This window comes from Mauremys reevesii, linkage group 15, assembly GCF_016161935.1.
Source record: "Mauremys reevesii isolate NIE-2019 linkage group 15, ASM1616193v1, whole genome shotgun sequence".
NCBI classification, from domain to species: Eukaryota; Metazoa; Chordata; order Testudines; family Geoemydidae; genus Mauremys; species Mauremys reevesii.
Window position 1 is genome coordinate 13,282,643 of NC_052637.1, and position 112,830 is coordinate 13,395,472.

General features: G+C 46.2%; 3 protein-coding genes and 1 pseudogene across 3 annotated transcripts; all 4 read right to left on the reverse strand.

Annotated features, from left to right (window-relative positions):
• Window positions 1-6,687: 6,687 nt before the first annotated feature.
• LOC120383084 (olfactory receptor 6F1-like) lies at window positions 6,688-9,972 on the reverse strand. The gene is made up of 2 exons (XM_039500716.1): window positions 9,773-9,972; window positions 6,688-7,696 (listed from the first exon to the last, which is right to left on the reverse strand). Exon 2 carries the CDS (start codon window positions 7,666-7,668, stop codon window positions 6,688-6,690), a length of 981 nt encoding a protein of 326 aa, XP_039356650.1. The 5' UTR covers window positions 7,669-7,696; window positions 9,773-9,972.
• A 15,048-nt stretch (window positions 9,973-25,020) lies between these two features.
• LOC120384036 lies at window positions 25,021-37,355 on the reverse strand (annotated as a pseudogene).
• A 10,876-nt stretch (window positions 37,356-48,231) lies between these two features.
• LOC120384064 (olfactory receptor 2AP1-like) lies at window positions 48,232-52,980 on the reverse strand. The gene is made up of 2 exons (XM_039502407.1): window positions 52,774-52,980; window positions 48,232-49,272 (listed from the first exon to the last, which is right to left on the reverse strand). The coding sequence occupies exon 2, from the start codon at window positions 49,242-49,244 to the stop codon at window positions 48,267-48,269; it is 978 nt and encodes a 325-aa protein (XP_039358341.1). The 5' UTR covers window positions 49,245-49,272; window positions 52,774-52,980; the 3' UTR covers window positions 48,232-48,266.
• A 5,737-nt stretch (window positions 52,981-58,717) lies between these two features.
• Window positions 58,718-63,284, reverse strand: LOC120383085 (olfactory receptor 6N1-like). Its single transcript, XM_039500717.1, has 2 exons — window positions 62,360-63,284; window positions 58,718-58,743 (listed from the first exon to the last, which is right to left on the reverse strand). The coding sequence occupies exons 1-2, from the start codon at window positions 63,282-63,284 to the stop codon at window positions 58,718-58,720; spliced, it is 951 nt and encodes a 316-aa protein (XP_039356651.1).
• Window positions 63,285-112,830: the final 49,546 nt, after the last annotated feature.

The following is a 112,830-nucleotide window of genomic DNA, read 5'->3' on the forward strand; positions in this document are numbered from 1 at the left end:
CACCAATGTTGAATAGAGGAGAATGATCATGTCCCTCGATCTGCTGGCAATGCCCCTACTTATATAGCCCAAAATGCTGTTAGCCTTCTTGACAAAGGCCAGAGGAGGAGTGTTAGTGACTGTGCGGACTTCTGGGAAGTGCATGGTGTGGGAGGGGATGCTGGGATGCTCTGGAACCACTCCTTCAAAGCCAGTCAGGCCTCTGGGAGCCTCCTCTCTGAGCAGACTGTCTCCAGGGCAAGAAGCTTACACCTTCCTGGGTCTGACCTCAGAGCATTCAGCATGCACTTCCACACCATGCACTTTCCGCAGTGAGTCCGCCCAGGCGGGTCCTGGGGCAGCCAGAGGTCCCTGCACCCCAACTCCGCAGTCAGATGTGACTCTCAGCCAGACTGTAAAACAGAAGGTTTTTAGATGACGGAACACAGTTTAAACAGAGCTTGTTGGTACAGAAAACAGAACCCCTCTGTCAGATCCATCTTGCGGGTGGGAGCCCAGAACCAAGTTCTGAGTCTCTCCCCATTTCCCCAGCCAGCTCCAAACTGACACTCCCTCCTCTGGCCTCTGTGTCTCTTCTGGACAAGGAGGCCACCTGATCTCTTTGTCCCCAACACCTTCAGTTGGCATCTTGCAGGGGAAACTGAGGCACCCACACAGTATTCAGAGAAAATATTAAGAACATTCCCACTTCATCACAACAGGTGCAACAAAATATAATACTGAATATTGAAGTAGGCAAGTGCTGCTTCTGACTTTCCACTTTTAATTGACCCTTGTAATCTTGTGGCGCTGACACGTTGTAGCTTCATTTTATATCGGCTTACAGGGCGGGAGTGGGGGGGCACCACCATTTTGGGCCCCACCAAAAATTATACAAACCTGCCGCCTATGACTGGGCGTATAGCTGATGGAATGTTTGGATAATGCACAGTCCACTTTTTCTTCTTTGACACACCTTTCCCAACTGGAGGCACCATGCAGAAGTAACAATTGCTGGTATGATCTGTTGGCTCTCTCCAAATCATTGGCACTGCAAAAGGCATAGATTTCCTTTTCCTGTTCAATCACTGGCGAAGATTTGTTGCACAAGTGTTGCAGCATATGTGTGGGGCCCACCTCTTGTCCTGATCTCCAATTTTGCAGCCAAAATAAAGGTGATAGGCTTTCTTAACCATAGTGGTTATACTGCGCTTTTGTGATGCAAAAGTCACTTCACCACAAACATAGCAGAAGTTATCTGCACTGTTCACACAAGTACGAGGCATCTCTGCTCACTTTGGCTAAACAGAAATGTGTCCCTTTGCAAAATCAAACACTGACAAATAAGAGAGCACAACACTGTATGATTTCTAGAGCTGATATAGGGCAATTTGTTCAGCAGAGTGATGTAAGCGTCATTATGATTGCATCATCCATGACTTCTAGGAATAACATGATGCAATTCATATCATGCATGACACAGTACCAGCTTCAGATTGCATCATTCATTGTTTTGCCTAAAAAGGAAGTACTGTCCAAACCCAGTCATAGATTTATTCATAGATCCAGTCAAAGATGTATTTTAGTTATTTCTGGTTTAAATTGAGATCCCTTCCCTTTATAACTCACTTATCCTCCGATATTCCCAAGTCAAGGGTCATATATACTGACCCAATAGCATATCTTGAAAACTAGAGCCAATCAACAATTTTAAGCATCATTTTCGTTCTCAGTGACCCAGAATTAGTAAAGTTTGACAACATTTATTTCAGAAGTATTTTGGCTGTAGAGCAGTGATTTGTGGCCACACTAACCCTAATCCGATATGGTAATACTGATTTTAGCGCTACTCCTCTCATTGGGGAGGAGTACAGAAACCAATTTAAAGAGCCCTTTATATCGATATAAAGGGCCTCATAGTGTGGACGGGTGCGGCGTTAAATCGGTTTAACGCTCCTAAAATCGGTTTAAACGTGTAGTGTAGACCAGGCCTAAGGCCTGGTCTACACTACGCATTTAAACCGAATTTAGGAGTGTTAAACCGATTTAACCCTGCACACGTCCACACAACAAAGCCCTTTATATCGATATAAAGGGCTCTTTAAATCAATTTCTGTACTCTTCCCTGACGAGGAGAGTAGCGCTCAAATCGGTATTGCCATGTCGGATTAGGGTTAGTGTGGCTGCAAATCGATGGTATTGGTCTCCAGGAGCTATCCCACAGTGCACCATTTTGACCGCTCTGGACAGCAATCTGGAGTCGGATGCATTGGCCAGGTAGAGAGGAAAAGCCCCGCGAACTTTTGAATTTCATTTCCTGTTCGCCCAGCGTGGAGAGATCATCAGCACAGGTGACCATGCAGAGTTCATCAGGTAACAATGCAGTCTCCTGAGAATCGAAAAAGAGCTCCAGCATGGACTGCATGGGAGGTACTGGATCTGATCGCTGTATGGGGAGAGGATTCTGTGCTAACAGAACTCCATTCGAAAAGACGAAATGAAAAAAACATTTGAAAAAATTTCCAAGGCCATGATGCAAAGAGGCCACACCAGGGACTCAGTACAGTGCCGTGTGAAAGTTAAGGAGCTCAGACAAGCCTACCAGAAAACCAAGGAAGCAAACGGAAAGTCCGGGGCAGGGCCGAAAACATGCTGCTTCTATGCTGAGCTGCATGCAATTCTAGGGGGGTTTGCCACCATTACCCCACCCCTGTCCGTGGATTCCAAGGTGGGGGTGGTAATCACAGCCATGGCTGAGGATTCTGCGGATGGGGAAGATGAGGAGGAGGAAGAGGAGGACGAGCTTGTAGAGAGCACACAGCACTCCGTTCTCCCCAACAGCCGGGAGCTTTTTCTCACCCTGATGGAATTACCCTCCCAGCCCTCCCAAGCAACTATCCCAGACAATGAAGCCATGGAAGGGACCTCTGGTGAGTTTACCTTGTAAATATAAGACATGGTTTAAAAGCAAGCGTTTTTTAATGATTAATTTGCCCTAAGGACTTGGAATACATTCGCGGCCAGTACAGTTACTGGAAAAGTCTGTTAACATGTCTGGGGACGGAGCGGAAATCCTCCAGGGACATCTCCATGAAGCTCTCCTGGAGGTACTCCAAAAGCCTTTGCAGAAGGTTTCTGGGCAGTGCTGCTTTATTCCATCCTCCATGGTAGGACACTTGACCACACCATGCATGTAACATGTAATCTGCTATCATTGCATGACAAAGCCTAGCTGCGTATGGTCCCGGTGATTGCTGGCATTCAAGCAACATCCGTTCTTTATCTTGCTGTGTTATCCTCAGGAGAGTGATATCGTTCAGGGTAACCTGGTTGAAATTCAGGAATTTAAGTAAGGGGACAGAGATGGCCATTTCTACTGGGCTGTTTGCCTGTGGCTTAAAAGAAATCCTTCCATGCAGGTAGCCAAGCGGGGGGAAGGAGGGGGCAATTGGCGCTGAGCTTTTCCGCTTTTGGCTAGCAGGGATCTTTCCTGCTACCAGCCACACAGTTGTGGGGGGTGGGGAAGGGGGGCATTTAGCATTGATCTTCCATGATACCAGCCACGGAGTGATTTCTGCAGCTGCACATTAACAGGAAAGAAGCAGCACTCAATGGGCTTTGCTTGCTATTTGGGAAAGGAGGGCGCTGGATAGATGAAGGCTGCAGAAGAACGGCAGCAGGATCACAGAGTGCCGCTGCAGCCCCTGTATAACCACCGTTCCCCCTCACCATGTTCCTTAGCCTCCTCACCCGCCAGACGAGTAAGAACTCGTGGGGGTAGGCTCCGTGCGCCCGCCCACTCCACCCCAGTGGACAGCCCAAGGAAAAGGCTCTCATTATTATGAAATTTTTTTAGTGGCCTTTTCTTTCCCTACTGTCCTCCTCCCAAACCCCACCCGGGCTACCTTGTCAGTTCTCTCCCTCTTTTTATAATTAAGTAATAAAGAATACATGATTTTTAAATGAGAGTGACTTTATTTCCTTAGAAAGCAAGCTGTGAGTGAATCAAGGGGGGGGGGCGGTTCATCAAGGAGAAACAAACACAACAGTCACACTGTACCCTGGCCCATGATGAAACTGGTTTTCAAAGCTTCTCTGATGTGCACCGCTTCCTGGTGTGCTCTTCTAATCGCCCTGGTGTCTGGCTTTGCATAATCAACGGCCAGATGATTTGCCTCAGCCTCCCACCCTGCCATAAAGGTCTCCCCCTTACTCTCACAGAGACTGTGGAGCACACAGCAAGCAGCAATAACAAAGGGGACATTGGTTTGGCTCAGGTCTGAGTGAGTCAGTAATGTGCGCCAGCACACCTTTAAATGGCCAAATGCACATTCTACCACCATTCTGCACTTGCTCAGCCTGTAGTTGAACTGCTCCTGACTACTGTCCAGGCTGCCTGTGTACGGTTTCATGAACCATGGCATCAAGGGATATGCTGGGTCCCCCAGGATAACGACAGGCATTTCGACATCCCCAACTGTTATTTTCTGGTCTGGGAATTAATTCCCTTGCTGCAGCCGTTTGAACAGAGTAGTGTTCCTGAAGATGCGAGCGTCATGAACCCTTCCCGGCCAACCCACGTGGATGTTGGTGAAACTTCCCTTGTGATCCACCAGTGCTTGCGGCACCATGGAAAAGTACCCCTTGTACTTTGTAGTGGGTGCCCTGGTGCTCCGGTGCCAAGATTGGGATATGGGTTCCATCTATCGCCCCACCACAGTTAGGGAATCCCTTTGCAGCAAAGCCATCCACTATGACCTGCACATGTCCAAGAGTCACAACCTTTCATAGCAGCAGCTTAATGATTGCTTTGGCTACTTGCATCACAGCGGCCCCCACAGTAGATTTGCCCACTCCAAATTGATTCCAGACTGACTGGTAGCTGTCTGGCGTTGCAAACTTCCAGAGGGCTATCGCCACTTGCTTCTCAACTGTGAGGGCTGCTCTCATCTTGGTATTCTGACGTTTCAGGGCAGAGGAAAGCAAGTCACAAAGTTCCATGAAAGTGCCCTTATGCATGCGAAAGTTTCTCAGCCACTGGGAATCGTACCACCACTGCAACACTATGCGGTCCCACCAGTCTGTGCTTGTTTCCCGGGCCCAAAATCGGTGTTCAATGGCTAGAACCTGCCCCATTACCAGCATGATCTCCAAAGCACAGGGGCCCACGGTTTGAGAGAATTCTGTGTCCATGTCCTCATTCCTCTCGTCGCCATGCTGCCATAGCCACCTCCTCCTCGCCTGGTTTTGCAGGTCCTGGTTCAGCATTGACTGCACAAGAATGCGTGAGGTGTTTACAATGTCCATGATTGCTGTCTTGAGCTGAGCAGGCTCCATGCTTGTCATGCTATGGGGTCTGCACAGTTCACCCAGGGAAAAGCGCAAAACGGTTGTCTGCTTCTTGCATGGAGGGAGGGTGAGGCTGTACCCAGAACCACCCGCAACAATGTTTTTGCCCCATCAGGCACTGGGATCTCAACCCAGAATTCCAATGGGCAGGGGAGAGTTCGGGAACTATTGCATAGCTACCCACAGTTCAACGTTCCGGAAATTGACACTAGCCTCGGTACATGGATGCACACCGCCGAATTAATGTGCTTAGTGTGGCCGCGTGCACTCGACTTAAACTCGACTCGTTTAAAAAACGGTTTCTGTAAAATCGGAGTAATCCCATAGTGTAGACATACCCTAAGGTTCCACAAGTACTCCTGTTCTTTTTATGGAATTTAAGAGTCCAACTCCAATTTCAAAGTGATTTGGTGCCTAACTCCATTAGGTCCCTTAGAAAATCCTTTCCTTTGTGTTGGAACCCTACCATCATCACCGTTGCCCAGGTCCCCTACATCTGGCCAAGCCCTGACGTGCTCCCAGTGACTGAGCCAGCACTGCCGTGTTAGGCACCACAGGAGTTCTGCCCGTTGGTAAGTGGTAGCTTTGCAAGGCATTGAGAACTAGCCCTCTCGGGACATGTGCTTGTTGCAGTGAGTTGCAGTGAATTTTGTAACAGGTCCCCTCCCTTTGAACTTCTCTGTGCAGTTGGTGGAAGAAGAGCAGCTGGTGCCCTGAAGGGCTGCAGGCAGAGTCTCTAATCAGTGACAATTTGACAGACTCAACTGCACAATTGGTCTCAGTTCTATGTGTGCCCTGGAAAGCCCCTTGGTCTGGACAATGTCAGGGACCTGGCATGTGCATCTACTTCTCTGTGGCCGCCCAACCTCCTGCCTCTAAGGGCCCAGTGAGCCTGGAGCAGTTGTTTTGCCAGAGCTGGTCACAGATAAGAGCTATAACGTTGTTCCTAGTGAAGTGTCCAGAGGTCATTGCGGGGTCCTGGTTGTTTGTGTCCGGCCTGTGTGAGTGCAGTGAAGGTGGTTGGTTTGCAGAGGGCTATGCAGGCAATAAGCACAATTTCAGGGTGGCAGATATCCCAGGCTTACATCCCCACATATGCTACACAAGGAGTTACTATTTTCATTGTCCAAACATTAACTTAGATCAAAAATGGCTTTTTTATGATTAAAATTTTGTCTCCACTCTGCCTACTGCCCAGTTAAAAACCATAACCATGATGGAAACCTGGTTATGGCCATCAACCACCTTGGTCCTTCTACTGAGATGGACAACACCGAGTGCTGAGATTTTCAAAAGGAGTTTTCAACTTAATTTTAATGGGGGCTGATTGCTGAAATCACCCAGGTAGCTTTGAAAACCTCAAGTTACATTATTATGTAGGTGTACATGCACGTTGTTGTGAAAGCCACATTTACGGACTGCTTTGCACAAGGCTTCCTTGACCTCTCTGTTTCTCAGGCTGTAGATAAGGGGGTTTATCAGGGGAGTCAGGACTGTGTGGCAAAGAGATAGCACTTTCTTCAGGTCTTTCAGTGTATCACATTTTGGCAGCAGATACACAATCATTATGGATCCATAGAAAATTGTCACCACAATCAGGTGAGAGGAGCAGGTGGAAAAGGCCTTTTGTCTCCCACTGGTGGAAGGGATTCTCAGGATGGTGGAGATGATGCATATGTAGGATGTCAGGGTTAGTAGGAATGGAGGCAAGGTGAATACACAGGCTATTATGAAATCCACCAATATGACCTGGTGGGTGTCACTGCAGGAGAGTTCCATCAGTGGGATGGGATCACAATAGAAATGGTCAATTTCATTTGGGCCACAGAATATTAACTCCGATAGGAATAAGACAAAGATGGTAATAGCCAAAAAACCATTTAACCATGACCCAGCAGCCAACTGGAGACAAAACCTACTATTCATAAGAGTTGAATAGTGCAGGGGTTTACATATCGCTAAATACCGATCATAAGACATCGCTGCTAGGAGATAGCATTCTGTACATCCCAGAGAACCACAGAAATACAGTTGTGTGAAGCAGCCACTGACTGAATTGATTTTGTCCCCAGTCAGGAGACTGGCCAGCAACCTGGGCAGGATGGTTGAGGTGTAGCAGGTCTCCAAGCAGGACAAGTTGCCCAGGAAGAAGTACATGGGGGTGTGAAGGTGCTGGTCAGTCACAACGAGCACTACGATGAGGGTGTTCCCAGCCACAGTTGCCATGTAGATCACTTGGAACAACAGGAAGAGAAGAATTTGCAGGTCAGGGAGATCCCCGAATCCCAGAAGGATGAATTCTGTGATGGCCGTTTGGTTTCCCCAGTCTCTGTCTGCCATAGTTTGAGTCCAGGAACAATAAAACACCCTGTGCAATTGAATTGAAAGAACATAGAGTTAAAAGTTAATCAAATCTCATTAATTAATTCCATAAATATTCAGAAACTCAATCCCTCTCCTGGTTACGGGATGAAATTTTAAAACTAAATGTAGATTTCAGAGAAAAGTGCCAGGAGTCTCAGTCTGAGAACAGAACACTGCTCTGATAGGGAAGAGGGGGTGTATGGGGATACCAATGATTACTATAACAGCCCGGTTCTCTGGTAGTCAAGTACTGATAGAGAAACGATCTTATCTGCCATATGATATCCCATCTGGTGACATACCAGAGCGTAACACTGATGCTTAAATGCTGTATTTCACTTCTGACAATGCTCAGAATCATGCCATGTCTTACGAGTCAAAATCAATAAATACATCAACTGAAATCTTGGACTGAGATTTCCAATGTGGTCTAGTGTTTGTAGGCACTGATCTGTTAGAATTAATGGAAATAAATAATAGAATATCAGGGTTTGAAGGGACCTCAGGAAGTCATCTGGTCCAACCGCCTGCTCAAAACAGAACCAATCCCCAACTTTTTTTTTTGTCCCAGAACCTGAAAGAGCCTACTCAAGGATTGAGTTCATAATATTGGGCTCAGCAGGCCAATGGTCAGACCACTGAGCTATCCCTCCCCCTATATTTAACAATATATCCTGGTATATTCAGCCTTTCAGTACGTGTAGAAAAGGAACAATTTTCACCCCTTCATAAGAGATCAGTTTGTTATAATTTATGAAGTGAGAAAAATTTTTCTCCTTACCTCTGAGGATAGGACAAGAAGCAATTTCAGCAATGGCGGTTTAGGTTCGACATCAGGAAAAACTTCCTAACAGTCAGAGTGGTTAAGCACTGGAATAAATTGCCAAGGGAGGTTGTGGAATCTCCATCGCTGGAAATTTTTAAGAGCAGATGGGATAAACATCTCTCAGGGATTGTCTAGATTAGTGGTTCTTAAACTTTACTGCAGCCTGCACCCTGTGATTCTCAAAATATATTCTCGCACCCCTTATCAAAAATCGCTGAAGTAGGTCAGTTCTTTAAAAGTAGATGTATCATAACTATAGAATGAAAGAGAATGATATATTTATTTTAATTTTGCAGTAAAATTAAGAATAAATGTAAAATTACATGTTTTTTAAGTTTACAAGCTCAGTGACTCTTCTGCTGTTGCTTATGTTCAATGATGTGTGAGAAACAAGGAACTATTTTTGAAATAGCCACACACATCATCACTTGCATTTAGGCGGTTTCTGGCCTTTGTTTTGATGTGTAAGAGTGATGAAAGTCGCAAATGGCACAAGGATCTCCAGCGTTGTCTTCGCCACTTGTGGAAACAGTGCTAGTTGAGCACACAAGAAATACTCAAGCTTCATTGTCTCAATAATTTTACTACAATTAGCTTAAAAACTTGAAAATATTTTTTGTTTGTATATTACAGTAATCGTTAATAAATGTATAATGCTTATAAATAAATGGCTTGATGAAACAAAGTAGTTGTACTTACCTGCCTGTGCTTAATTTGTGTTTTCGATGATTTACCTTCTAAAAAAATCTGGCATCCCCAGAAAGGGCATCTAACAACCCCAGGGTGCGTGCACCCAGGTTAAGAACCACTGGTCTAGATAATACTTAGTCCTGCCTTCAGAGTAGGGGACTCGATTAGATGACCTCTCGAGGTCCCTTCCAATTCTCTGATTCTATGATTGGGGCTCACACTAAGCCGGATCCTCAGCCGGTGTAAATCAAGGTAGCTTCATTTCTGTCAGTCGAGCAGATCCTCAACTGAGGACCTGTCACAAGACATGGATCTCAAGCTCCATATCTGTGAAATGGTGCTATGAACGCTGACTGTTACTGTGGTGGGAAGGAGAGGCTAAAACTGTTAATATTCACCTGAAGAAGAGCTCTGTGTAGCTCAAAAGCATCTCTCGTTCACCACCAAAAGTTGGTTCAATAAAGATATTATCTCACCCACCTTGTCCCTCTAATATTCACAAATCAAAGTCATGCCCCTGTTTAGAAGGTGGTATAGAAATACAGTCAGGAAGACGGTGCTCACCTGTAACTACAAGACAACCCAAACTTGAAGTGATGAGCTCTTGTTTCTCAGGGTTCAGCGGCAAGGACTCAGGATTCTCAGCTCAGGTTCTTGACGCTCCTCTTTCTGCAGAACCTGGGAGAAGGTAGAATGGGGAACTTCTGTTTTCCCTGCCCCTTACTCCAAGAACAAGGGGAACTTACAACAGAATTAAAAGGTGGGTGTAGTGTGCCGGCTGCCCCATTCCTGCCCTGAAGGGGTTAAAAGCAGTCCTGGAGAGGGCTGCACCTGGGTAAAAGGGATGAAGAACAGCTGGGGAAGCTGAGTGAGTAGCTGATCACAGCTGTGGCCAGCTCAATCAGGGCCCAGCTGGCCCTTATAAGAGGGCTGTGGCCAGAAGCAAAACACCCACTCTCTCTAGCTTCTTGAGCTGAGAAGGGCACCTGTGGTGGAGCAGTGCTGAGGAAGGGCAGAGGGAGCTGGGGAACTCCAGCCAGGTAAAACCCCAGGCTTGCTAAAAGGGCCAAATAGGTACCAGGGCTGCAGCGAGGCAGCCCAGAGATAGGCAAAGGCAGCAGGTCCTAACCCCCTGTTTGATGATGAGTGGCTTACAGACTGCAGTCTGCCCCAGGGAGTGGGGGCTACACAATGACTGGCCACTGAGGCAAGGTGGGGATAGAGGGTGGGGGTTCCCTTGGGAGGGGAGACCCAGAGTGTGGGGGCACTGCCAGGTGGCAGCACCCCCAGATAAAGGGGCATTGTGGTCCAAGAGGAACACGGGGGACTAGCAGCAGGCGAGACACCAGTCTGCACAGGGCACTCTGGGCTGGAAGAGCTAATTCCCGAGACAACCAGCAGGAGGTGCTGTGCCAGTGGGTCATTGCCCCCCTGCCCCAAGTGGGCAACTTAAAATCTATAAAGTGAAATACTTGTTCACCCCAATTGTAATTAAACTGTGGAACTCACAGGGATGCTGGCAGATCAAGTGTTATCTCATGCCAAGGTCCACGCTTTTTCAACAGGACACTAACAGATACAAAGGTGGAATCAGTCTGGCTCACTTGTGGGTTAATATTAATAAAATGGGAACTAGAATTATAAAAAAGGTTTAATGTTTGGACTCTGTTGAATGCTTGTCAGTTGCTGCCTGCATTAATCTCCCCTGTAATGTCTGTTCCATATTGTAATTTAATATTTGAGCGGTTGTAGTGAGCGTCTGTTAGTACGAATCACCACACAGGAGAGGGACGTTAATGCGTGTGAAGAGTTGCTCTTCCACAGACATGAAGCCTCTCCTGAAAAAGGAAACCCATCAGTACCAGTTAGGGTGACCAGATAGCAAGTGTGAAAAATCAGGACAGGAGATGGGAGTGCGGGGGGTTAATAGACACCTATATAATACAAAGTCCTAAATATCGGGACTGTCCCTATAAAATTGGGACATCTGGTCATCCTAATACCAGTTGGGCAATGTAGGAAGATTACAGTTGGAATATCCACCCAACTGGATTGAGAAACAATCAACAAAAGGACTAGAGACTTATTGTTCTGCTCTCCTCCCTATGAAGATGAGTCATGCAAGTGGATTGAGTTTGCAGCTCAGAGCAGATGGCAGGAGGTGGGGGGGGAACCCAAACAAAAGGAACTAGGGATCTCTACGCTGATTGGACACTTGGGGCAGGGTGTTTCTAGACTTTAGTAAGATATCCCCAGCTGCTTAGCCTGGGTTAGTCCTATAGGTCAAATACAGCTTGCTGCTGAGAGAAGCCGGTATTACCTTTTGAAACCTGAGACTGTGCCTCATTCATGGGTCTGCTTGCTTGCTTTAACCTTGTAAATAACTCTCATTTCCTTTTCCTATTTAATAAATCTTCCTATAAAGTAGTTCACTATAGGATTGGATCTAAGTGTCCTCTTTGGTGTGAGACCTGAAGTGCAATTGACCTGGGGGAAGTCAGGAGTAACCTGAATATTGCTGTGATCCTTGGCATAAGGGGTCGTGTACAACAGATACGCTCACCTGGGTGGTAGCACAGAGCGGCGCAGCCAAGGGGAATTTCTGAGGGGACTCTGTCAAGGCTGTTAAAGTGCCTGAGGAGTTTGCACTCGCTGCAGTTGGTTGGTGAAATCGAAGTTTAGACCTGACAACCAATGAGGGGTTCGTGCCCTGGTTTGTAACTGTCTGCCCTGAGTTTGGCACTCACACTCTTGCATCCCCATTGGGAGCATCACACTCACTTCCACAGGAAGTCATTGATATGAAGGACTTAACTAGATTCCAGAAAAGACTGGTTGTTCCTGATAGACATATAAATATCGAGAGTTATCATAATAATGGCAACAATAGAGATTGGTTTAATCCCCAAACCATGAGGTTTAATAACCATTCCAAAACTGACTATTATAGACCAACACGACACATGTGAGGGGAGATTATCCCAGAACTGCTATTGTAGTGTTCTTACATTTGCCTCTGAAACATCTAGCACTGCCTGCTCTCGGAGAGTGCTACAGGCCAGGATGGCCCTTGGGTCTGATCTAATCTGGCAATTCCTATATTACTACATTCTCCTAAAGTGATACAGAGAAACCCCAAATTCCAGTTAGTTCAATAATCTGCTCTTTTGATATTTCAGCCTCTGACAGTCTGTTCCCTGAAAAAGTTGACGTGGCGCAGATTACTTCATAACACTTTTTGGTGAAAATCGATACAAATAAATCATTTGAGATAAGTGGATAAGGAAAAGTTATTTACTTATTCACATAATACAAGAACTAGGGGTCACCAAATGAAATTAATAGGCAGCAGGTTTAAAACAAAGAAAAGGAAGTTCTTCTTCACGCAGCGCACAGTCAACTTGTGGAACTCCTTACCTGAGGAGGTTGTGAAGGCTAGGACTATAACAATGTTTAAAAGGGGACTGGATAAATTCATGGTGGCTAAGTCCATAAATGGCTATTAGCCAGGATGGGTAAGAATGGTGTCCCTAGCCTCTGTTCGTCAGAGGATGGAGATGGATGGCAGGAGAGAGATCATTTGATCATTGCCTGTTAGGTTCACTCCCTCAGGGCACCTGGCATTGGCCACTGTCGGTAGACAGATACTGGGCTAGATGGACCTTTGGTCTGACCCGCACGGCCTTTCTTATTTTCTTATGTTCTTATGAGAGGAGGTTGTCAAACTGTCTATAGGATTGCAACATTAATTCTAATAGGAGATTAGGACACCCAATTCCTAGGTGGCTTCAAAATCTCAACCATAGCACCTAAGCGATGTCTATATCTTGTTTATTCCCTGGGTTCAGCTGACTCATGGATTCTCTTGCAACCTGCCTGACTCAGATACAGTGAAACAGTTTGTTATTTACTTTTAACTAAAACCATCTATTTTTCAAATTCCCTCTCAGCCTCCTAATTTCGTTCTTACACTTTACCCACTTCACAACCCATTTTAATGTTCCTTTTATCAGCTTCACTTAGTTTTGATTTTCATTATTCTATTCCAGGCTTCACCCTAGTTATCCTGAGCCAGATCCTTAGCTGAGGACCTTTCACAAGGCATATATCTCAATTCCGCTATTGTTAAATGGTGCCATTAACACTAACTGGCACTGCTGTGGCAACTTGTCTCTCTCTCCAGCCAAAGTTGGTACAGTAAAAGATATCACCCCACCCACCTTGTCTCTCTAATATCCTGGGACCAACACGGTTACAACAACACTGCTAACAATATTCACAAAGCACATTCATGCCCCTGTTTGGAAGGTAGTGTTAGTAACACAATCAGGAAGAGGGTGCTCACCTGTAACCACAGGACAGCTCAAGTCTTCAGTGATGACCTCTTATTTCTGAGGGGATTGGTGGCCCTGAATCAGTTTCTTCCACTCAGGTACTTGGGTTTCATCATTCACTAGAAACTGGATCTGCTCTGCAAAGACACCTGCATTAACCTGAATGGACGAACAGCTGCTGCGATCTGTCTTAGAACATTGATGAACTGCACCAGTTCTACCAGTAGCTGATCTACCTCTGGAAAATGGGCTTTCCTTTTGATTTAATAAGTGTAAATACTCTCACATATTTGTATTCTTTCTTTATGCTTTTCAATATGGTCCCACTTCAACCTTTCTCCCACTTGGTTCATTTTGTGCCTCCAAAGCTTTGTAGCTAACAATACCCACTGTGACTTGCAATTATACAACTCCCATTGTACATCATTTTTTGTGTAATGATCCTTTGAAGAAAATATTTTAGATCATGGTGTAGACGTGTGGACTGACGCCTGCGGCGCCTCCTGCAGGTCTCTCAGGGAATTGTAAAAGCAGCAAAGAATCCTGTGGCACCTTATAGACTAAGGCCTGGTCTACACTAAGGGGGGGCGTCGAACTAAGGTACGCGACTTCAGCTACGCGAATAGCGTAGCTGAAGTCGAACTACCTTAGTTCGGGCTACCCACCCGTCCAGACGCCGCGGGATCGAAGTCCGCGTCTCCAAGGTCGACTTCGCCACCGCCATTTGCGGTGGTGGAGTTCCGGAGTTGACCGGAGCGCGTAGGGAGTTCGAACTATCGCGTCTTGATTAGACGCGATAGTTCGAACTCCGAGAAGTCGAACTCTCCGCGTCGACCCGCGTGGTAAGTATAGACCTACCCTAACAGACGTTTTAGAGCATGAGCTTTCGTGGGTGAATACCCACTTCGTCGGATGCAAGTAGTGGAAATTTACAGGGGCAGGTATATATATGCAAGCAAGAAGCAAGCTAGAGATAACAAGGTTAGTTCAATCAGGGAGGATGAGGCCCTGTTCTAGCAGTCGAGGTGTGAAAACCAAGAGAGGAGAAACTGGTTTTGTAATTGGCAAGCCATTCACAGTCTTTGTTTAATCCTGAGCTGATGGTGTCAAATTTGCAGATGAACTGAAGCTCAGCATTTTCTCTCTGAAGTCTGGTCCTGGAGTTTTTTTGCTGCAGGATGGCCACCTTAAGATCTGCTATTGTGTGGCCAGGGAGGTTGAAGTGTTCTCCTACAGGTTTTTGTATATTGACATTCCTAATATCTGATTTGTATCCATTTATCCTTTTCCGTAGAGACTGTCCAGTTTGGCCGATGTACATAGCAGAGGGGCGTTGCTGGCATATGATGGCATATGCCAGACTGTGAATGGCTTGCCAACTACAAAACCAGTTTCTCCTCCCTTGGTTTTCACACCTCAACTGCTAGAACAGGGCCTCATCCTCCCTGATTGAACTAACCTCGTTATCTCTAGATTGCTTCTTGCTTGCATATATATACCTGCCCCTGGAAATTTCCACTACTTGCATCCGACGAAGTGGGTATTCACCCATAAAAGCTCATGCTCTAAAACGTCTGTTAGTCTATAAGGTGCCACAGGATTCTTTGCTGCTTTTACAGATCCAGACTAACACGGCTACCCCTCTGATACTCTCAGGGAATTAGCTCTTTTACCAGCCAGGAGTGCCCTCTGCAGGCCAGTGATCCACCTGTACTCTGACCCCCGTGTCCTTCCCCAGGGGAACCCCCAACCCACTATCCCCACCTCACCTCAGTATCAGGCCCCAGCTGCAGCCACTTCCCCCAATCAGCCAGTGTTTTACCTTGCCCAGCCCCAGCCCTCTGCAGGGCTTTTCCAACCCCTTCCAGGATAGAGCGGGTGGTCACCCCGCTACACATGGACAAACACCAGCTTACATTTTTGGGAGATGCCTGTCCAATGTGATGGCCACTTATAACGTACTTGCACTGCCTCTTTATTAGTAGTCAAGAGATGCTGCCATCTAATGGACATTTTTTAAAGTAGCTGCCTATATCTCATGCCTACAACATGCTGCCACCTAGTGGCCATTTTGCAGTATAACTTTCCCATTATTGTATTGCCTACTGAAATCTTGGTCACTGGTCAGTATTTCTGACACCCCCCCCCCATCTCCTCTACTCTGCTGCTTTCGAGCGTCGATTTCCCAGAATGGCAGCCTGTTGCTCTCCTTTCCTCTATGGATTCTTCTTGCTATAGCTTGACTCTTATGGCACCTGGTGCCATTCTTGACTCTCATGGCACCTGGTAGCCGTTATTTAGTATAACTAACAGCCCATAACTCACTCCATAACATCTGCTACTAGCCACAGCTCATTACGCAGCACAGAGGTCCTCTTCTCTTCAGTGCTCTCTGCTCAACACTTATACACCATTATACAACTTCACCGCACTTTCCACTTCCCTCTGTTGGTCATTTGGCAACATAATGTCTCCTCTCTTGCTTCCACTTTGACTGGTGTCCATGGGTCAGTGTTGTCTGTTTAAGTGGAAGGACGAGGGACGGAAGTGGCTATAACCATGGTCACATCATGGAGTTTTTAACTGGGTATCAGGCGGAGTGGAGACAAAATTTTAACCAGATTTTTTATATCCATAAAAAAACCTCCTGATGACTGTTTGACAGACCTGACCCTAGGAGCAGCCTCAGTTACCCTGGCATAACCCCAAGCTGGGTCAAAAGAACAGCTGTTCTCGGTCAGATCAATGATCCATCTAGCCCAGTATCCTGTCTTCCAACAGTGGCCAGTGCCATTGGCAAGGGACACTATCCCTGCCCATCCTGCCTAATACCCATTGATGGACCTATCCTCCATTAACCTATCCTTGGGTCTGGGCAGTCCCTGTGCCCCTGGCTTGTGAGTCTACCTCTATGTTTGCCCAACCTCCCCACCTCCAAGGGCCCAGTGACCCTGGAGCTATTGCTTTGCTGGAGCTGGTCACAGCCACGTGTAGCCAAGATAAGAGCTATGAAGCTGTTCCTGGTGACGTGTCCTGGGCTCACTGCTGGGCCTAGCGGATTGCATCCAGCCTGTGTGAGTGCAATGGAGGTGGTTGGTTTGTGTAGGCGAGAGAGCATGCTTTGGGCACTGGGCCTGGTGTAGGACCTGAGGCCTAAACCATAGTCAGCAAAGTCCAGCCACGCTGTGAACCTAAGTGAGGCCATGTATTACAGCAGATACTTACAAGTTCACTGTCCAATATGTGACGTTTGCAAAGGTTTTACTAGGGTTGCTAACACACAGGAACTCCTAAGAAGCAACAGACACTGGGCATGTGTGTGAACACACTCCAGGAGATTAGTATGATTAGTCAGAACATAGTGTTAAAGATCATTAGTATGGTATGAAAAGTATAGGTGGTTGGAATACAGCCCCTCAAAGGACGCAGCATTTTGCTTTTACTGCCGTTTCTTCTCCTCTAATGATGCAGCAAACAAAGGTCACATTGATCCAGCATTTATTGATAAAGGGTTCAGAAACTGGCATAGGGCTAACGAATGTTTTCAAAACCACCAACTGTCAAAATCTCATGTGTTGAGCGGTTCTTCATGGTCAAGTTTTAATGAAGGGAAACCTATTGGTGTTTTGTTGGTTGAGGGCAAGCAGGCTAATCTGTCTAAACAAGAAAAAGAACGGTGCCAGAACCGAAGTGTAATGGAGCGACTGATTGACATTGTTCTGTGTTTGGCGAAAGGTGGGAGACCATTCAGGGGTCACAATGAAAAAGCTGAGAGTTTTGAGAAAGGTTTATTTCTAAATCTTGTCAATATGCTCCAAAAATAGGATCCTGTAATGTCAAGGCATGTGCAACAATCTCCTCAAAATGCTACCTATCTGAGTAATTGCATCCAAAATGATTTAATTGTGGCCTTGCACAAGGGTGTGCAAAAAAAGATTGTGTCTTCACTAAATGGAAAAATGGTCTCAATAATTGCCGACAACACTACTGGTTGTGGACACCATAAACAGATGTCCATTGTGATGCGATATTTTGACAATGAAAAATATAGTCCAGTTGAACATTTTGTGTCTGTTCAGAGACTATTAACAGTTGATGCTCAGTCTATTTTTGAGTTAAATGATGTCCTTGGCATTCTTAAAATTGACTGGTCATCAGTGATGTCTGTCTGTTTTGATGGCGCGTCTACTATGTCTGGATGTACTGTGGGAGTTCAAATGAAATGTAAAGAAAGAAACAGTGAAATACTCTATGTACACTGCTATGTGCATTGTTTGAACCTCATCCTAGTAGGTGCATGCACTTCAAGTAAACAAAACAGAACTGTCTTTGATTTCCTGGTGTTATTCAGACTCTTTATGCCTTCATGGAGCGGAGTCCTGTGCAACATGCAGTAATGGAGAAGATTTCACAAGAAGTAGGATCCCAGTTGAAGACTTTGAAGTCACTGTCAAACACACACAAAAAATAGCGGCCCGACTGCCGAAGGGAAAAAAAAAAGGCAGCTGCAGGGAGCGTGTGGAGGAGGTCAAGGCAGCTTGCAGGGGTGAAGGGTGGCACTGCAGCCCGCTCACAACTGGGAGAGAGGGGCTCCCCCCTCCAGCCTTGGGGTGGTTCTCCCAGGTGGGCAGGCGGAGCCCCCGGGGGCTGCAGGAGGTGCTGGCTCAGCCGCTCCTTTAAAGGCGGCTTGGCCGGGCCAGGCTCAGAGAGGCGCAGGAGGCAGAGGCCAGTGCAGGCAGCGGGGAGTGGCACGTCCCAGGGATCCCGGCGGCACACTGAGCGGCGGGGATCACTAGTTCCTGGCCCCCAGGCTGGGGTACATGCCCTGGCTGTCCTGGGACTGGTGGAGCACGGGGAGCCGGCCAGGGGCTCCGGAGCTGCGGACCTGGCTGCCAAAGGGAAAAAAAATAAAGAACCACAGCAGGGCAGCCGGAATGTGCTGCCCCAAGATTGGCCGGAATGCTGCCCCTTACAATGTGCCGCCCCAGGCACGTGCTTTCTCGTCTGGTGTCTGGAGCCTGCCCTGCTCATGATTTTGTACATTGAACAAGAATTGGCTTTGTCAGTTAATTACAATGATATGATTGAGGAATTTAAGTCCATAATGCCTGGTGAGCAACGTCTCATTCTCTAGGACAGGAAAATGAAGAAACCTTAATCTGTTTTGATCAATTTGGTTTAGCTCATTATCTGGTTAAAATCATGAAAATTGACTGTATCTTTGTATACACCTGGTTATCACTACAGCAAAAATTTGGTATTTTGTGTCTCATTTTTTTTAAGTTTGTATTTTTTAAGTGAAGGTTTGTTGTTAATTTTTAAAAAAAATAAGTTTAGTTAAGCTTTAATTTCTTTAGGTTTTTTTTGAGGAATAAAAATAATGTCCTTTATGATTGAATATTCAATAAATATTCGCCTTTAAAAAAAAATTCCCTGGCTGCACACCCTAATGAAATGTGCTGCACATGTCTATAGTCAGGAGGCTATACAAATTGAGAGAGAGAGAAAGATGTCACCACTCTCTGAAGCTTGAATCTCAGGGTTCCCAGGTGGTGTTGGTCGTGGGGGGTCTGGAGTGCTGGAGACAGGTAGAGAGACCACAGCACAATCAGTCAGAATCAATGAAACTGATGCAGAGTTTAGATCCAGGCATCAGAACATTTACTTGGGTGGTGGTAAGGGGGTTTTGTAGGGAAATAACAATGAACACTAGATTTGTTTATGGGTAAACCGATGATTCAAGGGACTATAACAAAGTTGTTTGGTCCAGGCTACACAATAAGAACTGATCATTCCTGTCTATGGGCGGTGTTCCTTCACGGGAGATCCTAATGCAATTAGGTCGTTTCAATATTTTGGATATCAATAGAGGATTTATTACTAGAATTGGTCTGATAATTTCTGAGCTGGGTGTGTGCAGGCATGGGTTAATTTCCGTCTGGAGCAGAGATTTCCCATCATGCAATGCTTCCCTGCTTTCCCGATCGCAGAGTTCAGTGTGGTTCTTGCCTCGGAATCTCTGTTCTCCATTCTGTATGCTAATGGAGATGCCTCCCTTTCCCATCTTTGAAGCAAATGAGGCTGGGGAGTTTCCTTAATCATATCACCCTTGTCTGGAGGGGCTTAGATGTGTCTCCCACTGCCTTTTCATTGCTTTTTGTAAGTCTTCTGATCAGTTTTGGTTCAAGCAGAGGCTGGGGAAGGAGGACTTCCCGAGTCAGACTGCAGAGCTCCTTGACACGGTGGGATGAGGGCATGGGGCAGAGTGGAAGGGGAGACATGCCAGACATGGGTGGAGGGAGACACTGGACCTCCAATCCCCCTACAGTAGTGGTGGTGGTGGGGGCAGAGCCAGCTCAACAGCTGCACAATACCTCCACATTGTCACAATATTTATAGTAAAAGTCAGGGACAGGTCACGGGCTTCCATGAATTTTTCTTTTTTGCTTGTGACCTGTCCCTAACTTTTACTATAAATACCTGTGACAAAATTAATGATCTGGATAATGGGAGTGATTTCACCCTCAGCAAGTTTGCAGATGACTCTAAGCTAGGAGGAGAGGTAGATACGCTGGAGGGTAGGGCTAGGGTCCAGAGTGACCAAGACAAATTAGACGATTGGGCCAAAAGAAATCTGATGAGGTCCAACAAGGACAAGTGCAAAGTCCTGCACTTAGGATGAAAGGATCCCATGCACCGCTACAGGCTGGGGACCAACTGGTTAAGTGGCAGTTCTGCAGAAAAGGACCTGGGGATTACGGTGGACGAGAAGCTGGATATGAGTCAGCAGTGTGCCCTTGTTGCCAAGAAGACTGATGGCATATTGGGCTGCATTAGTAGGAGCATAGCCAGCAGATCGAGGAAAGTGATTATTCCTCTATTTAGCACTGGTGAGGCCACATCTGGAGTATTACATCCAGTTTTGGGCCCCTCACTACGGAAAGGATGTGAACGAATTGGAGATAGTTAGTTCAGAAGAGGGCAATGAAAATAATTAGGGTGCAGGGGAACATGACCTCTGAGGAGAGGCTTCGGGAAGTGGGCTTATTTAGTCTGCAGAAGAGAAGAGTGAGGTGGGATTTGATAGCAGCCTTGAACTACCTGAAGGGGGGTTCCAAAGAGAATGGAGCTTGGCTGTTCTCAGTGGTGGCAGATGACAGAACACGGAGCAGTGGTTGGATATTAGGAAACACTATTTCACGAGGACGGTGGTGAAGCACTGGAATGGGTTACCTAGAATGGTGGTGGAATCTCCACCCTTAGAGGTTTTTAAGGCCCGGCTTGACAAAGCCCTGGCTGGGATGATTAAGTTGGTGTTGGTCCTGCTTTGAGCAGGGGTTGGACTAGATGACCTCCTGTTGTCTCTTCTAACATGGGGTGTGCAGGTGCTGGTCAGCCACAACAAGCACCACGATGAGAGAGTTCCCAGTCACGGTTGCCATGTAGATCACTTGGAAAATGAAGAAGAGAAGAATTTGCAGATCAGGGAGATCCCCAAATCCCAGAATGATGAATTCTGTGATGGCCGTTTCATTTCCCCAGTCTCTGTCTGCCATGGTTTGAGTCCAGGAACAATAACACACGCTGTGCAATTGAATTGGAAGAACATAGAGTTAAAAGTTAGTCAAGTTTCATTAATTAATTCCATAACTATTTGGAAACTCTCCTTCCTGTCCTGATTACAGGCTGTAATTTTAAACCTAGTTTAAATTTAAATTTAAATTTAAAACCTTGAGTTCAGAGCAAAGTGCCAGAAGTCTCAGTTTGAGAACAGAACATTTGTATCCATGTAGACCAGCCTCTGCAATGATCAGAGCAATCACTACTGGAACAGCCCATACAGTAGCCGAGTACTGATATAACGGTTAAGACTATTTCTTTATCCACCATTTTATGCCTTTATTGATATCGTAGAGCTTAACAATGATGCTTAAATGCTGTATTTCATTTTTGGCAATGACCAGAATCACGCCATGTCTTAGGAGTCAAAATCAAACAACTAAAATCTTGGACTGAGTTTTTTCAATGCGGTCTAGAGATCTTAGGCACTGACCTTCTGTTAGATTTATTTCCATTAAATCGAACAATGTATACTAGTATATGCAGCATTTCAATGCCCTGTAGGAAAAAGAACAATTTTTGCCCCCCTCACAAGAGATCAGTTCATGACATAAATTAGGAAGTGGAGTAAATTCTCCCTTAGTTCCTGCGGTGGTGATGGTGACGTGGTGAGGGACTGGCAGCGTCTTCTCTGTTTCCTGACATTGACTATGTAGCAGTAATAAAATACATTGCTTTGGAAGGTGGGTCTTAGGAAGGAGCAGAACCAGCCCAATGTGCAACCCTAACTGGGGAGTGACCATCCTCACTCCATAATAATTGTGGGATGATAATACAGGAACAAGAAAGGCGTTGGGGCAGAGGAGGGAAAGGGGGAAATTTTCCCTGAATTCGAAGTCTAGAAACAATCTGGCATGTGTGATCTGGGGTAATAAGACTCTATCACCACTCACCCCCCCATTGGGGCACACATGAGCCAGGTCCTCTGCTGGTGTAAATCAAGGCAGCTCCATTTTTGTCAGTGGAGCAGATCCCCAACTGAGGACCTGTAACAAGACATGGATCTCAAGCTCCAACTCTGTGAAAAGGTGCTGTGAACACGGACTAGCACTGCCGTGGGAAGGTGAGGCTAAAACTGTTTGAATTCACCTATAGAAGAGCTCTGTATAGCTCAAAAACTTCTCTCGTTCACCAACAGGAGTTGGTCAAATAAAAGATATTACCTCATCCGCCTCATCCCTCTAATATTCACAAAGCACATTCATGCCCCTGTTTAGAAGGTGGTATAGAAATGCAGTCAGGAGGATGGTGCTCACCTGAAACTATAGGACAACCCAAGCTTGAAGTGATGAGCTCTTGTTTCTCAGTGGTCAGCAGCCAGGACTCACAATCTTCAGCAGAGATTCTTGTCTATCCTCTTTCTGCAGAAACTGGATTTTCTCAGTGAAGAGACCTGCAGTTACCTGAAGGGATGAACTGGTGCATTTGATCTTTGTTTGGAAATTGGGCTTCCCTTTGATTTACCAAGTATAAATGCTCCTCATATTTGTATTCTGTCTTCATGCTTTTTAATATGGTCCCACTCTAACCTTTCTCCCTCTTGGGTCATTTTGTGTCTCCAAAGCTTTGTAGCTAACAATGCCCCGTGTGACTTGCAATTATACAAGTCCCATTGTACAACATTTTTTAGTCTAACGATCCTTTTTGCAAAATATTTTAGATCATGAGCAAACACCAGCTTCCATTCTTGGGAGATGCCTGTCCAAGGTGATGGGCTGTTATAATGTACAGTAGAATCTCAGAGTTATGAACTGACCAGTCAACCACACACCTCATTTAGAATCAGAGCTACACAATCAAGCAGCAGTAAAGACCAATAATAATAATAATAATTAATAAAAGCCAATAAAGTACAGTACTGTGTTAAACATAAACTACTAAAAACTAAAGGGAATGATTAAAAACTGTGACAAGGAAACTTTCTGTGCTTCTTTCATTTAAATTAAGATGATTAAAAGCAGCCTTTTTCTTCTGCATAGTAAAGTTTCAAAGCTGTATTAAGTCAATGTTCAGTTGTAAACTTCTGAAGGAACCACCATAACATTTGTTCAGTTACAAACATTCCAGAGTTAGGAACAACCTCCATTCCCAATGTGCGCCTAGCTCTGAGGTTCTTTTGTACTTGCAGTGCCCCTTTATTAGTAGTCAAGATATGCTGCCATCTAGTGGGCATTTTTGGAAATAGCTGCCCATATCTCAGCCTTACAGCTTGCTACCACCCACTTTCCCATCATTGTATTGGTCACTGAAATCTGTTGTTCACTAGTCAGTATTTCTGACATCCCCGCTCCCTCACTTCCTCTAATCTGATTCCATTTAGTGTCCATTTCCTAGCATGACAGCCTGTTACTCTGCTATCCTGTAGTGCATTCTTCTTTTTGCTTTCCCATTCTCGCATCTTATGTCACCTGGTGCCCATTATTTTGTAGAACAGCCCATTTCTCACTATTTAACATCTGCTTTAACATTCATTACATAGCACAGAGGTCCTTTTCTCTTCAGTGCTCTTTACTCACCACTTATACACCATGATACAGCTTCACCTCCCTTTTCACTTCCCTCGGTTGGTCATTTGGCAACATAACATCTCCTTTCTTGCCCTTCCACTTTGGCTGCTGTCCACTGGGCAGCACCGCTACACCTGTCCCATTCCTCTGCCCTCTAGTGGCCCTACACAGCATAATCTCATCTCTCCTCATTTCTTACCTACTGCTGGGTGTGCACTGTTCCAAATTAGAGCCACTAGGAACCAAATCACACATCATGATTGCAACATGAGTGGCTACAAGAGCACATACAACAGCAGCAGCTTTCAAAGTATTAGCGGGGGTTTCCCATCCATCCCCTGCATTTGTTTCCAATGGAAAAATGTAGATTGACCCTACCATGACTGAATCCCCATTGCTCTCCAGGCTGAGATTCTCAGAGTGTCTATGGAAGTTAAGTTTCAGAGTAGCAGCCGTGTTAGTCTGTATCTGCATCTAAGAAGTGGGTTTAGCCCATGAAAACCTATGCTCAAATAAATTAGTTAGTCTGTAAGGTTCCACAAGTACTCCTGTTCTTTTTAAGGAAGTTAAGAGTCCAACTCCCATTTCAAAGTGATTTGGGTGCCTAACTCCATTAGGTCCCTTGGAAAATCCTTTCCATTGTGTTAGAACCCTACCATTATCACCGTTGCCCAGGTCCCCTTCATCTGGCCAAGCCCTGATGTACTCCCAGTGACTGAGCCAGCACTGCCGTGTTAGGCACCACAGGAGTTCTGCCCATTGGTAAGTGGTAGCTTTGCAAGGCACTTGAGAACTAGCTCTCTCGGGGCATGTGCTTGTTGCAGTGAATTTTGGGGATACTCATTGTAACAGGTCCCCTCCCTTTGAACTTCTCTGTGCAGTTGGTGGAAGAAAAGCAGCTAGTGCCCTGAAGGGCTGCAGGCAGAGTCCCTAATCAGTGACCATTTGAGAGACCCAACTGCAGAAATGGTCTCAGTTCTGTGTGCCTTGGAAAACCCCTAGCTTGATCTGGACAATCCCAGTGGACCTGGCATGTGCATCTACTTCTCTGTGGTTGCCCAACCTCCCACCTCTAAGGGCCTGGAGCAGTTGCTTCTTCCGGAGCTGGTCACAGATAAGAGATATAATGCTGTTCCTACTGAAGGGGCTAGGGCCTGGTTGTTTGTGTCCGGCCTGTGTGAGCACAGTGAAGGTGGTCGGTTTGCAGAGGGCTATGCAGGCAATAAGCACAATTTCAGGGGTGGCAGATTTCCCAGGCTTACGTCCCCATATATGCAACACCAGCAGTTACTATTTTTATTGTCTAAACTTTTATTTAGATCAAAAATGGCTTTTTTATGGTTAAAATTTTGTCTCCACTTTGCCTACTGCCCAGTTAAAAACTCCATGAAGGAAACATGGTTATGGCCATCTCCCACCCTGATCCTTCCGCTGAGATGGACAACACTGAGTGCTGAGATTTTCAAAGGGAGTTTTCAACTTAATTTTAATGGGGGCTGATGGCTGAAATCACCCAGGTAGCTTTGAAAACGTCAAGTTACATTATTATGTAGGTGTATCTGCACGTTGTTGTGAAAGCCACATTTACTGACTGCTTTGCACAAGGCTTCCTTGACCTCTCTGTTTCTCAGGCTGTAGATGAGGGGGTTTACCAGGGGAGTCAGGACCGTGTGGCAAAGAGACACGACTTTGTTCAGGTCTTTCAGTGTATCACATTTTGGTAGCAGATACACAGTCATTATGGATCCATAGAAAATTGTCACCACAATGAGGTGAGAGGAGCAGGTGGAAAAGGCCTTTTGTCTCCCAGTGGTGGAAGAGATTCTCAGGATGGTGGAGATGATGCACATGTAGGATGTCAGGGTAAGTAGGAATGGAGGCAGGGTGAATACACAGGCTATTATGAAATTCACCAGTATGACCTGGTGCGTGTCACTGCAGGAGAGTTCCATCAGTGGGATGGAATCACAACAGAAATGGTCAATTTCATTTGGGCCACAGAATATTAACTGCGATACGAATAAGACAAAGATGGTAAAAGCCAAAAAACCATTTAACCATGACCCAGCAGCCAATTGGAGACAAAACTTGCTATTCATAAGAGTTGAATAGTGCAGGGGTTTACATATCGCTAAATACCGATCATAAGACATCGCTGCTAGGAGATAGCATTCTGTACATGCCAGAGAACCAAAGAAATACAGTTGTGTGATGCAGCCACCGAATGAGATGGTTTTGTCCCCAGTCAGGAGACTGGTCAGCAACCTGGGCAGGATGGTTGAGGTGTAGCAGGTCTCTAAGCAGGACAAGTTGCCCAGGAAGAAGTACATGGGGTGTGAAGGTGCTGGTCAGCCACAATGAGCACCACGATGAGGGTGTTCCCAGCCACGGTTGCCATGTAGATCACTTGGAACATCAGGAAGAGAAGAATTTGCAGGTCAGGGAGATCCCCAAATCCCAGAAGGATGAATTCTGTGATGGCCGTTTGGTTTCCCCAGTCTCTGTCTGCCATGGTTTGAGTCCAGGAACAATAAAACACCCTGTGCAATTGAATTGAAGGAACATAGAGTTAAAAGTTAATCAAATAGTGTTAAATAATGCCATAAATATTCAGAAACTCACTCCCTCTCCTGGTTACAGGATGAAATTTTAAAACTAAGTGTAGATTTCAGAGCAAAGTGCCAGGAATCTCAGTCTGAGGACAAAATACTGCTCTGATTGGGAAGAGGGTATGTATGTGGATACCAATGATTACTATAACAGCCCAGTTCTCTAGCAGTCAAATACTGATAGACAGAGAAATGATCTTATCTGTCATATATCCCATCTTAAATGCTGTATTTCTCTTCTGACAATGCTCAGAATCATGCCATGTCTTACGAGTCAAAATCAATAAATACATCAACCGAAATCTTGGACTGGGATTTCCAGTTTGGTCTAGCGTCTGTAGGCACTGATCTTCTGTTTGAATTAATGGAAATAAATCAAAGAATATGAGCATTGGAAGAGACCTCAGGAGGTTATCTTGCCCAACTGCCTGCTTAAAGGAGAGCCAATCCTCAACCTTTTTTTTTACCCTCGAACCTGAAATGGCCCACTCAAGAAGTGAGCTCATAACCCTGGGCTTAGCAAATCAATGCTCAGACCACTGAGCTATCACTCCCCCTATAGTTTGACTAATATATCCTGGTATATTTAGCCTTTCATTACATGTAGAAAAGGAACAATTTTCACCCCCTCACAAGAGATCAGTTTGTTATAATTTATGAAGAGGTGTAAATTCTCCCTTATTTCCTGTGATGGTGATGTGGTGAGGGAATGACAATCCCTCTTCTGTTTCCCGACATTAGCTATGTAGCAGTAATAAAATACAGCTCTTTGGTGGGTGGGTCTTAGGAAAAGTCAGAACCAGGCTGATGTTCAACTGTAACTTGGGAGTGACCCTCCCCACTCCATAATGAGTGTGAGATGATAATACAGGAACAAGAAAGACACTGGGGTGGGGGGAAGATGCTGTCCCTTAACTCAGAGTCTAGAAACACCATGTGCAATTGAATTGGAAGAACATAGACTTAAAAGTTAGTCAAGTCTCATTTTAGTAAAGTTTCAATTAATTCCATAAGTATTCGGAGACTCCCCTTCCTGTCCAGATTACACACTGAAATTTGAAACCTAAATGTAGAGTTCAGAGCAAAGTGCCAGAATTCTCAATTTGAGAACCGAACATTTGTAGCCATGTAGAACAGCCTCTGCCATGATCAGAGCAATCACTACTGGAACAGCCCATATCTCTGGTAGACGAGTACTGATATAACGGATAAGACTATTTCTTTTTCTAACATTATATCCCTTTAGTGCCATCTTAGAGCTTAACAATGATGCTTGAATGCTGTATTTCCTTTCTGGCAATGACCAGAATCATGCTATGTCTTAAGAGTCAAAATCAAACAAATAAAACTTGGACTGAGATTTTTCCATGCGGTCTAGAGTTCTTAGGCACTGACCTTCTGTTAGATTTATTTCCATTAATTCTAACAATATATCCTGGCATATGCAGGATTTCAATGCCCCGTAGGAAAAAGAACAATTTTCTCCCCCTCACAAGAGATCAGATTATGCCATAAAATATGAAGTGGTGTAAATTCTCCCTTAGTTCCTGTGATGATGATGTGGTGAGGAAATGACATTCCCTTTTCTGTTTCCCGACATTAGCTATGAAGCAGTAATAAAATACGGCTCTTTCGAGGGTGGCTCTTAGGAAGAGGCAGAACCAGGCTGATGTGCAACCCTAACTCGGGAGTGACCCTCCTCGCTCCATAATAAATGTGGGATGATAATAGAGGAGCAAGAAAGGCACTGAGGTGGTGGGGGAAAGATGCTGTCCCTGAACTCGGAGCCTAGAAACAATCTGGCATGTATGATTCAGGCTAGTAAGACTCTATCACCACTCACCACCCCATTGAAAAGTCATGGAAGATGGGAGACATTCCAGAAGACTGGAAAAGGGCAAATATAGTGCCCATCTATAAAAATGGAATTACAGACCAGTCAGCTTAACTTCTTTGCCCAGAAAGATAATGGAGCAAATAATTAATCAATATATTTGCAAACACCTAGAAGATAATGAGGTGATAAGTAACAGTCAGTATGGATTTGTCAAAAACAAATTTGAATCAAACCAACCTGATAGCTTTCTTTGACAGAGTAACAAGCCTTGTTGATGGGGGGAACTGGTAGAAGTGGTATATCTTGACTTTAGTAAGGCTTTTGATACTGTCTCGCATGACCTTCTCATAAACCAATTAGAGAAATACAACCTAGATGGAGCTACTATAGGTGGGTGCATAACTGTGATCGATCATGCCGGGGCTCAACCCTCCTGCGGGCAGGAGGAACCACACCGACTCACTCCACGTCTTCTGTGGAACCGTCTGAACAGCAGTAAACAGTGTTTAAGAACCTCAGGCCCTTGGTGGCATGGGCTGAGCAGTAAACAGTACAAGCGGCTCAGGCCCTTGGTTGCAGGGGCTGAGCAGTAAACAGTACAATAGGCTCAGGCCCTTGGTTGCAGGGGCTGAGCAGTAAACAGTACAATAGGCTCAGGCCCTTTGGAGCAGGGGCTGAGCAGCAAACAGTACAAGGAGCTCAGACCCTTGGTTGCAGGGGCTGAGCAGTAAACAGTTCAATGAGCTCAGGCCCTTTGTGGCAGGGCTGAACAGTGAACAGTACAGGAAGCTCAGGCCCTTTGGAGCAGGGGCTGAGCTGCAAACAGTGCAGGGAGCTCAGGCCCTTTGTGGCAGGGGCTGAGCAGTAAGCAGTACAGGAAGCTCAGGCTCTTGGTTGCAGGGGCTGAGCAGTAAACAATACAGGGAGCTCAGGTCCCTAGAGTGGAGCGGTGGGTTGAGGGGGAAGACTGCCACCCCCGAGTGGGGTGGCAGGGGAGACACAGGCCCACCCACTCCACTGTGTCCCAGCCCGGGGCCCTGGCAGCAGCTATCACCGCTGCTGGTCAGTGGGGTCCTGACTGCAACACACTGACATCGGGACCTCGGTGCCTGCAGCCTGACAGGGGTCAGCTACCCCCAGGCTACTTCCATTTCCCCCTTAGGGCCTACCTCGTCAGTTGCACTGGGTCCAAGCCAGTCAATATGCATAGGCTCCTCGGGACCAGGGTTTGGTGGCAGGTCCGTCAGCTCCTCGGGGAAGTCCGGCCAGGCCTGCTCAGGCGGCTCCTCCGGGTAACAGCAGGGGCAGGGAAGCTCCGGCGGCTCCTCTTCGTATGTGGCGTGGGGAAGTTCCAGCGGTTCCTTCCAGTACCGGGCACGGGGAAGCTCCGGCGGTTCCTCTTCGTAGCGGGCGCGGGGAAGCTCCGGCCAATCAGGACAGCTGCCTCGGGCCCTGGAGGGTTCCCAGTCAGGAACTCCCGCCGGCACGTCTGCTCCCGGCGGCGGCTGCCCTCTGACTGAGCTCTGTCGGCCGGCTTTTCTACTTCCTGCCCTGCCCCTTGACTTCCGAGGGGCGGGGACTGGTGGTGGTGGCTCCGCCCACTTCGGTGTCTGCAAGGGCGCTCCTTCCTCAGGGCAGGAGGGGAGCCACACCGACTCACTACACACACACCCCCTTAAGTCTGGCTCCCGCCTGTCGGGGCCAGGCTCTTCCATCCCCCCAATACGGGACAGGAAGTCCGCGTTAGCGTGGTCCTTGCCAGCCCGATGCTGGATGGTGAAAGCATAGGGCTGCAAGGCCAAATACCAGCGCATGATGCGGGTGTTATTGTCCTTCATGCGCATCAGCCACCGGAGTGGGGCATGGTCCGTGACCAGGGTGACGGGTGCCCCCAGGAGGTAGAAGCGGAGGGCTTCGCAGGCCCATTTTACAGCGAGCGCCTCCTTTTCTACCACAGAATAGTTCTTTTCTTGAGGAAACAGCTGCCGACTGAGGTATAGCACGGGGTGGTCCTGACCATCCACCTCTTGGGACAGGACCGCTCCCAGCCCTACCTTGGAGGCGTCTGTCTGCAGAATGAATCCTCGATGGAAATCCGGGCTGTACAGTACCGGCTCCTGACAGAGGCATCTCTGGAGGGTCCGGAAGGCTGTCTCGCACTCCGGGGTCCACCGCACCTGCCGAGGACTGTCCTTGGTTAGTAGTCCAGTTAGGGGAGGCGCTATGGATGCAAACTGCGGGACAAAACTTCGATAGTACCCGACGATGCCCAGGAACTGCCGAACATGCCGTTTTGTTGTTGGGGCAGGAGGGGAGCCACACCGACTCACTACAATAACTGATTGGAAAACTTTTCCCAGAGAGTAGTTATTAGTGGTTCACAGTCATGCTGGGTGGGCATAACGAGTGGGCTCCCGCAGGGATCGGTTCTGGGTCTGGTTCTGTTCAATATCTTCATCAATGATTTACATAATGGCACAGAGAGTACGTTTATAAAGTTTACGGATGATACCGATTTGGGAGGGGTTGCGAGCGCTTTGGAGGATAGGATTAAAATTCAGAATGATCTGGACAAACTGAAGAAATGGTCTAAAGTAAATCAGATGAAATTCAATAAGGACAGATGCAAAGTACTCCACTTAGGAAGGAACAATCAGTTGCACACATACAAAATGGGAAATGACGGCCTAGGAAGGAGTACCACAGAAATGGATCTGGGGGTCAGAGTGGATCACAAGCTAAATATGAGTCAGTGTAACACTGTTGCAAAAAAATAAAAGCAAGCCTCATTCTGGGATGTATTAGCAAGAGTGTTGTAAGCAAGACACGAGAAGTAATTCTTCTGCTCTACTCTGCGCTGATTAGGCCTCAACTGGAGTATTGGATCCAGTTCTAGGCACCACACTTCAGGAAGGATGTGCACAAATTGGAGAAAGTTTAGAGAAGAGCAACAAAAATAATTAAAAGTTTAGAAAACATGACCTATGAAGGAAGTTTGAAAAAATTGGGTTTGTTTAGTCTGGAGGAGAGAAGACTGAAAGGGGACATAACATTTTTCAAGTATTTAAAAGGTTGCTACAAGGAGGAGGAAGAAAAATTGTTCTCCTTAACTCTGAGGATAGGACAAGAAGCAACGGTCTTAAATTTCAGCAATGGTGGTTAAGGTTCGACATCAGGAAAAACTTCCTAAGAGTCAGAGTGGTTAAGCACTAGAATAAATTGCCAAGGGAGGTTGTGGAATCTCCATCATTGGAGATTTTTAAGAGCAGAGTGGACACTTCTCAGGGATTGTCTAGATTAGTGGTTCTTAAGCTGTACTGCAGCCTGCACCCCTTTGGTTCTCAAAATATATTCTCGCACCCCTTATGAAAAATCACTGAAGTAGGTCAGTTCTTTAAACCTAGATGTATCATAACTATAGAATGAAAGAGAATTATATATTTATTTTAATTTTGCAGTAAAATTAAGACTACATGAAAATTTACACACTTTTTTTTAAGTTTACAAGCTCAGTGACTCTTCTGCCCTTGCTTTTGTTCAATGATGTGTGAGAAACAAGGAACTTTTTTTGAAATAGCCACATACATCATCACTTGCATTTAGGCAGTTTCTGGCCTTTGTTTTGATATGTAAGAGTGATGAAAGTCGCAAATGGCACAAGGATCTCCAGCACTGTCTTCGCCAGTTGTGGAAACAGTGCTAGTTGAGCACACAAGATAATCTCAAACTTCATTGTCTCAATAATTTTACCACAATTAGCTTAAAAACTTGAAAATATTTTTGTTTGTATATTACAGTAATAGTTAATAAATGTATAATGTTAATAAATACATAGGTTTGATGAAACAAAGTAGTTGTACTTACGTGCCTGTGCTTAATTTGTGTTTTTGATGATTTGCCTTCTGAAAAGATCAGGCATCCTCAGAAAGGACATCGCACACCCCCAGGGGGTGCGTGCACCCCAGGTTAAGAACCACTGGCCTAGATAATACTTAGTCCTGCCTTGAGTGCAGGGGACTGGACTAGATGACCTCTCGAGGTCCCTTCCAGTTCTCTGATTCTATGATTGGGGCTCATACAAAGCCGGATCCTCAGGCGGTATAAATCAAGGTAGCTTCATTTTTGTCAGTGGAGCAGATCCTCAACTGAGGACCTGTCACAAGACATGGCTCTCACACTCCATCTCTGTGAAATGGTGCTACGAACGCTGACTGGCACTGCAGTGGGAAGGAGAGACTAAAACTGTTAATATTCACCTGATGAAGAGCTCTGTGTAGCTCAAAAGCATCTCTCGTTCACCACCAAAAGTTGGTCCAATAAAAGATATTATCTCACCCACCTTGTCCCTCTAATATTTACGAATCAAAGTCATGCCCATGTTTAGAAGGTGGTATAAAAATGCAGTCAGGAAGATGGTGCTCACCTGTAACTACAAGACAACCCAAGCTTGAAGTGATGAGCTCTTGTTTCTCAGGGTTCAGTGGCCAGGACTCAGGATTCTCAGCTGAGGTTCTTGATGCTCTTCTTTCTGCAGAAACTGGGAGAAGGTAGAATGGTGAACTTCTGTTTTCCCTGCCCCTTACTCCAAGAAGAAGAGGAACATACAACTAAAATAAAAGGTGGATGTAGTGGGGCGGCTGCCCCATTCCTGCCCTGAAGGGGTTAAAAGCAGTCCTGGAGAGGGCTGTGCCTGGGTAAAAGGGATGAAGAACAGCTGGGGAAGCTGAGTGAGTAGCTGAACACAGCTGTGGCCAGCTCAATCAGGGCCCAGCTGGCTCTTATAAGAGGGCTGTGGGCCAGAAGCAAAACACCCCCTCTCTCTAGCTTCTTGAGAGAGAAGGACCTGGCTGCCTGGGAGCTGGGAAGGGCACCTGTGGTGGAGCAGTGCTGGGGAAGGGCAGAGGGAGCTGGGGAACTCCAGCCAGGTAAAAGCTCAGGCTGCAGGCCTTGCTAAAAGGGCCAAATAGGTACCGGGGCTGCAGAGACGCAGCCCAGAGATAGGCAAAGGCAGCAGGTCCTAACCCCCTTGCCGATGATGAGTGGTTTACAGACTGCAGTCTGCCCCAGGGAGTGGGGGCTACACAATGACTGGCAGTAGCCACTGAGGCAAGGTGGGGATAGAGGGTGGGGGTTCCCTTGGGAGGGGAAACCCAGAGAGTGGGGGCACTGCCAGGGGGCAGCACCCCAGATACAGGGGCACTGGGGTCCGAGAGGGACATGGGGGGCTAGCGGCAGGTGAGACACCAGCCTGCTGAGGGCGCTCTCGGCTGGAAGATCTAATTCCCGAGACAACCAGAAGGAGGCGCCGTGCGAGTGGGTCATTGCCCCCCCCACAGTAGGCAATTTAAAATCTATTAAGTGAAATACTTTTTCACCCCTATTGTAATTAAACTGTGGAACTCACAGGGATGCTGGCAGATCAAGTGCTAACTCATGCCAAGGTCCCCCTGTTTCAGCAGGACACTAACACATACAAATGTGGAATCAGTCTGGCTCACTTGTGGGTTAATATTAATAAAATGGATACTAGAATAATAAAAGGGGTTTAATATTTGGACTCCCTTCAATGATTGTCAGTTGCTGCCTGCATTAATCTCCCTTGTAATGTCTGTTCCATATTGTAATTTAATATTTGAGCGGTTGTGGTGAGCTTCTGTGAGTATGAATCACCACACAGGAGATGGACGTTAATGAGTGTGAAGAGTTGTTCTTCCACAGACATGAAGCCTCTCCTGAAAAAGGAAACCCATCAGTACCAGATAGGGTGACCAGATAGCAAGTGTGAAAAATCACGACAGGAGATGTGGGGGCGGGGAGGTTAATAGACACCTGTATAAGACAAAGACCCAAATATCGGGACTGTCCCTAGAAAATCGGGACATCTGGTCACCCTAATACCGGGTGGGTTATGGGTGGATATTACAACTGGAAACTCCCTACAACTGGATTGAGAAACAATCAACAAAAGGACTAGCACAGGGGTTAGTAACCTTTTAGAAGTGGTGTGCAGAGTCTTCATTTATTCACTCTGATTTAAGGTTCTGCGTGCCAGTCATACATTTTAACGTTTTTAGAAGGTCTTTCTATAAGTCTATAATATATAACTAAACTACTGTTGTATATAAAGTAAATAAGGTTTCAAAATGTTTAAGAAGCTTCATTTAAAATTAAATTAAAATGCAGAGCACCCCGGACCGGTGGCCAGGACCATAGGCTTGCCATAAGTTACCTACCTCTGGACTAGAAACTTATTGTTCTGCTCTCCTCCCTATGAAGATGATTCATGCGAGTAGATTTAGTTTGCAGGTCAGAGCAGATGGCGGGAGGGGGATAAAAACTTCACACAAAAGCAACTAGGGATCTCTAGGCTGCTTGGATGCTCGGGGCAGTGTGTTTCTAGCCATTCACAAGGGATGCCTGCTGCTTATCCTGGGATAGTCCTAAAGGTCAAATACAGCTTGCTGCTGAGAGAAGTCTGTATTACCTTTTGAAACCTGAGACTGTGACTCATTTATGGGTCTGTTTGCTTGCATTAACTTTGTAAATAACTCTCATTTCCTTTTCCTATTTAATAAATCTTCCTATACAGTAGTTCACTATAGGATTGGCTCCAAGAGTCATCTCTGGTGTGAGACCTAAAGTGCAATTGACCTCGGGGAAGTCAGGAGTAACCTGAATATTGCTGTGATCCTTGGCGTAAGGGGTCGTGTTCCACAGATACGCTCACCTGGGTGGCAGGAAAGAGCGGCGCAGCCAAGGGGAATTTCTGGGGGGACTCTCTCAAGGCTGTTAAAGTGTCTGAGGAGTTTGCACTCAGTGCAGTTGGTTGGTGAAATCTAAGTTTAGACCTGACAACCAATGAGGGGTCTGTGCCCTGGTTTGTAACTGTCTGTCCTGAGTCTAGCACTCACACTCTTGCATCCCCATTGGGAGCATCACAGTCACTGAGCTATTATAGATGAACATGACATATGTGAGGGGAGATTATCCCAGAACTGCTATTGCAGTGTTCTTACATTTGCCTCTTAAACATCTAGTACTGCCTGCTCTCGGAGAACAATACTGGCCAGGATAGCCCTTGGGTCTGATCTAATCTTGCAATTCCTATATTACTACATTCTCCTAGAGCGATACAGAGAAACCCCAAATTCCAGTTAGTTCAATAATCTGCTGTTTTGATATTTCAGCCTCTGACAGGCTGTTCCCTAAAAAAAGTTGACCTGGCACAGATAACTTGTAACATTTTTTGGTGAAGATCAATACAATCATCTTTTGAGAGGAGGTTGTCAAACTGTCTATAGGATTGCAACATTAATTCTAATAAAATATTAGGACACCCAGTTCCTAGGTGGCTTCCAAAATCTCAACCATAGCACCTAAGCGATGTCTAAATCTTGTTTATTCCCTGGGTTCAGCTGACTCATGGATTCTCTTGCAACCTGCCTGACTCAGATACAGTGAAACAGTTTGTTGATTACTTTCAACTAAAACCATTTATTTTTCAAATTCCCTCTCAGCCTCCTAATTTCTTTCTTACACTTTACCCCCTTCACAACCCATTTTAATGTTCATTTTTATCAGCTTCACTTAGTTTTTATTTCCATTATTCTATTCCAGGCTTCACCCTCGTTATCCTGAGCCAGATCCTTAGCTGAGGATCTTTCACAAGGCATATATCTCAGTTTCCCCATTGTTAAGTGGTGCTATTAACACCGACTGGCACTGCTGTGGGAAGGTGAGGCTAAAACTGCTAATATTCACAGAGACAAGGTGAGTGAGATAATATCTTTTATTGGATCAACCTCTGCTGGTGAGAGGGACAAGCTTTTTAGAGCTAGAGAACTTATCTCTCTCTCCAACAAAACTTGGTCCAGTAAAGGATATCACCCACCTTGTGTCTCTAATATCCTGGGACCAACACGCCTACAACAACACTGCTAACAATATTCACAAAGCACATTCATGCCCCTGTTGGAAAGGTGGTATAGAAACGCAGTCAGAAAGAGGGTGCTCACCTGTAACCACAGGACAGCTCAAGTTTTGAGGGATGACCTCTGATTTCTCAGGGTTTAGTGGCCAGTATTCAGTTTCTTCCACTGAGGTAATTGGGTCTCATCATTCTGTAGAAACTGGATCTGCTCAGCAAAGACACCTGCATTTACCTGAATGGATGAGCAGCTGCTGCGATCTGTCTTAGAACACTGATGAGCTGGTGTATGTGATCTACCTTTGGAAAATGGGCTTCCCCTTCGATTTAATAAGTGTAAATGCTCTCTCATATTTGTATTCTTTCTTCATGCTTTTCAATATGGTCCCACTTCAACCTTTCTCCCTCTTGGTTCATTTTGTGCCTCCAAAGCTTTGTAGCTAACAATGCCCAGCGTGACTTGCAATTACACAACTACCATTGTACATCATTTTTAGTGCAATGATCCTCTGAGGAAAATAATTTTGATCAGGGTGTAGACGTGGAGACTCACCCCTGTGGTGCCTCCTGCTGGTCTCTCAGGGAATTAGCTCTTTTACCACCCTCTGCAGGCCGGTGATTCACCTGTCCTCTGGCTCCTATGTCCCTCCCTGGACCCTGGTGCCCCTTTAACTGGGGTGCTACCCCCTGGCAGTACCTCCACAGTTATGGGTCTCCCCCTCCCAGGGGAACCCCCACCCTCCATCCCCTCCTCACCTCACTATCAGGCTACTGCCAATCATCATCTAGCCCCCACTCCCTGGGGCAGACTGCAGTATCAGCCTACTCCTCACTGGTAAGGTTGGGTTTGGACCTGCTGCCTTTGCCTATCCCTGGGCTGCCCCCTGCAGCACCCAGTACCTGTTGGCCTTGTGCTAGGCCACAGCCTGGGGCTTTCCAGGCTGAAATTCCCCAGCCCTGCTCCACTCAGGTACCCTGTCTCTAGCTCCCTGCAGCCAGGCCCATCTCCCTCTACAGGCGGAGAGGGACCCTTTCAGCTTCCCCGGCCTTCTTATAAGGCCCTGTTGCTCAGTTTGGGGCATGGCCCCAGCTGCAGCCACATCCCCCAATCAGCCAGGGTTTTACCTTTCCCAGCCCCAGCCCTCCGCAGGGCTCTTCCAACCCCTTCCAGCTGGAGCCGGTGGTCACCCCGCTACACATGGACAAACACCAGCTTACATTTTTGGGAGATGCCTGTCCAAGGTGATGGCCACTTATAATGTACGTGCACTGCCCATTTGTTAGTAGTCAAGAGATGCTGCCATCTAATGGGCATTTTTGAAAGTAGCTGCCCATATCTCACGCTTATAACATGCTGCCACCTAGTGGCCATTTTACAGTATAACCTTCCTATTATTAAAAAGACAAGGAGTACTTGTGGCACCTTACAGAATAACAAATTATTTCAGCATAAGCTTTCGTGGGCTACAGCTCACTTCTTCGTATGCATAGCTACTGAAACCTTGGTCACCAGTCAGTATTTCCTCTACTCTGCTGCCATCTAGTGTCAATTTCCCAGACTGACAGCCTGATGCTCTCCTTTCCTCTAAGGATTCTTCTTGCTATAATAGCTGACTCTTACCTGTTCTTGACTCTCATGGTACCTGGTAGCCGTTATTTAGTATAATTAACAGACCATAACTTACTCCATGACATCTGCTACTAGCCGCAGTTCATTACACAGCACTTCTCTTCAGTGCTGTCTGCTCAACACTTATACACCATTATACAGCTTCACCTCCCTTCCCTCCACCTCCTCTGTTGGTCATTTGGCAACATAATGTCTCCTTTCTTGCTCTTCCACTTTGGCTGGTGTCCATTGGGTTAATGTTGTCTGTTTAAGTGGAAGGACCAGGGACGGAAGTGGCTATAATCATGGTCACATCATAGAGTTTTTAACTGGGTATGAGGCGGGGTGGAGAAAAAAATTTAACCAGTTTTTTTATATCCATAAAAAACACCTCCTGACCTGACCCTAGGAAAAGCCTCAGTTACCCTGGCATAACCCCCGGCTGGGTCAAAAGAACTGCTGTTCTGGTTCAGATCAATGGTTCATCTAGCCCAGTATCCTTTCTTCCGACAGTGGCCAGTGCCATACGCTAGGGACACTATCCCTGCCCATCCTGGCTAATAGCCATTGATGGACCTATCCTCCATTATCCTATCCTTGGGTCTGGGCAGTTCCTGTGCCCCAGCTTGTGAGTCTACCTCTTTGTTTGCCTAACCTCCCCACCTCCAAGGGCCCTGTGAGCCTGGAGCTATTGCTTTGCTGGAGCTGGTCACAGCCATACGTAGCCAAGATAAGAGCTATGAAGCTGTTCCTGGTGACATGTCCAGGGCTCACTGCTGGGCCTAGCGGATTGCATCCGGCCTGTGTGAGTGCAATGGAGGAGGTTGGTTTGTGGAGGTGAGAGAGAGAGCTTGGGGCACTGGGCTGATGTAAGACCTGAAGCCTGAACCATAGTCAGCAAAGTCCAGCCACGCCGTGAACCAAAGTCAGTCCATGTATTACAGCAGATGCTTACAAGTTCGCTGTCCGATACATGACCTTGGCAAAGGTATTACTAGTGTCGCTAACACACAGCACTCCTAAGAAACAACAGACACTGGGTATGTGTGTAAACACACTCCAAGAGATTATTATGATTAGTCAGAACATATTGTTAAAGATGATTAGTATGGTATGAAAAGTATAGGTGGTTAGAATATAGCCCTCAAAGGATGCAGCATTTTGCTTTTACTGCCGTTTCTTCTCCTCTAATGATGCAGCAAACAAAGGTCACATTGATCCAGCATTTACTGAATAAGGATTCAGAAACTGGCATAGGGCCAATGAATATTTTCAAAACCACCAATGGTCAAAATCTCATGTGTTGAGCCGTTCTTCACAGTCAAGTTTTAATGAAGGGAAACCTATTGGTGTTTTGTTGGATGAGGGCAAGCAGGCTTATCTGTCTAAACAAGAAGAAGAATGGTGCCATAACCGAAGCGTAATGGAGCGACTGAATGACATTCTTATGTGTCTGGCAAAAGCTGGGAGACCATTCAGGGGTCACAATGAAAAAGCTGACAGTTTTGAGAAAGGTTTGTTTCTAAATCTTGTCAATATGCTCCAAAAATAGGATCCCGTAACGGTAAAGCATGTGCAACAATCTCCTCAAAACACTACCTATCTGAGTAATCGCATCCAAAATGATTTAATTGTGGCCTTGCACAAAGTTGTGCAACAAAAGACAGTGTCTTCACTAAATGGAAAAATGGTCTCAATAATTGCTGACGACACTACTGACTGTGGATACCATGAACAGAAGTTCATTGTCGTGCAGTATTTTGACAATGAAAAATATAGTCCAGTTGAACATTTTGTTCAGAAACTATTAACAGTTGATGCTCAGTCTATTTTTGACCAGTTAAATGACATCCTTGGCATTCTTAAAATTGATTGGTCATCAGTGATGTCTGTCTGTTTTGATGAAGCATCCACTATGTCTGGATGTCCTGCAGGAGTTCAAATGAAATGTAAAGAAAGAAACAGTGAAATACTCTATGTACATTGCTATGTGCATTGTTTGAACCTCGTCCTAGTAGATGAATGCACTTCAAGTAAACAAAACAGAACTGTCTTTGATTTTTTTTGGTGTTATTCAGACTCTTTATGCCTTCATGGAGGGGAGTCCTGTGAAACATGCAGTAATGGAGAAGATTTCACAAGAAGTAGGATCTCAGCTGAAGACTTTGAAGTCACTGTCAAACACAAGATGGGCATGCAGAGCAGAAGCAGCGGTTGCTGTCAAACAAAACTACTCCTTCATTTTACAAGCTTTACAAGAGATTATCGAAACAACTCACCTTGCTGACGCTATAATAAAAGCCAGGGGCCTTATCCATGAACTCAACTCATTCAAGTTCAGCTTTGCCCTTCACATGATGCACCCTATTCTCCAGATGGTGGTAAAAGTGAGTAAGGCTCTTCAAGCTCCAGAGCTCAGCTTACTTACTGCAATAACAGGGGTTAAAAGCTTACATAACTCTTTGGCTGCAATGAGAAGTGGCCCAGAATATTTTCAATCTCTTCTCAATGACAGGGTCAAAATGTGTGTAGAGAATGATATATCGATTCCCCCAGTTAAGAAGCGAAAAACGTCCACTCGTATTGATGACGTGTTTGAGTCCCAGCATCACTTTGATACAAAAGAGGAGCAGGAAAAAATAAGTTTATTTTACCCACTCCTAGACTCAATGATTACCGGCATTGACCAGCGATTTGAAGAGGAGACTTGTAAAATTGTGACTGCAATGGGAAAACTGCCAAGCTTAGACATTGGCAGGGAGTATATGAGAATCATTGCCAACAAATGTAAAGTGTCCTTGGATGAGTTGGAAGCTGAAGTCGGGTTGCTTTGGAGTCATGACGGATCTGTTCCTAAAGGTTGCATCCGAACACCACCAGAGAGTGGCTTGATTGGCTAAAGGATTCAGATCGGTCTTCCGCGTTCTAGGCCTTTTACAAATCTATTCAATGCTTTGCAGTCTTACCTGTTAAAAGCTCTTCATGTGAAAGAGACTTTTTGAAACTAGCACATGTAAAAAACAAACTAAGAAATACAATGTCCCAAAAGCACCTCGACTCACTCATGATTTTGTACAACTTTGTCAGTTAATTACAATGATGTGATTTAGGAATTTAAGTTCATTACACCTGGTGAGCGACATCTCATTCTCTAGGACAGATAAATGAAGAAACCTTAATCTGTTTTGGTCAATATGGTTTAGCTCATTATCTGGTTAAAGATCATGAAAATTGATTGTATTTTTCTATACACCTGGTTATCACTACAGCACAAATTTGGTATTTTGTGTCTCATTTTTTAAGTTTATATTTTTAAGTGAAGTTTAGTTGTTAACTAAACTTTTTTTTTTAAATTAAGTTTCGGTTTCTTTAGTTTGATGAATAAAAATAATGTCCTTTATGACTGAATATTCAATAAATGTTCGCCTTTAAAAAAAATTAAAAAGTAAAAATTCCCTGGGTGCACACCCTAATGAAATGTGCTGCACATGCCTATGGTCAGGAGGCTATACAGAGAGAGCGAGAGAGCGAGAGAGAGATCACCACTCTCTGAAGCTTGAATCTCAGCGTTCCCAGATGGTGTTGGTCATGTGGGGTCCGGAGTGTTGGAGACAGGTAGAAAGACCACAGCATAATCAGTCAGAAAGATGAAGTTCCAATGGATCTGATGCAGAGTTTGAATCCAGGAATCAGAACATTTACTTGGGCCGTGGTAAGGGGTTTTTGTAGGGAAATAACAATGAACACTAGATTTTTTTATGGATAAACCGATGATTTAAGGGAGTATAACAAAGTTGTTTGGTCCAGGCTACACAGTAAGAACTGATAATTCCTGGCTATCGGCGGTGTTCCTTCGAGGGAGCTCCTAATGCAATTAGGTTGCTTCACTATTTTGGATATCAATAGAGGATTTATTACTAGAATTGGTCTGATAATTTCTGAGCTGGGTGTGTGCAGGCATGGGTTAATTTCCATCTGGAGCAGAGATTTTCAATCATGCAATGCTTCCCCGCTTTTCTGATCCCAGAGTTCGGTGCGGTTCTTGCCTTGGAATCTCTGTTCTCCATTATGTATGCTAATGGAGATGCCTCTGTTTCCCATCTTTGAAGCAAATGAGGCTGGGGAGTTTCCTTAATCATATCACTCTTGTCTGGAGGGGCTTAGGTGTATCTCCCACTGTCTTTCTTCTGAACAGTTTTGGTTCAAGGAGGAGCTGGGGGAGGGGGCCTTCATGAGTCAGACTGCAGAGCTCCTTGACACTGTGGGATGGGGGCGGGGGGCAGAGTGGCAGGGGAGAACTGCCAGACATGGGTGGAGGGAGACCCTTGACCTGCAAGCCCCCAACAGTGGTGGTGGGCAGGGAGGGGAGCAGAGCCAGCTCAAGAGCTGCACAATACCTCCACATTGTCACAATATTTATAGTAAAAGTCAGGGACAGGTCACGGGCTTCCATTAATTTTTCTTTTTTGCCTGTGACCTGTCCCTGACTTTTACTATAAATATCTGTGACAAAATAAATAATCTGAATAATGGGAATGATTGTACACTCAGCAAATTTGCAGATGACACTAAACTAGGAGGAGAGGTAGATATGCTGGAGTGTAGGGCTAGGGTCCAGAGTTACTAAGAGAAATTGGAGGAACATAAGAACATAAGAAAGGCCGTACCGGGTCAGACCAAAGGTCCATCTAGCCCAGTATCTGTCTACCGACAGTGACCAATGCCAGGTGCCCCAGAGGGAGTGAACCTAACAGGCAATGATCAAGTGATCTCTCTCCTGCCATCCATCTCCATCCTCTGACAAACAGAGGCTAGGGACACCATTCTTACCCATTCTGGCTAATAGCCATTTATGGACTTAGCCACCATGAATTTATCCAGTCCCCTTTTAAACATTGTTATAGTCCTAGCCTTCACAACCTCCTCAGGTAAGGAGTTCCACAAGTTGACTGTGCGCTGCGTGAAGAAGAACTTCCTTTTATTTGTTTTAAACCTGCTGCCTATTAATTTCATTTGGTGACCCCTAGTTCTTGTATTATGGGTAAATAACTTTTCCTTATCCACTTTCTCAACATCACTCATGATTTTATATACCTCTATCATGTCCCCCCTTAGTCTTCTCTTTTCCAAACTGAAGAGTCCTAGCCTCTTTAATCTTTCCTCATATGGGACCCTCTCTAAACCCCTAATCATTTTAGTTGCTCTTTTCTGAACCTTTTCTAGTGCTAGAATATCTTTTTTGAGGTGAGGGACCACATCTGTACACAGTATTCGAGATGTGGGCGTACCATGGATTTATATAAGGGCAATAATATATTCTCAGTCTTATTCTCTATCCCCTTTTTAATGATTCCTAACATCCTGTTTGCTTTTTTGACCACCTCTGAACACTGCGTGGACATCTTCAGAGAACTATCCACGATGACGCCAAGATCTTTTTCCTGACTCGTTGTAGCTAAATTAGCCCCCATCATGTTGTATGTATAGTTGGGGTTATTTTCTCGAATGTGCATTACTTCACATTTATCCACATTAAATTTCATTTGCCATTTTGTTGCCAATCACTTAGTTTTGTGAGATCTTTTTGAAGTTCTTCACAATCTGCTTTGGTTTTAACTATCTTGAGAAGTTTAGTATCATCTGCAAACTTGGCCACCTCACTGTTTACCCCTTTCTCCAGATCATTTATGAATAAATTGAATAGGATTGGTCCGAGGACTGACCCTTGGGGAACACCACTAGTTACCCCTCTCTATTCTGAGAATTTACCATTTATTCCTACCCTTTGTTCCCTGTCCTTTAACCAGTTCTCAATCCATGAAAGGACCTTCCCTTTTATCCCATGACAGCTTAATTTACGTAAGAGCCTTTGGTGATGGACCTTGTCAAAGCCTTTCTGGAAATCCAAGTACACTATGTCCACCGGATCCCCCTTGTCCACATGTTTGTTGACCCCTTCAAAGAATTCTAATAGATTAGTAAGACACGATTTCCCTTTACAGAAACCATGCTGACTATTGCTCAAGGGTTTATGTTTTTCTATGTGTCTGACAATTTCATTCTTTACTATTGTTTCGACTTATTTGCCCGGTAGCGATGTTAGACTTACCGGTCTGTAATTGCCGGGATCACCCCTAGAGCCCTTTTTAAATATTGGCGTTACATTAGCTAACTTCCAGTCATTGGGTACCGAAGCCAATTTAAAGGACAGGTTACAAACCTTACTTAATAGTTCCGCAACTTCACATATGAGTTCTTTCAGAACTCTTGGGTGAATGCCATCTGGTCCCGGTGACTTGTTAATGTTGAGTTTATCAATTAATTCCAAAACCTCCTCTAGTGACACTTCAATCTGTGACAGTTCCTCAGATTTGTCACCTACAAAAGCCAGCTCAGGTTTGGGAATCTCCCTAAAATCCTCAGCCGTGAAGACTGAAGCAAAGAATCCATTTAGTTTCTCCGCAATGACTTTATCGTCTTTAAGCGCTCCCTTTGTATTTTGATCATCAAGGGGCCCCACTGGTTGTTTAGCAGGCTTCCTGCTTCTGATGTACTTAAAAACATTTTGTTATTACATTTGGAGTTTTTGGCTAGCCGTTCTTCAAACTCCTCTTTGGCTTTTCTTATTACACTCTTGCACTTAAGTTGGTAGTGTTTGTGCTCCTTTCTATTTGCCTCACTAGGATTTGACTTCCACTTTTTAAAGGAAGTCTTTTTATCTCTCACTGCTTCTTTTACATGGTTGTTAAGCCACGGTGGCTCTTTTTTAGTTTTTTTACTATTTTTCTTAATTTGGGGTATACATTGAAGTTGGGCCTCTATTATGGTGTCTTTAAAAAGGGCACATGCAACTTGCAGGGATTTCACTTTAGTCACTGTACCTTTTAACTTTTGTCTAACTAACCCCCTCATTTTTGTATAGTTCCCCCTTTTGAAATTAAATGCCACAGTGTTGGGCAGTTGAGGTGTTCTTCCCACCATAGGGATGTTGAATGCTATTGTATTATGGTCAAGCGGTCCTGCTATAGATTAAATCTAGAGTTGCCTCTCCCCATGTGGGTTCCCGTACCAGCTGCTCCATGAAGCAGTCATTTAAAGTATCGAGAAATTTTATCTCTGCATTTCGTCCTGAAGTGAAATGTTCCCAGTCAATATGGGGATAATTGAAATCCCCCACTATTATTGGGTTCTTAATTTTGATAGCCTCTCTAATTTCCCTTAGCATTTCATCATCACTATTATTGTCCTGGTCAGGTGGTCGATAATAGATCCCTAATGTTATATTTTTACTAAAGCATGAAATTTCTATCCATAGAGATTCTATGGAACATGTGGATTCGCTTACGATTTTTACTTCATTTGAATCTACACTTTCTTTCACATATAGTGCCACTCCAAAGGCTCTTACGTAAATTAAGCTGTCATGGGATAAAAGGAAAGGTCCTTTCATGGATTGAGAACTGGTTAAAGGACAGGGAACAAAGGGTAGGAATTAATGGTAAATTCTCAGAATGGAGAGGGGTAACTAGTGGTGTTCCCCAAGGGTCAGTCCTAAGACCAATCCTATTCAATTTATTCATAAATGATCTGGAGAAAGGGGTAAACAGTGAGGTGGCAAAGTTTGCAGATGATACTAAACTACTCAAGATACTTAAGACCAAAGCAGATTGTGAAGAACTTCAAAAAGATCTCACAAAACGAAGTGATTGGGCAACAAAATGGCAAATGAAATTTAATGTGGATAAATGTAAAGTAATGCACATTGGAAAAAATAACCCCAACTATACATACAACATGATGGGGGCTAATTTAGCTACAACGAGTCAGGAAAAAGATCTTGGAGTCATCGTGGATAGTTCTCTGAAGATGTCCATGCAGTGTGCAGAGGCGGTCAAAAAAGCAAACAGGATGTTAGGAATCATTAAAAAGGGGATAGAGAATAAGACGGAGAATATATTATTGCCCTTATATAAATCCATGGTACGCCCACATCTCGAATACTATGTACAGATGTGGTCTCCTCACCTCAAAAAAGATATTCTAGCACTAGAAAAGTGCTCCTCCTTTATCACAAGGCACTCTAGTTCACCCATCTTATTATTTAGACTTCTGGCATTTGTGTACAAGCACTTTAAAAACTTGTCCCTGTTTATTAGCTTGCCTTTTTCTGATGTGCCAGATTCTTTTTTATGTGACTGTTTATCATCTGATCCGGCCCTTACATTATATTTTTCAGTCCTCTGCTCCTGACTAGAACCTGGAGATTCTCTGTCATCAGACTCTCCCCTAAGAGAAGTCTGTGTCCGATCCACATGTTCCTCTGCAGCAGTCGGCTTTCCCCCATCTCCTAGTTTAAAAACTGCTCTACAACCTTTTTAATGTTTAGTGCCAGCAGTCTGGTTCCACTTTGGTTTAGGTGGAGACCATCGCTCCTGTATAGGCTCCTCTCATCCCAGAAGTTTCCCCATTTCCTAATGAATGTGAACCCCTCCTCTCTACACCATCGTCTCATCCACGCATTGAGACTCTGAAGCTCTGCCTGCCTACCTGGCCCTGCGCGTGGAACTGGGAGCATTTCCGAAAATGCCACCATAGAGGTCCTGGATTTCAGTCTCTTCCCTAGCAGCCTAAATTTGGCTTCCAGGACATCTCTCCTACCCTTCCCTATGTCATTGGTACCTACATGTACCACGACCACCGGCTCCTCCCCAGCACTACACATAAGTCTATCTAGATGCCTCGAGAGATCCGCAACCTTCGCACCAGGCAGGCAAGTCACCATACGCTTCTCCCGGTCATCACAGACCCAGCTATCTACATTTCTAATAATCGAATCTCCCATTACTAACACCTGCCTTTTCCTAGAAACTGGAGTTCCCTCCCCCGGAGAGGCAACCTCAGTGCGAGAGGCAACCCCAGCACCATCTGGAAGGAGGGTCCCAACTATGGGAAGGTTTCCTTCTGCTCCCATTGACTGCTCTGCTTCCCTGGGACGTTCTTCCTCCTCAACAGCACAGGAGCTGTCTGAGCAGAGGTGGGATAATTCTACAGTGTCCCGGAAAGCCTCATCAACATACCTATCTGCCTCTCTTAGCTCTTCCAGTTCCGCCACCCTTGCCTCCAAAGTCCGTACATGGTCTCTGAGGGCCAGGAGCTCCTTGCACCGACTGAACACATACGCCACCCACCCACAGGGCAGGTAATCATACATGCTACACTCAGTGCAATAAACTGGATAGCCCCCACCCTGCTGCTGGGCTTCTGCCAGCATTGTCTCCTAGTTAATGTAAGGGTGGTTTACAGACAGGGGTTTTGAATGTAGTTTGGTTTATAGGTTTTAGGGTTTTGGGGGGGCCACAGGGAAGGGGTTAGGGCTGGCGAGGGACTCCCACTCCCACTCCCTTCCCACGCCCCTTCTAAACTCCCTGGACTGGGCAAAAATGAATCTGATGAGGTCCAACAAGGACAAGAGCAAAGTCCTGCACTTAGGACGAAAGGATCCCATGCACCGCTACAAGCTGGGGACCAACTGGCTAAGTGGCAGTTCTGCAGAAAAGGACCTGGGGATTATGGTGGATGAGAAGCTGGATATGAGTCAGCAGTGTGCTCTTGTTGCCAAGAAAACTGATGGCATATTGGGCTGCATTAGTAGGAGCATTGCCAGCAGATCAAGAAAAATGATTATTCCCTTCTATTTAGCACTGGTGAGGCCACATCTGGAATATTGCATCCAGTTTTGGGCCCCTCACTACAGAAAGGATGTGAACAAATTGAAGAGTGTTAGCTCAGCAGAGGGAAATAAATATAATTAGGGTGCTGGGGCACATGACTTCTGAGGAGAGACTGAAAGAACTAGGGGGTTCCAAAGAGACTGGAGCTTGGCTGTTCTCAGTGATGGCAGATGACAGAACGTGAAAGAGTGATTGAATATTAGGAAACACTATTTCACTAGGAGGGTGGTGAAGCACAGGAATGAGTTACCTAGGGAGGTGGTGGAATCTACACCCTTAGACGTCTTTAAGGCCTGGCTTGACAAAGCCCTGGCTGGGATGATTTAGTTGGTGTTGTTCCTGATTTGAGCAGGGGGTTGGACTAGATGACCTCGTTTGTCTCTTCTAACCCTAAACTTCTATGATTCTGTGAAACCTTAGCCCTAATCAGAAATATTGCTATGGAAACTTAAGAAAGTCTGAATTTGAATACAAGACTTTATTATCTTACGTAGAGAAACAAGGAACAGGGGAGATACCCAGGGATTTATTTTCATTGTTAGTGGATTTTATGCCGTACACAATGTCAGCTCTGTGTGGTTTCAGAAGCTGTACACACTCCTCACAGAGGGTGATCTCTTAGCCAACACCCTGGAGAAAAATACCCTCATACTGTGTGTACAGGTGCTGAACATGAGAGAGTGACAGAGCTGTCAAAATCCTCTCCTTCCTAGATCACACAGCAGGGGATCATAAAGACTGTCTCAGTAACTCCATGCAGATCATCTCCTTTTCTTTTTCTTTTCTTTTTCACATTAGTGCTGAGATTTTCAATGGGAGATTTCAAGATAATTTTAATGGGGGCTGATTGCTAAAATCACCCAGGCAGCTTTGAAAACCTCAGGCTAAGTTATTCTCTTGCAGTCTCTGCACATTTCGGTGAAAGCCACATATTTACTGATTGCTTTGCACAAGGCTTCCTTGACCTCTCTGTTTCTCAGGCTGTAGATGAGGGGGTTTACCAGGGGAGTCAGGACGGTGTAGCAAAGGGAGAGCACTTTGTTCAGGTCTCTCAGTGTATCATGTTTCGGTAACAGGTACACAATCATTGCGGATCCATAGAAAATTGTCACCACAATCAGGTGAGAGGAGCAGGTGGAAAAGGCCTTTTGCCTCCCACTGGTGGAAGGGATTCTCAGGATGGTGGCGATGATGCACACATAGGATATCAGGGTTAGCAGGAATGGGGGCACGGTGAATACAGAGACTAATATGAAATCCAGCAATACGACCAGGTGGATGTCACTGCAGGATAGTCCCAACAGTGGGATGGAATCACAAGAGAAATGGTCAATTTTATTTGGGCCACAGAATATTAACTGTGATAGGAATAAGACAAAGATGGTAATAGCCAAAAAACCATTTAACCAAGACCCACCAGCCAATTGGAGGCAAAACCTACTATTCATAAGAGTTGAATAGTGCAGGGGTTTACATATCGCTAAATACCGATCATAAGACATCGCTGCTAGGAGATAGCATTCTGTACATCCCAGAAAACCACAGAAATACAGTTGTGTGAAGCAGCCACTGACTGAGATGGTTTTGTCCCCAGTCAGGAGACTGGCCAGAAAGCTGGGCAGGATGGTTGAGGTGTAGCACGTCTCCAAGCAGGACAAGTTGCCAAGGAAGAAGTACATGGGGGTGTGAAGGTGCTGGTCAGCCACAACGAGCACCACGATGAGGGTGTTCCCAACCATGGTTGCCATGTAGATCACTTGGAACATCAGGAAGAGAAGAATTTGCAGGTCAGGGAGATCCCCGAATCCCAGAATGATGAATTCTGTGATGGCTGTTTGGTTTCCCCAGTCTCTGTCTGCCATGGTTTTAGTCCAGGAATAATAAAACACCCTGTGTAATTGAATAGAAAGAACATAGAGTTAAAAGTTAATCAAATCTCATGAATTACTCCCACAAATATTCAGAAACTCACTCCCTCTCCTGATTATGGGCTGAAATTTTAAAACTAAATGTAGATTTCAGAGCAAAGTGCCACGAGTCTCAGTCTGAGGACAGAACACTGCTCTGATGGGGAAGAGGGGGTGTATGTGGATACCAATGATTACTATAACAGCCCGGTTCTCTGGTAGTCAAGTACTGATAGACAGAGAAAAGATCTTATCTGTCATATCATATCCCATCCGGTGACATACCAGAGCGTAACACTGATGCTTATATGCTGTATTTCACTTCTGTCAATGCTCAGAATCATGCCATGTCTTACGAAGCAAAATCAATTAATACATCAACTGAAATCTTGGACTGAGATTTCCAATGTGGTCTAGCGTCTGTAGGCACTGATCTTCTGTTGGAATTAATGGAAATAAATAATAAAATATCAGGGTTTGAAGGGACCTCAGGAAGTCATCTAGTCCAACCACCTGTTCAAAACAGAACCAATTCTCAACATTTTTTTGGCCCTGAACCTGAAATGGCCCACTCAAGAATTGAGCTCATCATATCGGGCTCAGCAGGCCAATGCTCAGACCACTGAGCTATCCCTCCCCCTATACATTAAACAATATATCCTGGTATATTCAACCTTTCAGTACATGTAGAAAAGGAACAATTTTCACCCCTTCACAAGAGATCAGTTTGTTATAATTTATGAAGTGGTGTAAATTCTCCCATAGTTCCTGTGATGGTGATGTGGTGAGGGAATGACAATCCCTTTTCTGTTTCCCGACATTAGCTATGTAGCAGTAATAAAATACAGCTCTCTGGAGGGTGGGTTTTAGGAAGAGGCAGAACCAGGCTGATGTGCAACCCTCCTCACTCCATAATAAATGTGGGATGATAATAGACGAGCAAGAAAGGCACTGGGGTGTTGGGAGGAAGATGCTGTCCCTGAACTCAGAGTCTAGAAACAATCTGGCATGTGTGATCCACACTAGTAAGACTCTATCACCACTCACCACCCCACTGAAAAGTCATGGAAGATGGGAGACATTCCAGAAGACTGGAAAAGGGCAAATATAGTGCACTTCTATAAAAAGGGAAATAAGGACAACCTGGGGAATTACAGACCAGTCAGCTTAACTTCTGTATCCAGAAAGATAATGGAGCAAATAATTAAGCAATAGATTTGCAAACACCTAGAAGATAATGAGGTGATAAGTAACAGTCAGTATGGATTTGTCAAGAACAAATTGAGTCAAATCAACCTGATATCTGTCTTTCACAGAGTAACAAGCCTTGTTTTGATACTGTCTCGCATGACTTTCTCATAAACAAACTAGGGAAATACAACCTGGATGGAGCTACTATAAGGTGGGTGCATAATTGATGGGAAAACTTTTCCCAGAGAGTAGTAATCAGTGATTCACAGTCATGCTGGATGGGCATAACGAGTGGGCTCCCGCAGGGATTGGTTCTGGGTCTGTTTTGTTCAATATCTTCATCAATGATTTAGATAATGGCACAGAGAGTATACTTATAAAGTTTATGGATGATACCAATCTGGGAGGAGAAGCGAGTGCTTTGGAGGATAGGATTGAAATTCAGAATGATCTGACAATCTGAATTAAAGGTCTAAAGTAAATCAGATGAAATTCAGAAACGACAAATGCAAAGTACTCCACTTAGGAAGGAACAATCAGTTGCACACATACAAAATGGGAAATGACTGCCTAGGAAAGAGTATTGCAGAAAGGGGTCTGGCGGTCATAGTGGATCACAAGCTAAATTTTAGTCAGTGTAACACTGTTGCAAAAAAAAAGCAAACCTGATTCTGGGATGTAATAGAAAGAGTGTTGTAAGCAAGACATGAGAAGTAATTCTTCTGTTCTACTCTGTACAGATTAGGCCTCAACTGGAGTGTAGTATCCAGTTCTGGGAACCACATTTCAGGAAAGATGTGGACAAATTGGAGAAAGTTTAGAGAAGAGCAAAAAAATAAATAAAGGTCTAGAAAACATGATCTATGAAGGAAAATTGAAAAAAATGGGTTTGTTTCGTCTAGAGAAGAGAAGAATGAAAGGGGGCATAACAGTTTTCAAGTATTTAAAAGGTTGCTACAAGGAGGAGGGAGAAAAATTGTTCTCCTTAACCTCTGAGTATAGGACAAGAAGCAATTTGGGCAATGGTGGTTTAGGTTCGACATCAGGAAAAACTTCCTAACAGTCATAGTGGTTAAGCACTGGAATAAATTGCCAAAGGAGGTTGTGGAATCTCCATCGTTGGAAATTTTTAAGAGCAGATTAGATAAACATCTCTCAGGGATTGTCGAGATTAGTGATTCTTAAACTTTCCTGCAGCCTGCACCCTGTGATTCTCAAAATATATTCTCGCTCCCCTTATCAAAAATCGCTGAAGAAGGTCAATTCTTTAAACCTAGATGTATCATTACTATAGAATGAAGAGAATTATATATTTATTTTAATTTTGCAGTAAAATTAAGAATACATGTAAAATTACATGTTTTTTTAAGTTTACAAGCTCAGTGACTCTTCTGCTGTTGCTTTTGTTCAATGATGTGTGAGAAACAAGGAACTTTTTTTGAAATAGCCACACACGTCATCACTTGAATTTAGGCAGTTTCTGGCCTTTGTTTTGATGTGTAAGAGTGATGAAAGTCGCAAATGGCACAAGGATCTCCAGCGCTGTCTTCGCCACTTGTGGAAACAGTGCTAGTTGAGCACACAAGAAATTCACAAGCTTCATTGTCCAAATAATTTTACTACAATTAGCTTAAAAACTTGAAAATATTTTTGTTTGTATATTACAGTAATCGTTAATAAAGGTATAATGCTAATAAATATATAGGCTTGATTAAACAAAGTAGTTGTACTTACCTGCCTGTGCTTAATTTGTGTTTTTGATGATTTACCTTCTAATAAAATCTGGCATCCCCAGAAAGGGCATCTCACACCCCCAGGGGATGCCTGCACCCCAGGTTAAGAACCTGGGGTCTAGATAATACTTAGTCCTGCTTTGAGTGCAGGGGACTGGACTAGATGACCTCTCGAGGTCCCTTCCAATTGTCTGATTCTATGACTGGGGCTCAGACTAAGCCGGATCCTCAGCCGGTGTAAATCAAGGTAGCTTCATTTGTGTCAGTCGAGCAGATCCTCAACAGAGGACCTGTCACAAGACATGGATCTCTCACACCATCTCTGTGAAATGGTGCTATGAACGCTGACTGGCACTGCTGTGGGAAGGAGAGGCTAAAACTGTTAATATTCACCTGAAGAAGAGCTCCGTGTAGCTCAAAAGCATCTCTCCTTCACCATCAAAAGTTGGTTCAATAAAAGATATTACCTCACCCACCTTGTCCCTCTAATATTCACAAATCAAAGTCATGCCCCTGTTTAGAAGGTGGTATAGAGATGCAGTCAGGAAGATAGTGCTCACTTGTAACTACAAGACAACCCAAGCTTGAAGTGATGAGCTCTTGTTTCTCAGGGTTCAGTGGCCAGGACTCAGAATTCTCAGCTGAGGTTCTTGATGCTCCTCTTTCTGCAGTAACTGGGAGAAGGTAGAATGGGGAACTTCTGTTTTCCCTGCCCCTTACTCCAAGAAGAAGGGGAACATACAACTAAAATAAAAGGTGGATGTAGTGGGGCGGCTGCCCCATTCCTGCCCTGGAGGGGTTAAAAGCAGTCCTGGAGAAGGCTGTGTCTGGGTAAAAAGGATTAAGAACAGCTGGGGAAGCTGAGTGAGTAGCTGACCACTGCTGTGGCCAGCTCAATCAGGGCCCAGCTATAAGAGGGCTGTGGGCCAGAAGCAAAACACCAACTCTCTCTAGATTGAGAGAGAAGGACCTGGCTGCCTGGGAGCTGAGGTAATAAAGGTAATAATTGGAGATATACCAATCTCCTAGAACTGGAAGGGACCTTGAAAGGTCATAGAGTCCAGCCCCCTGCCTTCACTAGCAGGATCAATTTTTGCCCCAGATCCTTAAGGGCCAAATAGATACCGGGGCTACAGAGAGGCAGCCCAGAGATAGACAAAGGCAGCAGGTCCCAACCCCCTTGCCGATGATGAGTGATTTACAGACTGCAGTCTGCCCCAGGGAGTGGGCTACACAATGACAGGCAGAGCCACTGAGGCAACGTGGGGATAGAGGGTGGGGGTTCCCTTGGGAGGGGAGACCCAGAGTGTGGGGGCACTGCCAGGGGGCAGCACCCCCAGATAAAGGGGCATCAGGGTCCGAGAGGGACACGGAGGGGTTAGCAGCAGGCGAGACACCAGCCTGCAGAGGGCGCTCTGGGCTGGAAGAGCTAATTCCTGAGACAACCAGCAGGAGGCGCTGTGCCAGTGGGTCATCGCCCCCCTGCCCCAAGTGGGCAACTTAAAATCTATAAAGTGAATTACTTGTTCACCCCAATTGTAATTAAACTGTGGAACTCACAGGGATGCTGGCAGATGAAGTGCTAGGTCATGCCAAGGTCCCCCCTGTTTCAGCAAGACACTAAAAGATACAAAGGTGGAATCATTCTGGCTCACTTGTGGGTTAATATTAATAAAACGGGAACTAGAATTATAAAAAAGGTTTAATGTTTGGACTCTGTTGAAAGCTTGTCAGCTGCTGCCTGCATTAATCTCCCCTGTAATGTCTGTTCCATATTGTAATTTAATATTTGAGCAGTTGTAGTGAGCGTCTCTGAGTATGAATCACCACACAGGAGAGGGACGTTAATGCGTGTGAAGTGTTGCTCTTCCACAGAATCTAAGCCTCTCCTGAAATAGGAAACCCATCAGTAACAAATAGGGTGACCAGATAGCAAGTGTGAAAAATCAGGACAGGAGATGCGGGTGCGGGGGGTTAATAGACACCTGTATAAGACAAAGTCCCAAATATCGGGACTGTCTCTATAAAATTGGGACATCTGGTCACCCTAATACTGATTGGGCAATGTAGGAAGATTACAGTTGGAATATCCATCCAACTGTATTGAGAAACAATCAACAAAAGGACTAGAGACTTATTATTCTGCTCTTCTCCCTATGAAGATGAGTCATGCAAGTGGATTGAGTTTGCAGCTCAGAGCAGATGGCAGGATGGGGGAAAAAAACCCAAACAAAAGGAACTAGGGATCTCTATGCTGATTGGACGCTTGGGGCAGGGTGTTTCTAGACTTTAGCAAGAGATCCCCATCTGCTTAGCCTGGGTTAGTCCTATAGGTCAAATACAGCTTGCTGCTGAGAGAAGCCTGTATTACCTTTTGAAACCTGAGACTGTGACTCATTAATGGGTCTGTTTGCTTGCATTAACTTTGTAAATAACTCTCATTTCCTTTTCCTATTTAATAAATCTTCCTACACAGTAGTTCACTATAGGATTGGCTCTAAGTGTCCTCTTTGGTGTGAGACCTAAAGTGCAAATAGTAACCTGAATATTGCTGTGATCCTTGCAAGGGGGGGTCGTGTACACAAGATTCGCTCACCTGTGTGGCAGCACAGGAGCACAGCCAAGGGGAATTTCTGGGGGGACTCTTTCAAGGCTGTTAAAGTGCCTGAGGTGTTTCCACTTGGCACAGTTGGTTGGTGAAATCTAAGGTTAGAACTGACAACCAATGAGGGGTTTGTAACTGTCTGTCCTGAGTTTTGACACACACTCTTGCATCCCCATTGGGAGCATCACACTCACTGCCACAGGAAGTCATTGATATGAAGGACTTAACTAGATTCCAGAAGAGACTGGATGTTCCTGATTGTCATATAAATATCCAGACATCATAATAATGGCAAACATAGAGAGAGGGCTTAGCCCCCAAATCATGTTTTTATAACCCATCCAAAACTAACTATTATACACCAGTATGACACATGTGATGGGAGATTACCCCAGAACTGCTATTGCAGTGTTCTTACATTTGCCTCTGAAACATCTAGTACTGCCTGCTCTCAGGAACGATACTGGCCAGGATGGCCCTTGGGTCTGATCCATTCTCTAGAGCGATACAGAGAAACCCCAGCTTTTTGATATTTCAGCCTCTGACTGGCTGTTTAAAAAAAAAATGACCCTGGCACAGATAACTTGTAACAATTTTTGCTGAAGATCGATACAAATAAATCATTTGAGAGGAAGTTGTCAAACTGTTTATTCCTGGTTCAGCTGACTCATGGATTTCCTCCCCAACTTGCCCTGACCCAGATAGTGAAACAGTTTTGTCGATTACTTTTAACTAAAACCATTTATTTTCAAATTTCCTTCTCATCCTAATTTCATTCTTACACTTTACCCACTTAACCCATTTTAATGTTCCTTTCCTTTTTGATTTCTATTTATATATTATATTCTTCAGGCTTATATCCCCTGAGAGATCCTTAGCTGAGGGACCCACCTCACAATATATATCATCTATTTATTGTTAAATGGGTGGTGTGCCATTAACCAACCACTGCTGCTGGAACTTGTCTCTCTCTCCAGCCAAAGTTGACACGGTTACAACAAACTAACAAAATTCACAAACACACAGCACATTGCCCCTGTTTAAGGTAGTGTTAGTGTTACAATCACAAAGAGGGTGCTCACCTGTAACCACAGGACACAGCAAGTCTCTTGTGAGTGATCTCTTATTATTGAGGGGATTTGTGGCCCTGAATCAGTTTCTTCCACTCAGGTACTTGGTTTCATCATTCACTAGACACTGGATCTCCTCAGCAAAGACACATCATATTTCTTTTTATGCTTTTCAATGTGGTCCCCATTTTCCCAAAGTTTGTAGTAATAAATACCATACTGTGACTTGCATTATACAAACCCCATTGTACATCATTTTTGTGTAATGATCAGTGGGTGTAGACGTGTGGACTGACGCGCCTGGCGCCCCCTGCAGGGTCTCTCAGGAAATGTAAAAGCAGCAAAGAATCCTGTGGCACCTTATAGACTAACAGACTTCGATGGAAGCAAGTGGTGAAATTTCCAGGGCAGGTATATTTATGCAGCAAGAAGCAAGCTAGAGATAACGAGGTTAGATCAATCAGGGAGGATGAGGCCCTGTTCTAGCAGTCGAGGTATGAAAACCAAGGGAGGAGAAACTTGTTTTGTAATTGGCAAGCCATTCACAGTCTTTGTTTAATCCTGAGCTGGTGGTATCAAATTTGCAGATGAACTGAAGCTCAGCAGTTTCTCTCTGAAGTCTGGTCCTGAAGTTTTTTTGCTGCAGGATGGCCACCTTAAGATCTGCTATTGTGTGGCCAGGGAGTTTGAAATGTTCTCCTACAGGTTTTTGTATATTGACATTCCTAATATCTGATTTCTGTCGATTTATCCTTTTCTGTAGAGACTGTCCAGTTTGGCTAATGTACATAGCAGAGGGGCATTGCTGGCATATGATGGCCTATGGCAGACTGTGAATGGCTTGCCAACTACAAAACCAGTTTCTCCTCCCTTGGTTTTCACACCTCGACTGCTAGAACAGGGCCTCATCCTCCTTGATTGAACTAACCTCGTTATCTCTAGATTGCTTCTTGCTTGCATATATATACCTGCCCCTGGAAATTTCCACTACTTGCATCCGACAAAGTGGGATTCTTTGCTGCTTTTACAGACCCAGACTAACACGCAGGGGCAGCTCTAGGATTTGCGCCGCCCCAAGCAGGGGGCGCTCTGGCGGTCACCGGTCCCGCGACTCCGGTGGATCTCCTGCAGACGTGCCTGCGGAGGGTCCGCTGGTCCCATGGCTCCAGTGCACCTCCCGCAGGCACGCCTGTGGATGCTCCAGCAAAGCCCCGGGACCAGCAGACCTTCCGCAGGCATGCCTGTGGGAGGTCCACTGGAGCCGCCTGCCGCCCTCCCGCGGGACGCTGCCCCAAGCGCTTGCTTGGTGCGCTGGGGTCTGGAACAGGCCCTGCTAACATGGCTACCCCTCTGATACTCTCAGGGAATTAGCTCTTTTACCAGCCAGGAGCGTCCTCTGCAGGCCTGTGATCCACCTCTTCTCTGACCCCCGTGTCCTTCCCCAGGGGAACCCCCAACCCACTATCCCCACCTCACCTCAGTATCAGGCCCCAGCTGCAGCCACTTCCCCCAATCAGCCAATGTTTTACCTTGCCCAGCCCCAGCCCTCTGCATGGCTTTTCCAACCCCTTCCAGGCTGGAGCGGGTGGTCACCCCGCTACACATGGACAAACACCAGCTCACATTTTTGGGAGATGCCTGTCCAGGGTGATGGCCACTCATAACGTACTTGCACTGCCCCTTTATTAGTATTCAAGAGATGCTGCCATCTAATGGGCATTTTTGAAAGTTGCCACCTATTGACCATTTTACAGTATCACTTTCCCATTATTGTATTACCTACTGAAATCTTGGTCACTGGTCAGTATTTCTGACACCACCACCCCCGTCCTCATCTCCTCTACTCTGCTGCTGTCGAGTGTCAATTTCCCAGAATGGCAGTCTGTTGCTCTCCTTTCCTCTATGGATTCTTCTTGCTATAGCTTGACTCTTCTCTGCCCTCCACTCCCCCCACTCCCTCCCGCGGGGGCAAGGGGAAGGGGGCAGAAGCTTGGTTCTGCTGGCTCCCCTGCCTCTTCCTGCAGTGTGCTGGGTTCCTGCCCCTCCTTCTGCTCTCTGTCCCTCCCTCCCAGCTGGCCGATCAGCTGATGGCCATTGCGAGGGAGGGGGTCGGGGAGGAGCTCCCGGCTGAGGCAGAGAAGAAGCAGAGGAGGGCCTTGGGGAAGCAGGGGGTGGAATAGGGGCATATCCCCTCCAGACCCCTGCCATGAGCACCCCACGACCCTAGCCCACACCCCCAGCCCTCTGCCCTGACCCCCACTCACACACACCCAGCCCTCTGCCCTGAGCCCCCCTTCACACACACACAGCCCTCTGCCCTGAGCCCTGCAGCCCCGCAACCCCCCTAGGCTCCTGCCCTCTGCCCTGATCCTCACACACACACACCCAGCCCTGTGCCCTGACCCCCACCTCACACACAGCCAGCCCTCTGCCCTGAGCCCTGAAGCCCCACACACACCCCAGGCCTCTTTCCTCTACCCTGACCCCCGCTCACACACCCCCAGCCCACTGCTCTGACCCCACCCCCACACACCCAGCCCTCTGCCCTGAGCCCTGCACCCCGCACACTCCCCAGGCGTGGGGGGAGGGATAGCTCAGTGGTTTGAGCGTTGGCCTGCTAAACCCAGGGTTGTGAGCTCAATCTTTGAAGAGGCCACTTAGGGATTTGTGGCAAAAATTGGTCCTGCTAGTGAAGGCAGGGGGCTGGACTCAATGACCTTTCGAGGTCCCTTACAGTTCCAGGAGATTGGTATATCTCCTATTATTACCTTAGGCCCCTGCTCTGAGCCCTGTACCCCCCACACACACCCAGTCCTCTGCTTGACTCCTTCACCCACCCACAACCCCAGTCCTGACTCTGGCACCCCCACACATACCCAGACCCCCACCCCATGCACCCCCCACATCCTGACTCTTGCACCCCCCACATCTCCACCCCCACCCTGAGCACCAAACGGAAGCTCCTTCACTCCCTCCCCACATTCCCACCTGCACCCCTCACACCAAATTGGAGCTGCCCAGGTACACGCTCCACACCTAAACCTCCTGCCCCAACCCTGAGCTCCCTCCCTCATTCTAGCTCCTGGCCAGACCCTACACCCCAACTGCCAGCCTGCTCCATCACCCCCAGCCCTGTGCTCAGTGCGCACCCACCCTCAGCTCAGCCTGCTGCCGGCCTAGGTGAACAGAATCCCAGACCAGCAGCGGGCTGAGCAGGCCGGCGGCATAAGATCAACATTTTAATTTAATTTTAAATGAAGCTTCTTAAACATTTTGAAAACCTTGTTTATTTTACAATACAACAATCACTTACTTAGATATATATAGGCTTATAGAGAGAGACTTTCTAAAAAATATTAAAATGTATTACCAGCACATGAAACCTTAAATTAAAGTGAATAAATGAAGACTCGTCACACTGCTTCTGAAAGATCGCCGAACCTTGAGCTAAAGGAATCGGATCAGTCTTCCATGTTCCAGGCCTTTTACAAATCTATTCAGTGCTTTGCAGTCTTACCTGTTACAAGCTGTTCATGTGAAAGAGACTTTTTGAAACTAGCACATGTAAAAAACAAACTAAGAAGTACAGTGTCCCAACAGCACCTCAACTCACTCATGATTTTGGACATTGAACAAGAATTGGCTTTGTCAGTTAATTACAATGATGTGATTGAAGAATTTAAGTCCATAACACCTGGTGAGCGACGCCTCCTTCTCTAGGAAACCTTAACCTGTTTTGGTCAATTTGGGTTAGCTCATTAACTGGTTAAAGATACAGTGAATTTTCATGATCTTTATCTTTGTATACACCTGGTTATCACTACAGCAAAAATTTCGTATTTTGTGTCTCGTTTTTTAAGTTTGTGTTTTTTAACTAAAGTTTAGTTGTTAATTTTAACTAAAGTTTAGTTGTTAATTTTAAAAGAAAATAAGTTTAGTTAAGCTTTAGTTTCTTTAGTTTGTTTGATGAATAAAAATAATGTCCTTTATGATTGAATATCACTAAATGTTCTCCTTTTAAAAAATAATTTAAAAAAATTCCCTGGGTGCACACCCTAATGAAATGTGCTTCACATGCCTAAGGTCAGGAGGCTATACAGAGAGAGAGCGAGTGAGAGAGAGAGAGATCTCACCACTCTCTGAAGCTTGAATCTCAGGGTTCCCAGGTGATGTTGGTCGTGGGTAGTCCGGAGTGCTGGAGACAGGAAGAGAGACCACAGCACAATGAATCAGAAAGATGAAGTTCCAATGAAACTGATGCAGAGTTTGGATCCAGGCATCAGAACATTTACTAGGGTGGTGGTAAAGGGTTATTGTAGGGAAATAACAATGAACACTAGATTTGTTTATGGGTAAACTGATGATTCAAGGGACTATAACAAAGTCGTTTAGTCCAGGCTACACAATAAGAACTGATCATTCCTGGCTATGGGCGGTGTTCCTTCGCGGAAGCTCCTAATGCAATTAGGTCATTTCAGTATTTTGAATATCAATAAAGGATTTATTACTAGAATTGGTCTGATAATTACTGAGCTAGGTGTATGCAGGCATGGGTTAATTTCCATCTGGAGCACAGATTTCCCAGATTTCCCATCATGCAATGCTTCTCTGCTTTTCTGATCCCAGAGTTCGGTGCAGTTCTTGCCTTGGAATCTCTGTTCTCCATTCTCTATGCTAATAGAGATGCCTCCCTTTCCCATCCTTGAAGCAAATGAGGCTGGGGAGTTTCCTTAATCATATCACTCTTGTCTGGAGGGGCTTAGATGTGTCTCCCACTGTCTTTCTTCTGATCAGTTTTGGTTCAAGGAGGGACTGGGGGAGGAGGCCTTCATGAGTCAGACTGCAGCGCTCCTTGACACTGTAGGATGGGGGCGGGTGGCAGAGTGGCAGAGGAGACGTGCCAGACATGGGTGGAGGGAGACCCTGGACCTCCAAGCCCCCAACAGTGGGGGGTGGGGGCAGAGCCAGCTCAACAGCTGCACAATACCTCCACATTGTCACAATAATTATAGTAAAAGTCAGGGACAGGTCACGGGCTTCGATGAATTTTTCTTTATTGCCTGTGACCTGTCCCTGACTTTTAATATAAATATCTGTGACAAAATAAATGATCTGAATAATGGGAGTGATTGTACACTCAGCAAATTTGCAGATGAAACTAAGCTAGGAGGAGAGGTAGATATGCTGGAGGGTAGGGATAGGGTTCAGAGTGACCAAGACAAATTGGAGGATTGGGCCAAAATAAATCTGATGAGGTCCAACAAGGAAAAGTGCAAAGTCCTGCACTTAGGGTGAAAGGATCCCATGCACCGCTACAGGCTGGGGACCAACTGGCTAAGTGGCAGTTCTGCAGAAAAGGACCTGGGGATTACAGTGGACGAGAAGCTGGAAATGAGTCAGCAGTGTGCCCTTGTTGCCAAGAAGACTGATGGCATATTGGGCTGCATTAGTAGTAGCATTGCCAGCAGATCGAGAAAAATGATTATTCCCTTCTATTTGGCACTGGTGAGGCCACATCTGGAGTATTGCATCCAGTTTTGGGCCCCTCACTACAGAAAGGATGTGGACAAATTGAAGAGCATTAGTTCAGCAGAGGGCAATGAAAATAATTAGGGTGCTGGGGCACATGACTTCTGAGGAGAGGCTGCAGGAACTGGGGGGTTCCAAAGAGACTGGAGCTTGGCTGTTCTCAGTGGTGGCAGATGACAGAACATGAAGCAGTGGTTGAATATTAGGAAACACTATTTCACTAGCAGGGTGGTGAAGCACGGGAATGAATTACGTAGGGAGGTGGTGGAATCTCCACCCTTAGACGTCTTTAAAGTCTGGATTGACAAAGCCCTGGCTGGGATGATTTAGTTGGTGTTGTTCCTGATTTGAGCAGGGGGTTGGACTAGATGACCTCCTTTTGTCTCTTCTAACCCTAAACTTCTATGATTCTGTGAAACCTTAGCCCTACTCAGAAATATTGCTATGGAAACTTAAGAAAGTCTGAATTTGAATACAAGACTTTATTATCTTACGTAGAGAAACAATGAACAAGGGATATACCCAGGGATTTATTTTCTTTGTTAGTGGATTTTCTGCCTTACACAATGTCAGCTCTGTGTGGTTTCAGAAGCTGTACACACTCCTCACAGAGGGTGAACACTTAGCCAACACCCTGGAGAAAAATACCCTCATACTGTGTGTATAAGTGCTGAACATGAGAGAGTGACAGAGCTGTCAACATCCTCACTTTCCTGGATCACACAGCAGGGAATCATAAAGACTGTCTCGGTAACTCCATGCAGATCATCTCCTTTTCTTTTTCCTTTTCTTTTTCACATTAGTGCTGAGATTTTTAATGGGAGATGACAAGTTAATTTTAATGGGGGCTGATTGCTTAAATCGCCCAGGCAGCTTTGAAAACCTCAGGCTAAGTTATTCTCTTGGAGTCTCTGCACGTTTCGGTGAAAGCCACATATATACTGATTGCTTTGCACAAGGCTTCCTTGACCTCTCTGTTTCTCAGGCTGTAGATGAGGGGGTTTACCAGGGGAGTCAGGACCGTGTAGCAAAGAGAGACCACTTTGTTCAAGTCTCGCAGTGTATCATGTTTCGGCAGCAGGTATACAATCATTATGGATCCATAGAAAATTGTCACCACAATCAGGTGAGAGGAGCAGGTGGAAAAGGCCTTTTGCCTCCCACTGGTGGAAGGGATTCTAAGGATGGTGGCGATAATGCACGCATAGGATATCAAGGTTAGTAGGAATGGTGGCAGGGTGAATACAGAGACTAATATGAAATCCAGCAATATGACCAGGTGGGTGTCACTGCAGGAGAGTTCCATCAGTGGTATGGGATCACAATAGAAATGGTCAATTTCATTTGGGCCACAGAATATTAACTGTGATAGGAATAAGAAAACGATGGTAACAGCCAAAAAACCATTTAACCAAGACCCACCAGCCAATTGGAGGCAAAACCTACTATTCATAAGAGTTGAATAGTGCAGGGGTTTACATATCGCTAAATACCGATCATAAGACATCGCTGCTAGGAGATAGCATTCTATACATCCCAGAGAACCAAAGAAATACAGTTGTGTGAAGCAGCCATTGACTGAGATAGTTTTGTCCCCAGTCAGGAGACTGGCCAGCAACCTGGGCAGGATGGTTGAGGTGTAGCAGGTCTCCAAGCAGGACAAGTTGCCCAGGAAGAAGTACATGGGGGTGTGAAGGTGCTGGTCAGTCACAACGAGCACTATGATGAGGGTGTTCCCAGCCACGGTTGCCATGTAGATCACTTGGAACATCAGGAAGAGAAGAATTTGCAGGTCAGGGAGATCCCCGAATCCCAGAATGATGAATTCCGTGATGGCCGTTTGATTTCCCCAGTCTCTGTCTGCCATGGTTTGAGTCCAGGAACAATAAAACACCCTGTGCAATTGCATTGAAAGAACACAGAGTTAAAAGTTAATCAAATCTCATGAATTAATTCCGTAAATATTCAGAAACTCACTCCCTCTCCTGGTTATGGGCTGAAATTTTAAAATTAAATGTAGATTTCAGAGCAAAGTGCCAGGAGTCTCAGTCTGAGGACAGAACACTGCTCTGATTGGGAAGAGAGGATGTATGTGGATACCATTGATTACTATAACAGCCCGGTTCTCTGGCATTCAAGTACTGATAGACAGAGAAATGATCTGTCATATAATATCTCATCTGGTGACATACCAGAGCATAACACTGATGCTTAAATGCTGTATTTCACTTCGGACAATGCTCAGAATCGTGCCATGTTTTACAAGTCAAAATAAATAAATACATCAACTGAAATCTTGGACTGAGATTTCCATTGTGGTCTAGTGTCTGTAGGCACTGATCATCTGTTAGAATTAATGGAAATAAATCATAGAATATAAGGGTTTGAAGGGACCTTAGGAGGTCATCTAGTCCAACCACCTGCTCAATCCTCAACTTTTTCTTTTTTGCCCCAGAACCTGAAATGGCCCACTCAAGGATTGAGCTCATAATATTAGACTCAGCAGGCCAATGCTCAGACCACTGAGCTATCCCTCCCGCTATAGATTGAACAATATATCCTGGTATATTCAGCCTTTCAGTACATGTAGAAAAGGAACAATTTTCACCCCTTCACAAGAGATCAGTTTGTTATATAATGAAATAGTGTAAATTCTCCCTTAGTTCCTGTGATGGTGATGCAGTGAGGGAATGACAATCAATTTTCTTTTTCCCAACATTAGTTATGTAACAGTAATAAAATACAGCTCTCTAGAGGGTGGGTCTTAGGAAGAGGCACAACCAGGCTGACGTGCAACCCTCCTCACTCCATAATAAATGTGGGATGATAATAGAGGAGCAAGAAAGGCACTGGGGTGGTGGGGGGAAGATGCTGTCCCTGAACTCAGAGTCTAGAAACAATCTGGCATGTATGATTCAGTAAGACTCTATCACCACTCACCACCCCATTGAAAAGTCATGGAAGATGGGAGACATTCCAGAAGACTGGAAAATGGCAAATATAGTGCCCATCTATAAAAAGGGAAATAAGGACAACCTGGGGAATTACAGACCAATCAGCTTAACTTCTGTAGATAATGGAGTAAATAATTAAGCAATAGATTTGCAAACACCTAGAAGATAATGAGGTGATAAGTAACAGTCAGTATGGATTTTTCAAGAACAAATTGAGTGAAACCAACCTGATAGCTTTCTTTCACAGAGTAACAAGCCTTGTTTTGATACTGTCTCACATGACCTTCTCATAAACAAACTAGGGAAATACAACCTAGATGGAGCTACTATGTAGTGGGTGCAAAACTGATGGGAAAACTTTTCCCAGAGAGTAGTTATCAGTGGTTCACAGTCATGCTGGATGGGCATAACGAGTGGGCTCCCACAGGGTTCGGTTCTGGGTCTGGTTCTGTTCAATATCTTCATCAATTATTTATATAATGGCACAGAGAGTACGCTTATAAAGTTTACGGATGATACCAATCTGGGAGGGGTTGCGAGTGCTTTGGAGGATAGGATTAAAATTCAGAATGATCTGGACAAACTGAAGAAATGGTCTAAAGTAAATGAGATGAAATTCAATAAGGACAAATGCAAAGTACTCCACTTAGGAAGGAACAATCAGTTGTACACACAGGGCCGCCCGGGGGGGGGGGGGGCAAAGGGGGCAATTTGCCCCGGGCCCCGGGCTCCGCAGGGGCCCCCAAGAGAACAGCGGAGGCTCCTGCCTCCGCCCCTCCTAGAGCCTCAGTGCATCAAGTGCCCTGTCTCCGCTGGGGCCCCTGAGCCCCGCCCCGCCCAGAGCTGCGTGGTGAGGGGATGGGGCTGGGAGCTCTGGGGTGAGCTCAGCTGCCTCCGCTTGGCGTGGAGCTCGCAGCCCCACCCCCTTACCACGCGGCTCTAAGCGGGACGGAGCTCAGGCCTGCCGGGGACACGCTGCGGCTGTTCCGGCGAGGCGCTGAGACTCCGGGTGAGGAGGAAGCCGGGGGTAAGAGGTTGGGGCTGGGGCTGGGGCCGGGGCCGGGGCGAGGGGGGAAGCGGGACCCGCCGCAAAAGCGCAGCATGGTCTTCGGCGGCGGGGGGCCCTTCCGTTCCGGGACCCGCCGCCGAAGTGCCCCTAAGACCCGCGGCGGGGACCCCCCCCCACCGCACTTCAGCGGCGGGTCCCGCTTCGGCGGTAATTCGGCGGCCCCGCCACGGGTCTTCGGGGCACTTCGGCGGCGGGTCCCGGAAGGGAAGGGCCCCCGCTCCGCCGAAGACCCCAGGCCTCCGGAATCCTCTGGGTGGCCCTGTGTACACATACAAAATGGGAAATGACGGCCTAGGAAGGAGTACTGCAGACATGGATCTGGGAGTCAGAGCGGATCACAAGCTAAATATGAGTCAGTGTAACACTCTTGCAAAAAAAAAAAGCAAACCTCATTCTGGGATGTATTAGGAAGAGTGTTGTAAGCAAGACATGAGAAGTAATTCTTCTACTCTACTCTGCGCTGATTAGGCCTCTACTGGAGTATTGTATCCAGTTCTGGGCACCACACTTCAGGAAGGATGTGCACAAATTGGAGAAATTTTAGAGAAGAGCAACAAAAATCATTAAAAGTTTAGAAAACATGACCTATGAAGGAAGTTTGAAAAAATTGGGTTTGTTTAGTCTGGAGAAGAGAAGACTGAAAGGGGACATAACAGTTTTCAAGTATTTAAAAGGTTGCTACAAGGAGGAGGAAGAAAAATTGTTCTCCTTAACTCTGAGGATAGGACAAGAAGCAACAGTCTTAAATTTTAGCAATGGCGGTTAAGGTTCGACATCAGGAAAAACTTCCTAAGAGTCAGAGTGGTTAAGCACTAGAATAAATTGCCAAGGGAGGTTGTGGAATCTCCATCATTGGAGATTTTTAAGAGCAGATTGGACAAACACCTCTCAGGAATTGTCTAGATTAGTGGTTCTTAACCTGTATTGCAGCCAGCACCCCTTTGGTTCTCAAAATATATTCTCGCACCCCTTATGAAAAATCACTGAAGTAGGTCATTTCTTTAAACCTAGATGTATCCTAACTATAGAATGAAAGAGAATTATATATTTATTCTAATTTTGCAGTAAAATTAAGAATACGTGAAAAATTATACACTTTTTTAAATTTTATAAGCTCAGTGACTCTTCTGCTGTTGCTTTTGTTCAATGATGCGTGAGAAACAAGGAACTTTTTTTGCAATAGCCACACATGTCATCTCTTGCATTTACGCAGCTTCTGATCTTTGTTTCGATATATAAGAGTGATGAAAGTCACAAATGGCACAAGGATCTCCAGCACTGTCTTCGCCAGTTGTGGAAACAGTGCTAGTTGAGCATACAAGATATTCTCAAGCTGAATTGTCTCAATAATTTTACCACAATTAGCTTAAAAACTTGAACATATTTTTTGTTTGTATATTACAATAATCGTTAATAAATGTATAATGTTAATAAATACCAAAGGTTTGATTAAACAAAGTAGTTGTACTTACGTGCCTGTGCTTAATTTGTGTTTTCGATGATTTGCCTTCTAAAAAGATCTGGCATCCTCAGAAAGGACATCGCTCACCCCCAGGGGGTGCGTGCACCCCAGGTTAAGAACCATTGGGCTAGATAATACTTAGTCCTGCCTTGAGTGCAGGGGACTGGACTAGATGACCTCTCGAGGTCCCTTCCAGTTCTCTGATTCTATGATTGGTGCTCACACAAAGCCAGATCCTCAGCTGGTGTAAATCAAGGTAGCTTCATTTGTGTCAGTGGAGCAGATCGTCAACTGAGGACCTGTCACAAGACATGGATCTCACACTGCATCTCTGTGAAATGGTGCTATGAACGCTGACTGGCACTGCTGTGGGAAGGAGCGGCTAAAACTGTTCTTCACCTGAAGAAGAGCTCTGTGTAGCTCAAAAGTGTCTCTCGTTCACCACCAAAAGTTGGTTCAATAAAAGATATTACCTCACCCACCTTGTCCCTCTAATATTCACAAATCAAAGTCATGCCCCTGTTTAGAATATTCTGCAGAAACTGGGAGAAGGTAGAATGGGGAACTTCTGATTTCCCTGACCCTTACTCCAAGAACAACAGAATTAAAAGGTGGGTGTAGTGGGGCGGCTGCCCCATTCCTGCCCTGAAGGGGTTAAAAGCAGTCCTGGAGAAGGCTGCGTCTGGGTAAAAGGGATTCAGAACAGCTGGGGAAGCTGAGTGATTCGCTGACCACAGCTGTGGCCAGCTCAATCAGGGCCCAGCTGGCCCTTATAAGAGGGATGTGGGCCAGAAGCAAAACACCCACTCTCTCTAGCTTCTTGAGAGAGAAGGACCTGACTGCCTGGGAGCTGAGACAGGCACCTGTGGTGGAGCAGAGCTGGGGAAGGGCAGAGGGAGCTGGGGAACTCCAGCCAAGTAAAACCCAGGCTGCAGGTCTTGCTAAAAGGGCCAAATAGATACCGGGGCTGCAGAGAGGCAGCCCAGAGATACGCAAAGGCAGCAGGTCCTAACCCCCTTGCCGATGATGAGTGATTTACAGACTGCAGGCTGCCCCAGGGAGTGGGGGATACACGATGACTGGCAGTAGCCATTGAGGCAAGGTGGGGATAGAGGGTGGGGGTTCCTTTGGGAGGGGAAACCCAGAGAGTGGGGGCACTGCCAGGGGGCAGCACCCCCAGATAAAGGGGCACCGTGGTCTGAGAGTGATACAGGGGGTAGTGGCAGGCGAGACACCAGCCTGCAGAGGGTGCTCTGGGCTGGAAGAGCTAATTCCCAAGACAACCAGCATGAGGCACCTTGATGGTGAGCCATTGCCTCCCCCCGCCACACACACAGTGGGCAACTTAAAATCTATAAAGTGAAATACTTGTTCACCCCAATTGTAATTAAACTGTGTAACTCACAGGGATGCTGGCAGATCAAGTGCTAGGTCATGCCAAGGTCCCCCCTGTTTCAGCAAGACACTAACAGATACAAAGGTGGAATCAGTCTGGCTCACTTGTAGGTTAATATTAATAAAATGGTACTAGAATTATAAAAAAGGCTTTAATGTTTGGACTCTGTTGAATGCTGGTCAGTTGCTGCCAGGGCCGGCTCCAGACTCCAGGGCGCCAAGCGCGTGCCTGGGGTCACATTTTGCCGGCAGGATGGCAGGCGGCTCCGGCGGACTTTCCGCAGTCATGCCTGCGGGAGGTCCACCAGAGCTGCGGACCAGCGGACCTCCCGCAGGCATGACTGTGGAGGGTCCGCTAGTCCCGCGGCTCCGGTGGACCTTCCTCAGGCATGACTGCGGAGTGTCCGCTGGTCCCGCGGCTCGGGTGGACCCCTCGCAGGCATGCCTGTGGAAGCTTCACCGGAGCAGCGGGACCGGCGACCGGCTGCACGCCCCCCATGGCTTGCCGCCGTACTTGGGGCAGCCGGATACTTAGAGCCGCCCCTGGTTGCTGCCTGCATTAATCTCCCTGTAACGTCTGTTACATATTGTAATTTAATATTTGAGCAATTGTAGTGAGCTTACGTGAGTATGAATCACCACACAGAAGAGGGATGTTAATGAGTGTGAAGAGTTGCTCTTCCACAGACATGAAGCCTCTCCTGAAAAAGGAAACCCATCAGTACCAGATAGGATGACCAGATAGCAAGTGTGAAAAATCAGGACAGGAGATCGGGGTGTGGGGGTTAATAGACACCTGTATAAGACAAAGCCCCAAATATCGGGACTGTCCCTATAAAATGGGACATCTGGTCACCCTAATCCTGGTTGGGCAATGGGTGGATATTGCAACTATAATCTCCCTACAACTGGATTGAGAAACAATCAACAAAAGGACTAGAGACTTATTCTTCTGCTCTCCTCCCTGTGAAGATGAGTCATGGAAGTGGAGTGAGTTTGCAGCTCAGAGCAGATGGCAGGAGGGGGAGAAAAACCTCAAGCAAAAGGAACTCGGGATCTCAATGCTGATTGGACGTTTGGGGCAGAGAGTTTCTAGACATTAGCAAGAGATCCTCAGCTGCTTAGCCTGGGTTAGTCCTAAAGGTAAATACAGCTTGCTGCTGAGAGAAGCCTGTATTACCTTTTGAAACCTGAGACTGTGACTCATTCATGGGTCTGTTTTCTTGCTTTAACCTTGTAAATAACTCTCATTTTCTTCTCCTATTTAAGAAATCTTCCTATACAGTAGTTCACTATAGGATTGGCTCCAAGTGTCCTCTTTGGTGTGAGACCAAAAGTGCAATTGACGTGGGGGATGTCAGGAGTAACCTGAATATTGCTGTGATCCTTGGCGTAATGGTCCGTGTAACACAGATATGCTCACCTGGGTGGCAGGACAGAGCGGCGCAGCCAAGGGGAATTTCTGGGGGGACTCTCTCAAAGCTGTTAAAGTACCTGAGGTGTGTGCACTCGGTGCAGTTGGTAGGTGAAATCTAAGTTTAGACCTGACAAACAATGAGGGCTTTGTGCCCTGGTTTGGCACTCACACTCTTGCATCCTCACTGAGAGCATCACACTCACTGCCACAGGAAGTCACTGATATGAAGGACTTAACTAGATTCCAGAAGAGACTTGATGTTCCTGATAGCCATATAAATATCCAGACTTATCATAATAATGGCAACAATAGAGATTGGCTTAACTCCCAAACCATGAGGTTTATATCCATTCCACACCGAGCTATTATAAACGAACATGACACATGTGAGGGAAGATTATCCCAGAACTGCTATTGCAGTGTTCTTACATTTGCCTCTGAAACATCTAGTACTGTTTGCTCTCTGAGAAAAATACTGGCCAGGTTGGCCCTTGGGTCTGATCTAATCTGGGAATTCGTATATTACTACATTCTCCTAGAGCAATACAGAGAAACCCCAAATTCCAGTTAGTTCAATAATGTGCTCTTTTGATATTTCAGCTTCTGACAGGCTTTACCCACTTTATAACCCATTTTAATGTTCCTTTCTATCAGCTTCACTTAGTTTTGATTTCCATTATTCTATTCCAGGCTTCACCCTAGTTATCCTGAGCCAGATCCTTAGCTGAGGACCTTTCACAAGACATATATCTCAATTTCCCCATTGTTAAATAGTGATATTAACACCAACTGGCACTGCTGTAGGTAGGTGAGGCTAAAACTGCTAGCATTGATAGAGACAAGATTGGTGAGGTAATATATTTTATTGGACTGGCTTCTGCTGGTGAGAGGGACAAACTTTAGAAAGTTAGGGAACTTGTCTCTCTCCAACAGAACTTGGTCCAATAAAAGATATCACCTCACCCACCTTGTGTCTCTAATATCCTGGGACCAACACAGTTACAACAACACTGCAGACAATATTCACAAAGAACATTCATGCCCCTGTTTGGAAGGTGGTGTAGAAACGCAATCAGTAAGAAGGTGCTCACCTGTAACCACAGGACAGCTCAAGCTTCGAAGGATGACTTCTTATTTCTCAGGGTTTGGTGGCCAGGACTCGGTTTCTGCCACTGAGGTAATTGGGTCTCATCATTTGACCGAAACTGGATCTGCTCAGCAAAGACACCTGCATCTACCTGAATGGATGAGTGGCTGCTGCGATCTGTCTTAGAACATGCTCTTCCCCCTCCACTTATATAGTGTAGAGTCCTCATATTTGTAGCCTTCTCCATGGAAGGCTGCATCTCCCTTGACTCCACCTCTGAAGAGGTTGAGCCTGGGGAGTTAGCCCTGTGTTTTCTGTGGGTACAGTACAACTGTCCTCATGCAACCAACCTCTCACGGCCAGAGGAATTTCCTTTCTGCTACCAACTGTATGAGGTTATTGCTCTACATGGCTGAAATGTAACGTAGTGTCCCTGGAGTGCATGGCCATGCAGAGACTGAAACTACTCAGCAATCTTTACTCATGTCGATTGTCCCATTGCCTTGAGTGGAACAATTGCATAAGAAAAAATGGGTAAGATGACTGAAGCCTGCCAGACTGGGTGCTGAAGCCACAGTTTAACAGACACACAGGAAACTGAATGTAAAGTAAATGTAATCCATAGTTTGCAATAGAAAGATTTGGATGAAAGAATCTCTCTCTCCCACTTACACCCTGTAGTGAGGCGGTCTGGCTCCCCGCCACCCCAGAGGGGGACGAGCCTCTCTGGACACCAAAGTGGGTGGAGCCAGCAAACCCTGCACCTGCCCCTCAGAGGTCAGGGTGCAGGACAGGAAGTATAAAAGCCCGACCCCAGAGCTCATTTGGAACTCAGCCACCAAAGTGACCAGATGCTTGTGGCGTAGCTCCCGATGGGGAGATCACGGCGATCGGTGGCTGACATGAGGACTGGCCAGACCAGCTAACACCTGAGCGTAGCCCGAGCCCAGTGATGCTGCCAAGCCTACTGCTCACCTGTTACCCTGAGGAACTGCCAGACCTACCGCTCGCCAGCTACCCCGAGGAGCCCATGGTGTGTGACCCCGTGGAGGATGCTGTCCAGACCCTGGTACCTCTAGAGGGGGAGGTAGGAAGTAGCCCCGAGGCAGCCAACCCGAGTCTGGCTGCAACACTGCCAGAGCCAATGTCAGTGTGTTGTGGCCAGGATCCCCACTGACACAGCAGCGGGTCTTCTGATGCTGCTAGGGCCCCGGGCTGGGATAGTCTCCCCATCTCCCAGGCTGCTCGGAGCCAGGAGCCTGGGGTTTGCATTTGAATCTGTCTGCTCAGCCTTGCCTGAGGACCTGAGCTACTGACTCTTGCCCGCCCTGATCCAGGGCCTGGGCTTGCTACTATTGAACTGTTTGCTCAGCCCCCGCCCCCAGATGGCCAGAGCTGCTGACTGACACACCTGACCAAAGTAGCGAGGTGGTCTGGCTCCCCGACACCCTGGAGGGGGACAAGGCCCGGCCAAACAGCCTACACATGGTGGAGAATATGGGCATTGATCCCCCATCCTTGTGAGAAGGGATCTGTGGTGGAGCGTGCCCGAGCGACCATGGATATGGACAAGCTTATTCAGTTCTTAGCTGGAAGCCAACAACAGCAGCAGCAGGTGGTCCAGCGTTGGTTGGGACCCAATAGCAACAGCTGATTTTGGAGCTGAGACGTCAGAACCGGGACCACCAGCAGCAGTGCCTGCAGCAGTTGGTGACCTTGCTGCCCCGTCCTGCAGAGCCCCAGCCGGTGGGAGCCACTGGGCCTCCCATCCTGTTAACAGAGATGGCCCCAACGTTGACCCAGAAGCTTTTCTGGCAACTTTTGAAAGGGTGGCGTTAGTCACAGGCTGGACCCAAGACCAATGGGCTAAAATTTTGGCCCCATATTTGACCAAAACCATCCAAACCATATATTGGGGCCTGTCCACGGACGCGGCTTGGGGCTACACCTGGGTAAAGGCAGCAATCTTAGATGCGTTGGACGTTAACCCAGAGACCTTCTGACAGAAGTTCCGGCGCTTGGTCTACCCTACGGAGGCCTGACCCCGGATGGTAGCCCAAGAGTTGAGGGAGCCTGCAATCGGTGGCTACAACCCAAAAGGCAAACCCCGTATGAGCTCGTTGAACAAATTATTCTGGAGCAATTCATCCATATACTCCCATCGCAAGGGAGGGCCTGGGTCCTCCGCCATCAGCCTACAACCTTAACGGCTGTCATCACACTCATGGAGAATTTTCTCGGCGCCGAGGCACTAGTGGGACTGATCACTCAAGCTGCCCTGCCAGGACTGGAGCGCCCTAACCCAGAGAAAAGGGGAGCCACCTGCAGCGAACCACGAAATTCGTCATAGAGCCCGGAGTTCTGACCCCGACCTGCTGAGGTCCCGTTCGACAAGCCCCGGCACCTTGACCAGATGCCTGAGGGACCAACCGAAGCCTTCCCTGGGGCCAGATGGTAACACTCTCCCAGCCTGGGAGCTCGGATATTGGACCCTGTTTTTCCTGTGGGAAATATGCCCATTTACAACAAGACTGCGCCGAGATGGATTGCAGCTTCGGCCAGGTCTGCGCGGGAGAAGCCCGCACCCGACGCTCACAAGCCACCAATATTACAGTGCCAGTGGTTGTCGGGGAATGCCCAACCTTGGCCCTAATTGACTCGGGCTGTGGCCAGATACTGGTTCGCCAAAGCCTCGGCCTCCAGGCTGACCCATGCCTTCTACAATGCATTCACGGCGACATACGCCCCTACCCCAGTGCCCAAGTCTGACTGACCATGGATGGGGTCACGTGATTGATGGTTGGCCTGGCTCCTCGGATCGCCTACCTGGTGATCCTGGGACGGGACTGGCCAGACTTCGTGTAAGTCCTCCACTCCAATGCTGACGAGAGGCCCGCAACTATGCTAGTACTGGAAGGGAGCCTCCCTGAGACCCAGTCAGAGGGGAAGGAGGTGCCAGACCCCAATGGACCAGAAGAAGAGCCCAAGGACACCCCTCCAGAAGCTCCTGCTGAACCCCTGCTTCATACTGACTTTTGTCATGACCCAAGGGCAGATCCCACCCTCAGTCACGCTTACGAGCAACTAGCCATGGTCGATGGGGCCATAATTGACCCACACTAGGTGAAGCAGTGGCCACACTTCGAACTGCAAAGGATCGGCTCTATAGGGTAGAATGGGACCCGTGCACTGGAGAACCCCAGAGCCAACTACTTGTGCCTCGATGTCACCGGCGGGCAGTAATGAAACTCGCCCACGACATCCCTGCTGCCAGCCACTTGGGCCATGAGAAGACACTAGCCCGGATACTGACATGCTTCTTCTGGCCCGGCGTGCACGAGGAAGTAAGGAACTATTGAAACTCCTGCCCAGAGTGCCAGCTAGCCACACTCCTGTGGACACCCCATTGGTCCCCATGCCCATAGTCGAAATGCCCTTTGAACACATGGCCATGGACCTGGTGAGGCCCCTCCTGAAAAGCACTGCGGGGTTTCAGTATGTGTTGGTCCTAGTAGATTATGCTAATCATTTCCCAGAGGCAGTACCGCTGCAGAGCATCACTGCCCGAACCATTGTGGGCGAGCTCGTGAAGGTCTTTGCTCGTGTAGACCCTGGGAGATTCTCACAGACCAGGGCACCAAGTTTACCTCCCAAGCGCTGTGGCAAGTGTGTAGGCTCCTGGGGATCAAGCAGTTGCACAACACTATCCACCATCGACAAACCGATGGTTTGGTTGAACAGTTTAACCATACTCTAAAAGACATGTTGCACAAATTCCCCCCAGAAGAATTATGCCAGTGGGGCCAGCTACTCCCGCCTTTGCTTCTGACGATCCGGGAGGTGCCCCAGGCCTCTACAAAGTCTTCCCCTTTTGAGTTGTATGGCTGCTGCCCATGGGGGTTGCTCGACCTGATGCACAAAAACTGGGAACAAGCTCCATCAGCAACCCAGGGCCTTTTTAAGTATGTCCTCCAGCTCCAGGAACGCCTTGCTCAGGCTGGGGAGCTTGCCCGGGAAAACATAAGGGCCTCCCAGGAGGCTCAATCACAAACCTATAACCGAGAAATGCAGAGCCGTGACTTTAAACCTGGGGACCGGGTCCTGAGGGCCTGAGCTACTGACTGGTTGTTGCCCGACCTGATCTAGGGCCCGAGCTTGCTACTTTTGAACTGTTTGCTCATCCCCCGCCAGAGGGCCAGAGTTGCTGACTGTTTGCCACACAGCCAAGCTAATTCCCTGACACACCCGACCAAAGTAGTGAGGTGGTCTGGCTCCCCGCCGTCCCAGAGGGGGACGAGCATTATTAATGTTAATTTATTTAACAATATTCTCACCCTTCTGCTGAGCAGTAGCAGAATTCAGGGTCTTGCAGATTGGGTTCCCATTGGAAAACCAGTGATGTGGAGTCTGGGTAGTTTCTTAGCGTAACATGTTTGTTTTTATACTATGTACACCAGTCCTGGAGCAGAGGTGACCACAGACAACCTGCCGGAATCCTCCTTTTAGGAACCTCAGCTCATACATCAGGAGCAGGACTAGCAGGACTCCCACAAAATACTTTCAGCCCAGGACCCTAAGGGTGAAAGCTGGGCCATCACCACTGAGTGGGAGCTGGGCAAGGCAGGGTACTTCTCTGTATGACCTCTCTGACAAGTGTAGCTGTGATTCTTACTAATGCTGTTGCATCATGAATTAACTTCACATATTTTTCTTGCAACAGCCCTCCAGTCTGCATCCTAACAGCTATTGCAATAGCTTCTCTATAGTCCAGTGTCATTCATGGGATGTGCCCTGTGGGTTGCCTGACCATTTCGTGTGTTGGATTCTCATTTCTGAGAGATTCCTGCCTCTCCCAAAAAACAGAAAATAAATCATTTGAAATGGGAAAGGAAATGGCCAGGATTCTCAGTCTACCTACTGGGGAGATGCACAGTGCCCACTTTTGGGGGAAACACTGGTTTAAAGTAAACTTCTTAGGTTTTCTGATCTTTGCTTTGTCCAATGTTCATCCCAAGCGTCACTGAGTCCTCAAAACTGTATCTGCAAAAGTGCCAGAGAGATTGTAAAGATGACAGTTTGGAAAGGGTTTTCCATATATGTGTCCTTTTTTATATTCAGTTCTTTTTGAGCCCCTCCCTGGTTACAGAATGGAACCTGGACATTTGGAGGCTGCCTAGCTAGTCTCCCCTATCCCTGGTCTTACTGACCAGAGAGATAGGGAGCAGGACAATGTATTTGAACTCACGTCCTAGATAGAAATATCTGAGGTGTGAAAAACCTCATGCTTCAGGGCTTGAGCCAATCTCTAAGTATTAGAGATCCAGGTGAGAGCTATAAGGGGGGCAGATTATCCCACCTCTGCCTCCTGTGGCGTTCTTACACCTTCCTTTTAAACATCTGGGTCTGGCCACTGTCAGGATATTAGACTAGATGGACCATGTGTCTGATCCAGTCTGGCAATTCCTGTGTTCCTATGGAAACAGAATAGGTGAAACTGGGATCATCCTGCTCAAAGCACAGACCAGTATCTGAGTTCTGGAATGCTTGAATTAGACACTAACATAAGAGAGCACATTTGACAAGGTTAAGCTCCATCCACTAGATGGCAGTCCCCCGCCCCATTTCCCCTGCGCCCCCCACCCCCAGTTACTTAAGTTCTTTTGATATTGTCTGTAGATCCATTCCGTTTCTTCATTACACTGTTCTCCACACACCTGCCTTCCAGAAGCTGGTATACAAGCACAATGTTCTTTTTGGCTAAAAAAAAAATTCTCCTATGAACCCAATTAAAATAGTTTGTTTCACCCTTTGGGCGACAAACCACTTTATATTTATTTATTATTAGCATGAGTGCAAAATTGATTGGGAAAACAAAATTCTCAACCCCTTTTAGGCGTTGTTCATTTTTATGGTGATGTTTTTTTAACTTTGTAATAAGGGTCCCACTTTAACCTATCTCCCAGCTGCTTAACTTTATGTCTCCAAAGCTTTTTTGCAAACATTGCCCAATGTGACTTCTTAATTCCTTATAAAATGCAGGAAAAATCACATGGGGGAAAATACTACACATAACGAACACTAGTTTAAATTTTTCAGAGATATCTGTGCAAGGTGGTGGCCTGTGATAATGTAACATAATAAATATAATAAATAATTCTTAATAATAATCCTATATATGCTGACATCTACTGGGCATTTCAGAAAACAGCTGCCCATTGTTCCTGCTTGGAATATGCTGCCCTCTAGTGGACATCTTGCAGCATCACTGACCTTTCCACGTTACTTTATCCTGTTCTTAAATCTATTGGTCAATATTCCTGACCCTTCCTCATTTCTTCCAATCTGCTGCCCTTAATGTCAATTACGCAGCATGATAGTCTATTGCTCTGTTTTTACCCTCTCCTCTCTTCTAGAGTTAGCTCCAGTGGATGCTATTAGCTGCCTCTTTCCATCCTTGATGCTCTTGTGTTCCCTTTGGTCATCATTCAGTATAACAGCCCATTTCTCATCCCTTACCATCTACTACCATTTCACATTCCTTGTTCCACCGTGGAACACTTTTTCTGACTTTAGGTAATGTTGGTGTCCTAGGAATGGCTTGGCTGTCTGCCTCTAATCCCCTAATTAATGTGACTACAGGGATCCTCAATATCTTAATTTATGCATTGCTCACTCGCATATTCCTCACTTTGGTTTCTAAAGATTTTTCCAGTTCATTACGTAGCATAGAGGTCCATTGCTCCACAAAGTTCTTTCTTCACCGTTTATACTGGTGCCTTCTAGTCTGTATTATGCAGCTTTACCTCTTTACACTGCCCTCTGCTGGTCACTTGGCAGTGTGACTTCTCCTTTCCTGTCCTTCCATTTCTGCTTCTGCTATCCATTGGCCACTGACCAGCATCACCACACCCTTCCCATTCCTTACATCCTCTGCCCTCTAGACGCCTAAGAACAAAACCTCTCATTTCTTACCTTCGGCCATGTATGGTCTATTCCATATTATAGCTGCTAGGAAATGTTGTTGTCAATTTTAATGGAATCAATGAGCCCACAGAGTCAATGCTCTTCACATGACCTTGTCACTGTACAACATTAAATAGTTACATATGGCTTGGGGTTTGGAATACAGAAACCTCAGCCTTCTTAGACTAATGACAAGCACACTAGACAATTCATGCAAAAATTTGGCATTGCATTGGTTATGAAGCATTTTGAATCAGGAATTTGGTTTGTATAACCGCTCATCTCAATTAAAACTTATCTAAGTGCCTCTTTCAGAGACCGGCTCTTGGGTTGAATCCTTCTTTCGTCAGAGTCCTTAGTGGGGAAGACAGAGTTAGTTGTGTTCTTGGATTTTTACTCAGCTGTGAGTTTTGTGGTCACTTTTCCTGCTTGTCAGAAAACAGACAAAATGGGGGAGAAGAGAGAGGACAGCAAAAATGGGAGTGGGGGCATGTGACTTTTTATTGAAGTTCTTAATATTTGAGGTAGCTGGTCCATGGACAGATTCTCTGGGTTGGCAGGTTGGCCACGACTCCTGTTGCTCTGTGTGTGGGTTTATTCCCCAGTCTGGGACATGATCTTTTTGGTCTGGGCAGTGTTTTCTCTTTCATTGGTTGTTCTGAGGCTGGGCGGGCCATCTCATTGCATTAATACTTCAGGATGCAGAATCAGGTCAAAAGAGATGGACAGGGCACAGGGTCATTCAGTAAGGTGCATGCATGGGGCAGGAGGAAGATGAGTAGGTGATGAAGGGAGCATACTGTGATTATGGGGGATGAAATGAGTGAGAAGATGATGGAGAAAAAAAACACGGTGCAAAGAACGTGTCTGTATGTGCAAGAGGGAGTGAAAGAGACTCTGCATGGGAAATTTCAGCTGAATTAGTTAAAATTTGCAGCTGAAAATCTCATCTGGGAAGTGTCAAACAACCTGAACAGTAGATGTTGCTATGTGCTATACACACTGCATGTTATTAAAAGCATCTACACTTCTCATTAGAACACCCAGCTCTCCATTGCTTATGACTAAGGTTATGATTTTGTCACAGCTATTGTTAGAAAAAGTCACAGGCAGGATGTAGGCAATAAACAAGAAATCACTGAAGCCCGGGGCTGAAATTGCGGAGGTCATGTAAAAATCCCAGACTCAGTGACTTCCAGGACTAACTCGTAGCATTACTTATGGTTTTGCCACACGTTAACCGTTTCAGCTGAAATTGTATATGCTTGCTCTCAGGTCTGATCATGTTGTGATCATGAAGGCTGTGGTACAGATTCCTTTTGATAGTGGAAAGGATGGTGACAGATTGTCTACTACTGGTGTGTACATTAAAGATAAACTAACTGTTTAAAATGAGGTTTGGGTAAAGAGGATTTTTATTATCATTTGAAGTGTGGGAATGTTGCTAATAAAAGATCTAAAAATTGTTGCTTTAAAGACTTTTTTTTCCTAGGGAATATCTCATTTTTTTTCAACCCACCCCCGCAGAGAAGAAATGACCCAGAAAGCTGATGTTACCAGCTGTGCTTAAATTTATGTCATTTTCAACCCAGTAGATTCCCTTCTGTTAACCAGACATTTGACACTTTGTAGGATTAGATTTAATTTCTCTCTCCTATTACTGGGACATCCTGCCCAAATAAATCCATCCCGCTCACGACCTTTAGCCCTTCCCAGCCCCTTATGAATCCACAACCCCTGCTGCACCAGCTTCCCCACTCTGCCTCCAGCCCTCCTGGCTCTCCTGTGCCCCGCAGCACCAGTTCGCTGAACCACAATGGGACCTCAGGCACCCTTGTATCAACAGATCAGCACATCAGTCACATGCTCCATGCAGTTGGAAGTTGTTCTACCGTAATTATGCCGAGGTCACCATTGGGGTGTTGGGTTGGAGGGTGAGTGTGATGAAGCTGGGGTATGTATTGCACTTCAGTGTGAATTGGAGATGGAAGCAAAAGCCTCCCAGTGTCATGATGTCATCGCAGGCAATGTGTGTGTAGCAAGGGACATCAGGGGGCTTTTCCTTGACCTTCTGATTTCCATCCTGATAAGGTATGGGGTGTGAGGGGTGTGTCCTGATGCAACCTATACAAGATTTGTTTGTTCTATTCCATTCTAGTCTATTCATCTGTTTATATGACACCCATCTCCATGGTATATGAGTAGGGTTGGCAGAATTATATTTTGATATTTTTTAAATAATTTCAGTGGAGAATATCACTGTTTGCTTTTAAGCATTTTATTTTTTATTTTTATTGATTTAAATGTTCACTATTCCCCCAAATTATGGGGCGTGTGTCAGACTAGGGATGTCAAACAATTATTTAGTGACCGACATTGAGCTTCATGAAGTTAAAGCTTTATAGTCCTTAAAATACAAATTGTCAATATCACATGACAAAATACACAAAGTAAATATCCGTAAATCAAAATCAAATATGTCCTCAAGAAGCATTTTTCTTACTTTGTCCATCGGTAAGTTTTGATTGGTGTTGATGGAAATATATTTTCGGTGGTTTGTGTGTACAGTGAAATCGATGTTTACCAATCCTTACCGAAAAAATCAAAATCCTTCCAAGCCTATCCATGAGCAGCTTCTAGCAATGCATTGAGCAATGTGACTAGTAAGGATGTAGTTCTTTCTCTCCATCTCCTCAGTGAGAACATTTCATTTGGATAATTTTTTAAATATTTGTGTATCTAGTTCATTTTAACCTAAAAAAAACCCAGTTTGGTAAAATTTTTGAACTCTGGAAAGTTATATATTTCCTAAGAGCTTTCCTCATGGCCTCCTTCACCTCTTTGTTTCTCAGGCTATTTTTGAGAGGATTGACCATGGGAGTCAGGACTGTGCAGAAGACAGAGAACACTTTGCTTAAGTCTTTTAGCCTATGGGTTGCTGGAAACATATAGACAACAGTTATGGTCCCGTAGAAAAGTGTAACCACGATGAGGTGAGAGGAGCAGGTGGAAAATGCTTTTTTCCTCCCTGTGGTTGAAGGGATGCTCAGGATTGTGGAGATGATATAAATGTAGGATGTCACAGTTAAAAGAAATGGGGTCAGAGAGAAAATCAAGGATAGTGTAAGAGCCAAAACTTTCATCAGGTGAATGTCACTGCATGTGAGCTTCATCATTGGGACAAAATCAGAAAAGAAATGGTCAATGTCATTGGGACCACAAAAAATTAACTGACACATTGATAATGTTGATATGATACCAGATAGGAATCCGCTTATCCAAGACCCAGCTGCTAGCCAGAGACAGGACCTGCTGTTCATAAGGGCTGCATAGTGCAGAGGTTTACATATCGCTAAACACCGATCATAAGACATTGCTGCTAGGAGATTCCATTCTGTAGATGCCATAAAAACAAAAAAGTAATATTGTGTGATGCAGCTACTAAATGAGATGGTTCTGTCCTTAGTCAGGAAACTGGCCAGCATCCTGGGCAGGATGGTGGAGGTGTAGCAGGTCTCCAAGCAGGACAAGTTCGCCAGGAAGAAGTACATGGGGGTGTGAAGGTGCTGATCAGCCACAATTAGCACAACAATGAGGATGTTCCCAGACATGGTCACGATGTAGATGACCAGGAAAACCAGGAAGAGAAGGATCTGTAGTTCAGGGAGATTCCCAAATCCCAGGAGGATGAAATTGGTGATGGACGTTTGATTTCTCCAGTCTGTGTTTGCCATTCAGAGTATGTAGGGGAAACTAAGCAAATTCTTCAATATAAAAATAATACTAAAGTGAAATTTGGGGACATAGTAATCAATATAACTTGATAATATTTAAAGCCACGATCCTATGAGCCTCACAGTTGCGTCTCCCCAGACTAGGGAGATTTTTTTTGTCTGGGAAGTTCTCAACTGTGTTATACCATCAGACTAGATGGTCACAATGGTCCCTTCTGGCCTTGGAATGTCTATCTATAAAGCTTAACAGCTGAAATAGATTATTGATAGTCTATGATCCCATCACAATTTGGAGAAGAAAAACTTAAAAATTATTGTAGACTTGTCAATTAAATGCTATAACCTCATTCTGTTTACCTAATGGCCCCATAACCAGATCTTTGATGTTTCAATCGCATTTAAATGCCTAAACCTTAGGCCTCTTTCAGATCTCAGCCTGATATTTCACTATCTCACCATCCTGTGTGGGGGGAAAAAATCTAGTCATTCTTTCATCTATTGAGGTATCCCACCTCCTAGGGCAGAAGTACAACCCACCTACTCTGGGGTTCTGCTATGAGTATTTGGTATCAGAGGGGATGATGACGATTGATACTTATAGACCACTTTTCACATTCAAAACACTTTACTATAGATACCAAATCTGATTTAAAAATGCCTATTACTTTCATGGAAGATTTTGGAAGGAAACAAAATTATAAATTTACCATTAATTTTTTTCAGAGGTTTTGCAAAAAGATGGAAAAAAAAGGTTTTCCAAAACACAATTTTTTAACTGAAAAAAAATCCATTTCTACTTATTTGAAAATATCACAGGATACTCAAAACCTACATTTTTATTTTGTTTTGATGAAATATTGAAATGAGATTACCTAGCTACCTAACATAACTTGCTCCCAAGCCATTATTTTACTGAATATTAAATATATATACCAGGGGTAGGCAATCTATGTCACACGTGCCAAAGGCGGCATGCGAGCTGATTTTCAGTGGCACTCACACTGCCTGGGTCCTGGCCACTGGTCTGGGGGGCTCTGCATTTTAATTTAATTTTAAATTAAGCTTCATAAACATTTTAAAAACCTGGTTTACTTTACATACAACAATAGTTTAGTTATATATTATAGACTTATAGAAAGCAGGGCCGGCTCCAGGCACCAGCCCAGCAAGCAGCTGCTTGGGGCGGCCAGTGGAGAGGGGCGGCACATCTGGGACTTCAGTGGCAGTGAGGCAGACCACAAAAAACAAAACAAGACAAAGGTGCTCAGGGTCTTAGAGCAAGGCAAGAACCCTGACATGGCAGAAAAGCGAGAGCACAAGATGGGGAGCTGAGCCCAAAGTGTAACCCAAGCCAGCCCCAGACAGGAGGCCTGGCTCCCACTGAAAACTAGCAGCTCAGACAGTAACAGCAGCAAAACATAAGTAGGGAAATTGTGGCACACAGTCCAGATTGATGGTTTGAGCCAGTTACCTGGGACCCACCTGTGATTTAGTGAGGACAACACCTGGGCCAATCAGCAATCTCCTGCTTTGGTCATCACCAGTGGATGGGAGCTGAGAGGGGTCTAACAAACACCCTGGAGTGTGTCTCTTCATCTTGATCACTGCTGCGTTTCTTAACTGGACACACATTCCACCCCCTGCTGGTCACTATTGTGGTAGCCTCCTGCTACGGGAGAAGTACAAGTGTCGTTTGCTGGACCTCATTCTACAAAAAGCATTTACCACATCTGCATGTTGAGATTCTCATTCCCAAAATGCTCCTACCTCTCCCAAATGCACAGGAGACATCTGAAGGGTCCTCAGGCTTGAGTTCTGTTGATCATTCATGGTCTCCTCTTATGAGGATAGACCACAGTCTTAAATGGACTTGTTAACAATCTCTTTGACTGAGTCTATATTCTTCCACAATGTCATTCAGGATTTCTCAAAGCTGGGCCTGAAAACATTCAGGAAACCTTTTGGCTAGGAAATTAGAGAAGGGACTTTTATAACTGGGGCCTTTATTGTCCAGCTGGGTTTGAAGTGTCTTTGCATGGTTGCAAAATGAAATGTGGACATTAAACTTTGGTGCCTTAGATGTTTCTGAGATCTTTGATTTCCCTCTTAGTATTTCCTCCACACACACACTATCAGCTCTTCCTCCCTACCTTTACCTGCACAGAGCACCTTCCAATAAAGCAGAACACTCAGAAAAAGCTTTGTGCGTGACCAAGTATTCATGGTTGGAGGGAGGGTAAGGCTGCTGTGAAGAAGTTTGTACTGAGTCCCACCTCTCAATCCTAAATAGCCTGGCACTGCACAGATGAGGGTCTTATATTAGAACTAATCCTTGACCACCTTAAATTTGGCTGAAATTTTCAAAGGAGCCCAAGGGAGTTAGGCATCCATATCCAACTGGGATTTGGGTAATTACCTTAGTCTCCTTTGGAAATCCCAGCCTTCCTGTTTGCCATTCAAGGTTATCATGTTGGCTATCACTTGAACTCAAGAGAACTTGCTCTACGAGATTTAGAAAAGAGCAAACTTGAGGCTATCTAAAACCATACAGAAGAGGAGAGTGGTTTGTGTAGAGGCACAATTTACACATGTACAGATGTGTGTACACACATCAATCTATGCAAATATTGTGATATAGTCTGTGTAACCACTGTATTTGTGCATCACAGTGTATTTTCTATATTCCCTGAAGTTGGCATTTCTATCAGTAAGTTTTCTTTCAGATGACAGCTGTTCTATTTTGACCTGAATTAAACTAGTGTTTTGGGGCATGAATAAGACCATCCACTTATATCTGATTACAGATCCCTGTAGGAGATTGTTGTTTCTTATCCAATTCCAAATTTTTAAATAAGTACAATTTGGTTCCAAAACTTTTTAATAAGGTCTCACTTCAACTCATCACCATTACGGATAATTTTTTGTCTCCTCATGTGTCTTGACTTGTTTTTTGCCAAATGTAATTGCATTTAGAGAAACTGCCTAATGAGTCTCTGGGGTGGGGAAATGTTTCACATCATCATGAAGCACTAGTTTACCTTTTTGAGCGATGACTGTGCAGTATGATGGTACATTACAATACACTGCTTTTTGCTAATATTGATCCTCTGCTGCCTTGTAATGGTTATTTCATGGAATAGCTGTCCATTATTAATTCCTGACAGTACTGTCATCTACCGGACACCTCAAAGAATACATCTCTTTTCCATTAGGAATCCTGGACCGATATTTAGTGGCCAATATAGCTGACTATTTTTCTCCTTTCTTCCCCCTCCTACACTTTTTGCCACCTTGTGGTCATTGTGAAGTATAACATCCCTTTCCTTGTGCTCTCCAATACAACATTACAGGACATATTCTAATCTGGTGTAAACTGCTGTAGCTCTGATGGAGACAGTGGGCCAGATTCCCTGCTGGCGTTGCCCCATTGAAATAATCAGAACTATTCAAGTTTTGCCAGAGTTGAGAATCTTGCTCTATAGCTGACCCTTTCTTATCCTGCATTTTCTGCAGCCATCTGGAGAGGTCTTTCTATAATATATCAGCCACTTTCCCATCCCAGAGATTCTGCTGCTATCTGACCTCCATTATAATTTATGCATATCATTCATCCAGTACAGTATCCATGCTAAGTTCTCCTCAGTAATCCTATGCAGCAGCAGTTAGATAGTATAGCTGTCCTTCCTTCCATCCCGGGCTAAGGGCACATTTGCTTCCTGGATCTGCCACTTATTTGCTGGGTAGCCTGTGGAAAGTCACCTTGCTTCTCTGTGCATCTGTTTCCATTCCCACCTTTGGTCTGGTTTATGTATTTAGAATGTAAGGCTGTTAAGTCAGGGATCGTCTCATACAGTGTTGAAGTCATGTGAGCACAATAAGGCTGTTATCTTAGATAGGACATGAAAGCACAGCTGTCAAACATCAATACTACTACTACTACTAATTGTCCCTTTTGGCCTATTAGTCTCTCAGACTGATAGGAAAGAAGTGAAATGGATATGTTTGGTGTTTGCCATCCTGAAGCTAGTGGGTCTGGGATCACAAACAGTGCCCCCAAATAGTGAAACCCTAATTTTTCATTTCACAGCTATGGTGACAATTTGAGGTGCAAGAGATTTGAGTATTTGCACAAGTTTGTCTTTATTTGAAGACTCCATGATGGGAATATTTTTTCTTGTTGTGCCCCTAAACCTGTACATCACCTGGCCACTGCTGGCAACCATCACAGTTGTGACTGTCTCTGAAAATGTGTATTTAATAGCACAAAGCAAGATTTATAGGCAGAAACTCCATGGAAATTTAACCCTTTGTGAAAACTAGTTTTATTTTTCATTAATTTGCTCTAAAGGTGTTGCACTCTGACACAGAGAAACATTAACATACAACAGGTGTAATGCACTGGGATTGTGTTCTTCAACTCCAGCTACACACACATTATCTGCTGCTGAGGTGGGGTTGTTGGAGGCCCCAGGGAGCGGTGGGTCCAACACTCCATTGAGATGAATGGCGCAGCTCCCCCCTCTGAGAGCTATAGTCTCAGGCTCTCTGCACACTCAGGCAGACAATGAGCACTAGGGGCAGCAAAGTGTGAGGGGTGGGGAAGGGGCAACTATACTGTATAATGGGCACAGGGGGCAGTAGAGGGTGAGGGGTGGGGAAGCGGCGGCTATATTTACTATGAGCACTAGGGGCAGCAGAGGGTGAGGGGTGTGGAAGGGGTGACAATACAGAGAAGGGTAGGGGTGAGGCCTAGCCAGGGGAGGGTGAGGTCTGTGTCTGAGGTGGGGCAAGAAGGGTAGACATGGGGCAGGGCCGAGCTGCAGGCAGGGCTGTGTCTGAAGAAGGGAGCTGATGGGCTCAGGCCAGGTGCAAAGCGCTGAGGCGGCTCCATTGATGCAGTGGGAAGCGCTGAGGTTGGGTGGCTGGGGAGAGACCAATGAGGGAGAAGTGAAGGGCAAGGGAGCTCAGGCTGAGGGGGGAAGGGAGGAGCAGGGGGGCTCAGGCTGAGTCAGGAAGTGAGGGGCTCGGGGGGAAATCAGAGGTGGGGGGCTCTTGTTTAGGCAGGAGGGTGATAGGTTAGTGTGGGCTGAGGCGGGAAGTGAGGGGCATGGGGGCTTGGGCTGAGGTGGGAAGGAAGAGGCGTGGCTCTTGTTTAGGCGGGAGGGTGATAGGTTAGTTTGTAGGGATATTAAAGAAGGTTTATAGTAGAAATGAAAGTGATTCCCCATAATTGCTCTCATAACATTACCAAGTAAAAGATCTCTTGGATTTATTGGTAATTTACAAGCTACTGTCCCTGATTGCATCCCTTCTCAGGAAGTAAAACTTGTAAACAGTCAATTGACTCTGTTCTCTAAGCCTGCTTTGTAATTGATATTTTATAATTAACCAGGGCTGTGAGCCTGAGCCAGCAATTGTCTCTAGGTGATATTTTGTACTTGACACTGTGTAAACCGTTAATTAACTCCCCACTTAAAACTGCTTGCATCCGACGAAGTGGGTATTCACCCACGAAAGCTCATGCTCCAATACGTCTGTTAGTCGATAAGGTACCACAGGACTCTTTGCTGCACTTAAAACTGATACATTGTAACAGCAACTGCTCTTAGAGACGACACAGAAAAAAACCTTCCCTCTGTAGGGCAGGGAGTCTCAGACAAATCAGTAACACCCTGAAAGTAGTGTAGACAGTAAAATAAATGTGATTAAAGGAAGGAATGTATGTGAATGAATGCTTGGGTTACATGAATGATCAGGGAGGTGCCAGCCTGGCAATACGGTATCCATCTGCCGAAGAAGGTGTCAAGTGGTCAGGGCCGATGCAAGGATACTTTGTGCCCTAGGCAAAACTTCCACCTTGCACTGCCCACCCCCACCCTTCCCCCCCAGAGCATCAATTATAAACTTTCAAAAATGAGTACTGCATAATATGGCGTTGTTCATTAGAATAATATGTTTGGCTTGAAAATTTATTAATTTCATTATTTAGTCTACATATTTAATGAAAATAAATGAATAACCTGACAGGGTGTGGGACTGGCTGGCTTCAGGCACAGGGGTGCGGCAGGGGTTGGCTGGAGACAGGGGGTGTGGGGCTGGCTGGAGGCAGGGCAGGGGGGGTGCAGCAGGGGCTGGCTGGAGGCAGGGGGTGTGAGGTTGGCTGGAGACAGGGGGTGTGGGGCTGGCTGGAGGCAGGGGTGTGTGGGGCTGGCTGCGGGCAGGGGGTGTGGACCTGGCTGGAGGCAGGGCAGGGAGGTGCAGCAGGGGCTGGCTAGAGGCAGGGTGACGGGTACCAGGGCCATCTCTAGATATTCTGGGGCCCTACACAGGCTTCTATTGGGGGGTAGGCCTCTGGGAGGGGCAGGGGGCAGGCACTTGTGGGGGGAGCGGGGCTGGCTTTGAAGGCAGGGGGGAACCACCCCTCAGCACTCCCTGGTGGCGTGGCTGGGTCTGTCTCTCTATCTATGCAGGCCCAGCCCTGCTGCAGAGCTCAGGGGAGTGGGGCAGGGCTGAGCAGGGGGGTAGGGGGAGGGGGGCTGGAGAAGAGCCAGAGCAGGAGGGAGCAGCACAGTGCCCCAGGTGGCCGGAGGAGGAATGACATCACTTCCCGGTCAGCCGGAGCTGATCAAAGCCACAGCACGGGGTGAGCATCCCAGACATTTTCGGCACCGTTTTTTGGTGCCCTCAAATCTTGGCGCCCTAGGCAGCCGCCTAATTTGCCTAATGGTTGCACCGGCCCTGCAAGTGGGATCAACCAGCTGACCCCCGGAGGGCAAACTGGAATCCACCCCACCATCTCAAAGGATGAGAAAAACAAACATCTGACAGCATGGAGCCATCAGGAATGTGCCATCTACTGACTGATTCAGCAACAGCAGGATGAGGCAACTCCCATAGACGGACATAGGAATAAATCCCTATAAAAATGGACTCTAAAGACTAAGAACTTTGAGTCTCTGATTCTGCTACCACCCTCCAGGAGCATCAGGTGCGCATCTGACACAGACTCGGCTCCACTCTCATGAGGAGGATACCTGGCCAGTATTCTGTCACGAGCAACTCCCATGCTGGTAACTATAACATCTATATAGAACTTGAATGAATGATTGTTTGAATGAATATATATACATAAGAAATAAGTAAATGGTAGGAATAAGTAGCCAAACAACGTTGTTTACTGTTATATTTTGTTTTATTATTATGTTTACAATAAATGTGGCATAAATGTCTTATCCCCTTTAATAAGATCCTGGTGGTTTTTATTTTATTGGTATAACAAGCTCAGGGTGAGGTCAGGGTGAGAGATGGGGGCTCAGGCTGAGGTGGGAAGCGAGGCGTGTGGGGGCTCGGACTGATGCAGGAAGTGAGAGGCGGGGGTGGGGGGCTCAGGCAAAGGCAGGTAGCCCTGAGGCAGGTGGTGAGAGACAGGTCACACTGAAGTGGGAGGTGAGAGATGGGGGGGATGAGGAGAGACACATGGGGCTGTGGCTGAGGTGGGAAGCCAGAGGCAGGATCAGGAGGTGAGAGAGAGGGGGGATCTCTCTGAGGCAGGAAGTGCTGAGGAGGGGAGGGTGAGAGACAGATGGGCTCTAGCAAAGGTGGGGGCACTGAGGAAAGGCCCCAGGATGAATTACAGGAGATCAGACTGAGGTGGGGCATGCTGAGGAAGAGCCTGGAAATGAGAGATAGGAGCTCAGGCAGGGTGGAGGGGCTCTGGCTGAGGTGGGGTGCACTCAGGCAGGGGACAACTATGGCTAAGGGAGCTGTCTTGGGGGCTAGAATTTCAGGTTGTCTGCCAACCCGGGAAATACAATTGGTTCATGCTCAGTTTGAGTTGAGGACATGGAGTCTGCTCAGAACTGGCTTAAGGCTCCCTTAATGCTCTCTCTCTCTCTCTCTCTCTCTCTCTCTCTCTGATGCACCTTCCAGGAAACTGGATATGAGAAGCTGGATATGAGTCAACAGTGTGCCCTTGTTGCCAAGAAGGCTAATTGCATTTTGGGCTGTATAAGTAGGGGCATTGCCAGTAGATCGAAGGACATGTTCATTCCCCTCTATTCGACATTGGTGAAGCCTCATCTGGAGTACTGTGTCCAGCTTTGGACCCCACACTACAAGAAGGATGTGGAAAAATTGGAAAGAGTCCAGCGGAGGGCAACAAAAATGATTAGGGGACTGGAGCACATGACTTATGGGGAGAGGCTGAGGCAACTGGGTTTGTTTAGTCTGCAGAAGAGAAGAATGAGGGGGGATTTGATAGCTGCTTTCAACTACCTGAAAGGCGGTTCCAAAGAGGATGGATCTAGACTGTTCTCAGTGGTAGAAGATGACAGAACAAGGAGTAATGGTCTCAAGTTGCAGAGGGGGAGGTTTAGGTTGGACATTAGGAAAAACTTTTTCACTAGTAGGGTGGTGAAGCACTGGAATGGGTTACCTAGGGAGGTGGTGGGATCTCCTTCCTTAGAGGTTTTTAAGGTCAGGCTTGAGAAAGCCCTGGCTGGGATGATTTAGTTAGGGATTGATCCTGCTTTGAGTAGGGGGTTGGACTAGATGACCTCCTAAGGTTCTTTCCAACCCTGATATTCTATGATTCTATGACACATGAACAGGAAGGAAGCAACGAGAAAGAAAAGCACATCATAGGAAAGCAAGTCAGCAGATGGAGAAGATGGAAGCAGACTCTGGTCTCCAGCCTGTAGAAATGCATGGAATTCTTCCTTCCTAAGTGCAGGACTCTGCACTTGTTGAACCTTATCATTTCTTTTGGCCCAATCATCCAATTTGTTTAGGTCACTCTGGACCCTATTCCTACCCTCCAGTGTATCTATCTCTCTCCCCAGTTTAGTGTCATGTGCGAACTTGCTGAGGGTGCCATTAATCCCATCATGCAGATCACTGATAAAGATGTTGAACAAAACTGGCACCAGGACTGACCCCTGGGGCACTCCTCTTGATACCAGCTGCCAACTAGACATCGAGCCATTGGTCACTACCCATTGAGCCCGACAATCTAGCCAAATTTCTATCCACCTTATAGTCCATTCATTGATTCCATGCCTCACCAACCTGATTACCTTCTATGATGAGATAACTGGCTCTGTGGATATGGGGAAAGCAGTGGATGTGATATATCTTGACTTTAGCAAAGCTTTCGATACAGTCCCCCACTGTATTCTTGCCAGCAAGTTAAAGAAGTATGGATTGGATCAATGGCTCGATGTCAAGTTGGCAGCCGGTATCAAGCACAGTGTCCCAGGGGTCGGTCCTGGAGCTGGTTTTGTTCAACATCTTTATTAATGATCTGGATGATGGGATGAAGTGCAGCCTCAGCAAGTTTGGAGATGACACTAAGATGTGGGGAGAGGTAGATATGCTAGAGGGTAGGGATAGGATCCAGAGTGACCTAGACAAATTGGAGGATTGGGCCAAAAGAAATTTGATGAGGTTCAACAAGGACAAGTGCAGAGTCCTGCACTTAGGACAGAATTATCCCATGCACTGCTACAGACTAGGGACCGAATGGCTAGGACGCAGTTCTGCAGAAAAGGACCTGGGGATTACAGTGGAAGAGAAGCTGGATATGAGTCAGCAGTGTGGCCTTGTTTCTAGGAAGGCCAATGGCATATTGGGCTGTATCAGTAGGAGCATAGCCAGCAGATCGAGGGAAGTGATTATTCCCCTCTATTTAGCACTGGTGAGGCCACACCTGGAGTATTGTGTCCAGTTTTGGTCCCCCCACTACAGAAGGGATGTGGACAAATTGGAGAGAGTCCAGGAGAGGGCAATGAAAATTATCAGGGGACTGGGGCACATGACTTATGAGGAGAGGATGAGGGAACTGTGGTTATTTAGTCTGCAGAAGAGAAGAGTGAGTGGGATTTGATAGCATGCTTCAACTACCTGAAGGGGGGCGGTTCCAAAATGGATGGAGCTAAGCTGTTCTCGGTGGTGGCAGATGACAGAACAAGAAACAATGGTCTCATATTTTATGAGAAGGTCATGCAAGACAGTATCAAAAGCCTTACTAAAGTCAAGATATACCACATCTACCGCTTCCCCCCATCCACAAGCCTTGTTATCCTGTCAAAGAAAACTATCAGGTTGATTTAATATGTTTGGAATGTCAAGGATTGGATATTTACATGGATAATGTTCAGAGTTATCCTAATTAATGATAAGCTGTCATGGGATAAAAGGGAAGGTCCTTTCATGGATTGAGAACTGGTTAAAAGACAGGTAACAAAGGGTAGGAATTAATGGTCAGTTCTCAGAATGGAGAGGGGTAACTAGTGGTGTTCCCCAAGGGTCAGTCCTAGGACCAATCCTATTCAATTTATTCATAAATGATCTGGAGAAAGGGGTAAACAGTGAGGTGGCAAAGTTTTCAGATGATACTAAACTATTCAAGATAGTTAAGACCAAAGCAGATTGTGAATAACTTCAAAAAGATCTCACAAAACTAAGTGATTGGGCAACAAAATGGCAAATGAAATTTAATGTGGATAAATGTAAAGTAATGCACGTTGGAAAGAATAACCCCAACTATACATACAATATGATGGGGGCTAATTTAGCCAAAACGAGTCAGGAAAAGGATCTTGGAGTCATCGTGGATAGTTCTCTGAATATGTCCATGCAGTGTGCAGAGGCAATCAAGAAAGCAAACAGGATGTTAGGAATCATTAAAAAGGGGATAGCGATAAGACTGAGAATATATTATTGCCCTTATATAAATCCATGGTACGCCCACATCTCAAATACTGTGTACAGATGTGGTCTCCTCACCTCAAAAACGACATACGGGCACTGGAAAAGTTTCAGAAAAGGGCAACTAAAATGGTTAAGCAGCAAAGAATCCTGTGGCACCTTATAGACTAACAGACGTTTTGCAGCATGAGCTTTCATGGGTGAATACCCACTTCTTCAGATGCAAGATGCCACTTGCATCCGAAGAAGTGGGTATTCACCCACGAAAGCTCATGCTGCAAAACGTCTGTTAGTCTATAAGGTGCCACAGGATTCTTTGCTGCTTTTACAGATCCAGACTAACACGGCTACCCCTCTGATACTAAAATGATTAAGGGTTTGGAGAGAGTCCCATATGAGGAAAGATTAAAGAGGCTAGGACTCTTCAGCTTGGAAAAGAGGAGACTAAGGGGGGATATGATAGAGGTATATAAAATCATGAGTGATGTGGAGAAATTGGATAAAGAAAAGTTATTTACTTATTCCCATAATACAAGAACTAGGGGTCACCAAATGAAATTAATAGGCAGCAGGTTTAAAACAAATAAAAGGAAGTTCTTCTTCACGCAGCACACAGTCAACTTGTGGAACTCCTTACCTGAGGAGGTTGTGAAGGCTAGGACTATAACAGCATTTAAAAGAGAACTGGATAAATTCATGGTGGTTAAGTCCGTAAATGGATATTAGCCAGGATGGGAAAGATATGGTGTCCCTAGCCTCTGTTTGTCAGAGGATGGAGATGGATGACAGGAGAGAGATCACTTGATCATTGCCTGTAAGGTTCACTCCCTCTGGGGCACCTGGCATTGGCCACTGTCAGTAGACAGATACTGGGCTAGATGGACCTTTGGTCTGACCTGGTACGGCCTTTCTTATGTTCTTATGTTAACCAACATACTGGAAATGATACTAAACCTCATGCTTCAGGGTTTGAGCCAATCTCTAAGTATTAGAGATCCAGGTGAGAGCTATAAGGGGGGGGGCAGATTATCCCACCTCTGCCTCCTGTGGCATTCTTACACCTTCCTCTTAAACATCTGAGTCTGGCCACTGTCAGGATATAGGACTAAATCGAGCTAGTGTCTGATGCAGTCTGGCAATTCCTATGTTCCTATGGAAACAGAACATTGTGCTTCCCACCTCTCTGGTGGCTTCCCGCTAGTTCTCCCAGTCTGGTATGTTCTGTTCCTTTTGGAGAGGCAGGAATCTCTCATAAATGACAGGTTTCAGAGTAGCAGCCATGTTAGTCTGTATCCGCAAAAAAAACAGGAGTACTTGTGGCACCTTAAAGACTAACAAATTTATTTTAGCATGAGCTTTCGTGAGCTAAAGCTCACTTCTTCGGATGCATAGAATGGAACACACAGACAGGAGATATTTATAAATGAGACTCCAACACACAGAATGGTCAGGCAACCCATAGTGCACATCCCAGGAACCACACTGGAACTATACAGAAGCTATTGCAATAGCTATTAGGATGCAGCCCAGAAGGTTGTTGCATGGAAAATATGTGAAGTTAGTTCATGATGCAACAGCATTAGAGAGAATCACAGCTACACTTGTCAGAGTGGTGATACAGAGAATTACCCTGCCTTGCCCAGCTCCCACTCACTGGTGATGACCCAGCTTTCACCCTTAGGGTCCTGGGCTGAAAGTATTGTGTGGGGGAAGGTCCTTGCATGCTAGTCCTGCTCCTGACGTATGGGCTGAGATCCCTAAAAGGAGGATTCTGGCATGTTGTCTGTGGTCATCTCTGTTCCAGGACTGGTGTATATAGTATAAAAACATACACGTTACACTAAGAAACTACCCAGACTCCACATCACTGGTTTTCCAATGGGAAACCAATCTGCAAGACCCTGAATTCTGCTGCCTCTCAGCATAAGGGTGAGAATATTGTTAAATAAACAAACATTCGTAATTACTGATAACATCAAAGTTCCTCGGGAGAAATATTTCCATTTGGGGTGTGAGTGGGAGAGAGAGAGATTCTTTCATCCAAATCTTTCACTTGCAAACTGTGAAATACATTTACTTTACATTCAGTTTCCTGTGTGTCAGCACCCAATCTGGCAGGCTTGAGTTATCTGAGACATTGTTTCTTATGCAATTGTTCCACTGAAGGCAATGGGACAATTGACATGAGCAAAGATTGCTGAGTAGTCTCAGTCTCTGCATGGCCATGCACTCCAGGGGCACTACATTACATTTCAGCCATGCAGAGCAATGACCTCATACTGCTGGTAGCAGAAAGCCGATTCCTCTGGGCGAGGAAGGTTGGTTGCATAAGGACAGTTGTTTGTACTGTCTGCACAGAAAACACAGGGCTAACTCCCCAGGCTCAACCCCTTCAGAGGTGGAATCACGGGAGATGCAGACTCCCATGCACTCTGTAAATGGAGGAGGAAAAGCATGTTCTAAGACAGATCGCAGCAGCTGCTCGTCTATTCAGGTAAATGCAAGTGTCTTTGCTGAGCAGATTCAGTTTCTATCAAATGATGAGACCCAATTACCTCAGTGGCAGAAACCGAGTCCTGGCCACCAAATCCTGAGAAATAAGAAGTCATCACTTGAAGCTTGAGCTGTCCTGTGGTTACAGGTGAGCACCCTCTTCCTGACTGTGTTTCTACATCACCTTCCAAACAGGGGCATGAATGTGCTTTGTGAATATTGTTAGCAGTGTTATTCTAACCGTGTTGGTCCCAGGATATTAGAGAGACAATGTGGGTGAGGTGATATCTTTTACTGGACCAACTTTGGTTGGAGAGAGAGACAAGTTCTGTAGCTCTCAAAAGTCTTTCCCTCTCACCAGAAGTTGATCCAATAAGAGATATTACCTCACTCACCTTATCTCTGTGAATATTAGCAGTTTTAGCCACACCTTTCCACAGCAGTGTCAGTCGGTGTTAATAGCACCATTTAACAATGGGGAAATTGAGATATATGTCTTGTGAAAGATCCTCAGCTAAGGATCTGGCTCAGGATAGCTAGGGTGAAGCCTGGAATAGAATAATGGAAATTAAAACTAAGTGAAGCTAATAAAAACATTAAAATGGCATGTTAGGTGGGTAAAGTATATGAATGAAATTAGGAGGATGAGAAGGAATTTGGAAAACAAATGGTTTTAGTAACAAGTAAATAACAAAAACTGTTTCACTGTATCTGAGTCAGGCAGGTTGCAAGAGAATCCATGAGTCAGCTGAACCCAGGGAATATACAAGATATAGACATCGCTTAGGTGCTATGTTGAGATTTTGAAAGCCACCTAGGAATTGGGTGTCCTAATCTCCTATTAGAATTAATGTTGCAATCCTATAGACAGTTTGACAACCTCCTCTCAAATGATTTAATTGCATCGATCTTCAACAAAAAATGTTACAAGCTATCTGTGCCAGGTCAACTTTTTTTAGGGAACAGCCTGTCAGAGGCTGAAATATCAAAAGAGCAGATAATTGAACTAACTGGAATTTGGGGTTTCTCTGTATCGCTCTAGGAGAATGTAATAATATAGGAATTGCCAGATTAGATCAGACCCAAGGGCCATCCTGGCCAGTATTGTTCCCCGAGAGCAGGCAGTACTAGATGTTTCAGAGGCAAATGTAAGAACACTGCAATAGCAGTTCTGGGGTAATCTCCCATCTTCAGGTGAATATTAAGAGTTCATCGCTCTTCTTCAAGTGAATATTAAGAGTTTTAGCCTCACCTTCCCATCGCAGAGCTAGTTAGCATTCATAGCACTTTTTCACACAGATGTAGCGTGAGATCCAGGTCTTGTTACAGGTCCTCAGTTGAGGATCTGCCCCACTGACACAAATGGCACTACTTTGATTTACACCAACTGAGGATCCGGCTCAGTGTGAGCCCCAATCATAGAATCATAGAATCGAGGAACTGGAAGGGATCTTGAGAGGTCATCTAGTCCAGTCCCCTTGACTCAAGGCAGGACCAAGTACTATCTTCACCATCCCTGACAGTTGTTTGTCCAACCTGCTCTTAAAAATCTCCAGTGATGGAGATTCCACAATCTCCCTAGACAATTTATTCCAGTGCTTAACCACTCTGACAGTTAGAAAGTTTTTCCTAATGTCCAGCCTAAACTGTCCTTGCTGCAATTTAAGCCTATTACTTCTTGTCTTATCCTCAGAGGTTAAGGAGAATATTTTTCTCTCTCTTCCTTGTAACAACCTTTTATATACTTGAAAACAGTTATCATGTCCCCTCTCAGTCTTCTCTTTTCCAGACTAAACAAACCCAATTTTTTCAATCTTCCCTCATAGGTCTTGTTTCCTAGATCTTTAATCATTTTTATTGCTCTTCTCTGGACTTTCTCTAATTTGTCCACATCTTTCCTGAAATGTGGCACCCAGAACTGGACACAATACTTCAGTTGAGGCCTAATCAGCTTGGAGTAGAGCGGAAGAATTACTTCTCGTGTCTTGCTTACAACACTTCTGCTAAGACATCCCAGAATAATGTTTGGGTTTTTTTGCAACAGTGTTACACTGATGACTCATATTTAGCTTGTGATCCACTATGACCCCCCAATCCCTTTCCGCAGTACTCCTTCCTTCCACAGTCATTTCCCATTTTGTATGTGTGCAACTGATTGTTCTTTCCTAAGTGGAGTACTTTCCATTTGTTCTTATTGAATTTCATCCTATTTACTTCAGATCAATTCTCCAGTTTGTTCTGATTATTTTGAATTTTAATCCTATCCTCCAAAACACTCGCAACCCCTCCCAGATTGGTATCATCCGTAAACTTTATAAGCGTACTCTCTATGCTATTATCTAAATCATTGATGAAGATATTGAACAGAACCGGACCCAGAACCGATCCCTGCAGGACCCTACTCGTTATGCCCTTCAAACATGACTGTGAACCACTGATAACTGCTCTGTGGGAAGTATCAGAGGGGTAGCCGTGTTAGTCTGGATCTGTAAAAGCAACAAAGAATCCTGTGGCACCTTATAGACTAACAGACGTTTTGCAGCATGAGCTTTCGTGGGTGAATACCCACTTCTTCGGATGCAAGTGGTGGAAATTCCCAGGGGCAGGTTTATATATGCAAGCAAGAAGCAAGCTAGAGGTAACGAGGTTAGTTCAATCAGGGAGGATGAGGCCCTGTTCTAGCAGTTGACCCTGGCATAGGGTCTGAGTAGAGAGTCCACATATCCAGACAGTCCTTCAGTGAGAGTTCCAATGCCTGAGATGATGGGGCGTCCAGGATTTCCAGGTTTGTGGATTTTGGGCAGTAGATAGAATAGCCCTGGTTGGGGCTCTAAGGGTATGTTGATTTGTTCTGGTGTTAGTGTAGGGAGTGTCCTGAGTAGATGGTTCAGTTTCTTAGTGTATTCCTCAGTGGGATCTGAGAGAAGTGGCCTGTAGAATTTGGTGTTGGAGAGTTATCTGGCGGCCTCCTTTTGTAGTCAGACCTGTTCATGATGACAACAGCACCTCCTTTATCAGCCTCTTTGATTATAATGTCAGGATGGTTTCTGAGGCTGTGGATGGCATTGCGTTCTGCACGACTTAGGTTATGAGGCAAGCGATGTTGTTTTTCCACAATTTCTGCCTGTGCACGTCGGCGGAAGCATTCAATGTATAGGTCCAGACTGTCATTTCGACCCTCAGGAGGAGTCCATGTGGAGTTCTTCTTTTTGTGCTGTTGGTGGGAGGGTAACTGTGTATCAGTGCATTGTTCAGTGTTGTCCTGAAAGTATTCTTTGAGTCGGAGACGGCAAAAGTAGGCTTCCAGATCGCCACAGAACTGTATCATGTTGGTGGGGGTGGCAGAACAGAAAGAGAGTCCCCGAGATAGGACAGACGTTTCTTCTGGGCTGAGTGTGTGATTGAATAGGTTGACGATATTGCTGGGTGGGTTAGGGGTACCACAGTTGTGGCCCCATGTAGCAGGTAGGAGTTTAGACAGCTTACAGTCCTTTTTCCTTTGTAGAGAGGTGAAGTGAGTGATGTAGATCTCCTGTCTTATTTTAGTGAAGTCCGTTTGTATGGAAGTTTGCTTATTAATGAGAGTCTCCAGGTTGGAGAGCTCTTTTTTGATGTTTTCCTGTTTGCTGTATAGGAGGCTGATCAGGTGGTTCCTCAGTTTCTTTGATAGAGTATGGCATAATCTCTCACTGTGGTCTGTGTAGTATGTAGATAGCAGTGGATTTTTTACCTTTAGTCCATTTGGTATGATGTCCATCCGTTTGCATTTGGAAAGGAAGATGATGTCTGTCTGTATTTGTGCAAGTTTCTTCATGAGGTTGATGGATTTCCACTCCATACGGCTAAATGCAGTGCCTTGCATGGTGTCAAGTATCAGAGGGGTAGCCTGTTAGTCTGGATCTGTAAAAGCAACAAAGAATCCTGTGGCACCTTATAGACTAACAGACGTTTTGCAGCATGAGCTTTCGTGGGTGAATACCCACTTCCTCGGATGCAAGTGGTGGAAATTTCCAGGGGCAGGTTTATATATGCAAGCAAGAAGCAAGCTAGAGATAACGAGGTTAGTTCAATCAGGGAGGATGAGGCCCTGTTCTAGCAGTTGAGTGAAAACCAAGAGAGGAGAAAATGGTTCTGTAGTTGGCAAGCCATTCACAGTCTTTGTTTAATCCTGAGCTGATGGTGTCAAATTTGCAGATGAACTGGAGCTCAGCAGTTTCTCTTTGAAGTCTGGTCCTGAAGTTTTTTTGCTGCAGGATGGCCACCTTAAGATCTGCTATTGTGTGGCCAGGGAGGTTGAAGTGTTCTCCTACAGGTTTTAGTATATTGCCATTCCTAATATCTGATTTGTGTCCATTTATCCTTTTCCTTAGAGACTGTCCAGTTTGGCCAATGTACATAGCAGAGGGGCATTGCTGGCATATGATGGCATATATTACATTGGTGGACGTGCAGGTGAATGAACCGGTGATGGTGTGGCTGATCTGGTTAGGTCCTGTGATGGTGTTGCTGGTGTAGATATGTGGGCAGAGTTGGCATCGAGGTTTGTTGCATGGATTGGTTCCTGAGCTAGAGTTACTATGGTACGGTGTGCAGTTACTGGTGAGAATATGCTTCAGGTTGGCAGGTTGTCTGTGGGCGAGGACTGGCCTGCCACCCAAGGCCTGTGAAAGTGTGGGATCATTCTCCAGGATGGGTTGTAGATCATCAACTATCATGTTGGTTTGACATGATTTGTTCTTGACAAATCCATGCTGAGTGTTACTTATCACCTAATTACCTTCTAGGTGTTTGCAAATTGATTGCTTAATTATTTGCTCCATTATATTTCTGGGTACAGAAGTTAAGCTGACTGGTCTGTAATTCTCCGGGTAGTCCTTTTTTCCCTTTATATAGATGGGCACTATATTTACCCCTTTCCAGTCTTCTGGAATGTCTTCTGTCTTCCATGACTTTTCAATGGGGTGGCGAGTGGTGATAGAGTCTTACTAGCCCGGATCACACATGCCAGATTATTTCTAGACTCTGAGTTCAGGGACAGAATCTTCCTGATATTCCTGGTGATGTACATGGCAACCGTGGCCAGGAACACCCTCATTGTGGTGCTTGTTGTGGCTGATCAGCATCTTCATACCCCCATGTACTTTTCCTGTGGAATTTGTCCTGTTTCGAGACATGCTCCACCACAATCATCCTGCAAAGTATTCTGGCCAGTCTCCTGACTGGGGACAAAACCATCTCAGTCAGTGGCTGCATCACGCAGTTGTATTTCTTTGCTTTTGTGGCATATACAGAATGCTATCTCCTAGCAGTGATGTCTTATGATCAGTATGATTGTCTACCTGCTACTGGAATGTGATACACTGAGAGACCTGAAAAAAGTTGTCTCTTTTTGCTACAGAGTCCTGACTCCTCTGCTAAACCCCCACATCTACAGCCTGAGAAACAGAGAGGTCAAGGAAGCCTTGTGCAAAGCAGTCAGTAAATGTGGCTTTCACAAAAATTTGCAGAGACTCCAGGATAATAACTTAGCTTGAGTTTTTCAAAGCTGTCTGGGTGATTTAAGCTGTATATGTCTCTTTGTTCCTGTAGGGTGCCGTAAAGCCTTGAGCCTAAACATCTGAAAGAATTTAAGGGTACGTCTACACTACGGGATTATTCCGATTTTACATAAACCGGTTTTGTAAAACAGATTGTATAAAGTCGAGTGCATGCGGCCACACTAAGCACATTAATTCGGCGGTGTGCGTCCATGGTCCAAGGCTAGCGTCGATTTCTGGAGCGTTGCACTGTCGGTAGCTATTCCGTAGCTATCCCATAGTTCCTGCAGTCTCCCCTGTCCCTTGGAATTCTGGGTTGAGATCCCAGTGCCTGATGGGGCAAAAATCATTGTCGCGAGTGGTTCTGGGTAAATGTCGTCGGTCACTCCTTCCTCTGGGAAAGCAATGGCAGACAATCATTTTGCGCCCTTTTTCCCTGGTTTTGCCCTGGCAGACGCCATAGCATGGCAACCATGGAGCCTGTTTTGCCTTTTGTCACGGTCACCATATGTGTACTGGATGCCGCTGACAGAGGCAATACTGTAGCGCTACACAGCAGCATTCATTTGCTTTTGCATGATAGCAGAGATGGTTATCAGTCTTTCTGTACCGTCTGCTGTCATTGTAAATTGGCAATGAGATGATGGTTATCTGTCATTCTGTACTGTCTGCTGCCGTTGTAAATTGGCAATGAGATGACGGTTATCTGTTGTTCTGTACTGTCTGCTGCTGTCATGGGTGCCCCTGGCTGAGGTCGGCCTGGGGCACAAAGACAAAAATGGGAATGACTCCCCGAGTCAATCCCTCCTTTATGGTATCTAAAAATAGAATCAGCCCTGCCTAGAATATGGGGCTAGTGTATTAGAGAACCAGTGTATCAGAGAACCAGAGAGCACAGCTGCTCCGTGTCAGACCCTGCAGAAATGGTGAGCTGCATGCCATTCACGGGGGGTGCCCCTGCAACAACCCCACCCATTACTTCCCTCTTTCCCCAACCTTCCTGGGCTACCATGGCAGTGTCCCCCCCATTTGTGTCATGAAGTAATAAAGAATGCAGGAATAAGAAACAGTGACTTGTTAGTGAGATAAAATGAGGGGAAGGCAGCCTCCAGCTGCTATGATAGTCCAGGCAGGACATTAAACGGTGCGGGGGAGAGGAGCCCAGCATCCCGCTGCTATGATAGTCCAGGCAGTACAGAAGCTTTTCTTTACACATGAAAGGGAGGGGGCTGATGAAGCTCAGCTCCCAGTTGCTATGATGAGGACGGTTACCAGTCGTTCTGTACCATCTACTGGGAATGACCTGGAATCATTCCTATTTTTACCCTGGTGCCCCCGGCCAGCCTCACCTGAGGCCAGCCAGGAGCACTTACGGGCAGATGATGGTATTCATCAGCTATCAAACATATTGTACCATCTGCCACTGGGGAGGGAAGAGGAGCGGATACTGCTCTTCACTGCCACAGCATCGCGTCTACCAGCAGCATTCAGTAGACATAGGGTGACATTGAAAAAAGTCAAGAAACGATTTAATTCCCTTTTCTTTCACGGGAGGGGGGAGGGGGTAAATTGACGAGCTATACCCTGAACCACCCAGACAATGTGTTTGACCTTACAGGCATTGGGAGCTCAGCCAAGAATGCAAACGCTTTTCAGAGACTGCTGTGGGATAGCTGGAGTCCTCAGTACCCCCTCCCTCCCTCCATGAGCGTCCATTTGATTCTTTGGCTTTCCATTACGCTTGTCACGCAGCACTGTGCTGTGGACTCTGTATCATCGCCTGGAGATTTTTTTCAAACGTTTTGTCATTTCGTCTTCTGTAACAGGGCTCTGATAGAACAGATCGGAGCTCCACGCTGGGCAAACAGGAAATGAAATTCAAAAGTTCACAGGGCTTTTCCTGTCTACCTGGCCACTGCATCCGAGTTCAGATTGCTGTCCAGAGCGGTCACAGTGGTGCACTGTGGGATACCGCCCGGAGGCCAATACCGTCGATTTCATTGGTCTACAATTTTTGAGAAGTCGTCTGCTTCAGAGATAAAATGTGCTATTTATTATGTATTTTAATGTGCTGAATTCAAATATGACAATTAAAACAGCTGATTGGCTACTGTTTCTAAGATATTTAAGTTTTTACATTTTATGTCTATGTATATTGTGTAGATAGTAGAGTTTTAATCATAAATTGTAAACCTAGGTCTTTTCATGTGTTTATGGTTGCTTTACATGATAATATTTCACCTGTCCTGTTTATGTAACACTTTAAAAATCAGCAAAAGGGTTATATAAATAAAATTTATTATGAAACAAAAGGCAAAAAACTATCATGTACATAGTTTAGTCCTATTCAGTGTCTACTCGGCGCTTCTTGGCTTGTCTCTTGTATTCATTAAATGGAGCATCTCTTGTCACTGTCCAGCAATAGTCTGCAAGCATTGATGGGCTCCATTTTCCCTGATAGCATTTCTCCGTTGTTGCAATGTCCTAGTGAAATCACTCGCCATGCTCATCGCTCACTGCTCTGCAGTTCGCTGGAAAAAAATCTAGATGAGAGTGCAAAAAATGTCTCTTTAGTGACATGTTGCAACCAAGGCTTTTGTATGCCTTGAGGAGGTTTTCCACCAACAACCTGTAGTTGTCTGCCTTGTTGTTTCCGAGAAAATGTATTGCCACTAACTGGAAGGCTTTCCACGCTGTCTTTTCCTTGCCACGCAGTGCATGGTCAAATGCATCATCTCGAAGAAGTTCACGAATCTGAGGACCAACAAAGACACCTTCCTTTATCTTAGCTTCACTAAACCTTGGAAATTTTCCACGGAGGTACTTGAAAGCTGCTTGTGTTTTGCCAATGGCCTTGACAAAGTTCTTCATCAGACCCAGCTTGATGTGTAAGGGTGGTAACAAAATCTTCCTTGATTCAACAAGTGCTGGATGCTGAACAGTTTTCCTCCCAAGCTCCAATGACTGTCAGAGTGGCCAATCTTTCTTGATGTAGTGGGAATCTCTTGCACGGCTATCCCATTCGCAGAGAAAACAGCAGTACTGCAGACCAAGCAAGAGAGCAACAACCTTCAAATCACCACAAAGCTGCCACTGATGTTGGTCATAGTTTATGCACCTCAAAAGTTGTTTCATGTTGTCATAGGTTTCCTTCATATGGACTGCATGACCAACTGGAATTGATGGCAAAACATTGCCATTATGCAGTAAAACAGCTTTAAGACTTGTCTTCGATGAATCAATGAACAGTCTCCACTCATCTGGATCGTGAACGATGTTGAGGGCTGCCATCACACCATCGATGTTGTTGCAGGCTTCAAGATCACCTTCCATGAAGAAGAACGGGACAAGATTCTTTTGACAGTCACGGAACATGGAAACCCTAACATCACCTGCCAGGAGATTCCACTGCTGTAGTCTGGAGACCAACAGCTCTGCCTTACTCTTGGGTAGTTCCAAATCCCTGACAAGGTCATTCAGTTCACCTTGTGTTATGAGGTGTGGTTCAGAGGAGGAGGATGGGAGAAAATGTGGGTCCTGTGACATTGATGGTTCAGGACCAGAAGTTTTATCCTCTTCCTCTTCCTCGTCTGACTCAAGTGAGAATGATTCTGGTACATCAGGAACTGGCAGTCCTTCTCCGTGGGGTACTGGGTGCATAGGCGGCGAGTTCTATGGGCCAGTGGGGCCCAGGCCCCACCAATAATCCTGAAGCTGGGCCCAGCTCCACCAATGTTTGGGCCCCAGGCCCTGTGCTTCGGGGGTCCCCGCGTCGCAATGCCGGGTGCTCTCACTGCAGCGGCAGCTCCCGGGAGAGGCCCCAGCAGCGACTGGGCTCACAGCCCATTGGCCGGGAACCCCAGCCAATGGGAGCTGCCGGGGGCGGTGCCGGAGCTGCCTGGCCGTGCCTCCACAGCAGGGAGGGGGAGCGAGCCACAGGCAGCGGCTGAGCCCTGGGCAGAGCGAGCAGCAGGGTCTGTGCCTGTCAGACAGACTCAGCCGGTGAGCTGTGGGGGCAGCCAGATACAGAGACACAGCCAGGGAGGGGGGTTTGGTGGGGACAAACAGACACAGCCAGGGGATTGTGGGACAGACACACACAGCGGGGGGACAGACACACACAGCTGGGGGTGGTGGGGGCAGCCAGACACAAGGACACAGCCAGGGGGTTGTGGGACAGACACACACAGCGGGGGTGGGGGTGGGGACAGACAGACACAGCCGGGAGTGGTGGGAGCAGCCAGACAGACACAGCCGGGTGTTGTGGGACAGACAGACATAAGGACACAGCCAGGGGGGTTGTGGCACAGACACACACAGCTGGGGGTGGAGGGGACAGACAGACATAAAGACACAGCCGGGGGGGGCATTGGTGGGGACAAACAGACACAGCTGGGGGGTTGTGGGACAGACACACACAGCCGGGGGTGGTGGGGGCAGCCAGACAGACACAGTTGGAGGTTGTGGGACAGACAGAATCAAGGACACAGCCAGAGGGTTGTGGGACAGACACACACCAGGACACAGCCAGGGGGGTTGTGAGGACAGACAGACGGACACAGCTGGGGGGTTGTGGGGACAGACAGATGGAGCCGTGGGCGGGGAAAGGAGCAGCAGTGGGCACCCCGGGGCTGGTATAAAATACACAGGATGGGGGGAGCTTCCTGAGGGGACTATAGCAACACCCCCCACAGAGCAGACCCAGGTTGCAGCTGGCTCCGCCCATCACAGCTTCCTGCCCCACAGAGACCCACACAACCCTCTGCCCCCTCGAGAGACTCCCAATGACCCCTGTGCCCCTGTCACTCCTCTCCAGAGAGCCCTCCCCTTTGTGCCAGCCCACTCCCCTCCCCCACTGCCTCCCCTCCTCCAAAGCTCCCTACAATCTCCCCCTTTGCCTTCCGCCCCCCAGCCCAGTCCATTCCATTGGCCGAGGCTCCCAGTCTAGTGGCTATCAGGGCCCACGGGAGCTGCACATGAGGCAGGGTGCCTGCCTGCAGATGCAGACCTGCCTGGCTGTGCCTCCACAGCACAGGGAGGGGGAGCCACAGGTGAGCAAGCCCTGGTCATCATCACAGGCCCAGTAATTCTCTGGATATTTAATTTCACTGAGGCAAAATGTGTGCAATTTTATGGGTTGAATGATTGAATGACATAATACCCACCTGCCCGCATTGTCCATCACTAAGTCCAGTAATATTATCAAGTGTTTGTTGCACAACATGGTGGTGCCTACCCCTACCTTGTGCTTCAGGGGGTATGGGGTCCAGGGCAGCCTGTTATAGCCTGTTATAGAACTACCTGATTAGTAATTGGATATGTTGGCTGGCATCTTTTTTTACGTGTTCGCTCCCCCTGATGTTAGAACCTGGCTACACCACTGGGGAGGGGAGCTTCCTAGACCTGTGCAGCTGGGGCTTAGGTGAATTTTGTGATACTGTGCCCCTCCCCAGCTACCACCCTGCAGTCCCCACTCCTGCACCATGCTGGGCAAGGGGCAGCCCCATCCCCAGTGAGGCTATGGTGAGGGGTGGCAGCAGGGGAGGCCACACGTGATGGCAACCTCCCCCTTCGGTACCCACCATAGGGGAGGCAAGTGGGCTTTCTGGACCTGAGAGGGACCTAGGAGCATGTGCAGTGAACTGCAGGGGAGAGGAGGGGTCCCTCCCCTAGAGCTTGCTGCTGCAAGGGAGGGTGGAAGAGAGTCCTCTTTGGCCCTAGCCCTGGGGCAGCCTGTGTGCACCCCAAGTTCCTTATCCCCAGCCCTGCCCCAGAGTCCTCACCTGACGGGAAAAACACGCAACTTAAATTTGGTGGTCAGTTTAGAGTATCATAGAATATCAGGATTGGAAGGGGCCTCAGGAGGTCATCTAGTCCAACCTCATACTCAAAGCAGGACCGATTCCCAACTAAATCATCCCAGCCAGGGCTTTGTCAAGCCGGGCCTTAAAAACCTCTAAGGAAGGAGATTGCACCACCTCCCTAGGTAACCCATTCCAGTGTTTCACCACCCTCCTAGTGAAAAAGTTTTTCTTAATATCCAACCTAAACCTCCCCCACTGCAACTTGAGACCATTACTCCTTGTTCTGTCCTCTGCTACCACTGAGAACAGTCTAGATCCATCCTCTTTGTAACCCCCTTTCAGGTAGTTGAAAGCAGCTATCAAATCCCCCCTCATTCTTCTCTTCTGCAGACTAAATAATCCCAGTTCCCTCAGCCTCTCCTCAGAAGTCATGTGCTCCAGCCCCCTAATCATTTCTGTTGCCCTCCACTGGATTTTCCAATTTTTCCACATCCTTCTTGCAATGTGGGGCCCAAAACTGCACGTAGTACTCTAGATGAGGCCTCACCAATGTTGAATAGAGGAGAATGATCATGTCCCTCGATCTGCTGGCAATGCCCCTACTTATATAGCCCAAAATGCTGTTAGCCTTCTTGACAAAGGCCAGAGGAGGGAGTGTTAGTGACTGTGCGGACTTCTGGGAAGTGCATGGTGTGGAAGGGGATGCTGGGATGCTCTGGAACCACTCCTTCAAAGCCAGTCAGGACTCTGGGGGAGCCTCCTCTCTGAGCAGACTGTCTCCAGGGCAAGAAGCTTACACCTTCCTGGGTCTGACCTCAGAGCATTCAGCATGCCCTTCCACACCATGCACTTTCCGCAGTGAGTCCGCCCAGGCGGGGTCCTGGGGCAGCCAGAGGTCCCTGCACCCCAACTCCGCAGTCAGATGTGACTCTCAGCCAGACTGTAAAACAGAAGGTTTTTTAGATGACGGGAACACAGTTTAAACAGAGCTTGTTGGTACAGAAAACAGAACCCCTCTGTCAGATCCATCTTGCGGGGTGGGGAGCCCAGAACCAAGTTCTGAGTCTCTCCCCATTTCCCCAGCCAGCTCCAAACTGACACTCCCTCCTCTGGCCTCTGTGTCTCTTCTGGACAAGGAGGCCACCTGATCTCTTTGTCCCCAACACCTTCAGTTGGCATCTTGCAGGGGAAACTGAGGCACCCACACAGTATTCAGAGAAAATATTAAGAACATTCCCACTTCATCACAACAGGTGCAACAAAATATAATACTGAATATTGAAGTAGGCAAGTGCTGCTTCTGACTTTCCACTTTTAATTGACCCTTGTAATCTTGTGGCGCTGACACGTTGTAGCTTCATTTTATATCGGCTTACAGGGCGGGAGTGGGGGGGCACCACCATTTTGGGCCCCACCAAAAATTATACAAACCTGCCGCCTATGACTGGGCGTATAGCTGATGGAATGTTTGGATAATGCACAGTCCACTTTTTCTTCTTTGACACACCTTTCCCAACTGGAGGCACCATGCAGAAGTAACAATTGCTGGTATGATCTGTTGGCTCTCTCCAAATCATTGGCACTGCAAAAGGCATAGATTTCCTTTTCCTGTTCAATCACTGGCGAAGATTTGTTGCACAAGTGTTGCAGCATATGTGTGGGGCCCACCTCTTGTCCTGATCTCCAATTTTGCAGCCAAAATAAAGGTGATAGGCTTTCTTAACCATAGTGGTTATACTGCGCTTTGTGATGCAAAAGTCACTTCACCACAAACATAGCAGAAGTTATCTGCACTGTTCACACAAGTACGAGGCATCTCTGCTCACTTTGGCTAAACAGAAATGTGTCCCTTTGCAAAATCAAACACTGACAAATAAGAGAGCACAACACTGTATGATTTCTAGAGCTGATATAGGGCAATTTGTTCAGCAGAGTGATGTAAGCGTCATTATGATTGCATCATCCATGACTTCTAGGAATAACATGATGCAATTCATATCATGCATGACACAGTACCAGCTTCAGATTGCATCATTCATTGTTTTGCCTAAAAAGGAAGTACTGTCCAAACCCAGTTATAGATTTATTCATAGATCCAGTCAAAGATGTATTTTAGTTATTTCTGGTTTAAATTGAGATCCCTTCCCTTTATAACTCACTTATCCTCCGATATTCCCAAGTCAAGGGTCATATATACTGACCCAATAGCATATCTTGAAAACTAGAGCCAATCAACAATTTTAAGCATCATTTTCGTTCTCAGTGACCCAGAATTAGTAAAGTTTGACAACATTTATTTCAGAAGTATTTTGGCTGTAGAGCAGTGATTTGTGGCCACACTAACCCTAATCCGATATGGTAATACTGATTTTAGCGCTACTCCTCTCATTGGGGAGGAGTACAGAAACCAATTTAAAGAGCCCTTTATATCGATATAAAGGGCCTCATAGTGTGGACGGGTGCGGCGTTAAATCGGTTTAACGCTCCTAAAATCGGTTTAAACGTGTAGTGTAGACCAGGCCTAAGGCCTGGTCTACACTACGCATTTAAACCGAATTTAGGAGTGTTAAACCGATTTAACCCTGCACACGTCCACACAACAAAGCCCTTTATATCGATATAAAGGGCTCTTTAAATCAATTTCTGTACTCTTCCCTGACGAGGAGAGTAGCGCTCAAATCGGTATTGCCATGTCGGATTAGGGTTAGTGTGGCTGCAAATCGATGGTATTGGTCTCCAGGAGCTATCCCACAGTGCACCATTTTGACCGCTCTGGACAGCAATCTGGAGTCGGATGCATTGGCCAGGTAGAGAGGAAAAGCCCCGCGAACTTTTGAATTTCATTTCCTGTTCGCCCAGCGTGGAGAGATCATCAGCACAGGTGACCATGCAGAGTTCATCAGGTAACAATGCAGTCTCCTGAGAATCGAAAAAGAGCTCCAGCATGGACTGCATGGGAGGTACTGGATCTGATCGCTGTATGGGGAGAGGATTCTGTGCTAACAGAACTCCATTCGAAAAGACGAAATGAAAAAAACATTTGAAAAAATTTCCAAGGCCATGATGCAAAGAGGCCACACCAGGGACTCAGTACAGTGCCGTGTGAAAGTTAAGGAGCTCAGACAAGCCTACCAGAAAACCAAGGAAGCAAACGGAAAGTCCGGGGCAGGGCCGAAAACATGCTGCTTCTATGCTGAGCTGCATGCAATTCTAGGGGGGTTTGCCACCATTACCCCACCCCTGTCCGTGGATTCCAAAGTGGGGGTGGTAATCACAGCCATGGCTGAGGATTCTGCGGATGGGGAAGATGAGGAGGAGGAAGAGGAGGACGAGCTTGTAGAGAGCACACAGCACTCCGTTCTCCCCAACAGCCGGGAGCTTTTTCTCACTCTGATGGAATTACCCTCCCAGCCCTCCCAAGCAACTATCCCAGACAATGAAGCCATGGAAGGGACCTCTGGTGAGTTTACCTTGTAAATATAAGACATGGTTTAAAAGCAAGCGTTTTTTAATGATTAATTTGCCCTGAGGACTTGGAATGCATTCGCGGCCAGTACAGTTACTGGAAAAGTCTGTTAACATGTCTGGGGACGGAGCGGAAATCCTCCAGGGACATCTCCATGAAGCTCTCCTGGAGGTACTCCAAAAGCCTTTGCAGAAGGTTTCTGGGCAGTGCTGCTTTATTCCATCCTCCATGGTAGGACACTTGACCACACCATGCATGTAACATGTAATCTGCTATCATTGCATGACAAAGCCTAGCTGCGTATGGTCCCGGTGATTGCTGGCATTCAAGAAACATCCGTTCTTTATCTTGCTGTGTTATCCTCAGGAGAGTGATATCGTTCAGGGTAACCTGGTTGAAATTCAGGAATTTAAGTAAGGGGACAGAGATGGCCATTTCTACTGGGCTGTTTGCCTGTGGCTTAAAAGAAATCCTTCCATGCAGGTAGCTGCCGGGGAAGGAGGGGGCAATTGGCGCTGAGCTTTTCCGCTTTGTGCTAGCAGGGAGCTGTCCGGCCACCACCCACACAGGTGTGGGGGGTGGGGAAGGGGGGCATTTAGCATTGATCTTCCATGATACCAGCCACGGAGTGATTTCTGCAGCTGCACATTAACAGGAAAGAAGCAGCACTCAATGGGCTTTGCTTGCTATTTGGGAAAGGAGGGCGCTGGATAGATGAAGGCTGCAGAAGAACGGCAGCAGGATCACAGAGTGCCGCTGCAGCCCCTGTATAACCACCGTTCCCCCTCACCATGTTCCTTAGCCTCCTCACCCGCCAGACGAGTAAGAACTCGTGGGGGTAGGCTCCGTGCGCCCGCCCACTCCACCCCAGTGGACAGCCCAAGGAAAAGGCTCTCATTATTATGAAATTTTTTTAGTGGCCTTTTCTTTCCCTACTGTCCTCCTCCCAAAACCCACCCGGGCTACCTTGTCAGTTCTCTCCTCTTTTATAATTAAGTAATAAAGAATACATGATTTTTAAATGAGAGTGACTTTATTTCCTTAGAAAGCAAGCTGTGAGTGAATCAAGGGGGGGGGGGCGGTTCATCAAGGAGAAACAAACACAACAGTCACACTGTACCCTGGCCCATGATGAAACTGGTTTTCAAAGCTTCTCTGATGTGCACCGCTTCCTGGTGTGCTCTTCTAATCGCCCTGGTGTCTGGCTTTGCATAATCAACGGCCAGATGATTTGCCTCAGCCTCCCACCCTGCCATAAAGGTCTCCCCCTTACTCTCACAGAGACTGTGGAGCACACAGCAAGCAGCAATAACAAAGGGGACATTGGTTTGGCTCAGGTCTGAGTGAGTCAGTAATGTGCGCCAGCACACCTTTAAATGGCCAAATGCACATTCTACCACCATTCTGCACTTGCTCAGCCTGTAGTTGAACAGCTCCTGACTACTGTCCAGGCTGCCTGTGTACGGCTTCATGAACCATGGCATCAAGGGATATGCTGGGTCCCCCAGGATAACGACAGGCATTTCGACATCCCCAACTGTTATTTTCTGGTCTGGGAATTAATTCCCTTGCTGCAGCCGTTTGAACAGAGTAGTGTTCCTGAAGATGCGAGCGTCATGAACCCTTCCCGGCCAACCCACGTGGATGTTGGTGAAACTTCCCTTGTGATCCACCAGTGCTTGCGGCACCATGGAAAAGTACCCCTTGTACTTTGTAGTGGGCGCCCTGGTGCTCCGGTGCCAAGATTGGGATATGGGTTCCATCTATCGCCCCACCACAGTTAGGGAATCCCTTTGCAGCAAAGCCATCCACTATGACCTGCACATGTCCAAGAGTCACAACCTTTCATAGCAGCAGCTTAATGATTGCTTTGGCTACTTGCATCACAGCGGCCCCCACAGTAGATTTGCCCACTCCAAATTGATTCCAGACTGACTGGTAGCTGTCTGGCGTTGCAAACTTCCAGAGGGCTATCGCCACTTGCTTCTCAACTGTGAGGGCTGCTCTCATCTTGGTATTCTGACGTTTCAGGGCAGAGGAAAGCAAGTCACAAAGTTCCATGAAAGTGCCCTTATGCATGCGAAAGTTTCTCAGCCACTGGGAATCGTACCACCACTGCAACACTATGCGGTCCCACCAGTCTGTGCTTGTTTCCCGGGCCCAAAATCGGTGTTCAATGGCTAGAACCTGCCCCATTACCAGCATGATCTCCAAAGCACAGGGGCCCACGGTTTGAGAGAATTCTGTGTCCATGTCCTCATTCCTCTCGTCGCCATGCTGCCATAGCCACCTCCTCCTCGCCTGGTTTTGCAGGTCCTGGTTCAGCATTGACTGCACAAGAATGCGTGAGGTGTTTACAATGTCCATGATTGCTGTCTTGAGCTGAGCAGGCTCCATGCTTGTCATGCTATGGGGTCTGCACAGTTCACCCAGGGAAAAAGGCGCAAAACGGTTGTCTGCTTCTTGCATGGAGGGAGGGGTGAGGCTGTACCCAGAACCACCCGCAACAATGTTTTTTGCCCCATCAGGCACTGGGATCTCAACCCAGAATTCCAATGGGCAGGGGAGAGTTCGGGAACTATTGCATAGCTACCCACAGTTCAACGTTCCGGAAATTGACACTAGCCTCGGTACATGGATGCACACCGCCGAATTAATGTGCTTAGTGTGGCCGCGTGCACTCGACTTAAACTCGACTCGTTTAAAAAACGGTTTCTGTAAAATCGGAGTAATCCCATAGTGTAGACATACCCTAAGGTTCCACAAGTACTCCTGTTCTTTTTATGGAATTTAAGAGTCCAACTCCAATTTCAAAGTGATTTGGTGCCTAACTCCATTAGGTCCCTTAGAAAATCCTTTCCTTTGTGTTGGAACCCTACCATCATCACCGTTGCCCAGGTCCCCTACATCTGGCCAAGCCCTGACGTGCTCCCAGTGACTGAGCCAGCACTGCCGTGTTAGGCACCACAGGAGTTCTGCCCGTTGGTAAGTGGTAGCTTTGCAAGGCATTGAGAACTAGCCCTCTCGGGACATGTGCTTGTTGCAGTGAGTTGCAGTGAATTTTGTAACAGGTCCCCTCCCTTTGAACTTCTCTGTGCAGTTGGTGGAAGAAGAGCAGCTGGTGCCCTGAAGGGCTGCAGGCAGAGTCTCTAATCAGTGACAATTTGACAGACTCAACTGCACAATTGGTCTCAGTTCTATGTGTGCCCTGGAAAGCCCCTTGGTCTGGACAATGTCAGGGACCTGGCATGTGCATCTACTTCTCTGTGGCCGCCCAACCTCCTGCCTCTAAGGGCCCAGTGAGCCTGGAGCAGTTGTTTTGCCA

What these genes read in the sequence shown, in the direction of transcription:
- LOC120383085 (XM_039500717.1), bottom strand. Translation starts at nt 63,284, where the DNA reads ATGGCAGACAGAGACTGGGGAAATCAAACGGCCATCACGGAATTCATC. An exon ending in AGCCTTGTGCAAAGCAATCA is followed by an intron (nt 58,744 to 62,359) that starts GTATATATGTGG and finishes GGGGTGCCAGAG; the next exon opens with TCAGGACTGGGGTTGTGGGT.
- LOC120384064 (XM_039502407.1), bottom strand. Translation starts at nt 49,244, where the DNA reads ATGGCAGACAGAGACTGGGGAAACCAAACAGCCATCACAGAATTCATC.
- LOC120383084 (XM_039500716.1), bottom strand. Translation starts at nt 7,668, where the DNA reads ATGGCAGACAGAGACTGGGGAAACCAAACGGCCATCACAGAATTCATC.